The sequence below is a fragment of the Silurus meridionalis genome, chromosome 7, assembly GCF_014805685.1.
Source record: "Silurus meridionalis isolate SWU-2019-XX chromosome 7, ASM1480568v1, whole genome shotgun sequence".
Classification (NCBI taxonomy): Eukaryota; Metazoa; Chordata; class Actinopteri; order Siluriformes; family Siluridae; genus Silurus; species Silurus meridionalis.
In genome coordinates, this window is record NC_060890.1 from 27,034,646 (window position 1) to 27,159,499 (window position 124,854).

At 39.7% G+C, this 124,854-nt stretch overlaps 4 protein-coding genes and 2 long non-coding RNA genes across 7 annotated transcripts in view; 2 read left to right on the top strand and 4 right to left on the bottom strand.

Moving 5' to 3' along the window:
• Positions 1–21,166: 21,166 nt before the first annotated feature.
• LOC124388534 lies at positions 21,167–24,184 on the bottom strand. The gene is made up of 3 exons (XR_006926441.1): positions 24,082–24,184; positions 23,694–23,891; positions 21,167–21,477 (listed from the first exon to the last, which is right to left on the bottom strand). It is a non-coding gene; the product is annotated as an uncharacterized LOC124388534 (long non-coding RNA).
• Positions 24,185–36,546: 12,362 nt separating this feature from the next.
• Positions 36,547–37,535, bottom strand: LOC124388523. The gene is made up of 3 exons (XR_006926425.1): positions 37,398–37,535; positions 36,830–36,897; positions 36,547–36,745 (listed from the first exon to the last, which is right to left on the bottom strand). It is a non-coding gene; the product is annotated as an uncharacterized LOC124388523 (long non-coding RNA).
• Positions 37,536–41,901: 4,366 nt separating this feature from the next.
• On the bottom strand, positions 41,902–44,841 carry LOC124389380 (legumain-like). Its single transcript, XM_046854757.1, has 8 exons — positions 44,747–44,841; positions 44,471–44,568; positions 43,173–43,254; positions 43,000–43,085; positions 42,638–42,713; positions 42,455–42,517; positions 42,117–42,183; positions 41,902–42,035 (listed from the first exon to the last, which is right to left on the bottom strand). The coding sequence occupies exons 1-8, from the start codon at positions 44,816–44,818 to the stop codon at positions 41,902–41,904; spliced, it is 678 nt and encodes a 225-aa protein (XP_046710713.1). The 5' UTR covers positions 44,819–44,841.
• A 7,952-nt stretch (positions 44,842–52,793) lies between these two features.
• Positions 52,794–74,106, bottom strand: LOC124388471 (proton channel OTOP3-like). Of its 2 annotated transcripts, XM_046853128.1 has the most exons (8): positions 74,026–74,106; positions 72,705–73,532; positions 68,843–68,979; positions 67,656–67,714; positions 57,170–57,297; positions 55,315–56,084; positions 54,828–54,941; positions 52,794–53,379 (listed from the first exon to the last, which is right to left on the bottom strand). In XM_046853128.1, the coding sequence occupies exons 2-8, from the start codon at positions 73,069–73,071 to the stop codon at positions 53,209–53,211; spliced, it is 1,746 nt and encodes a 581-aa protein (XP_046709084.1). In that variant the 5' UTR covers positions 73,072–73,532; positions 74,026–74,106; the 3' UTR covers positions 52,794–53,208. The 2 variants fall into 2 exon arrangements, with proteins under 2 accessions (XP_046709084.1, XP_046709083.1); XM_046853127.1 differs by lacking the exon at positions 74,026–74,106 and having other exon boundaries at positions 72,705–74,004.
• Positions 74,107–74,186: 80 nt separating this feature from the next.
• On the top strand, positions 74,187–86,600 carry LOC124388475 (Usher syndrome type-1G protein homolog). Its single transcript, XM_046853135.1, has 4 exons — positions 74,187–74,358; positions 81,682–82,123; positions 84,475–85,014; positions 85,866–86,600. The coding sequence occupies exons 1-4, from the start codon at positions 74,195–74,197 to the stop codon at positions 86,160–86,162; spliced, it is 1,443 nt and encodes a 480-aa protein (XP_046709091.1). The 5' UTR covers positions 74,187–74,194; the 3' UTR covers positions 86,163–86,600.
• Positions 86,601–121,182: 34,582 nt separating this feature from the next.
• The window catches only part of LOC124388522 (catechol O-methyltransferase domain-containing protein 1-like), a 4,972-nt gene continuing 1,300 nt past the window's right edge, over positions 121,183–124,854 (top strand). The window contains 4 exon segments of the mRNA XM_046853227.1: positions 121,183–121,338; positions 122,126–122,256; positions 122,413–122,518; positions 124,732–124,854. The exon segment at positions 124,732–124,854 is cut by the window's right edge and continues 18 nt beyond it. Coding sequence (XP_046709183.1) covers positions 121,260–121,338; positions 122,126–122,256; positions 122,413–122,518; positions 124,732–124,854 — 439 coding nt within the window. The 5' untranslated portion in view covers positions 121,183–121,259.

Consider the following 124,854-nt stretch of genomic DNA (forward strand, 5'->3'; position numbering starts at 1 on the left):
GTATAAAGTGACCGTGTGCGGTGTGGTATAAAGTGAACGTGTGCGGTGCTGGGTATAAAGTAAACGGGTGTGGTATAAAGTGAGCGTGTGCGGTGTGGTATAAAGTGACAGTGTGCGGTGTGGTATAAAGTGACAGTGTGCAGTGCGGTGTGGTATAAAGTGACAGTGTGCAGTGTGGTATAAAGTGAACGTGTGCGGTGTGGTGTGGTATAAAGTGAACGTGTGCGGTGTGGTGTTGTATAAAGTGGCGGTGTGGTGTGGTATAAAGTGACCGCATGCGGTGTGGTGTTGTATAAAGTGACCATGTGCGGTGTGGTGTGGTATAAAGTGACCATGTGTGGTGTGGTATAAAGCGACCGTGTGCAGTGTGGTGTGGTATAAAGTGACCATGTGTGGTGTGGTGTGATATAAAGTGACCGTGTGCGGTGTGGTATAAAGCGACAGGGTGCGGTGTGGTATAAAGTGACTGTGTGTGGTGTGGTTTGGTATAAAGTGGCCGTGTGCGGTGTGGTATAAAGTGACCGTTTGCGGTGTGGTGTGGTGTGGTATAAAGCGACCGTGTGCAGTGTGGTGTGGTATAAAGTGACCGTGTGCAGTGTGGTTTGGTATAAAGTGACCGTGGTGCGGTGTGGTATGGACGTGTGCGGTGTGGTGTGGTATAAAGTGAACGTGTGCGGTGTGGTGTTGTATAAAGTAAACGGGTGTGGTGTGGTATAAAGTGGCCGTGTGCGGTGTGGTGTGGTATAAAGTGAACGTGTGCGGTGCTGGGTATAAAGTAAACGGGTGTGGTGTGGTATAAAGTGGCCGTGTGCGGTGTGGTGTGGTAAAAAGTGACGGTGTGGTGGTGTATAAAGTGACCGTGTGCGGTGTGGTATAAAGTGACCGTGTGCGGTGTGGTGGTGTATAAAGTGAACATGTGCGGTGTGGTATGGTATAAAGTGACAGTGTGTGTGGTGTGGTATAAAGTGACCGTGTGCGTGTGGTGTGGTGTGGTATAAAGTGACCGTGCGGTGTGGTGGTGTATAAAGTGACCGCAGCGTGTGGTATAAAGTGACAGTGTGCAGTGTGGTGCGGTATAAAGTGACTGTGTGCGGTGTGGTGTGGTATAAAGTGACCGTGTGCGGTGTGGTGTTGTATAAAGTGACCGTGTGCGGTGTGGTGTGGTATAAAGTGACCGTGTGCGGTGCGGTATAAAGTGACCGTGTGCGGTGCGGTGTTGTATAAAGTGACCGTGTGCGGTATGGTGTGGTATAAAGTGACTGTGTGCGGTGTGGTATAAAGTGACCTTGTGCGGTGTGGTGTTGTATAAAGTGACCGTGTGCGGTACGGTGTGGTATAAAGTGATGGTGTGCGGTGTGGTATAAAGTGACCATGTGCGGTGCGGTGTGGTATAAAGTGACCGTGTGCGGTGTGGTGTGGTATAAAGTGCACTGTGCTGTGCTTGTCCACAGTTAAAGTGACAGTCCAGACTTTAAAGTGTTGTAGTGAGAAAATAAAAATATTTGCAGAAGTGTGATGATGGAGAGAGTGACCAGTTTTAGATCCTGTTTTTAGATCCTGGGTGTTTTCTAGTTTAAACTCTGAATGGCCTGTGGGAAGAAGCTCCTCCTCATTCTGTCTGTGTTCACTTTCAGGGAGCGGAAGCGGGTGGAACCCTAACCCTAACCCTAGATCCATTGACACAGCGGCAGGCTGAGTCCCAGGACCTCCAACTTAAAGGTGAGTGTGGAGGGAATTATGGTTCCCTTTTCTGTAGTCCAGGTAGCTCTTTGTAGTGTGGAGGAGATGAGCAATGGCATCCTCAGTAGAACGGTTCTGGCGGTACGCAAACTGTAATGGGTCCAGTTTAATGGGTTTGTTCGGGACAGGAACAATGGTTATATTATAGGTATATATATATATATATGTGACTGATGTTAATTTTCATGTATGTATTTTTACGATGTAAATGTATGCATTTCACTAATAATTCTTCCTAATTGTTTTATTTGCTTTAATTTGTTCAATATGTTTTATGTCCTGTAATTAGTTACTTAGTTAATTAATTAATTAATTCTATTTTAGGCGGAAGTGTTTTCTCTTGCGATTAAGATGTGCTATGTCATGACGTCATTCGGGAAGCGCGCGCTGCTTCTCAATTGACTTTGTGCACACTGAGGGGAGGTGAGCTGTTAGCGGTGCTCTCCAGGGATCACTTACAAAAACGTTTTACACAATTGAATTTCACTCATAACGTGTTCAAATATTATTGTTAAAAGTGTATTACGGTAATATGTGATATGTAAAGTGATTTGTGGATGGATGGGGAGGATTAAACGTCTTATTTGATAAGTACAGCGAGCCGAATAAGCATGTGCTTTGGCCAGGCTTAGTGATGCTAGTGAGCTAATGGCTGCAATTTGATTTGTGCAGGTGGTAGAGCTGACCAAGCAGCTATGTTTATTGTGTTCCTTTCTGTATTCCAGCCAGGTACAGTAACTTCTAATGTTTTATAATTTGTTTAATGAAATTTGTATTTCTGTTTTATCAGTTCACTTTGTGCATACTGAGGAGAGGTGGTAAAGCTGACCAAGCAGCCACGTTTATTTTGTTTCTTTCTGTATTCCACCCAGTATTGTTGAGTGTTGGTGACAATAAACTCCAGAACTGCTGTAACAAAGTTGTAAAGACTCGTCATTCCACAACACAACGCAGAGAACACGAGCACCGGTCAGAACCGAACGTGACCGGTTACATATATATATAATTAGCTAGGCTAGTTATTCAATTAACTATTGGTCATTATCTTAGCTGTTTTAATCATATGGTAATAAATGCAATTTGTCAGACAGGTTTAACTTAAGATCCACTGCGGTTTGTGGGTCTTAGGACTGTGATTTATAGGTTTAATGTATATCGATACACAGTAAACATTTAGTCAAAAGGAACACAAGACAAACCTGTGAGGAGTGGAGGACCTGGCAGCACGTATAGGACTCCAGGCCCTGTACATTGCTAACCAGCTCCGACATTGCTGGAGGTCCACACTAACAGCAGAGGAGCGTGTGCAGCTGATTTTTATGCTTTTACACTGATCCAGGTTACAGTCACTGTTTGTGCTTTTAAAAGGTGTTTACTCTTAAGTGTTTTATTCTGGATTTTAAATATGTCTGGAGAAAAAGGTATATGTGCCAACTACTGTCTCTAGGTTACGTATGAAACCCTTGTTCAACGCTTTGGGAATGCTTCCATGTTGTCCACGCTCTGAATCACGTGTGTAATCTGTCCAATAGAAGGCGCGGCATCACCGGCGGGGTAATGACCAGGAAGCTATAAAAAGCACATGAAGAGAGGCATAAACACTCAGCGTCTAAAGGAGAACCAGAGGGGAGCCGAATTTCTCCCAAATTTGCTCCACCACATGAAATTGGAGCCGCCATTCCACGAGTCTCACCCCGTGGAAAAACCCGTGGAGTTAAAAATCCGTGTTGGCCAGCAACAGCCCCAAAACATCACTGCTCTAGAGGAGATCTGCATGGAGGAATGGGCCAAACTACCAGCAACAGTGTGTAAAAACCTTGTGGAGACTCACAGAAAACGTTTGATCTCTGTCATTGCCAACTTTTGTTATTGACCAAATACTTATTTTCCACCATAATTTGCAAATAAAAATCAGACAAGGTGATTTTCTGTTTTTTTTTTTTAATTTTGTCTCTCGTAGTTGAAGTGTACCTATGATGGAAATTACAGGCCTCTCTCATCTTTTTAAGTGGGAGAAATTGCACAATTGGTGGCTGACTAAATACTTTTTTGCCCCACTCTATCTATCTATCTATCTATCTATCTATCTATCTATCTATCTATCTATCTATCTATCTAGTTTCAAGTTGCAAGATTTATTTGTCATATGTACAGATGTCAGTGACAGTTTGTACAATGAAATTCTTAAGTGAGGCTCCAGGCAACGACAGCAAAGTTAAATATTAAACAGAGGAGATAAAAACCCAAAGAAGAAAAAGGAGAGAAACGTAATAATTTGGCATAAGAAAGTTATGTCTGTGCAGAAGTGCCTGTGTGTATATACAGATACAGGTGCATCTCAATAAAGTAGAATATCATTAAAAAGTTGATTTATTTCAGTAATTCAATACAGAAAGTAAAACTGGTATATTATATAGATTCATCACACACACTGATATATTAAGTGTTTATTTCTTTTCATTTTGATAATTTTGACTCACAGCAGATAAAAACTCAGTAAAATTCAGTAGCAGAAAATGAGAATATTGTGAGAAAGTTGAATATTGGAGACTCGTTATGTCTCACTCTAATCAGCTCATTAACTCCAAACACCTGCTCAGGGTTCCTGAGTCTTTAAATGGTGTCTCAGTCTGGTTCAGGCTCCACAATCATGGTGAAAAACTGATGACTCGACAGTTGTCCAGAAGATGATCATTGACCCCCTGCACATGAAGGGTGAGACAAAAGATCATTGCTGAAGAAGCTGCTGTTCACAGACTGCTGGATCCAAGAACATTAATGGAAAGTTGAATGGAAGAAAAATGTGGTAGAAAATGGAGAAACGAAGCAGATTCAAGAATTTGTGGAGATTCACAAAGAATGGACTGCAGCTGGAGTCAGTGCTTCAGGAGCCTCCACACACAGACATCTCCATGAGCTACAATTGACTCATTCCTCGTGTCGAGCAGCTCCTGAACCAGAGACAACGTCAGAGGTGTCTTACCTGGACAAAGGACAAAAAGGACTGGACTGTAGCTCAGTGGGACAAAGTCGACTTTTCAGATGAAATGAAAAAGATTTGCATTTTATTTAGAAATCAGGGTCCCAGAGTCTGGAAGGAGAAGAATAGTAGAGGCGCAGAATCCAAGCTGCTTGAGGTCCAGTGTAAAGTTTGCACAGTCAGTGGCAGTTTAAGGGGTCATGTGATCTGCTGGTGTTGGTCCACTGTGTTTTATCAGGTGTCTACCAGGAAATTCTAGAGCACTTCATGCTTCACTCTGCTGACCAGCTTTATGGAGATGCTGATTTCATTTTCCAGCAGGATTTGGCACCTGCCCACACTACCAGAAGCACCAAAAGTTGGGTAATTGATGGTGTTGGTGTGCTTGACTGGAGCAAACTCACCAGACCTGAACCCCATAGAAAATCTCTGAGGTATTATCAAGTGGAAAATGAGAAACGAGAGCCAAAAAATGCAAATGAGCTGAAAACCAGTGTCACTGAAATCTGGGCTTCCATTATCACCGCAGCAGTCTCTCAGTCTGATCACCTTCATGCCACAGAATGATCATCTCCATGCCACACCCAATTGAGGCAGTAAATAAAGCAAAAGGAGCCCCGACCAAGTATTGAGTACAGATACAGTAAATAAACAGACTTTCCAGAAGACCAACAATTCACTCAAATTGTTTTTTTGATTGGTCTTTTGAAGTTTTCTAATTTTTTGATGTGAATTGGTTCATTTTCGTTAAATGTGAGCCCAAATCATCAAAATGAAATGAAATAAACACTTAAAATATATCAGTGTGTGTGTGATGAATCTATATAACAGTTTCACTTTTTTAATTGAATTACTAAAATATCAACTTTTCAATGACATTCTAAGTTATTGAGATGCTCCTGTATATGATATGAGTATTTACATATATGATAAACAGGAAAATGTATATTTTTGATCTGCAAAAATACTTGAAGATACATAGTGTGCATGAAGGTGCAATAGAACTGAGTGCAATGGTATTTAGAGTCCTGAGAATGAAGAATTCTGCAGTCCCAGTGTGTTAAACAGTGCAAATATGTATGAAATGTATAACAGAGTCAGTTGGCAGTTGTGGTTTGCAGTGAGACTGTATTACAGTTTGTTGATGATTCTGATAGTCTGAGGGTAAAAACTTTGCTTGTGCTTTTCTTGGGTTGACTTCCCTGAATGATCTAAGCACATCATGCAAGGAGATGGATAGAGCACCGTTGTTACTGTCTGTTGGGAGTTTCACTGCAGGGAAGGTGTTGTTCTCAAACCAAGCAAAGAAGTTGTTCAGCTCATTAGGTAGAGACGCAGAAATCCTTTGTAAGATATCCTTGGTCACTAACCCTAGATTAGGTTGACCCAGAACACTCAGTTCTTGTCTTTATCCTCTCTTCATACGCTTACGCTGTGAGAAAACCCAAACTGTCACCTTTTGGTATGGCTAACCTGCATTTTGTTGCTTCTGCTAAACGAATAACATGACCAGATGTGGAGTTATTATCGTCAACCGTTCTTATGTTCTCACAATATGTTAATATGTATCTTGTTGCCATTAGTAGTTATAGGAATTCTGTTGTATGCTTCTAGAATAACCTTGTATTCGTAAGCAAACTTGTTGTCGACGTTGTACTGTCATGTAGCGGGCGCTGAACCATCTCTGCAGTCACAGTAACTTGAAACGTCAAAATTTTTATCCATGTCGATCTCTGGCCTCCAACCTTTGTATCTAACATTATCAGACAGTTGTCCCTATATTGGATCAAGGGCAATTCTGGAACAAAATATCCTATACCAGAACCTGAGGAAGCCCCTCGGGACTGGATGAATCTCACCTTTTATACTACCCCCTGGTTAGACAATCTAGCAGGGTGGACTGTATCACAACCTCAATTTCTGACTTATCTTCGTGGTGGTACCTTTAAGTCTGAATACCTGAAATCTGCACATTCCCAAATTTATGAAGGTTTGGGCGATCCTAACTGGGGTTATTCTTACATGGGTGATAGTTATCAAAAATGGTGTAGAAATGAAACCATTCTGGGATGAATATCACTCTACACCGAACTAAAAAAAAAACTTAAGTCTCTGCCCAAAATCGAACCCAAGCCAAAACCAGCTTTATCGCCAAATGCTCCACCCCACACCCTATCTAGATGGCGTGTCAGTGTCTCCTTCGGTCCCAGAGATCGATCTTCCTTCCTGGCCCAAAACCCACACTAATGCGGTATGCGTATCTGCATTTCGTTGACATGCTAATGAGCTCTACCCACCATAATCAGTTGACAGGCGCAGACTATGGGTTTATCTTTCATGTAGTACTAGGAGACAGTTACGACGAGGAAACGCATATTGCCACGCTTATTAATCTGTTCTTCCGACACAAATATTTTATTTTGCAACATCGTTTTGTTTTTATGCCTGATTGTCCTTTTAATCTCTTGGGCCGAGATTTCATGAGTAGGTTGCACATTTCTCTCACCTTTTCCAGCTCTAAACTCACGGTTTCAGTTATTGATTCTGCTCCTCTGTCATATCTTTCTAATATGAACATTAACGACTGTTTTCTCTCTACCACACAGAAATTACCACACCCTTCTTTAATGGAAGAATTGCCATCTCTCCTTCAAGGTATCCAAAACCAAACTCCAGTTTTGTAGAACCACTGTGAAATACCTAGGGTTCGAACTCTCTCAGGGCAGCAAACGGCTCTCTAAAGATCGTGTACAGATCGTTCTTAACACAAGGCATCCCTCCAAAAAGCATGCTCGCATGGCTTTCCTGGGACTGATTAACTACTGTCCGTTGATACCTGACTGCTCATTCCATGACAACAACCTCCGCTCTGCGTTCTCACGCAACGATCCTTTGCAGCACCCGCTAACGTGGACACCCGAGATGAATGAGGTGTATGAGGCTTTGTGGTCACCTTTATGCGTGTGAACAGGACGGGACTGCCTCTTCTGTCTTGGCCCAGGAGCGTGGTGGGGGCATGAGACCATGTGCGTTCCTGTCCAAAACACTTGACACCATGGCTCAGGGTTTACCTGCATGTCTTCGTGCGGTGGCTGCCTGTGCTGTGATGGTTCAAGACACTGTAAAAATTTGTGTTGTCTCATCCTATGATCTTGCATTCTCCACATCAGGTGAAACAGGTATTTCAGAACTTACACACACAACACATGACAGCTCAGAGAAGATCCGGCTATGAAACTATCCTTTGCTCGACCAGTAATCTGGAAATCAAGGCCACCTCCTCTTTCGACACTTTAGGTCATGCGTTTGATTAGTCAAGTCAAGTCAAGTCAAGAGGCTTTTATTGTCATTTCTACTATACACAGTGGTACACAGTACACAGTAAAAAACGAGACAACGTTCCTCCGGAACCCTGGTGCTATACTAAACAACAACATAGAGCTACAACACAACACAAGCTACATAAAGTGCATTGAGTGCAACCTAGTGCAAACAGTGCAGACAAAAACAGTACAGACAGACAACACAAGACAAGACACAAAACCAAGATAGCGCCGAACAGTAAACCTACTGTATACTTGGTTATACAATACTGTAAAGTGTAAAAACTATACCCGGGAGTGAATATATGTACACAGTGAACACAATGTAGTGCAAAAATACAGCAGCAGTCATGATGTGTAGAAGACAGCATGTAAACAGTGTAGTATAATATAATAAGTTGAAGGTGCAAAAAAAGCATGTAAACAATGTAAACAATATAGTAGTCAGGTGCAAAAGACGGCATGTAAACAGTAATACAGTGAAAGGTGCAGTTAAACAGATATCAGTTATGAAATATAAATAATAATAAATAGATGATGGTGGAATAGATTGAGATGAGTGTGTGTTGTGTTAAGTCCAGGTTGTACAGTTTGATACACACACATCCCTTCAGTTCTGTGTGTTGAGTAGCATGATGGCTTGCGGGAAAAAACTGTTGCATAGTCTTGTTGTGGCGGCCCGAATGCTTCGGAACCGTTTTCCTGATGGCAGGAGTGTGAAAAGTGTGTGTGACGGGTTTACTGGGATTACTGCACAAGACGACACACTGCACAACACCACACATGATTGCTGCTCCGAGGTCATTCACTCCACTAGTATATGCCCAGATTTCTCTTCCACTCCTTTAGACAGGGGTGAGTCACTTTTTGTGGACGGCTTGTGTTTGAAGCTGTATGAAGGTACATTTCTGTGTGGTTACTCTGTCTGTTCCTTACCTGATGTCACTGTTGAAGCTTACTCTTTGCCTTTTTCTTCTGCACAGGCCGCTGAATTCTTCTCAAATTCTCAAGGTGGGTTGTAGCTTTCCCTTGTCAACGAGAAAATGCTAAGGTCATCACACATATCCTAGCCAAAGAGATTATACCAAGATATGGTGTTCCTCACGTGATTGATTCAGACAAAGGAACACCATTCACTACGAAGGTAACGCAGGACTTATGTAAATACCTATCCCTGTCATGGCGTTTCCATATTCCCTATCACCCTCAGTCCTCCGGTATCGTAGAGAGAACTAACCAGATGCTTAAGGACAAACTGACTAAGGCCATGCAAGCTACAGGTTAAAAAAATTGGGTAGACTTACTACCCGCAGTCCTTGCAGAAATGAAAATTACTCCGCGAAAAGACGTCCACCTATCACCACACGAAATTATTTTTGGGCGACCATTTCCAATGCCCTGGAGAAAAGGTAAACCAGCAATAGGTACAGCTGATCTGGATGTGCACATCGCCGAGTATTCTGCTGCCCTGATTGACACACTGTCAAAAATTAATAATAATAATAATAATAATAATAATAATGCATTTTATTTCATGGCGCCTTTCAAAACACCCAAGGTCACTTTACAGACAAAATACAGGTCATTGCATAAAACAAAACACACAACAGAGAAAACAGCATATGTATGTAAAATTCATTTAAATCTCAATAAAACATTTCATAAAAAGGCCTGTATAAAAAGATATGTCTTAAGACGCTTTTTAAAAGTCAACAAGCACTCACTATTGCGAACATCAAGGGGAAGAGAGTTCCATAGGCGGGGGCAGCATAACTAAAAGATCTGGCACCCATGGTAGTCAGTCGAATCCAAGGTGCCACAAGAGAAATTGATGATGAAGATTTAAGTGCACGTGAAGGAGTGTAAACATGAAGAAGTTGAGTAAGATATTGTGGTGCAAGATTATGAAGTGCCTTATAAGTGAGTAGCAAGATTTTAAATTCTACTCTATACTTTACTGGAAGAAAGTGTAATTGCTGAAGAACCGGAGAGATGTGAGCCGTATAAGGTGTTCTAGAGAGAACACGGGCTGCGGAATTCTGAACCATCTGAAGTTTATGCAGCAATTTGAAAGGAATACCTGTGAGAAGTGCATTGCAGTAGTCTATACGTGAAGTGACTAGTGCGTGAATAAGAACTGCAGTATTATTATTTGAAAGAAAGGGACGAAGACGGTTAATATTACGCAGATGGAAGTATGCAGTCCGCGTGATATTATTAATTTGTGCTTCAAAAGATAGTGTACTATCCATGATGACACCCAAGCTTTTAACCTGAGAGGAAGGACAGATTGTGGTATTATCAATGGTGAGAGAGAAGCAGTTAGGTTTGGACATAACAGATTTAGTGCCAACCAGCAAAGCCTCAGTTTTGTTGCATTTACCTTCAAGAAGTTTGCTGTAAGCCAATCTTTAATTTCAGATAGACAGCTTGATAAGGATGGTGGAGGAAAAGAACGGTGGGTTTGGCAGACAGGTAAAGTTGGGTGTCATCTGCATAGCAGTGAAAATTAACACCATATTTCCTTAAAATGTAACCAAGAGGGAGCATATATATAATGAAAAGAAGCGGGCCCAATACAGAGCCCTGGGGTACACCAGTGGTGACTGTTGATAATCTTGAACTAAAACCTTTTAATTGAATACGCTGACTGCGTCCAGATAAATATGACGTAAACCAAGACAGAGCAGTGCCAGTAATACCAATGGAAGCTAACCTGTCAAGAAGTAATCTAAAAAAACAAATCCAGAAATCACAATGTATGATTTTGTAACTATTTATTTGTATGATACAGCTGCAAATAAGTATTTGAACACCTGAGAAAGTCAATGTTAATATTTGGTACAGTAGCCTTTGTTTGCAAATACAGAGGTCAAACGTTTCCTGTAGTTTTTCACCAGGTTTGCACACACTGCAGGAGGGATTTTGGCCCACTCCTCCACACAGATCTTCTCTAGATCAGTCAGGTTTCTGGCCTGTCGCTGAGAAACACGGAGTTTAAGCTCCCTCCAAAGATTCTCTATTGGGTTTAGGTCTGGAGACTGGCTAGGCCATGCCAGAACCTTGATATGCTTCTTACAGAGCCACTCCTTGGTTATCTTGGCTGTGTGCTTCGGGTCATTGTCATGTTGGAAGACCCAGCCTCGACCCATCTTCAATGCTCTAACTGAGGAAAGGAGGTTGTTCCCCAAAATCTCGCAATACATGGCCCCGGTCATTGTCTCCTTAATACAGTGCAGTCGCCCTGTCCCATGTGCAGAAAAACACCCCAAAGCATGATGCTACCACCCCCATGCTTCACAGTAGGGATGGTGTTCTTGGGATGGTACTCATCATTCTTCTTCCTCCAAACACGTTTAGTGGAATTATGACCCAAAAGTTCTATTTTGGTCTCATCTGACCACATGACTTTCTCCCATGACTCCTCTGGATCATCCAAATGGTCATTGACAAACTTAAGACGTGCCTGGACATGTGCTGGTTTAAGCAGGGGAACCTTCTGTGCCATGCATGATTTCAAACCATGACGTCTTAGTGTATTACCAACAGTAACCTTGGAAACGGTGGTCCCAGCTCTTTTCAGGTCATTGACCAGCTCCTCCCGTGTAGTTCTGGGCTGATTTCTCACCTTCCTTAGGATCATTGAGACCCCACGAGGTGAGATCTTGCATGGAGCCCCAGTCCGAGGGAGATTGACAGTCATGTTTAGCTTCTTCCATTTTCTAATGATTGCTCCAACAGTGGACCTTTTTCACCAAGCTGCTTGGCAATTTCCCGTAGCCCTTTCCAGCCTTGTGGAGGTGTACAATTTTGTCTCTAGTGTCTTTGGACAGCTCTTGGTCTTGGCCATGTTAGTAGTTGGATTCTTACTGATTGTATGGGGTGGACAGGTGTCTTTATGCAGCTAACGACCTCAAACAGGTGCATCTAATTTAGGATAATGAATGTAGTGGAGGTGGACATTTTAAAGGCAGACTAACAGGTCTTTGAGGGTCAGAATTCTAGCTGATAGACAGGTGTTCAAATACTTATTTGCAGCTGTATCATACAAAGAAATAGTTCAAAAATCATATATTGTGATTTCTGGATTTTTTTTTAGATTATGTCTCTCACAGTGGACATGCACCTACGATGACAATTTCAGACCCTCCATGATTTCTAAGTCAAGTCAAGTTTATTTGTATAGCGCTTTTCACAACAGACATTGTCTCAAAGCAGCTTTACACAAATCAACAGTGATGGTGAATGGTGTGCATTTGTCCTTGATGAGCAAGCCTGTGGCAAGGAAAAACTCCCTTAGATGTTATGAGGAAGAAACCTTGAGAGGAACCAGACTCAAAAGGGGAACCCATCCTCATTTGGGTGACATCAAGAGTTTGATCATAAATCTTTCAACAATATAGAACACTGGAGAGTGAGAACTAACATGATTACTGGAGTATAAGATTATAAGTGATGTTCTTTCTGCAGTCTTATACAGTCTATTTGGTTAGTAGCTCCGAGTTTTATGAGCTCAACATTTGTGATCATCACAGATCCAGCATCAGCTTCTCCATGCCAGAGCCTTTAAACACTCCAGGAGGTCCAATGTCAAACTCCACACATGTAGCGGGATCCAAATGGCACTGGTACGTCTCTAGATGGTTCGGGATGTTTGCGAGTTCGGCATCTACTTCTTCAAAGGTCCGTAATCATCAAGATGGTGGGAGGTGACTGGAGCTGGCCAAACCTCAGGGTGTCTCGGGATGGGGAGAGAAAGAGAGTGGGAGAACTTGCAAAATAGCAGGGTGTTCAAATACTTATTTTCCTCACTGTAGGTCAGTGGAATACATATCAGACGGCAAATAATCAGGTGGTTTCAGAATATTATTTACCACCAAAAGAGAGACCTAGAGTTCCCATTGCTAACTGCAATTCTGTTGGAGTAGAAATCAGATTTAGCTTCAGTCCGTGCAGTTTTATAATTTTGAATATGTTCAACATACATTTCCTTATGAACAGTAAGGCCAGTCCTGGCACACAGCCGCTCTAACCTACGGCCTTTAGTTTTAAGTTCACGCAGTTCAGGTGTGAACCAGGGAGCTGAATGTACAAATGAACAGTTCGAGTTTTCACAGGTGCGAATTCATCCAAGATCGTGTTCAGTCTGTCATCAGAATATTTTACTAGTTCATCAGCAGTAGAGAAATCAGATTTACTGGAGAAGATGGCAAGTTCATCAGCAAGAGTAGGCAAATCAATGTTCTTAATATTCCGAAATGAAATCGGACGGCACAGGTTTGCCTTAAAAATGGCCAATTTGGCACAAAAAGACACCAAAAAGTGAGCTGATATAGAAAGATCAGAAACAGTACAAATAAAAAGTATTATACCGGAGCAACAAACGAGATCAAGAGTATGCCCCTTGATGTGAGTGGGCAGTGTGTTAAATTGTTGTATACCAGACTTCCGGTTTTGGTGATGTGCGAGAGGGCAGCGGGGACGAGGACCTCCCGACCACACTCCTTTCAAAGCTGTTAAAGCGTCTTCTTTTTTTTTTTATCTAATTGCTTAACGACATCAAATATAAGATCTACACTCAATTCGGGAAGAGAAATGAGCAACTTGAAGCAGAAGCAAGGTACTGCACCAGCAACACGTTCAGGTGCTACTATGGCGGGCAAGTTAGCAATCATGGCGTCTAACGAAACCGCTAACAGCAAGGGTTCACCTGTTAAAGACAACACAGACAATTTGTCAATGAGTCAGCTAATCTCCGAACTGGCAAAACAACGGGCCAGTTTAAAAGAGGACATGGCAAGCTTGATTCATGATTCAATCCAGCCGTTGCAAGCCTCACTTGACACGTTAAGGGAGACAGTAAGCTCGTTTCAGCATCGACTCACATCCACTGAAGTATTAGCTGTTGAAAACTTTGAAAGGCTGGTCGCAGCGGAGGCGACGATTACAGCCTTGAAAACGCAAAATTCATCTCTTCTTGACCAAATTGATGATCTTGAGAACAGATCCAGAAGGGCTAACCTGCATATTATTAACATCCCGGAAGGCAGTGAAGATGGAAAAGACCCCGTTAAATTCGTATCTGCGTTGCTTAAAGAAATCATGGAGAGCATGTTTGACAGTCCTCCTGAACTTGAGCGTGCACATCGCGCGCTTCGCCCAGACCGGGTGCAGGACAATCTCCAAGACCATTCATTGTCTACTTCCACAGATTTCAGGAAAAGGAGGAGGGCACTGCACTGGGCCAGGCAACATGACATTAAATACAACGGAGTGTCACTGAGGCTGTACCCGGATCTGAGCGCAGCCTTAGCAAAGAAACATGTCGGATTCAAAGAAGTTAAAGAGTCCCTCTATCAGAAAGGCATAAAGTTTCAACTTTTGTATCCTGCCCGTCTCCGAGTGAAGTTCGGGGAGGAAACACACACCTTTGATTCACCTATGGCTGCTGAGACTTTTTGCAGACAACGCATTCATGCACAAGATTAAAAACTGGCTTTGGCTAACAGGCTGCACTTTCTGCGAAGGTGAATAATAACAGCAAAACACTCAGGGATGTGGTCATTTAAATAAAATAAAAGAAGAGATGGAATTTTTGCTTTTGTTTCTGTTTAATGCCTTGTAGTTTAAGCTGCACGACTCATTGTAGTGACGCTATGCTGTAATTCATGTATATATTAGTGGTTTGGGCTCCTCAAGTAGTTTAAGTGGTAGAGTACGGATAACCGGGAGCCATGCGAGTTAAACGGGTTGCTGCTGCTTGTTTCAGTTGGGGAAACAAGCTTAGGGAGTATTATGGGAGGTTTGGTTTTGCATTTTGTTTATTACAAGAAGTTTTGTTTTATGTTATGTCTTCAGAAGTTCTTAACGGTGAGGAAACTTGTATTGCTGATTGCATCTCTGTGCTGTTTTTGCCTGTTTAAATTTATATTTGCACATGGCTAATAAGGCCGATTTAGCTTAATTTCCTGGGGGGGTCGAAAGTTAGATTTGTTAGCTGTAATGTAAAAGGCCTAAATGGCCCAACCAAAAGGAGCAGGATTTTGGCATATTTAAGAAAATTAAAATCTGAAATAATATTCCTACAGGAGACGCACCTACGTATTAGCGATCAGTTTAGACTCAGGAAATCATGGGTGGGGCAGATTTCTCACTCTAATTTTGACTCTAAGGCACGGGGCACTGCCATTTTGATGCACAAAAACATTCAATTTACGGTCTCTGCTTTTATTATGGATCCTCAGGGTAGATATGTTATAGTCTCTGGGAGTTTGTATCATGTTCCTGTCTTATTAGTTAACGTATATGCCCCCAACTGGGACGATGTAAGTTTTATTAATAAACTTGTTTCTATTCTGCCAGATCTTAACTCCCATCGCATGATATTTGGTGGTGACTTGAATACTGTTATGGATCCACCCCTCGATCGTTCCAACCCCAGGTCATTATCCTGCTCTAAGATGGCCCAAGCCTTATCCACATTCGTTGATCCGTGGCGATTTCTGTTTCCACGCAGCAAAGCATACTCCTATTTCTCGCAAGTACACCACACCCATTCAAGAATCGATTACTTATTTATAGATAAATCTCTCCTTCCTTCTGTTGAACAAATAGATTATTTACCTATTGTGGAATCAGATCATGCTCCTGTGCAATTAGATCTCCTTTGAAATCTGAGGTTCAACGAACGGCCTCTGTGGAGACTAAATACATCCTTGTTATCAGACCCTGAATTTTGTACATTCGTAACTACGGCCATAGATAACTTCTTACTGCATAACAGATCAGGATCTATATCGGCATCTACATTGTGGGAAACACTGAAAGTAGTCATAAGGGGGGAAATAATCTCATATACTTCAACTCTAAATAAAAAGTGTAAACAAAAATTAGACAATTTAATTGACTCTATTAGGAGACTGGACTGCCTCTATTCTGTGTCTCCCTCACCAGAAATTTATAAGGAACGGTTGAGCCTTCAAGTTCAATATAACCTGCTCTCAACTAATAAAACTGAATGGTGTTTATTACGTGCTAGAGGGTATATATATATATGAACATGGGGAAAAGGCAGGTCGACTTTTAGCCCACCAATTAAAATCTAAAGCTGCCTCTCAAATTATACCTCGAATTCAAAACAATGATGATTTAATCGTTAATCCCATTGAAATTAATACAACCTTTAGGAACTACTTTTTAGATTTATATGCTTCTGAAAGCCCTACATTAAACGCTGGAATGCTGGAATTTTTGGGCAGTATAGATATACCCACTCTTGATTCAGCGCAGAAAACATATTTGGAGGGAAACATACAAATGGAGGAAATTATAAATGCTATTTCATTAATGCAGAACAAAAAAACCCTGGCCCAGATGGCTACCCTATAGATTTTTACAAAACATTTGCAACTAAATTAGCCCCTATTCTTCTTGATATGTTTGAGGACTCTTTAGTAAGGGGACGCTTGCCGCAAACTTTGAATGAAGCGAACATAATTCTATTGTTAAAACCTGGCAAAGATCCCATAAAATGTAATTCTTACAGGCCAATATCACTCCTTAACGCCGATACTAAAATCTTGTCAAAAATCCTTGCATTACGTTTAGATACAGTAATAGGGAATTTAATTTCTGCCGACCAAACAGGTTTTGTCAGAGGTCATCATTCTTTTAGTAATATTCTGAGATTGCTGGGGGTAATCCATTCATCTAAACTTGCTCAGGGCCCTATACCTCAGGTTGTTATATCACTAGACGCCGAAAAAGCGTTTGATAGGGTTGAGTGGAAGTATTTATTCTTGGTGCTGGAAAGATTTGGCTTTGGAACATGTTTTCTCTCACTGGTTAAGTTACTATACTTCTCTCCTGTGGCATCGATAATTACAAATGGGGTACGTTCAAAGTCTTTTCCTCTATCAAGGGGTACGAGACAAGGGTGCCCTCTTAGCCCTTTACTTTTTACTTTAGCCATCAAACCCCTATCCATAGCGTTAAGATGCTCAATGCATTTTACTGGCAATAGCAGTAGAAACATAGAACATAGGGTATCTTTGTATGCTGATGATATGTTATATCTTTCGGAACCGATTGTAGGTATTACACAAGTAGTTAAGATTTTGAATCAATTTGGAGAATTCTCAGGTTATAAATTAAATTTCTCAAAAAGTGTTTGTTTCCCCGTGAACAGTAGGGGCCTCCAAATCTCAGGGAACGATATACCGTTTCAATTGTCTGTATCAGGTTTTAAATACTTAGGGATAAATATCTCACAGGGTTTTCCTAATCTTTACAAAGAAAACTTTGCTTCTTTAATTGACAAGTTAAAACTTGATCTAAAAAATCTGCTGTTTCTTTCTCTTGCAGGAAGAATTAATTGTGTAAAAATGAACATTCTACCAAGGCTCTTGTACTTGTTTCAATGTGTCCCAGTCTTTTTACCTAAATCCTTTTTTCAGAACTTAGACAGCCTAATCTCATCATTTATATGGGGTGGGAAAACACCTAGGATTCGGAAGGAATTTCTCCAAAGACAAAAAATTCAAGGGGTATTAGCACTACCTAATTTCAGATACTATTATTGGGCTGCAAATATTTCAAAAGTACTCTATTGTTTCAGGACCCCAATGATATATGGTGCATTTCAGAAGCGTGTTCTTGTACCTCTTCATCCCTCCCAGCTTTAGCTTTATCCACAATGCCCCTTCGTATTTCATCATATACGCAATGCCCAGTTGTAGCAAATACCCTCAGGATCTGGTTTCAATTCAGACAGTGTTTTGGTTTTAGAGACTTCTCCGTAGCCGGCCCTATATGCAAGAACCACCTATTCCTCCCGGGTCAACTGGTCTCAGTTTTTAGTCAGTGGCAACGTTCGGGTCTTGTCATATTTAGTGATCTTTTTATAGATAATGTTTTTGCCTCATTCCAGCTCTTTCTTCAAAATATGGTCTGCCAGGATCACACTTGTTTAGATATTTTCAAGTTCGTCATCTAATCCAAAGCCACTGTCCCACATATCCCTCCGTTCCTCCTAGTGCGGGAATGGATGCAGTTCTAAAAATTTCAATACACTTGAGGGGAGTAATTTCCAATGTGTATTACACTTTAATGTCAGTAAAAAATATAGATCTGAACAAAATCCATGCGGAATGGACAAGGGATTTGAGAGTGGACATATCAGAAGAAATCTGGAAAAATGCATTATTCAGAGTGAATGGGACGACCTCCTGCACTTGTTTAGGCTTGATTCAGTTCAGGGTCCTTCACAGACTCCATTACAGCAAGGTTAAGCTGTCCAAAATATACACCAATGTAACTGACGCGTGTGAGCGTTGTCGCTCTGCTGGGGCAGATTTGGCTCATATGTTTTGGACTTGCCCCAGACTGGTTGATTACTGGACAACTATATTTAAAATCTTGTCTGAGGCGTATATTAGGGATATTAAGCCTAGTTTTGAAATGACAATTTTTGGAGTACCTGAGCAAGGTACAGTCATGCCCAGGAAGTGTCAGGATGCTTGTGCTTTTGCGTGTCTTCTGGCTCTGAGAAGAATATTACTTGATTGGAAATCAAGTAAACCACCTTTAGTCTCACTCTGGCTTAAAGAGTTGATGCTATTTTTGAAATTGGAAAAAAATATAGGATCCACCAAACTTTTCTATTTAGTTTGGACTCCAATGATCTCATATTTTGGAAAGGGTGCAGCTCTTCCCCCAAACTGAGTTGGAAGGCTTGTGCGCATTGTAACAGGTAATGCCGTCAGGTGCAATGGGCTAACAATGTTGTTCAGAATTTCCTCATTGTTTGTAATGTCATAACTGTGTTTTGTTTTTGTTTTTCTGGGGGGGGGTATAAAAATTGATAAAAATTCGCTTGTAAATGCATTACTGGTATTATCTATATGAATGTTAAAATCACCCAGAAGGAAAACATTTGGAGATATGGAACATAGATGAGTCAAGAGTTCAGATAGTTCAGTTAAAAAGGCATTATTGCTCTTGGGAGGGCGGTAGATAGTTGTAAGGATTGTAGGAATCGCACCATTGATTTTTATGGCAATTGATTCAAAAGAGGAATATGTGGAAAATGTTAACTGAGATACTTTCAATTTCTCTTTATAGAGTATTGCTAGTCCCCCTCCCCTTCCCGTATCGCGAGATTTAGAGACATAACTATACCCTGGGAGAACAGACTGATTTAAATGAAAAAAAAGTCATCTGGTTTCTGCCATGTCTCGGTTAGACAGAGAACTATGAGAATTATGAACTGATCTCTATACCTGTCATTCCTGTGACATCAACCAATCCCTTCTGGGTGGGAGATGCTGTTCTGATTAAATCTCTAAAACCCAGGCGATTGGGTGAATGCAAATATGAGGAGCCAGCAGAAATAGTCGCGATCACACGCACAGGTGTATTAACTGACCTTTTTCCACAGTGGATTCATGCTACCAGAACCAATAAATGTCCCACTGGAAGTGATCCCTCTTAATTGTGTGTACATGTACCCTGTGTATCACTTTTTTTCTTTATGTTACAGAAGCATAGCCTTTTGACATCCCCATGAGTTCTCTAGGAGACGTGTATCGGTTCCTGCTCCCCTTTGTCATCATCTATCGAGGTCCGGTGACAACTCCTCAGACTAATCGGACATCCTCACAACTGCAGGACGTGTCAAGGAAAGCTGCGATGAACGGAACAACAACCTCTCATCAATCAAGGGAAGTAACACAACCAGTGACCAGTATGGTTGTCTTTCTCGTCAGCCTTGGGGCTGGGATACACACCCAGGCTCATCCATATGACAACACCTTTTGGCAGTATGGCAACTAGACGGCTCATCAGCACACAGCAGGTCCATGCAAACTGTCCCTTGTGTTTCTGTATTTTATCCTATTTCTATGCGACATGTCTGATTGTTTAAGTTGTGATTTATCCATTCTTGTTTATCATGGATAAAACGGGGGAATTGTAAGATATCCTTGATCACTAGTCCTAGATTAAATTGACCCAGAACGAAAAACATGACCAGATGTAGAGTTCCTGTATTTCTGTTTTAGGCTTCAAAAAAGGGTTCAACATGACCTTGTGGAGTTGTCTCTCCTAACTTTCTCTTCTGTTCATACACATACACACACCTGGCAGCCCTCCCTTTTTCTCTCTATCTCTTTGAAAGCATGTGTAAGACAATAAACTTTGGAACTTCTGTCTGAAAGCCGACTCGTGTGTTTCATTGAGACTTCTCCGTGCACGTAGTAGAGCAAAGATCGAGAGGAAAGGCTGAATTTGGGGGTATCCTGTCCCGGGGACAGAAGGCAATCCTGCCCAAGCGGCAGAGGATAAAACACTTCCTTACATCCTTACATCACAGATTTCTCCAACCTTTCTTCTCCTGAAGGCCTGATTTTAATGCCAACCCTTCATCCATCTGTACAGATAGAATACAGAGAATTCTCATCAGCAACATTAAAATGTGGTATGGAAACACTGACACTACACTTCCTCACTTTGCAAGCTCATGTATTGAATAGTTGTGTGTTTATCGCCCTCCTCTGCCTGTTTTACTTTTAGGATTTTTACTTTTAGGACTCTCTCTCTCTCTCTCTCTCTCTCTCTCTCTCTCTCTCTCTCTCTTTCTACAGTTTGTTATTACTTGGTGTCACCTGCAGGTGTGAGGTATTGAGTTTCACTTGCTCTGTATTTCATCTCCAGTCGTTTTCCACTTTATTTCTGATTTCATCTATTATTTGTTTGTTTCTATCAACATATCAGAGATCTCATGCTATAATACATGTGCTTTTTTTTTTTGGTCTGTGTTTCATGCGTTTTTTTGTTTGTTTTGTTTTTTCCATTCAAATAAAACACTCTACAATCACTTTCTTTAATTTGTTTTTTCCTAATGGTGAACCAAAAATCATTGTGATGTATTTAACAGAACAAATAAATCAAAATTTTATTTTTTTTACTGAAACTAAAATCACAATCACAAATCCTGTCATAACCCACAATACAAAAATGTGCAAATAAACACTAGTGTATCTCAATATATTCTGAAAGAAATGTGATCAAGAGCTTCATCCAAAGAAACTGAATCCAGTTTACTTAATTTTTCATTTAAGCTCACTAACAAAAGTGACCCATTGTGCTGCCCAGTGTAACTCCAGAACCCAGAAACTTTAGTTGTAATTTAGTTTAAGCCATGGCTCCTTTTTCCAGACTTTCAACCACAGCCTCAGCAGAAGCATTTGGACTGTTAGCTTCAGCTGAGAAGATGCTCCATGCTGCTCCAGCTCGTCCTACACCAGCCTCAGCTTTGGCTCAGGTTTTTATGGATGCGTTTTCCAGGTTCAAATTTTCAAAACCATTTCCATGTCAGTATACAGTTCTTCAGCGTACACATCTGCTGGTCTGTGAAGATGCGCTGTGCTTCAACAACTGCAACATGATTAGAAAGCCTCAGTAAAAATGAGAATAAAATAAACCCCTTTACATCAGAATGCTGCTGAGTTCTGGATTGTGATTCAGAAGGTCTTGATTAGTTCTCTATAACAGCAGCTCTGAATTTAATGCAGCTTTATTTATTTACATTTGGTTTTTTTTATTGTTTTTGCTTGATATATTTTGGGTCACTTTATTATAATAGAAACAGAAAGTTAAAACTTCAGGTAAAACTCAGTAATTATTGTGATCCATCTCCCTCTTTAAACTAAACACATCTTGAACTTTTTTGGGGAAACTGGGTTTTCTGAAGTACTCCTCTATTATATGATAACAGGTTTCCAGAGTTCTTTTTAGATTTAGGTTATCGTTTATGTCTTTCTCATACCAGGTGACCCCAAACTTCCTCTAGGATATTTAGGTCTGGATTCTCTGTGGGTCAGTTCATGACTATCAGTGTTTGTTCAGCTGTTTTTCTCTGCAAATATAATGCTACAGCAATAGCAGTGTGTTTGGGATCAAAATTCTACCTTCTCCTGACTCCACAAAGGAATTAAATAAGTTTCCACTTCCTTCTGACATATAAAAAGGGATTTCCTAGACTCCACTATTGCTCTTTGAGACACTGCATTGACACTGGAAATGGCAACTTAAGGCCTCAAGAGTATGTAGATATTGTGCAAAAAGGTTCAGGATCTTTCTGAATGTTCTCTTTTTGGATCCTGACTAAATTGTTTAATTCCACTATCCTTTATCTTTGGGTGTGATCTCATTTGTGTACACGTCTACCTTTCTCAATTCATGATCAGTTTTCAGAAGCTCTGTTTCTTCTGTATGGATTTTTCTTGCAGGTCCTAAATCAGAATCTAGCTTAACCTGTTAGCCTTCATCACCACTTTTGAGACTAACAGTTGGAAATGACCTACCCAACTTTAAATGTTTACAGTGTTTATGTGCTACATACACAATTCAAATATCTTTAGAAAGAAGACACTTTGAGCTTTACTGTCCATTATTAAAAGTGATATTGTTCAATAATATAATGTTATCGATGATGAAGTGTCTTGAATATACATTTCCTGCACTGAACATTATATTATTTCATATATAAATACATGAAATCAGTCCTGGAGCAATCCAGAAAAGTACTGGGATGAAAGCCACATGTCTCATGAGTTTATATTTACAAATGTAATGAAGATTTTCATGAAAAATGAGATTCCTACAAACATTTATCTGAGACTGTGTCTGATCCTTTTCTCCTCCCCCTGTTTGAGAGACACCTGCTAAACTCAGGTGATCATTTATACTCTATTCATACAGTCTGCATAGAAATCAACTGCTGATCAGTAAAGGCTTTTGTTCTACATGTTTGGATATTGATTTTCAAGCATTTCTCTTACAAAAATAAACAGGCAATAAAACGTATATCATCGTATAAAACTGTAAAGGGAGATTTATTGTAACTTACAGATGCAGATCACCAAGTCTCTGTTGTTACTCCCCCATAAAAATATTTTGCACATCGCTGCTTTGTGAAAATCTCAGATAAAACAACTTAATTGACTTTCTTTCCAGTTAGCACGAGCTGGAAACAGCTGTTTGTGCAGAACCGAGAGCTGTGATGCTCAGACCCCAGATTCTGCCTTTCTGTTACTGTTGTTTTTTTGTTTTTTTGGGTGGTCTCATTTGTTTTGTACCACTATATTCTACCAGCCATATTTGGGTTTTTTTTTAAGCAAGATGTCGTTTTTTTATGCAAAAGTTATTCAGAAAAATATACAAATACACCAACCAAAGTTCTGTGACGTAAACAAAGGAATAAACATCTAAATGACAACACTATTGTTTGTTTGGAGCAGAAATGCTTTACAGCATGTTGTTCAGTGGAGCCTCATCTTCTCTAATAAACCGGGATTAGCAGCAGTGGATGTGTTTGTGACTTGTTATTACAATCATAGTCTAACTACTGCATTTCTTTATGCATGTTGTTATTGTGTACTGTTTACACACAAAAAAAAACAGAGATCTGAAATCGCTGCTTGAGGCTCAGAGCTTTAGAATGATGTAGAGTGAGTCATGGTTACTCTTCTCCCTTTTTAATCTATTGTTAAACATTAACACCTGAGAACACTGGGACATCGACCGTGCCGGCACGACAATGAAGGCTAAGAGGTTAAAGAAAGCAGTACAGTAAGAAGAGGATTACTCACTCGTTCATAATATTTTCTTTCCAGGGTCTGTCTTTTTTCTGGGTCCTGTTCATTTTTATTCCTCTTTTCTTGGACTCTTAGGGGAGCATTTGTAGTGCCTTCCACATCAAAATATTTGAGTAAATGGAACGAATAGGTCTCTAGGATAGAAGGAGGAGATCGTCCAAGAAACTCACTCAGCTTTAACCAGAGCATTCGCTGGATGTGGAGTCAATAAGAAAAAAGACATCTTAATATTTGACTTCAAAAAATTTATTAAATACACGATTATTTTTGTTAGTTTTCCATTGTTTGCAAATTAACTGATTGTTTTTATTTTTCATATTTAATTAATTGTCAGTCATGAAGCAGACTTTAAAGAACTACATTAATTTCTAATTGCACCTACCATGTCTCCATAGTTACAGGGTGTCTGGTCCTTCTCACTCTTACTGACATTTTTCTTCAGGTAAGAAAACTGATCTCCAAATGAAGTTGTGCGAAGATTCTCCTTTATACAGGGAGTGCAGAATTATTAGGCAAATGAGTATTTTGACCACATCATCCTCGTTATGCATGTTGTCTTACTCCAAGCTGTATAGGCTGGAAAGCCTACTACCAATTAAGCATATTAGGTGATGTGCATCTCTGTAATGAGAAGGGGTGTGGTCTAATGACATCAACACCCTATATCAGGTGTGCATAATTATTAGGCAACTTCCTTTCCTTTGGCAAAATGGGTCAAAAGAAGGACTTGACAGGCTCAGAAAAGTCAAAAATAGTGAGATATATTGCAGAGGGATGCAGCAGTCTTAAAATAGCCAAGCTTCTGAAGCGTGATCATCGAACAATCAAGCGTTTCATTCAAAATAGTCAACAGGGTCGCAAGAAGCGTGTGGAAAAACCAAGGCGCAAAATAACTGCCCGTGAACTGAGAAAAGTCAAGCGTGCAGCTGCCAAGATGCCACTTGCCACCAGTTTGGCCATATTTCAGAGCTGCAACATCACTGAGTGCCCAAAAGCACAAGGTGTGCAATACTCAGAGACATGGCCAAGGTAAGAAAGGCAGAAAGTCGACCACCACTGAACAAGACACACAAGCTGAAACGTCAAGACTGGGCCAAGAAATATCTCAAGACTGATTTTTCTAAGGTTTTATGGACTGATGAAATGAGAGTGAGTCTTGATGGGCCAGATGGATGGGCCCGTGGCTGGATTGGTAAAGGGCAGAGAGCTCCAGTCCGACTCAGACGCCAGCAAGGTGGAGGTGGAGTACTGGTTTGGGCTGGTATCATCAAAGATGAGCTTGTGGGGCCTTTTCGGGTTGAGGATGGAGTCAAGCTGAACTCCCAGTCCTACTGCCAGTTTCTGGAAGACACCTTCTTCAAGCAGTGGTACAGGAAGAAGTCTGCATCCTTCAAGAAAAACATGATTTTCATGCAGGACAATGCTCCATCACACACGCCCAAGTACTCCACAGCGTGGCTGGCAAGAAAGGGTATAAAAGAAGAAAATCTAATGATATGGCCTCCTTGTTCACCTGATCTGAACCCCATTGAGAACCTGTGGTCCATCATCAAATGTGCGATTTACAAGGAGGAAAACAGTACACCTCTGAACAGTGTCTGGGAGGCTGTGGTTGCTGCTGCACGCAATGTTGATGGTGAACAGATCAAAACACTGACAGAATCCATGGATGGCAGGCTTTTGAGTGTCCTTGCAAAGAAAGGTGGCTATATTGGTCACTGATTTGTTTTTGTTTGGTTTTTGAATGTCAGAAATGTATATTTGTGAATGTTGAGATGTTATATTGGTTTCACTGGTAAAAATAAATAATTGAAATGGGTATGAATTTGTTTTTTGTTAAGTTGCCTAATAATTATGCACAGTAATAGTCACCTGCACACACAGATATCCCCCTAAAATAGCTAAAACTAAAAACTACTTCCAAAAATATTCAGCTTTGATATTAATGAGTTTTTTGTGTTCATTGAGAACATGGTTGTTGTTCAAATTAAATCCTCAAATAAAATTAATCCTCAAAAATACAACTTGCCTAATAATTCTGCACTCCCTGTAAAGTAGAGAAGAAAAATGTTGGATTTCAAACATTTTTTAAATATGAAAACCAAAGTGTGGTGTAGCAGGTGTGGTTTAGTGGAGTGTTCAGGAATCAGTTAATGTAGCACACCTGAGACCTATCTGTGCTGTTTATATTAACTATCTCTCTCTCTCTCTCTCTCTCTCTCTCGTTTGTGTTCCATGCGCTGCAGTAAGATGAAGGTTGCATTTTCTTCATACTGAATTTTGTTACTGTGCCGTAGTATGAGGCCAAAAAACAAAATAAATCGTTTGCTCCTTTTGAATCAGTGAGTTTTTAGTGTGACCTTAAAACCATGTGTAGTTCATTAAAAATAACAATAAAGTAGACTAACACTCTCTAAATGGTTGAGCCACTGAGCAGAGAAGTGATCAGAAAGATAGATATTTCTATCTTTGTCGAAATAACAAACGTAGGAAGTTTCATCTGGCTTGCAGGAAGCAACTGCATACACTGTAACAAAAAGATAAAGATACATGAGAGAACAAACTAAGAGATTTCAGAACAATCAAAAAATCGTAATCACACTCACCGTTACGTTCCTCTGACAGTTTCTCCAACATTGATCCAGAATGACAAGCTTCCACATAAATGACCATCTGCAAACAGTGACCCAGTTCAAAAGATTCAATAACAATCTAAACAATACATGAACTGGGGAAATAGGGTGGGAATAGAATGAGGAGAAATCTGGGTTGTGATTGGTCAGAAGTTATTTACTATAACAGCAGGTCTGACAGTGGTGCTGCTGCAAATCACAAATCTACAGTATCTCACAAAAGAGCAACGATTCTTATTCTCAAATCCTCAGAGACTCTTCACCATGAGGTCCATGTATGAGTGGTCATTGTGAGAGAATCAACTTAAAGCACCACATTGTAACTGCTCTAATACAAGATACACATTTATATGGTTCTTTTAAGCAGACAAGAACATGAGCATGATGAATAGAACATGTGGCTTTGAATGTTTAAACCACTTAAAGCTGTTATCACTGAGGGTGTACTTACTTTACTTGGCAGTTATTTAGACAATAATATCTGTATGTTGAGTTATTCTTTAGAGCAGTGGTCCCCAACGTTTTCTGCGCCACAGACCGGTTTATGTCACAATATTTTCACAGGCCGGTCTTTAATGTGTGGAGGATAAATACAACAAAATAAAATGATACGACCATAAAAACTGGTATTTTCTAAATCTAATAATAATCGTGAATCCACTTGTTGTTGTTTGTAAATTTTTCTCTTTTGGGGGTTTGAGTTTAGCAGTAATGTATTATGTGTTAGCGGCCGGAGCTCCTTTAAGAAGGTAGTGGATGGAGGTAAGTCATGTGACCGGAGCTCCTTTAAGAAGGTAGTGGATGGAGGTAAGTCATGTGACCGGAGCTCCTTTAAGAAGGTAGCGGATGGAGGTAAGTCATGTGACCGGAGCTCCTTTAAGAAGGTAGTGGATGGAGGTAAGTCTTGTGACCGGAGCTCCTTTAAGAAGGTAGTGGATGGAGGTAAGACATGTGACCGGAGCTCCTTTAAGAAGGTAGTGGATGGAGGTAAGTCATGTGACCGGAGCTCCTTTAAGAAGGTAGTGGATGGAGGTAAGTCATGTGACCGGAGCTCCTTTAAGAAGGTAGTGGATGGAGGTAAGTCATGTGACCGGAGCTCCTTTAAGAAGGTAGTGGATGGAGGTAAGTCATGTGACCGGAGCTCCTTTAAGAAGGTAGTGGATGGAGGTAAGTCATGTGACCGGAGCTCCTTTAAGAAGGTAGTGGATGGAGGTAAGTCATGTGACCGGAGCTCCTTTAAGAAGGTAGTGGATGGAGGTAAGTCATGTGACCGAGCTCCTTTAAGAAGGTAGTGGATGGAGGTAAGTCATGTGACCGGAGCTCCTTTAAGAAGGTAGTGGATGGAGGTAAGTCATGTGACCGGAGCTCCTTTAAGAAGGTAGTGGATGGAGGTAAGTCATGTGACGGAGCTCCTTTAAGGAGGTAGCGGATGGAGGTAAGTCATGTGACCGGAGCTTCTTTAAGAAGGTAGCGGATGGAGGTAAGTCATGTGACCGGAGCTCCTTTAAGAAGGTAGCGGATGGAGGTAAGACATGTGACTGGAGCTCCTTTAAGAAGGTAGCGGATGGAGGTAAGTCATGTGACCGGAGCTCCTTTAAGAAGGTAGCGGATGGAGGTAAGTCATGTGACCGGAGCTCCTTTAAGAAGGTAGTGGATGGAGGTAAGTCATGTGACCGGAGCTCCTTTAAGAAGGTAGTGGATGGAGGTAAGTCATGTGACCGGAGCTCCTTTAAGAAGGTAGCGGATGGAGGTAAGACATGTGACTGGAGCTCCTTTAAGGAGGTAGCGGATGGAGGTAAGTCATGTGACCGGAGCTTCTTTAAGAAGGTAGCGGATGGAGGTAAGTCATGTGACCGGAGCTCCTTTAAGAAGGTAGTGGATGGAGGTAAGACATGTGACCGGAGCTCCTTTAAGAAGGTAGTGGATGGAGGTAAGTCATGTGACCGGAGCTCCTTTAAGAAGGTAGCGGATGGAGGTAAGTCATGTGACTGGAGCTCCTTTAAGAAGGTAGTGGATGGAGGTAAGTCATGTGAGCGAGGCATCATGACCTGCATCAAGAGGGAGTCATAGATACATGTGGAGTAGAAAATCCGCTAATTTTTCAAAATAAAACATTGTTTAGAATCAGATCATAAATAAAACAGAAATAATGTAAGTTATGTTTTCTTTCTGTGCGGGACGGTAATAATTGACCCACTGATTGGTGCTGATCCATGGCCCGGGGGTTGGGGACCACTGGTTGTACACTAGGTTGGTACTCTATACAACCTACACATTGACTCCTCTAAAATATAGACATGTTTCATTTCTATAGTATTGAACCTTGAGAAGTTTCTTCCAAAATGGTTGCTGAAATGTGCGGGGTGCACTAACTTTTGTAAGATACTGTATACTAATGCACTTTTCTAATGCATGATTGTCACTACAGTCCACTTAAAAATGATTAGAAAAGGAGATGCAGTAATGAACACTAATTCATTTGTTCTTACTGAAAACAAAAGCAATGTTTAGTGACATCACCTTCTATACACCCTATAACAGGGCAGGGGTCAGGGGTCACAATCTGCTGTATATTTAGACTATAGCACAAGCTAAAAATCTCATCAGAAATAAAAATAAAATGGCAGGTTGGATTTTATAATAAAATACAGATATGAGCCACAACAGTTCTAGAACCAATATTACTCTCTACCAAAGTGATGGAGAAGTTAAAGGCTGAAGAAAGCATTGATCTGGCCATGAAACTGCTCTTCTAATTAAAATTGGTTTTTTTGTAACTTTAATTTTTAATGGAACTCACGTGTAGTTGTTAAAAACAGTAAAGTTTTTTATAAAAAGTGTAAAGTGCACCTTTGAAAATCTGCGCTTCCTTGACATTTCCTTCACAGTTTTAATGAGGTCTTCTGCGTAAAGCTGCAACAGAGAAGAAATGATTGTTTCATCACCTCAGTATTATACAGTTGATGGGACTCAAGAATCTAGCAACCTTCTCACATTTTATTTATCTAGCAGGTGTAGAGCAAATGTAATTGTTTTGACAATTTTACCATTACTTCAGTATACTGCACTGTACACAGAGAGATAAATAACAAAAGGGGTAGGAGATGCATCATACACTTGAATAAGGAAAACAGAACTTCTCATGGTTTCCATGGCCTGTTATGTAGACGAAGATAGTGTCATTTTCATCACTGAAACAGAACACAAAATTGTCATATTAATTTATGGAAGAATTTGTTAATGTTCTCACTTTTGTTATAAACACTCATTTCCTCAGCAGCATTTGTTTTACTTTCTATTTTCTATCCTAAAATGTTCTTAGTATGGAGAGACCACCAAAAACTTTTCAAGAAAATAAGCTTTTAATAAAGAAATGATAACATATAAGAAGGAGTGCATTATTATAAATATTTGACATGCAGCCTCACTCATATCAGAGCTGTTATTATAGAAAATAAATGTTGGACCAATTAGGATTTTGAATTCAGTAGTCAGGTATGGGGGAATAAATAATTGAATAACTTCAAGAACACCTTAGAATAGAATCTGGACCGAAAGGCTCGATGTAGAATTGGTGAATGAATCCATAGTTTCTACCTTCGTATTACTTTTTTTCCAGCAGTTGAATCTCCACGCAGTGCAGCCAGAAAGTTTTTAGCTGATACCTCCTGATAACAGACAATTTCAAAACCATTAATTCCACTTCACAGAAACCCAGCATGTTTATCGTGTATTACAGGTAGAACACTTCACCTCTCCAGTGTAGTCCTTTGGAACTCCAGGGTAAACATTAGGACCATGTGGGACATTGATTATATTTCCAGGAAAAGGATTTCTGTACATAAATATAATTGTAATGAAAATTCAGATTTTTTTTCTCAGTGTATTTACTGAGTGAAAGTGAAAGCATGCACACACAAATGGGATGTTTGGCACTGGAGAATTAAAAGTATGTCATGTTAAACTTAATTCTCACATAATACTCACTTCTTATTATAAGCGATATCATCATACATCATCACCACAATCTGCTTCTCTGGAATCCCATTCCTGTGTACTATCTGGTAAGCGTGACACACATTGGCCTGTAAATAGAATTGATATATTTATAATTGAAAGCCTGCATCCACTATAAAATACTTTTCACTAATATAAAACAATTAGTATTAATAAAATGATATTAATATGATGTATCAGTCATTCATCAGAAGTGGAACAATTCAAATTTTAAACCAACAAATTTTAAAACAAAAAAATATTACATCAATTCTTCTTTGTCCAGAAACAATTTAAGAGTAAAAATCAAGCTGTTGGTTTTAATGTGGTCACCTGGTCTACGTAGTTTTTCCAGTCTTTAGAACCTGCTGCCAGGAGAACCCAGTGTTTACTGTTGCTACCAGGCATATTGACTAAAAAGCAGAGAAATGTTTCATGTGACTGATCAAATTTATTACATCACAAATGTGTTCATTCCTTTAATCTATTCATCTTCATCACATCATAAATATGTTCCTACCTCTCTTCTCTCCAGAGATTGTTTCAGCTCAGTGTTCAGTGGAGTGATGTTCCAGAACAGCGTATCAATATTTTTATAGCTACAAAACAGACTTTCACTTTCATTGTATTACTCATCAGGATGTTTGTGGAAATTTTTAAAACTCTGCTTCCTGCTTTTTAATTTTCTGGTTAAAGCATCAATTACACCAGACCTGAAACTAGAAGTCCTTCAACATACCGCTGGGTTTGTTGTTGCTGCTGTTAGTTAATTTTTATTTGTAAATTTTTTTTTCTGGCTCCTAGGGATGTTCTGTTCGCAATAATATCAGCTCTGGGGTTAAAGACTAAACCAGACTTTAAATCAGTGTATTTACTGAGTGAAAGTGAAAGCATGCACAAACAAATTCCCCTAACTTACCTTTCTGAGCCTCCTACTTCTGATTAAATTCCCCTTTTATTTCCGTGTTCTGTAATTAAATTCTCACATGGACAAAAACAAAGTAAACATGAGTGAGAACAGAGACATTCCTGATCATCTGATCATATTTTCTCTGCTTGTGTTCTATATGGTGGATCTTCAGCCTGGATACATTCATTAGGTAGCAACATCTAAAATTATTTTGTATTAATATGATGTGAGGTTCAGTTTCCAGCGTGACACTAAAACAGGTAGTAATAATCACTAGTTTTTACTGAAGAACATGTCGGAGCCCAAACTTCTTCACTTTAACTTGAGTAAAAAAGTGCAGTCAGAACTTCAACTTTTACCAGAACCTTTTAAAACATCAGTATCAGAACTTCTACTTTTGCCATCTCCAGCTGGGGTGGATGAGAGGTGTGAAGATATTGTTCTCAAACCTGCAGTAGAAGATGTTGAGGTCTTTACCCTTAACATGCTAGAATGTAAAACACTAGATGATTGGCATAATTTAGATATGGCAATAAAACATCTCCATAAACTAACAGATCACAGCAGTGAAAGTATTTGTAATTAATAAACCAAATTTGCAGGCAACCAGAGATAAAGCAGTGAATCTCATTCATGACGTTAGGATTTTATACTGTAAACCTTGTTAGTGAGCTCAACCCCATCAACCTCAATGATGATTTTGTAAATCTTGAAAGTGTAGTTACATTTTATAGACATGTTTTTTTCATATTTCCATTACTTAGTCCATACTTTAACAGAGGATTTAGGGATAAAAATGACAGAAATATACTCAACAGTACAAATTAACCGGTAACGTTGACTTCCATCTTATTTCCATAAACTTCCTTTAGAATATGTTTTTTCTTTATTATTTATATATTTCTAACTTTTACCTGTTTGATTTTTTCCATTCATATGGGTTCACAACCTCTTTTGTGTCTAAGTGAAACAGTCTTTTACTCTCATAAAGTCATTCGAGTTCAAATCCTGCCTCTGGATGTTTTGTGAGTTTGCCATCCATCAAATCAGAAATGTGCAGACTTTGTTGTCAGCTGTCTTTAGTCTAAAATGAATTTCTTTGTGAAAGATTGTAAAATGGGCAGGTTTATGAGGTGGAATCAAAAGTTTCAAGACTCACTCTGTTTACAAGACAGTACTTTATTTATCTACGTTTCCACAACATCAATTTCAAAATAGTTCTCTTGCACAGCAAATCAGTGCTCCCAGGGCTCTTCTGGGACGTGTTCTGGAAGTTCGGTGCTCCATGTGACTGTGTGTGCAGCCTTGTGCTGCCATCTGGTGGTGTGTTACAAAACTAGTTTAAAAACTTTTTGATACCACCTTGCAGGTGAAGCACAGAACAGTAGAATAGGAGTTAAACGCTGTTAAATAAATGATCATGAAAACTTTTGATGCCATTTTTCTTCAGCTTTTTCTCATAGTCTGTGAATCTCCACATAATACGTGACAGTAACAAATTCATCAATATTTGTATTTTCACTGCTTGTTTTTTTGGTTGATTTTTTATACACAACCTGTCCAGTGTATTATTTATTTTTATATAATAAAAAGATCATAAAAATCAGAACCTAATATATAAATATATATTTATGTATGTGGGTAGGTATAAGCAGACAAATACAACTGTCCTGTAACACAGAGTATTTAACGGCTCACAGTTCATCAGTTTATTATGAAGTGTACACTTTTACAATCGTAAAAGTATTTGAGTCTTCATCTTTAACCTGATATAAGCAATTAGAGGTCTGCATGAACTTCAAATTAAAGCCCAAACCCAACTCAGACCTAAAATGTTTCAGAGCCAAGGCCATGAAGCAGACAAGAGATCTAAACTGACTCCCCTCATAAAAAGATTACCACCATGATATAATGATTATACATCTTAAAGCAGGCCAGTTGGTAATTAGAAAGTAAACAGAGAGCCTACTGAGTTATATGAAAGCTATTAATGCTTTTAAAGTTTGTTTTAGTAACCTAATTAACAGTAAATTAAATAGTACTGAAAGCACAGGCAGCACCTCTGATCTGGAGTTTGTGTTAAGTATAAGATCTCTTATGTCAAAAGCACTGATTATTGTCATCTGTCTCTTGTCTCTCTACTTTGTTGTGTTGTACATGCCGGCAGCACTCATCTTTTCTTCTGTGTTTAAATCATGTCTCCACCATTGTCATGTTGTTGGTCCATGGTCTTCACAGCTGATTCTGTTTATAGCTGTTGTAATTTCCCTGTTTGATTATTATGTCTTTATATACCACATTGTTTCAGTTTGTATCCGTGAAGCAATGTGCTTCATATTTTTTTATTGATTACCAAACTGCTGTTTCATGTTTCATGGTTTTGATCTTATGTTTCATGTTTCATGGTTTTGATCTTATGTTTCATGTTTCATGGTTTTGATCTTGTTAATGTTTCATGTTTAATGTTCTTGTTTATGTTCTCATAGCATTGTTTGCTAATCACCTGACCATAGTCAGTTTCATGTTTTAAAGGTTTGCCCACCAATTCTTGATTTGTTTGCCTGTTTATATTAAATAAATAATCTGTAATCTCCCGGAGTTATCAACGGTAAATGGATCAACTTTTGACTCCACATTGCTCAGTTTGGCCACTGTATGTCTAGAATCAATATTCCACTACACTCCAGATAATGTAGCTCCTCTTAAAAAGAGATCAAATAATTTGCACCATATTGACTACATGCACACCTTAAAACAGGCTACTTGGATATTAAACATAAATTGATAGTATTTTAAACAGAAAGGAAGTAGAACCTCCTGAGTTACAGAAGAGCTCTTAGTGCTGCTGAATCAACAGTGTGAAGATTCAGTGAGTTCCTGTTTCTGTCCTTTGTTTTTTCTTTCCATGTGATTCCCTATTTTCTCAGCCAGATGTCGCCATTTTGTCCCTGTGTCCCTCATTAGTTCCTATTGTTCCACCTGGGTCTCATCATCCCTGTGTCTTTAAGTTTCCCTCTGTGTAAGTTCTATGCTTCGTTCATTGTTTTTGAGTTTGTTTTTTGCTTTGGTCTGCTTTTTTCTCGAGAAGACTTTTTTCTTTTCCAACTTGTCTCTATAGTTGGGTTCACACGCCTCCTTGTGGCAGACTGTTGGAGCTCCTGCCTCTCAGGCAGTCGGTCCTGATTTGCACCTCATCCATGACAAACATTTCTATCTACCCTCATAGTGGATAACAAGCATAATCCTATGTTTTTATTTATAAATAGGTAGTGATGCCTTACATTTTTCAATAATTTTATACAATTTCAAAAAACAATAATTTTTTGTAATAATCTATAAGATCCTAAAAAATGTAGTAGCACAGCAGTAATGCTCGTACCTACCTATAAATAGCATTAAAAGTGTTAATCAGTAGTTAATTTATAAAACCCCCGATTCTAAAAAAGTTGAGCTGCTGTTTAAGTTATAAATAAAAACAGTAATAATTTCAAATGTCATCGCCCAATTTTTTTATTCACAATAGAACAAAGAAAACTTATTTTGAATTTGTCTGCAACTCGTCTTAGAGTTGGGAAAGGGCCTTAACCCCTGTGTAACATCTTCTCTACTTTTAACAACAGTTTGAATATATTTGGTAACTGAGGAGACGAGTTTCTGGATGTTTCTGGTAGGAACGTTGTCAAAGTTGTGTCTGATAGTAGCTGCTCAAGAGTCCTGGGTCTTCTTTGTCATATTTTTTGTTTCATGATGCATGGCGTATATTCAAAAGGTCTGGACTGCAGGCAGGTCAATTCATCACCCAGATTTAGCTCAATTATACAAGACCTTCCCTAAAAAAAGACATGATCTGGATAGAAGCATGTGTTGCTCTAAAACCTCTACAAACTCCCACACCATCAGAGATACAGACTTTTAAACTAAAAGCTGATGGATCTTTGATCAGAGGACACGCCGCTCATGTTTTCCAAAAATGTTTTTAAATTTCAATTAGTCTGACCACAGCTTCGGCCCGGAGAGGATGGTGGAGTATCGGGATCATGTTCACACATGCCTTCTTCTTTGCATGATGGAGATTTAACCTGCATTTGTGGATGACATGCAAACTGTGATAAGGATTTCTGGAGGTGATGATGCGCCCATGCAGTGATTTCCTTTACAGAATCATGACTGTTTTAAATGCTGTGACACAGTGAGAGATTTCAACAGATACTCAGAATCTTCTGATCATATTTTGTTCTGCACCTGATGAGATCTTTAAAGTTTTTGCAATTTGATGTTAAGAACGTACTAAAATTGTTCCACAAAGTGTAGATGCAGTGTTCTGTGGATTGGTGAAGCTCTGACTATTTTTACTTTAAAAACATACACTATTTATACCCAAACATCTTACTGATCTGCTGATTATCTGCTGATTTTACTGATCACCTCATTATTTCAAAATGTTCCTCCCACTGTTTCTTCATAGTAACATTTACTTCTACAGGCGTTTGCTGCCCCGTCCCAACTGTTCTAAGATGTGATGCAGTGATGAAGTTATGCAAAATTTGAATTGAATTTAAAAGCAAAAGTAAGAGTGAACATCATGTTTCTCTCCTTGTTCAGGTCAGGTTAGAGGAGAGGTCATAACCCTGCTGAAGGAGATGAAGTGATGGATAGTGATAGATGGATCTGGGTTTTTGTCACCTGACTGTTGTAGTCATCTTAAGTTATTTTATTGTTTTTAGATAAATAAAAATATAAATGAGGGAGGGTGTAACTTGTTTTGTTTTGATGGCATTAGTTTATACACTGCTCGCTTAAGGTCCCTGAAAAACTGCATCCCCCGGAGTCAGTGCGAGGATCTGCTGAACAGGTTATAATACACAACTGAATTAGGAATGTTTGAGGATCCCCCTGGAGGAACAGGAAACTGTATCTGTAGATCTACACTGACCTTCTCAGAATGCTGAAACCACACAATGAAAAATGCAAAAATAATGAATGAATAAAACATCAAATAATTTTTCACTGAAACTACAGTTATAATATTTACCACATAAATATAAAAGGTTGACAGAAATAAAAACATTATTCCATGTAAACTTTCCAATGTCTTTATTCCAGAATGTGATTCTACAGTAGATAGTAAATAACAATCACACAAGTGTAGGAATAATTATTTTTTATTGATAAAATATAGGTATTTGTATAAAATATATAAAAAATATAAATACATAAATACATAAATAAATAAATAAATAAATAAATACAAATAAATAAATACAAATAAATAAATAAATAAATAATAATACATTTAACCCTAGATAATATTGACTCATTGTAACATGCTCCTAAACATCATTAGATCTGTGTTCTAAAAGATATAATTATGGGATGCATCTATGGATAGTTAAGAAAAATCTAAATGAAAGATTAAAGAAGAATAAAATCTGCTGTCACTCCACAGCGTCTGGTGTCTCCTTTAGAACCGAATCCGTTGACCAACATAATCAATGGCTGCAGTGATGCTGATGGAGACAAACAAAGAAATCATTAATGATGCTTTTCTTTCAAACCAAATAAATTACTGAGGAACTGAAACACAACCGTACCTCTGAACCTCCAACCCACACTCACACAGATTCACCAAAACCTGCAGGTGTGAACGAGTGACAACAAACTGCAGAGAGAGAGGGGAGGGGGGAGGGGAGAGTGAGAGAGAGAGAGAATGAGAGAGAGAGAGAGTGAGAGAATGAGAGAGAGAGAGAGTGAGAGAATGAGAGAGAGAGAGAGAGGTGAGAGAAAGTGTGAGAGAGAGAGAGAGTGAGAGAGAATGAGAGAGAGAGAGAGAGAGAGAGTGAGAGAAAGTGTGAGAGAGAGAGAGAGAGAGAGAGAGAGAGAGAGAGAGAGAGAGAGTGAGAGAGAGAGAGAGAGAGAGAGTGAAAGAAAGTGTGAGAGAGACAGAGAGAGAGAGAGAGAGAGAGAGAGATATATATATACTCATTGTAATCATGGCAACAGTTCAGGCAGTAAAACTGATGTACTTGATAAAACGTTTAATTTATCGTGTATCTGTTAAATCTTTCTATTTGATATGTGAAATATAAAATCAATAAGAAAAAAACAGCATCATCTTCAACAAACTACCACATAAAGAAAAAGGTGATTAAAAGGAAGTACCGCCTCTTCATCCCAGTTGAAGATTGTTGTTCTAAAACGCTCAGCTACGACTTTGAGCTCGTACAGTCGAGTCGCTTCACATCTCTCACTCAGAGCTCGTGAACCTCCATCAGCAGTGCAGCGCTGAGCGATCTTCTGTGTGTGTGTGTGTGTGTGTGTGTGTGTGTGTGTGTGTGTGTGTGTGGTAAAGGTGTGTAGTTTGATGTAAACTGAATTTGAAATGATTAAAACACATGTAAGAGGTGAGGATTTGTGTGTGAGGAGGATTTGTGTGTGAGGATTTGTGTGTGAGGATTTTTGTGTAAGGATTTGTGTGTGAGGAGGATTTGTGTGTGGAGGATTTGTGTGTGAGGAGGATTTGTGTGTGAGGATTTTGTGTGTGAGGATTTGTGTGTGAGGATTTGTGTGTGAGGATTTTGTGTGTGAGGATTTTGTGTATGAGGATTTTGTGCACTTACTCTCTTAAGCTCGTTCTGTTTCCTCTGGAGATCCGCTCTCCTCCTGATGTTCTGTTCATTTCTAATCCTGTTTTCTTGGATTAAAAGTGGAACATTTGCGCTTTCTACAGCATCGTTCACTTCAAAGTTGCGTGACTGGGATTTGTATTCCCTCCTAACGCGTTCAGAGGAACATCCCAGAAGTTCACTCAGGGGGAGGTGGAGAATCGCCTATAAAATATTTTGTAAATAAATAATAAAATCACAGTTTAATACTATTTACAGTGAATAACAAGACTTTTTTAATGTTTAATACACTTTTAAATACAACAACCACAAGAATTGCGGATGGACAAGATGATTCCATTTTGAGTCTGGTTCCTCTCACAGTTCCTTCCTACATTTACTTTTATATTTACTGGATATTGTTTATCTCATTCATACAACAGCAGTGGAGGGTTAAGGGCCTCGCTCAAGGGCCCAGTAGTAGCAGCTTAGTGGTGGTGGGTTCTGAACTCATGAACTCTGAACACGTATTTTAAGAAGAAGGAGGATCATAGGGTGACATATAAGAGTAAAGGAAGGTGCACACAGGTGGACTATGTTCTATGTAGGAGATGCAACCTGAAGGAGATTGGAGACTGTAAGGTGTTGGCAGGGGACAGTGTAGCTAGACAGCATCAGATGGTGGTCTGTAGGATGGTTGTGGAGGCGAAGAAGAAGAGGGGGAGAGTGAGGACTGAAAGAAGAATAAAATGGTGGAAACTGAAGGAGGAAGACTGTAGTGTGAGATTCAGGGAAGAGGTCAGACAGGAGCTCGGTGGTGGTAAAGAGGTGCTGGATGATTGGGGAACTACTGTAGAAGTGATGAGGGAGGCAGCTAGAAAAGTACTTGGTGTGACATCTGGAAATAGAAAGGAAGACAAAGAGACGTGGTGGTGGAATGAGGAAGTGCAGGAGAGCATAAGGAGAAAGAGGTTGGAGAAACAGAATTGGGATCGACAGAGTGATGAGAAAAGTAGGCAGGAGAACAAGGAGATGCAGCAGCAGGTAAAGAGGGATGTGGCGAAAGCTAAAGAAAAGGCATATGAGGAGCTGTAGGAGAAGTTGGAGACTAAAGAAGGAGAAAAGGATTTATACCAATTGGCCAGGCAGAGGAACCGAGCTGGGAAGGATGTACTGCAAGTTAGAGCAGTAAAGGATGGAGATGGAAATGTGTTGACTAGTGAGGAGAGTGTGTTGAGAAGGTGGAGGGAGTATTTTGAGCAGCTGATGAATGAGGAAAATCAGAGAGAGAGAAGGTTGGATGGTGTGGAGTTGGTAAAGCAGGGTGTAGATAGGATCAGTAAGGAGAAAGTGAGAGCAGCGATTAAGAGGATGAAGAGTGGAAAGTCGGTTGGTTGCTTTGAGAATGTTGATGGAGAAGTATAGAGAAGGTCAGAAGGATTTGCATTGTGTGTTTGTGGATTTAGAGAAAGTGTACGACAGGGTGGAGAGAGGAGTTGTGGTATTGTATGAGGAAGTCTGGTTTGTCAGAGAAGTATGTGAGGGTGGAGCAGGACATGTATGAGGACAGTGTGACAGCTGTGAAGTGTGCAGTAGGAACGACAGACTGGTTCAGGGTGAGGGTTGGACTACATCAAGGATCGGCCCTGAGCCCTTTCCTGTTTGCAGTGGTAATGGACAGGTTGACGTATGAGGTCAGACAGGACTCTCCCTGGACTATAATTTTTGCAGATGATTTTGTGATTTGTGGTGAGAGTAGGGAGCAGGTGGAGAAGAGCCTGGAGAGGTGGAGGTACACGCTGGAGAGAAGGGGAATAAAAGTCAGTATGAGTAAGACAGAGTACATGTGTGTGAATGAGAGGTAGGGCAGTGGAGTGGTGCGGTTGCAGGGAGAAGAGGTGGAGAAGGTGGAGAAGTTCAGGTACCTGGGGTCAACAGTGCAAAGTAATGGAGAGTGTGTTAGAGAAGAGAAGAAAAGAGTGCAGGCAGGGTGGAGTGGGTGGAGAAGAGTGATAGCAGGAGTGATTTGTGATAGAAGAGTATCTGTGAATGAATTATATTGGTAGAAGAATGCTGAGGATGGAGCCACCAGGAAGGAGGAAAAGAGAAAGACCAAGGAGGAGGTTTATGATGTGGTGAGGGAAGACATGCAGGTAGTAGAGGCAGATGTAGAGGACAGGGTGGTATGGAGACGGATGATCCGCTGTGGCGCCCCCTAATGGGAGCAGCCAAAAATAATAATAAGAAGACGATTCGATTCTCTTTTATACATATCGCGTTTCCATGACGACAGGGTGTCTGACTCACTCCCCATTCTGTCACGTTTTCTTGGACTTTCCTTTTCATGTAATTAAACTGGTCCTCAAAAGTGCTCATCATTAGATTTTTCTATCAAAGAAAAGAGTAAAAGATTAGAATAACGTCTAAAATGAAGCGTCTTTTGAGTGTATTTAGAATATCTCACAATAGTAAGTGCACCCCTTATATTTCAGTACAACCATTTTAGTGTCTTCTCAACTAACAATTCTATAGAAATGAAACGGATCTATTTTAAAGACGTAAATGTGCAGTTTGTAGCAGTACAGATTTACTGTCCTTTAAAAATAACAACATACAGACATTATTATTTAAATATCTGCCAACTAAAGTGAAACTACCCTCAGTAATAACATCTGTACATGATGTAAACATGCAAAGCCACATGTTCTATTCATCATGTTCATGTGTTCGTCTGCTACACAAGATACATTTGTGTATCTTGTATTAGAGCTCGTTCTTGTCGATTTCTTCTCTATAACATCCGAAGGATTCGACCATTTCTGTCCATACAGGCTGCCCAGTTGCTTGTTCAGTCTCTTGTCATTTCAAGACTGGACTACTGCAACTCTCTGCTGGCAGGTCTCCCCCTGAACGCTATTCGTCAACTGCAAATGATCCAAAACGCAGCTGCACGACTTGTGTTCAATCAGCCCAAGTTTTCCCACACCACCCCACTGCTGCGCTCCCTTCACTGGCTTCCAGTAGCTGCACGTATCAGATTCAAAACACTGATGCTTGCCTACAAGGCCAAAAATGGACAGCACCATCTTACCTCAGTGACCTCATCACATCTCGCACTGCACCACGCTGTCTGAGATCCTCCAGCACTGCTCGACTGGTACCACCTTCTCTCAGAATGAGAGGTAAGTACACTTCTAGGCTCTTCTCTGTTCTGGCACCGAGGTGGTGGAATGAACTTCCCCTAGATGTCCGTACAGCAGAGTCCCTGATTATCTTTAAGCGACGACTGAAGACCTACCTCTTCCTGAAATACCTAAATTATCACTTTCCAAGTTTGTAGAATTCGAGTTATATTTATATTGAGTTTGTATTCTTGCGTACCAGTGTAGATTTATTCACTACTAGAGATTTAAAGCACGTTTGTACGTCGCTCTGGATAAGGGCGTCTGCTAAATGCCGCAAATGTAAATGTAAATGTAGAGCAGTTTAAATTTGGTGTTTTAAGTCGATTCGCTCACACTGACCACTTGATGTTCTACATGGACCTCATGGTAAAGACTGAGGCTGGGGCTGCATGAGTGCTGCTGCTACTGTGGAGCTGCGGTTCATTGAGGGAAGCATGGATTCCAATATGTACTGTTTCTAAAGCAGAACATGATGCTCTTCCTCCAGAAACTGAGCCGGATGGCAGACTTCCAACATAATAACAACCCCAAACAGGAGGAAGGTGAAGGTGATTCAGTGCCCAAATATGTCTCCAGACCCGAACCCTACTGAGGACCTGTGGGCCTCAAGCAGAAGGTGGAGAAGCTCCATGTGTGTAACATCAAGCAGCTCTGTGATGTCATTATGGAGGGGTGGAAGAGGATCTCAGCAACAACTCTGGTGAATTCCACACCCAGGAGGATTAAAGCAGTGCTGGATGACGATGTGTTTACACACAATATTTACACTTTGGACACAGTTTTGACATGTTCACTGGGGGGGGGCACTCACTTTTGTTGTCAGTTATTTAGACTATAATGACTGTATGTTATGAAATGCACACATGGTGATTTCTTCTATAAAACACTAACACTCTTGGTGTGATGTAGCCAGTATGCAGTGAAAACATCAGCAAGAAACGCGTTCCTCCTTTTGTCATGGAAGCAGGCATACGAGCTCTCATCTGGTGTACATGCTGCAACGGCATACACTGAAACACACACAGACTCGCGCTTATAAAAACAACACCAGATTTTTTAATATTCTCTTATATTTTTAATTATGTTCTAACCGTTGTGTAATGTCGGCAGCTCGACCAGCATTGATCCTGCATGACACGCTTCCCTGTAAATCACCATCTGCACACGCAAAAAAAAGGAAAACAAATTAGTGAGATTTTATTTTCCGAAATTGCAAACAGAGACCCACAAAAACAAGCACCAGTAACACCAGCAGCTGGGACTCATCAATCATTTTAAAACTATTCAGGTGAAACCAGTAGAATATATTTTGATCAACATGAACACAAACTACTGATACTGTAGGAAAAAGCAGACACTTGTACACAATCCAATAAATGAATGTACAAAAACATTCGCAATCTGATCAAAGCTACGAGAGTATATGTACCTCTGAAAATTCAGCTTTCCTGGACATCTCTTTCACTGTGTCGATGAATTCATGAGCATAAAGCTGCAACAGACAATACAATCAACAGTAACGTTTTATTATTATTATTATTATTATTATTATTATTATTATTGTTGTTGTTATTGTTATTATTATTATTAACCAAAAATAATCTGCACTAACTGTAGAATCGGGAAAATGAAAGACTCCGTGGCCTCCATGGTCTGATAAGTAGATGAAGATAGAATCATTTGCACGACTGAAACAGAACGTAAACAGATAATAAATGTCAGTGTGCTGCAATATTTCAGAAACGTAATCATCCAGATTCATATTAGTGTGTGTTTTATTTACATTTCACCATCGTATTTGTACGTGTTTCTCATCCTTTAATTGTGGATTCAAATATGTGAATTCAGCTGTTGGGCCCCTAAACAAGGCCCTAAACTCTCAACTGGCTGGTTGTATAGATGTTAAGTGTAAGTCACTGTATAAGGGCCCGTGCCATATACTGTAATTGTAAATGAATAAAAGATGACTGATACCTTCTGAGGACTTTTTTCCCTCCACTTTTCTTTATAGCTTGTGATTCTCCACGTAGAACAGCCAAGAAGTTTGCAGCAGATACATGCTAGAAATACATTCAACAACAATTACATAATTTTTTTATATACATTTATAATTTACATATTTTTTATTTTACAACAAACTGCATTACCTCTCCAGTGTAGTCTTTTGGAACACCACTGTAAACATCTGGACCTTTTGGTACATTGATGATGTTGCCAGGGAACGGATTCCTGAAAAAAACATATAACACACTCTCCTCACTAGTCAACACATCTTCATCTCCATCCTTTATTGCTCTAACTTGCAGCACATTCTTCCCAGCTCGGTTCCTCTGCCTGGCCAATCTCTACAAATCCTTTTCTCCTTCCTTACTGTCCAACTTCTCCTACAGCTCCTCATTTGCCTTTTCCTTGGCTTTCACCACATCCCTCTTCACCTGCTGCTGCATCTCCTTGTTCTCCTGCCTACTTTTCTCATCACTCTGTCGATCCCACTTCTGTTTCTTTAACCTCTTTTTTCTTATGCTCTCACCATCTTGTTCTTCTTTCATTCTTCACTCTCTCTTCTTCTTCTTCACCTCCAAAACCATCCTATAGACCGACATCCGATGCTGTCTAGCTACACTGTCCCCTGCCAACACCTTACAGTCTCCAATGTCCTTCAGGTTGCATCTCCTGCATAGAACATAGTCCACCTGTGTGCACCTTCCTCCACTCTTATACGTCACCCTATGATCCTCCTTCTTCTTAAAATACGTGTTCACCACTGCCATTTCCATCCTTTTAGCAAAATCCACCACCATCTGCCCTTCCACATTACTCTCCTTAAAGCCATACCTACCATCACCTCCTCATCACCTCTGTTCCCTTCACCTACATGTCCATTAAAGTCTGCACCAATCAGCAATCTTCATTCCTAGGTACACCATCTACCACTTCATCTAATTCACTCCAGAATCTTTCCTTCTCCTCCATCTCACAGCTGATCTTGTGGAGCATAAACACTGATGACATTTATCATCATCCCTTCAACTTCCAGCTTCACGATCATCACCCTATCAGACACTCTCTTCACCTCCACCGCACTCTTACTGTACTCTTCCTTCAGAATCACCCCTACACCATTTCTCTTTCCATCCACACCATGATAGAACAGTTTAAACACCTCCAATGTTCCTGCTCTTACTCTCTTTCCACTTGGTCTCCTGAACACACAACATCCAGGAATGTGATGCTCAAAAAGGACATACAATACTTTTAACCAGGTGGCCCAATACTTTTGGCAATACAGTGCAGCAAACTCTTGAGTATTAAATGTTGAGACGTCTATATATGCAGTTTGTATCTGTAGTTCATTTATCGTATTTCCATAAACAAACACATGCTGAGTCGTCAATCTGAATTTTTGACTTTTTCCACAAAATTCATCTGTGTAACTTTAACTTACTCATGGTTATAAGCGATGTCATCATACATCATCACCACAATCTGTTCATCCGGAATGCCGTTCTGGTGTAGGACTTGGTAAGCGTGACACACATCAGCCTGTAAGAGAACCGATGGAATAAGTCTTCAGACTGCACAGACTGAATCACGTGTCTCTGAACTCATGAACTATTAATAACCTTCTAGTAAATATATGGATTTAAAACATTTCAATGCGTCTGTACGGAACCCCAACCCACCAACAGTAAAATCTAAATACTGGATTGAATATTCCCACCTGGTGTCTGTAGTTTACCCAGTCTTTAGAACCTGCTGCCAGGAGAAACCACTGTTTCCTGTTGCTGGCCATGTCATCTACAGTGTTCCTACAGTTAGAAAAATATTCTCTCAACATGTTCTGAACTATAAACCATACAGAAATCTGATATAAGGCAGGATATGCAAAACACATATAATGCATACATTTATGTTTGAATTTCACAGATATAGAAATATATGTCAGATACCTGTACATAAATGCCACATATATTTCAAAATATTACAAAAATATCCATTTTATATATGTAAGATACACACACACACACACACACACACACACACACACACACACACACACACACACACACTCTTTACACAGGATACATCTGTGGGTTTATATATATATATATATATATATATATATATATATATATATATATATATATATATATATATATATATATATATATACACACATATATCTTAATCTTAATTTTAAATATAATTAACACATAAATACACAAACAAATTCTACATTAACATCTGTAACAATATTTTCACATAGTAATTAATTCTGTAACTCAACATCAGGAAACTGACAAACTGCTGTAAAACTGTAAACAGCTTTTATTCTTTTTTTAACAATTCTACACAATCAGTTTTAAATATAAACATACAATTAAACTAAATAAAACCTTTTACTTCTAGTTTGTTTATTTATTCACATCTTTCTATTCTTATGACAGTATTTCATTTCTTTATCTTTTCGTATAAAGTAGTTCTTACCTCTTTCTCCGAGTAACTCTGTTATCCCAAAACAGACATCGAAGTGCTTTTTATTCTCTGTAAAATGTTCTTTAGTTTAGTAATATGACGTCAATTTCTCCAAAAGAATTTACATTTTCATTTCTACATTTTGGAATTTCCGCTGAAAGAGGAAAAACTTTGTTTTTGACAGCATGGGGGTTGGTTGATAATCCACCGGATTTGTCTCATTTCCGCTGGGTCTGAGGTGTGCTGTCCATTTTTCTTCTTTACTGAATACATTTGCTTTTCTTGTCTGCTTTTTTGCCCTATAATGACGAAGTATGATGTAGGCCCATCAATGTCTTTTAGTGACAGGTAGGAACTCCTTATAAGCGCTCCTTTGACTTTTTTCCTTTAGGAGTGTGTGATGTTTTTACTCAGAATTCCTTTATACCTTTTTGATCTTCCACCACTGATTCATAGATTCAAATCTGTTCTTCACTTTTATCCATCCTTTCCAAAAGTTTTTAAAGTATTCACATAAAGATTTTTCCTGTAAATGTTTGTTATTTAAATGGCAGTAGTAACTTTTGTGTGTTCCTGGTGTTAGTGTGCATTGTGATAAGTTTATAGTCTGAAAGTGGTGTAGGGAAAATGTAGGCATGTGTGATCCTGTTCCTTATAGTACTTGTGGTATGTACATTAAAACCTGTCTAAACATGCTGCAGAAACCCTGAATGTGTGGAATTTCCTCAAAGTGCACTGATGTGTTCATGGGTTGTTTTTCATTCAGGTCTAATGTAAAATCTGTTGTGCAGTTTAAATCTCCCCCCCAAGAAAAGTGTTCTGATGGAGGGACCACCTCAAAGTGGGTGAATTCAGCTCTCACTATGGGCAGTCTACCTGGTTCTACCTCATCCTGTGAGATTTTTTTTAATCATTAGGTGAGAATTGAATAATGACTCCAGCACTTATGTTAGATCCATGACTCAAGACTCACTCACTTTTCATCCTTTCCACCACAAGCCCACATTCACCTCATTGCCCTCGCCACTATGTGTCTCCTATATGTCCACTATGTGTCTCCTGCAGGAAGATTATATTCAGTTTCTTTAAGCCTTTACTTTCTGAGTGTATTTCTCTATTTTCCTCTCCCTTATCTCGTTTACGTTCAGGGATCCCACCCGCAGAAGCTCCATAAGAAAGAGTGAGAGATCATAGAGTGGAGTGGTAGCTCCAGCGGTTAAGGCACTGGGTTACTGATCGGAAGGTTGGGGGTTCAAGCCCCGGTATTGCCAAGCTGCCTCTCTTGGGTCCTTGAGCAAGGCCCTTAACCCTCTGTGCTCCAGGATTTCCGTATCATGGCCGACCCTGCGCTCTGACCCCAGCTTCTAAGCAAGCTGGGATATGAGAAGAACAAATTTCACTGTGCTGTAATGTATATGTGACAAATAAAGTCTATTCTTCTATTCCAGAGAGCCGATAGAGAGGAAACATTAGTTTACACATTTACAAGTACAAGGCAACGAAATGCAGTTTGGGTCTGTGCAATAACAATACGTGCAGGATATACAGTGTTACATGATTTACATAAGTTAAATAGAATTGTAGTATAGGACTATAAACAGTAATTTACAGATGTACAGTATATGTACTATATATGAATATAATATACAGATGAATATAAATGTACTATGAATATAATATACAGATGGATATATATATATATATATATATATATATATATATATATATATATATATATATATATATATATATACTATGAACATGATTTACAGATGCCTATTACTATAAACAGAAGTTTACAGAAGGATGTGAACGGTGAACATAATATATTGCTATTACTATAAACAGAAAACGGGTATATCTACAGTGGTAATAAGTTACTGGTGTGCAGCAATACAAAGAAGTTTAAGTGTGCAAATGAGCATAGTTTTGTGTAAACAGTCCATTAGTGCAATAACAAAGTGTGAGGTAAGAAATGAGCAAGTGTCCAAGTGAGCATGAGTTTTTGTGAAGACAGTCCATTAGCGAAATAACAAAGTGTGAGGTGTGGGGAAATGTAGTAGTGTATGAGGGCAGTAGGATCAGTGAGGGGCAGAGTTCAGTAAAGAGACAGCTCTAGGAAAAAAGCTGTTCTTTAGTTGGCTGGTCCGGAAACGCCTACCAGAGGGCAGAAGAGTAAACAATCTATGGGCGGGGTCCTTAAGAATGCTGCGAGCTGACAGCGTTTCTTTTGGTTGTCCACCATGGCTGGGAGTGAAGTGAAACATGATGACTATTTAGATAAATGCTAAACGTTTTTGTATGTTCTGCTGTGGTACGGTTGTAAGCGAATGTTTCCCTCACCCACACCACAGAAGACACAAAAATAAATGCCTTACTTTAACACCTACTTTTCCTTTTGTTTCATCTAAAAATATGTTTTTGTTCAATGGAGTTTCGATCGTTTTCAGCTGGTTTTATCATGTCAGATGTGTCTGACCGCTGTTCCTTATCTCTGATGCTCTCAAGAGAACGCTGAGAGAAATCACTCAGCTGCACAGTCAGGGCTTCCTACACTTTACAAGCCTGATCTCCCTTAGCTCCCACAGACACCACCTGATCTCATTCTTCACTTCCCTTACTGGTCTCTTCACTCTCTTCTCTTCACTCTCTTCTCTGGTCTTTACATTTACATTTACATTTACATGTGCGGCATTTAGCAGACGCCCTTATCCAGAGCGACGTACAAAAGTGCTTTGAGTCTCTAGTAATTAATAAATCTACACTGTACACAAGATTTGTCTGTCAAGCATGCCGAGATCCAAGCGGAAGCTGTGGTATCTGATGGAGGGAAAGAAAAGACTGAGTGTCATCTGCATAGCAGTGGTAAGAAAACCCATGTGAGAATATGACTTCACCAATGGAATGGGTATCGAGGGAGAAAAGGAGGGGACCAAGTACCGAGCCTTGTGGGACACCAGTGGTAAGTCTACACAGGGAAGATGTGGATCCCCTCCATGTTACGTGGTATGAGCGACCTTCCAGGTAGGAAGCAAACCATTCCCATGCTGTTCCGCAGATACCGAGGCTCTTGAGGGTTGAAAAAAGAGTCTTGTGGTTGACTGTGTCAAATGCTGCTGAAAGGTCCAGGAAGATAAGTACAGATGACAGCTTGGCTGACCGAGCAGCATGCAGTTTCTCAGAAACAGTCAAAAGGGATGTCTTTGTGGAATGTGCTGCTTTGAACCCAGACTGGTTCAGATCATGGAGGTTGTTCTGTGAGAGATAGACAGACAGTTGGGTAAAAACAGTGCGTTCCAGAGATTTAGAAAGAAAGGAGAGAAGTGATACCGGTCTGTAGTTGTTGATATCTGATGGATCCAGAGAAGGTTTCTTCAAGATGGGAATGACCCTTGCGTGCTTGAAGGTAGTTGGTACATAGCCAGATGTTAATGACCCGTTGATGATTTTGGAGATAAAGGGCAGGAGATCTTGTGTGATGGTCTGAAGCATAGTTGAAGGGATTGGATCCAGAGGACAGGTGGTGGGATTGCAAGATTGGATGACTTGCAGTATCTCATCTTCTGTTAAGGTCTGGAAGCCATTGTTGTAGTCATTGTTGGGGAGGAAGTGAAGGTCTGGCAGATTTTATTAATCTTCTCATCATAGATAGAGGCAAAGTCATTAGCAGTCAGGGAGAATGGAGCAGGTGTAGCAGGGGAGTTGAGTAGTGAAAAGAAGATGTTGTGAAGCTTACGAGGATCTTGTGCAGAGGCCTCAAGCTTTTGGCAGAAGTCACCTCCAAAGAAAATTTTGTCAGGAGTGCGCAGTAAGATGTGAGATCTACGTCGAGTTGTGATTTTTTTCCACTTCCTCTCTGCAGATCTGAGTTCTTGTCGATTGCTGCACAAAACTTCTGACAGCCACGGTGTGGGACAAGAAGTCTTCTTGGTCTTTACCATTCACATCACTGACTATCACATTCACATCACTTGCCATCACACTCACATCACTGACCATCACACTCATCACTGACCATCACACTCACATCAGTGACCATCACACTCACATCACTGAAATCACACTTACATCACTGACCATTACACTCATCACTGACCATCACACTCACATCACTGACCATTACACTCATCACTGACCATCACACACTCATCACTGACCATCACACTCACATCACTGACCATCACACACTCATCACTGGCCATTACACTCATCACTGACCTTCACACTCACATCACTGACCATTACACTCATCACTGACCATTACACTCATCACTGACCATCACACTCACATCACTGACCATCACACATCACTGACCATCACACTCATCACTGACCATCACACTCATCACTGACCATTACACTCATCACTGACCATCACCCTCACATCACTGACCATCACACTCACATCACTGACCATCACACTCACATCACTGACCATCACACTCACATCACTGACCATTACACTCATCACTGATTATCACACTCACATCACTGTTCATTACTGTCACTGGCCTCCAAATGGTGGAGTTCTACTTTTTTTACATTCACTATTTCATTTAAGTTAGTTGATGCTTAAAACCATAAAATGGATCTAATCTCACCAGGGAGAGCGTGTTGTCTATGCAGTGGGTCCACGTGTACCGTCTCTGTTTCTTATTAAAATCTCTCCATATGTCACAGGGATCGTGGTCCTCCACCAACTCCCACAGTCGCTTACAGGAAGCTACATGAGGCTCTGCATGATTTCTGTCTATATTTTCTAATGTACATTTGAAATCTCCTACAAAACTAAAAACTCTGCAGTGCTGCAGTTTAAAATAACATGATAAACACTAAAACACCGATAAACACTAAAACCTCATTCTCATAAAAAAACATTCACTTTTAAAAGCCTCCCATTTAAAATGTCTTCTACAGTGTAAGAAACAGAAATAAAATTGTGAGTAAAAAGCAGGGCAACACCACCACTGGCTTAAAATCACCAACCCATCCCACTCCTTCACCCAGTCAGCAGTGTTACTAACATCACTGTGGGTCTCCTGCAGCATAACAACGTCTATGTGTTTTTGCTTAATGAGCTCATAAAGCTTTTAATTTTTTTTCTGTGTTCCCTTTTTCTCCACTTATATTAAAACTTGCAACTCGTTCATTAAAAAGAAGTTTAAATAGAACAAACAAATCATAAAAAACAAAGTAAAACACACCTCACACTTTATCGTCTTCTTTGTTAAAATACTTCACATCATGAATAAACTGTTTGCGGTTTGGGAAAAACTCTTTAATTAAAACATTTTTCTGCCACTTGGTGGTTCTTAAAAACTCTTTAATGTCTTCAGCACTATAAACAACATTTAACGGTTCCTCCTGAGACTCTTGGTTGGACACTGAATCAGACCAGCCATCTTCACTGTCTGATTTAAATTCATCTACTTACGACGTAGGCACATGACACACAACCATATTGGAAATTCCATTTTTTTCTGTAAAGGGGAATAATGCATAGTGTGCATAGTGCGTTCCCACCCACACTGATGCAGGACGCAGCACTATCATACTCTGGGCAATGGATAGAATCAAGGTGACAAATGTCAGTTTGGGTAGAAACATCAGAAACCTAAGGGATGTGAACAAGACAGTATGAAGGCCACATTCTTGGGTCAGGAGCAGAAGTAGACAATTCCACAGTATCCAGAAGCAGCAAAAACTTAGTAGCCAAATGAGAAAGTTGAAACTGATGAAACAGTGATGATTGATGAACTGTAACTCAGGACTGGCAGCACAACAGTGTCACTGTCACCTCATACCAGCACATGGACACTTCACACCGGCTCACTTTAATCTGCACCTCATCAATATCTGTCATACACATCCATCCCTTTCTGTGAAGTGTGTGTGTGTGTGTGTGTGTGTGTGTGTGTGTGTGTGTGTGTATATATATATATATATATATATATATATATATATATATATCTCATATAATATATATTTCTTTTTTAATGTATATATATATATATATATATATATATATATATATATATATATATATATATATATATATATATATATCATTACCTTATTTTCATACTTTTAAGTTATACTTATTCTTTTAATATAATTATAATTTATACTTAATTTTATATTTGTTTATTTTTTTACTCCTTTTTATGTTTACATGTTGGACAGTCGTAAAAAGCATTTCACTACATGTCGTATTTTGTATGAATGTGTTCAGCATGTGACAAATAAAGTTTGAGTTTGAATTTAAACACTGGCCACAAAGTCACAAAGCCAAAATGAAGCAAAACTTGGAAGTAGAATGAAGTGCCCTCGTTTTTTTTTGGTCCAACTCTCAATCGACTAGCGTTAATGTTATCAGAACGACTCGACGAACCCCTAAGTGATGTGTTACAGTGATGTGTTACTCCACACTAATAGGGTTTTCTTTCTGTTTTGTCCTTCCATTCACACTGAGATAAAAGTGTGTAGACTGATGAGAAAGTCTGAGCAATAATAAATAGTTTTCCTTTATCTTTCCAGTTTCTTTAATTTCCTAAAGACCTGATCATATTCATGCGTCACACAGCTCCTCAGTCTTCAGTCTCAAAACAGTATGAGGTGGTATCAAAAAGATTATAGACTTGTTTTGTAACCCCCCAACAGACAGCAGCACAAGACTGCACACACAGTCACAAGGAGCACCAAAATGCATAAGTCATTGTGCCAAAAGACATTGTCATGTGCACATCTGGAGCTGTGCAACTGCTTCTATTCTGACCACTTGCGCACCCTGTCACCGAGCTCCTGAAACAGCATGATCTCAGTTCCGCACCCACTCTACTCGCCAGATTTGGCTCCTGCAGACTTCACCTTCTTCCCGAAGATGAAAATCCAGCTCAAAGGCCACCGCACCATTGTGGAGATCCGGTGCGAATCACAGAAGGTGCTTGACACGCCTCGAAAAGAAGACTTCCAGGACACATTCCAGAAGAACACTGCGGCACTGTATTACTGCACAAGGGAAATTAGAAGGTGATGTTGTGGAAAATAGATAAATTAGATAAATAAAGTACTTTCTTGTAAACAATCAAAAAGAACAGACTTCTCTTATCTTCTCGATTACTCATCCAAACACCAGCTGATTTCCATACAGCTATTCATCAGATTTGTTTTAACGCAAATGGAGATTTATTTCATTCCATTTGCCCATATTTACACACATTACATACTGAAATCTAGTCCTGTGGTGACGTTTAAATTAAAATGAATTTTAATTAATTTCAGAGACTCATGCAAACAGTATTAGAACAATCTTTTATTTATATTGATAAATTAAAATTATATGTACATTTCCAGTATTAAACCCAAACATGTGGATTAACATCTGAAAAGATTCCTCTGTAATATGTGAATGAGGTGTGTGTGTGTGTGTGTGTGTGTGTGTGTGTGTGTGTGTGTGTGTGTGTGTGAATGAGGTGTGTGTAGTGAAATTGCTGTGTGCATCACATGATTGATTTATTGATTGAGTTCAGGAGATGAAAGTGCATTTAGATGAAATTTGCCCAAAAATCTGAAAATCATTCAGTAAAATTTGTCAAACTGTGATGCTATGTATTGCATATGTGTGTGTGTGTGTGTGTGTGTGTGTGTGTGTGTGTGTGTGTGTGTGTGTGTGTGTGTGTGTGTGTGTGTGTGTGTGTGTGCGTTTGTTCATGCAGAAATGAGTAGCTCCATCAGCGTTCCTACAGAGTGCATCCTGTAGAAGACGGTGAGCGGCTGGCCGAGATTCACCAACACGAACCACACCGAGAAGCCGAAGAACTGCTTCCCCATTCCACTCTCAAACTCCGGGTGGGCCCCGAACGCTGGGATCACCCACAGCTACACACACACACACACACACACACACACACGGCTGTGTTTCACATGGTTGAATTTTCTCTCATTTAATAAATAAAAAATTAATTTATATTATTATTTTAATTTCAATTTAGTTAAAAAAAATCTTAAAATTTATGCAGAAATGAATGAATATAACTAACTTTTAATATTTTAAATATTTTTTATATGTATGAGAAGTTGGACACTGAGGAAGGAGAAAAGGATTTGTAGCAAAAAGGGGAATAAAGTTGATCAGTCACACCATGAAGTTATGGGAAAGAGTAGTGGAAGCCAGGCTGAGAGAAGAGGTGACCATCTGTGAGCAACAGTATGGTTTCATGCCGAGGAAGAGCACCACAGACACATTATTTGCTTTGAGAATGTTGATGGAGAAGTATAGAGAAGGTCAGAAGGAGTTGCATTGTGTATTTGTGGATTTAGAGAAAGCGTACGACAGGGTGGAGAGAGAAGTTGTGGTACTGTATGAGGAAGTCTGGTGTGTCAGAGAAGTATGTGAGGGTGGTGCAGGACATGTATGAGGACAGTGTGACGGCAGTGAAGTGTGCAGTAGGAACGACAGACTGGTTCAAGGTGGAGGTTGGACTGCATCAAGGATCGGCTCTGAGCCCTTTCCTGTTTGCAGTGGTGATGGACAGGTTGAAGGACGAGGTCAGACAGGAGTCTCTGTGGACTATGATGTTTGCGGATGATATTGTGATTTGTGGTGAGAGTAGGGAGCAGGTTGAGAAGATCCTGGAGAGGTGGAGGTACACGCTGGAGAGAAGGGGAATGAAAGTCAGTAGAAGAAAGACAGAGTACATGTGTGTGAATGAGAGGGAGGGCAGGGGAGGGGTGCGGTTGCAGGGAGAAGAGGTGGAGAAGGTGGAGGAGTTCAGGTACCTGGGGTCAACAGTGCAGAGTAATGGAGAGTGTGTTAGAGAAGTGAAGAAATGAGTGCAGGCAGGGTGGAGTGGGTGGAGAAGAGTGATAGCAGGAGAGATGTGTGATAGAAGAGTATCTGTGAGAGTGAAAGGGAAGGTTTATAGGACTGTGGTGAGACCTGAGATGTTGTATGGATTAGAGACAGTGGCATTGAGTAAAAGACAGAAGGTGGAGCTGGAGGTAGCAGAGCTGAAGATGTTGAGATGTTCATTGGGAGTGATGACGATGGACAGGATTAGAAGTTAGTTTATTGGAGGGACAGCGCATGTAGGACGTTTTGGAGACAAGGTGAGGGAGGTGTGATTGAGATGGTTTGGACATGAGCAAAGGGGGAACATGGGGTATATCAGTAGGAGAATGCTGAGGATGGAGACACCAGGAAGGAGGAAAAGAGGAAGACCAAGGAGGAGGTAGTTGGTGTGAAAGAGACAGATTTAGAGGACAGGGGGGTGTGGAAAAAAAAATACATGTAATAAAAGCAGCAGCTTGTTCTCTTTCTCTCTCACCATGATATTAGTGAGAATGAGGAAAGCACAGATCTCCTGGATCATCTTTTTACTCCAGCTGTGAGCATCAGGTTTCTGGTATATGTTTAAATCTTCTCCGTCTCTCCTCACCATCTGCTTCACACAGACATGTTCACACTCACTCTATTAACACCACCATATCACTGCCATTGGTATCATTTATTTCTTTTGTTTTCTCGTTGTCTGGACATCTGTCTATCTATCTATCTATCTATCTATCTATCTATCTATCTATCTGTCTGTCTGTCTGTCTGTCTGTCTGTCTGTCTGTCTGTCTGTCTGTATATGTTTCTTCCTTTTTTTCTGATAAAGTATTCTTGTAAATGTTCCTGAATTTCAGGTGAACATCAGAGATTGTAGTGAAGATGTTCCTCTCTGTAGTGAAACAGTAAAGTAAGTGAAATGAAGAAAGTGTGAACTCATGTCTTCCTGCGCCAATGTAAATGTGAGTGAAGGTGAAACTGACCTTACAGACGACCTCGGGTTCAGCGCTCTCTCCGTCCAGCTCCTTCTTGACTGAGTACGTGTGTGAGTGTGTATGAGTGTGTGTGTGAGAGTGCAGGCCCTGGATGATGAAGATGTTTTGCAGAATGAGCTCCAGCAGGCTGAGCAGTGAGTAGAACAGGTGTAAATTTCCAAGAATGCCCCCGGTACCGCGAGCCAACACAGCCACCAGGGAGAAGTATGAGAGCGAGAGCTGGCCGAGACCTGCACCCAGGAGCAGCAATATGTCCAGGCTGCGAGTCGGGTTTTTATCAATGCCTTCTTTACCTTTATCTTTGCCATGACCTTTATGTCGGATATGACCTCTTCTCTCTTTCCAGCGGTACATGAGTGTTCCTGCTAGCGAGCACAGAATCATGGTGGGCATCACACACATGTGGAACATGTAAAACATCCGGAAGGCATCCAGGCGCAGCTCCTTTTGTCCTTCCCATACCTGGTACAGCAGGAAGACCACAACACCTGAGATTAGCACCAGCAAGCCAAAGATCAGCCCGAGCAGGATTCCACCACTTCGTACGATCCGCAATGTGATCTTCTGGGCGTGGCCGGAGTCATCGAACACATGACGCCCTACGTTCTTCCACATGACGTAAAGCATGCAGCTAGCCAGCAGGCTGAACTCCATGTTGAAGGGGTACAGGACCTGGTAACCTTTACGCAGAGCCACACACACCGGCTGACTTCTGCACACACACTCAGTCGCGTTCTCACTGTCATCTTCTGAAACACCTTTAAATAACAACCGTATAAAACTTCAATAAACAAAGTTCCATAAAAAATGTTAAATGACATCTCTCTATAATATTTACACCAGACAGGTTCCTGGTTCTCATGAAATTAGTTCTCACTCTCCAGTGTTCTCTAGTGTTTGAAGACTATAATCACATTCTTGATGTCACCCAAATGAGGATGAGGTTCTGAGAATGAGGTTTTGAGTCTGGTTCCTTTCAAGGTTTCTTCCTCATAACATCTAAGGGAGTTGTTCCTTGCCACAGGCTGCTCATCAGGGATAAATGCAGATCATTCACTTTAACTCTTAAATTCTGTAAAGCTGCTTTGAGACAATGTCTGTTGTGAAAAGCGCAATAGAAATAAACTTGACTGAATTTACTATCACCCTTGTAGCTGAATGAATCTCCACAAAATCTAGTGGAACATCTTTCCAGAAGAGTGGCGTTTATTATCACAGCAAATTGGGACTTAATGGGAATGGGATGTTGTCCATTTGTCCACAAACCACCTTTTACCTAGAGTGTATACATATGTGTGTGTGTGTGTGTGTGTGTGTGTGTGTGTGTGTGTGTGTGTGTGTGTGTGTGTGTAGCCTGAGTTTGTGTATATATCTATACATCTATATATAATCTATAAAGCTGTGGACAAAAAAAAATGGCGAGACAATATCAAGAGATGACAGTAGAGGGCACTACAAGCTCATGAAAGACAAACTCTAAATGACACGTGTCACTTGATTCATAGCTCTGCCCCCAAAATAATTCTAACATTGTCTTGTGTTGTAAAATGCAGAAATGTGTGCAGTGAGCTCTAAGTGCATTGTCATGTTAACACGCGTAAAACCAATCTGTCCTGAAGATACTTGAAAACAGTTGCAGTTTTACCTCTGGCACTGGAGAGTCCTTTGATAAATAAATGTCACCTTTATAACATTATAGAAACGTGTCGCTGAAAGAGCTGCTGCTATGGAAATGATAGCATAAAAGAAAGTGTGTTAATATAAACCTGCACTACCATCAGAGCTGCTGTTCTACAGAATTCATCAACACCTTCTAACCTACTGACACCTTCTGATAACTTACCAGTGTTCACTCCGCTGATGGTCTCATTGTATTGTCTCTCCAGCTCTATCTCCATGTGGATGGTGTCTTCTGTTACTGCATTTAGCCATAACAGGATGTCCGTGCACAGGATTAATATGAGCCCAGTCCTGTAACACACACACACAAAACCAAGAGGTATTACCCAGGAGAGGTTAATGACAGAATGTAAATGCAGGATCTTCTCTTGACTGAAATAAAAAAAAAAACCATTTCAACAACTATTTTATTGCATCTTCTCAGGGGGACAATACTAGAAATGAAATTTATTTTTTGAGTATTAATGTGCAGTTTTTATAAAAGTACAGATTTACTGTCCTCTGAAAATAACGCCATTACTGTCTAAATAACTGCCAACAAAAGTGAGTACACCCTCAGTGAACATGTCAAAACTGTGTCCAAAGTGTGAATATTGTGTGAGCACCATTGCAATGTAGCACTTTTTTAATCCTCCTGGGCATGGAATGGATGTTAGACACACGGGGCTTCTCCACCTTCTGCTTGAGGATCCCCACAGGTGCTCAGTAGGGTTCAAGTCTGGAGACATACTTGGCTACTATTTCACCTTCACCTTCACCTTCCTCCTATTTGGGGTGGGTATTATGTTGGAAAACTGCCATACAGACCAGTTTCTGAAGGGAGGGCATGATGTTCTGCTTCAGGATCTTACAGTACATGTTGGAATCTATGTTTCCCTCAATGAAACGTATCTCCCTAGTACCAGCAGCACTCATGCAGACAAGTCAAGTCAAGTCAAGTGGCTTTTATTGTCATTTTTACTATACACAGTGGTACACAGTACACAGTAAAAACGAAACAACGTTCCTCCGGAACCCTGGTGCTACACAAAACAACAAAACAACATAAAGTGCATCGAGTGCAGCCTGGTGCAAACAGTGCAAACAAAAGAACAGTACAGACAGACAGAGTGCAGACAGACAACACAAGACAAGACAAAAGACAAAAACCAAGTATAGCGCCGACTAGTAAACCTACTGTATACTTACATATACAGTACTGTGTGAGGTGAATGTAAAAACTATACCCAGGAGAAAATACAAACAGAACAGAGCAATGTAGTGCAAAAACAGCAGCAAGGAGGTGCAAAGACAGCATGTAAACATTATACTGTAGTATAAAAGGTGCAAAAACAGCATGTAAACATTGTACTGAATATAAACATTGTACTGAATATAGTATAAATAATAATAAATATATAAATGGTGATGGAGTGGATCGAGATGAGTGATGAATGTGTTTAGTCCAGGTTGTACAGTTCAGTTCAGTAACAGTAACACACAGTGAGTGTGTGTGTGTGTGCGTGTGTAAGTGAGTGTGTGTGAGTGTGTGTGAGTTCTGTTCAGTTCTGTGTTGAGAAGCCTGATGGCTTGTGGAAGAAACTGTTACACAGTCTTGTTGTGACGGCCCGAATGCTTCGGAACCGTTTTCCTGATGGTAGGAGGGTGAAGTATGCGTGTGACGGGTGTGTGTGATCGTCCACAATGCTGTGTGCTTTGCGGATGCAGCGTGTGGTGTAAATGTCCATGATAGAGGGGAGAGAGACTCCGATGATCTTCTCAGCTGTCCTCACTATCCTCTGTAGGGTCTTGCGATCCGAGACGGTGCAATTCCCAAACCAGGCAGTGATGCAGCTGCTCAGGATGCTCTCAATGGTCCCTCTGTAGAACATGGACAGGATGGGGGAGGAGGTGGGCTTTCCTCAGCCTTCTCAGAAAGTATAGACGCTGCTGGGCTTTCTTGGTGATGGAGCTGGTGTTAAGTGACCAGGTGAGGTTGTCCGCCAGATGAACACCAAGGAATTTGGTGCTCTTGACGATCTCCACAGAGGATCCATCGATAATCAGTGGAGATTGGTCGCTCTGAGCTCTCCTGAAGTCCACAACCATCTCTTTCGTTTTGTCCACGTTCAGAGACAGGTTGTTTGCTCCACACCAGGCAGTTAACCGTTTCACCTCTTCTCTATATGCTGACTCATCGTTCCTGCTGATTAGACCCACCACGGTCGTGTCATCAGCGAACTTGATGATATGATTTGAGCTGTGCGTTGGTGCACAGTCGTGAGTCAGCAGAGTGAACAGCAGTGGACTGAGCACACAGCCTGAGGGGCTCCAGTGCTCAGTGTGGTGGTGCTGGAGATGCTGTTCCCGATCCGGACTGCCTGAGGTCTCCCAGTCAGGAAATCCAGGATCCAGTTGCAGAGAGAGGTGTTCAGGCCCAGAAGGTTCAGCTTCTCGATCAGGTGCTGAGGAATGATTGTGTTGAATGCTGAGCTGAAATCAATGAACAGCATTCGTACATATGAGTCCTTGTTATCCAGGTGGGTGAGGGCCAGATGAAGGGTTGTGGAGATGGCATCGTCCGTGGAACGGTTTGGACGATACGCAAACTGCATTGGGTCCAGGGAGGGTGGAAGCTGTGTCTTGATGTGCCTCATGACAAGCCTCTCAAGCACTTCATCACGATGGGAGTGAGCGCGACGGGACGATAGTCATTGAGGCAGGAGACAGTCGATTTCTTTGGCACAGGAACGATAGTCGTTGTCTTGAGGCACGTGGGAACAACGTTACTGCTCAGGGAGATGTTGAAGATGTCAGTGAAGACATCTGCTAGTTGTTCTGCACATTCTCTGAGCACCCTGCCAGGAATGTTGTCAGGTCCAGCAGCCTTCCGTGGGTTAACTCTGCATAGAGTTTTCCTCACTTCAGCTGTGGTTAGACAGAGCACCTGGTCAGTGGGAGGAGGGATGGTCTTCCTCGCCACCACGTTGTTCTGTACCTCAAACCGGGCGTAGAAGTCGTTCAGCGCATCTGGGAGGGAGGCGTCACGGTCACAAGCAGGTGATGTGGTCTTGTAATTCGTGATCACCTGGATGCCCTGCCACATGCGCCGAGTGTCTCCACTGTCCTGGAAGTGGTCGTGGATTTTCTTCGCGCGCTTTGCCTCTCTGATAGCACGAGACAGTTTGGCCCTTGCTGTTTTAAGGCCGCCTTGTCCCCTGTTCTGAAGGCAGAGTCTCTTTGTTTCAACAGCGCACGCACATTTGCAGTCATCCACGGCTTCTGATTGGAGCGTGTAGTGATGGACTTGGAGATGGTCACATCGTCAACGCACTTGCTGATGTAGCAGGTCACTGATGATGTGTACTCTTCCAAGTTGATGGAATCGCCGAGGTTGCAGCCTCTCTAAACATGTCCCAGTCAGTGCACTCAAAACAGTCCTGAAGAGCAGAAGTAGCTCCTTCTGGCCAGGTTTTCACCTGTTTCAGAACCGGTTTAGAGCGTCTGATGAGCGGTCTGTATGCTGGAATCAACATAACAGAGCAGTGGTCTGAGTATCCGAGATGGGGGCGGGGCTCCGCACGATACGCGCCGGGATGTTTGTGTAAACAAGATCCAGCGTGTTCGCTCCTCTCGTTGCAAAGTCCACATGCTGATGGAGTTTAGGAAGCACAGTCTTGAGATTCGCATGGTTGAAATCTCCGGCGATAATAAACAATCCGTCGGGTGAGCATTCTGCAGGTCGCTAATAGCGCCGTAGAGTTCACTCAGTGCCTCTTAGCATTAGCACTGGGAGGAATGTACACCGACGATGTAAACTGTGGTGAATTCCGTGGTAAATAAAAGGTCTGCATCTAACAGTCACAAACTCCACTAGCGATGAGCAGTAACATGAAACAAGCACAGAGTTCTTACACCATTCCGTGTTGATATAAACACACACGCCACCACCGCGAGTCTTACCGCACAGAGCTGTGTTTCTGTCGGCTCGAAACACGGTTAGCGCGTCTAGCTGGATGGCGGCGTCCGGAACTCTGTCGCTGAGCCACGTCTCCGTGAAAACAAAGACGCAACAGTCTCTAAACTCTCGCCGTGTGGTTTGCTGGAGTCGGATGTAGTCCAGTTTATTATCCAGGAGCAGACGTTGAAAGAAAATGGACGGGAGAGCCGGCCGGCTAGGGTTAGCATTTAGCCTAGCACGGACACCCGCCCGTTTGCCGCCCGCTTCCTCGAACAGCGCTGAGGTCTCCTCTCCGCCACCGCATCAGGTAACACCGAGGGCTGGGGCCTGGTCTATGTGGCCGAGGTCGCAGCGTCCGTGGAACGGTTTGGACGATACGCAAACTGCATTGGGTCCAGGGAGGGTGGAAGCTGTGTCTTGATGTGCCTCATGACAAGCCTCTCAAGCACTTCATCACGATGGGAGTGAGCGCGACGGGACGATAGTCATTGAGGCAGGAGACAGTCGATTTCTTTGGCACAGGAACGATGGTCGTTGTCTTGAGGCACGTGGGAACAACGTTACTGCTCAGGGAGATGTTGAAGATGTCAGTGAAGACATCTGCTAGTTGTTCTGCACATTCTCTGAGCACCCTGCCAGGAATGTTGTCAGGTCCAGCAGACTTCCGTGGGTTAACTCTGCATAGAGTTTTCCTCACTTCAGCTGTGGTTAGACAGAGCACCTGGTCAGTGGGAGGAGGGATGGTCTTCCTCGCCACCACGTTGTTCTGTACCTCAAACCGGGCGTAGAAGTCGTTCAGCGCATCTGGGAGGGAGGCGTCACGGTCACAAGCAGGTGATGTGGTCTTGTAATTCGTGATCACCTGGATGCCCTGCCACATGCGCCGAGTGTCTCCACTGTCCTGGAAGTGGTCGTGGATTTTCTTCGCGCGCTTTGCCTCTCTGATAGCACGAGACAGTTTGGCCCTTGCTGTTTTAAGGCCGCCTTGTCCCCTGTTCTGAAGGCAGAGTCTCTTTGTTTCAACAGCGCACGCACATTTGCAGTCATCCACGGCTTCTGATTGGAGCGTGTAGTGATGGACTTGGAGATGGTCACATCGTCAACGCACTTGCTGATGTAGCAGGTCACTGATGATGTGTACTCTTCCAAGTTGATGGAATCGCCGTGGTTGCAGCCTCTCTAAACATGTCCCAGTCAGTGCACTCAAAACAGTCCTGAAGAGCAGAAGTAGCTCCTTCTGGCCAGGTTTTCACCTGTTTCAGAACCGGTTTAGGCGTCTGATGAGCGGTCTGTATGCTGGAATCAACATAACAGAGCAGTGGTCTGAGTATCCGAGATGGGGCGGGGCTCCGCACGATACGCGCCGGGATGTTTGTGTAAACAAGATCCAGCGTGTTCGCTCCTCTCGTTGCAAAGTCCACATGCTGATGGAGTTTAGGAAGCACAGTCTTGAGATTCGCATGGTTGAAATCTCCGGCGATAATAAACAATCCGTCGGGTGAGCATTCTGCAGGTCGCTAATAGCGCCGTAGAGTTCACTCAGTGCCTCTTAGCATTAGCACTGGGAGGAATGTACACCGACGATGTAAACTGTGGTGAATTCCGTGGTAAATAAAAGGTCTGCATCTAACAGTCACAAACTCCACTAGCGATGAGCAGTAACATGAAACAAGCACAGAGTTCTTACACCATTCCGTGTTGATATAAACACACACGCCACCACCGCGAGTCTTACCGCACAGAGCTGTGTTTCTGTCGGCTCGAAACACGGTTAGCGTCTAGCTGGATGGCGGCGTCCGGAACTCTGTCGCTGAGCCACGTCTCCGTGAAAACAAAGACGCAACAGTCTCTAAACTCTCGCCGTGTGGTTTGCTGGAGTCGGATGTAGTCCAGTTTATTATCCAGGAGCAGACGTTGAAAGAAAATGGACGGGAGAGCCGGCCGGCTAGGGTTAGCATTTAGCCTAGCACGGACACCCGCCCGTTTGCCGCGCTCGCTTCCTCGAACAGCGCTGAGGTCTCCTCTCCGCCACCGCATCAGGTAACACCGAGGGCTGGGGCCTGGTCTATGTGGCCGAGGTCGCAGCAAGCCGAGGTCGCGAAGGTTGTTGATAAGATCATCATGCAGATTGTTGGTTGCATGATGCCTGTACCGTAGCAGTGTCTGGTGGTCGTACACATGAACACAGCTGACTCTGGTGTCCATGTATTGTGGAAGGTCGGGCTAAATATGGTGAAAGCACCATTTTGGATCCGGAGAGGCCGCTGCGAGCTACTGCCGCTACTGCCGCGCCGCCATCTTGGATCATCCCATGATGCTACCACCACCAAGCTTGTAGATAAGACACAATTTTCTTGTTTCTCCTCACCAGGGTGTCACCACACATGCTGGACACCATCTGAGCTAAACAAGTTTATTTTAGCCTCATCAAACCACAGGACACAGGCTCTTGGATGGGTCATCTACAGCAAACCGTTTGAGGGTTTTCTTGTAAGCAGCTTCAGGAGAGGCTCCTTCTGGGACGACAACCTGCAAACCGACTTGTTGCAGTGTGCGGCATACGGTCTGAGCACTGATTAGTGGACCTACTGCTCCTGCAACCTCTAAAGCAATGCTGCAGCTCTCATGTGTCTGTTTTATGAAGCAGCTTCTGCACCTGTCTCACAGCACGAGGACTCGACATCTTTAATGGACCCTTGCGAGGTCTGTTCCGAGTGTAGCCCATTATGGAAAACCTCTCTATGACCCTGACCACTGCAATGTAACTCAGTTTAATGGTCTTACTGATCTTCTAACAGCCTCTGCATCTTTGTGGAGAGCAACAATTCTAATTTGCATGTTTACATGATGTACAGCTGTTATCACTTAGGGTGCATTTACTTTTGTTGCCAGTTTTTTTGACAATAATAGCTGTATGATTAGTTTTTTCAGAGGACAGTAAATCTATATTGATATACAAACTGCACATTGACTCCTCTAAAATATGTTTTATTTCTATAGTATTGTTACTTAAGAAGATACTAAAATAGTTTCTGAAATGTTTTAATTTACTTTTGTGAGATACTGTGTGTAAATATATATCAAGTCAAGTTGCTTTTATTGTCATTTCTACCCTACACCACAGTGGTACACAGTGAAAATGAGACAACGTTCCTCCAGAACCCTGGTGCTTCACTAAACAACATGGAGCTACAACACACAACTTAAAGTTACATAAAGTGCATTGAGTGCAACCGAGTGCAAACAGTGCAGACAAAAAAAAGTGCAGACAGACAACACAAGACAGTGTGGGACAAATACACATAACACAAAATAGCATCAGTGAACCTACTGTATACAATACAGAGGACAATAAAAACTATGAACAATAAGTATATATACACAAACTCAATCCTGATGACAAAACTTGATGATGTGATTCGAGCTGTGCATTGCTACACAGTCATGAGTCAGCAGAGTGAACAGCAGTGGGCTGAGCACATAGCCCTGAGGGGCCCCAGTTCTTAGTGTGGTGGTGCTGGAGATGCTGTTTCCGATCCAGCCTGACTGAGGTCTCCCAGTCAGAAAGTCCAGAATCCAGCTACAGAGGGAGGTGTTCAGGCTCAGCAGGCTCTATATGCAAACTGCATGTGGTCCAGTGAGGGTGGAAGCTGGGTTTTGATGTGCCTCATGACAAGCCTCCCGAAGTACTTTATCACAATGGGTGTAAGTGCGACGGGACCATAGTCATTGAGGCAGGAGACTGTAGATTACTTTTCGGCACATAAACGATGGTCGTTGTTTTGAGGCACGCTGCCAGGAATGTTGTCTGGTCCAGCAGAATTCTGTCGGTTAACTCTGCATAGAGTTTTCCTCACTTCAGCCGTGGTTAGACAGAGCACCTAGTCATTGGGAGGGGGGGTGGTCTTCCTCGCCTCCACGTTATTCTGTACCTCAATCCATGCATAGCAATTCGTTTAGCGAATCTGTTAGGGAGGTGTCATGGTCACAAGCAGGTGAAGTTGTCTTGTAGTTCGTGATCGCCTGGATGCCCTGCTACATGCGACAGGTGTTTCCGCTGTCCTCGAAGTGGCCGTGGATTCTCTTGGTGTGTGCTCTTCGCCTCTTTGATGGCACGGGACAATTTGGCTGGTGCTGTACTAAAAGCCATCTTGTCCCCTGCTCTGAAGGCGGAGTCTCTTTGTTTCATTAACACACGCAATTTTGCGGTCATCCATGGCATCTGGTTGGAGCGTGTAGTGATGGTCTTGTCAATGCACTTGCTGATGTAGCTGGTCACTGATGATGTGAACTACTCCAAGTTAATGGAATCGCTGTTGATTGCAGCATCATTAAACATTTCCCAGTCAGTGCACTCAAAACAGTCCTGAAGAGCAGAGGTGGCTCCTGCTGGCCAGGTTTTCACCTGTTTCAGAACTGGTTTAGAGCGTCTGACGAGCTGTCTGTATGCTTGAATTAGCATAACAGAGATGTGGTCTGAGTAGCCAAAATGGGGGCGGGGCTCTGCACAATGCATGCTGGGTATGGGCTTGCTCATCAGGGACAAACTTACTTGGGGAGTGGTAGCTCCAGCGGTTAAGGCGCTGGGTTACCGATCGGAAGGTCGGGGGTTCAAGCCCCGGTATCGCCAAGCTTCCACTCTTGGGCCCTTGAGCAAAGCCCAACCCTGCGCTCTGACCCCAGCTTCTAAGCAAGCTGGGATATGCGAAGAACAAATTTCACTGTGCTGTAATGTATATGTGACAAATAAAGGCTATTCTATTCTATAAAGAACATATTCACTTTTATTTACCACATTATCTGTGTAAAGCTGCTCTGAGACAATGTTTATTGGTCAAAGCGCTATACAAATAAAAATTAATTGAATCAAGTTGAATCTCTAGGCAATTGATGTGCCAAAGTAGATGGGGCCCCTCCCATAGACCATGGGCAGGGCGACCACTCATGACCGCTCCCCACCCCGTGAGGGACGCATCCGTCATTAGCATTACACAATGACCGGGAACTCCCAACACAGGGCCCTAAAACAGGAACCCGGGATCTCTCCAAACATCTAAGGCACAAAGGCATCACCACGTGACTCGGATCGTATGGAGGGCATTGCCCTTCCGTGAGAACCCATGAGTCCTGAGCCAGCACTAACCACTGGGATAACTGGAACTGCTTGGCCACAATGCGTGCAGGGGAAAGCTGCATGCGCAAAGTAATCTAATCTCATATGAAGCCAAGATAGGTGGTTTTCTGTAATGGAGAAAGCACACTTTTCAATTAAAACCCCAAAACCTTCATGTGAGTGAGAACAACATCTTGATGGCGGGCCGCTAACTGCTCTGATCTAGCTAATATCAACAAATGGCCAATAATTATGGATGCATCAACAAATTTTGTGAAGGAGCAGGGTAAGAGGGCAAGGCCAAACGGAGGAACCCCATACTGGTAAGCTTCAGCTCCGAAATCGAACCCCAGGAACTTCCTGTGAGAAGGTAGGATGGATACATGAAAGTACACATGCTTTAGATCTACCGTGACAGACCATTTCTCAGATCTGATTTAAGACACGACCTGCTTGAGGGTCAGCATCCTGAACCTAAGTCTCACGAGTGTGTGGTTCAGCTGACGTAGCTCAAAAATAGGACGCAACCCGCTGTCCTTTTTGGGAACTATGAAGTACCAGCTGTAAAACCCAGACTCTCGTTCTGATGGAGGGAGCACCTCAATGGCCCCAATCCTCAGGGCAGTGTTTACTTCTCGTGAGCCTGCTCGGTTCCCACCAAAGTGGAAAGAACCCAGTCGAAACAGTATACAGGTCCCTGACAGGGGGAGTGCAAGTCTTGACGCTCCCCCGATGGGAGGTTGTAGGTTAGGGTTGGGGATGCGGCCACTGAGCAACCCCATGAGAGTGGCGTGGAAGGTACTGCTGGAACTCCGCCACCTGTTTCTTACTGAGTGAGTTTATACAGAGTGAGTGGGGCATCCAGCAGCACGGCCCTATCCTTATTGGACATTGCCGTGAGATTGAGCCAGAGGTGCCTCTTTGTCGAGACAAGGGTGGCCATGGACCGGTCAATGGCCATAGAAGTCTCTTTAGTGGCTCTGAGAGCCAGGTCCGCCATTCAGCGAAGCTCGTGAACTGGCCATCTGGGGCACCTCCCACATCCAGTTAATGCAGCAGTTCAGCCTGATACACCTGCAGGACCAACATGGTGTGCAGGGACGCAGAGCTCGGCTTGACCTGCCAAGTCGTAAGCGCTGACATATTACCCAAGGTTTTCGCGGGTAATGTCGGGGTCTTGAGGGAGGAGACGATCCTGGGAGAGAGATCACTTTAACCCGCAGCATCGCATACATGTGCACTTTCCTCCCCATGATGTGTAAAAACAGCATAAAATAGGGGCTGAATGGGCTTTGCCTATGACCATGACACCTTAGTGAGCAGGTCTGGAAAAAACGGGTGACCCCGACATGGAACCGCTCCGCTCCCAGGATATTGTTTTTTTTCCTGACAAACAATTGACAGACAAATCAACACACAGAGCGCTTCATGAACAAACAGAAGCTGGTGCTCGCCTCACTCCATTATTTCAGATCGTAAACACTTGGGCACTTACCCAAAGCATTGCATTCCCTTTAAGGGAACAGAAACTCATGTCCCTGGTTGAAAAGTAAGAAGTTTGCATGGAGGTGGAGAAGGAAGTGAAAGAGCAGGTACCTGTTGATGACTTTGTGTTTGTGGATGCAATCTTTAGAATGAGACCAGAGCAGGTAAGTCTACAGGAACAAGAGGACAAGGAGAACACTTGAAAATACAATTAAAGTTAATGTTAAAAGTCTACATAGTAAAAATGTGCTTACTATGATATATAGTTCAAGTTGATATAATATACACTGTCTGGACCAGGATTAAAGTAATGAACCAGGAGCTATATAAGAGCTATATATATATATATATATATATATATATATATATATATATATATATATATATATACAGTGGAACCTCGGGTTACAATTTAATTCGTTCCGGTACTTTATTCGTAACCTGAAAAGTTCGTATCCCGATACAAATTTCCCCATAATAATGAACAGAAATTTCGGTAATTCGTTCTGGACAACCAAAATATTACTTAAATAAAAATAAAGCCAATATTCACTAATATTATTTACTTTTAACATGTTATATTAAAATCATACCACATAAAACATACAAAGAGGAAAAGATCTTTACCGGTACTTTCCTTTGAGAAGACTCGCTGCAGGAGACGGCGTTCGTAGAAGGGGAGGAGGAGAGTTATTGTTTGGAAGGAGAATCTTATTATATTATATTATTTATATATTATTATATATTATATTATAGAATATTAAAGACAGTGTTATTAACACTAACGCTGAGACAATTGTTGCATTAGAGGAAAATGAGAGCTGTTTCTTTAAGGCTACTATCAGTTGGTATTGAAGTCCAGAGTGAAATTCATTATGGGTATTGTACTGGAAAAGACTGTAACCCTGCTAATCTATCTTCATAAAAACAAGTAAAGTGGTTATGCATCGGCTAATGTTGTCCATCTCATCATTCCACGAGCATCAACTAACAAGTTGTTACGCTGCTGCCGGGAAAAGTTCAAGCGGATAAGTAACACGATGCTCTCGCTAGGGACACAGGACGCTAACTGATGTGACGAGCTGCGTGGATAGAGCAAAAACAACCAACTTGCCTGCGATTTTTTGGTGAGCGACGTTCGTATCCCGATATATTGTTCGTAACCAGGGGCAAAAATTTTGATGAACTGCGATTCGTAACCTGAATTATACGTATGCCGGGGCATTCGTAACCCGAGGTTCCACTGTATATATATGTGTGTGTGTATGTGTATGTATGTGTGTGTGTGTGTTGCTCACCTGCAGGATGAGGAAAGGAGTCTGGATGAAGGGCAGAAGTACTTTAGCTAACGGCCGGCATTTTGCCATCATACCATTATACGCCATCATGAACAGACACAGCAACAGACTTAATCCTGCAAACAGCATGAGCACCACTGACACACACACACACACACACACACACACACACACACACAGTTAAGATAATACTGTACTCTAGTGCACTGTAAATTCACACACAATTTCTCACTGGGAAAAAGAGCACTTATCTGCACCTCTGTGGAAATTTGAAAGGTTTTTAAATTCCTGGATTTTAGATTTATAGTACATTTTATAATTTTTAGAGAAAGCAAACTTTCCCTTTATTCAAAAAAGTTGTAATTAAAACACTATGATTTTTATCATGTAATTTAATACAGTATTTCATAACAGTTATACACTGTACTTTGCAATAAAGGAGCAGTTTGTGATGTTTACTGCCACCTGCTGCCTGTCAGGTGAATTGCACTATTCCAGCCAAACCTCCTAACAGCAACAAAGAAACTTTTTCCAAAACAAATAATAATTTTTTTAAGAAAAGGTAGCAGGTTTCAGGTTTCAGAGTTGCATTCAGGTTTGGAGGTGGAGCTTATTTTAGGGCCCAAAAAACAAAAACCGAAAGCATCACATGACCTTCAGCTCACACAAACTCCACCCTCTTCTACAAAATAAACATTTTTTCTCAATTGTGAAAGTGGATATTATGCAGGAAAACACAGTCAAATACACACATGTACAGGAAACAAAAAAGTTTGGCCATGAGGAATTTAGTGATGAAATTGATCACCATGAAAACCATTTTGTTTGTATTCGTTTGGGAAAAAATGCTCTATTGTCCATATAAACTGATTATTCTTGACTCTGCTGAACTCCACCGCTATGTAAACACTGGCAACTGGAAAACCTGGTTCAACCGCAAGTCACGTTCAGATTTCACTCACTTTGCTTAATTCTTCATCAATCCACTAAAGTGCATGAGAAACTGTTTCCTTCATGAATATTTCCGATTGTTTAATATTTCTAATTATCTAATTATATTTTACCTCCATTTCTCTCACCCAGAACATCTGCACATTCCACTCAATTATATTCTATTATTTGTGAAACCCTTTTAGAAATCCAGTAATCTCTCATGAACAAATCAGAGGCGAGAGCGATGAGGAAAATCTGTGATCTGAGACACATGACAGCATTTCCTGCCTGCTGTACAAACAGTTCTAGTGTTTCCAATGTTATTTAAGAGCTACATCATCATCAGCACGGCATCATTTTACATTTACATTTATAATATTAGACAGACACCTTCATCCAGAGCAAATTATAATCACAACTCACAACCTTCTGATCATATCCTAATATTTAATCATCAATGATCGTTTGGAGAAAGACACTAGAGACAAAATTGTACACCTCCACAAGGCTGGAAAGGGCTACGGGGAAATTGCCAAGCAGCTTGGTGAAAAAAGGTCCACTGTTGGAGCAATCATTAGAAAATGGAAGAAGCTAAACATGACTAACAATCTCCCTCGGACTGGGGCTCCATGCAAGATCTCACCTCGTGGGGTCTCAATGATCCTAAGGAAGGTGAGAAATCAGCCCAGAACTACACGGGAGGAGCTGGTCAATGACCTGAAAAGAGCTGGGACCACCGTTTCCAAGGTTACTGTTGGTAATACACTAAGACGTCATGGTTTGAAATCATGCATGGCACGGAAGGTTCCCCTGCTTAAACCAGCACATGTCCAGGCATGTCTTAAGTTTGCCAATGACCATTTGGATGATCCAGAGTAGTCATGGGAGAAAGTCATGTGGTCAGATGAGACCAAAATAGAACTTTTGGGTCATAATTCCACTAAACGTGTTTGGAGGAAGAAGAATGATGAGTACCATCCAAGAACACCATCCCTACTGTGAAGCATGGGGTGGTAGCATCATGCTTTGGGGTGTTTTTCTGCACATGGGACAGGCGACTGCACTGTATTAAGGAGAGGATGACCGGGGCCATGTATTGCGAGATTTTGGGAACAACCTCCTTCCCTCAGTTAGAGCATTGAAGATGGGTCGAGGCTGGGTCTTCCAACATGACAATGACCGAAGCACACAGCCAGGATAACCAAGGAGTGGCTCTGTAAGAAGCATATCAAGGTTCTGGTGTGGCCTAGCCAGTCTCCAGACCTAAACCCAATAGAGAATCTTTGGAGGGAGCTCAAACTCCGTGTTTCTCAGCGACAGGCCAGAAACCTGACTGATCTAGAGAAGATCTGTGTGGAGGAGTGGGCCAAAATCCCTCCTGCAGTGTGTGCAAACCTGGTGAAAAACTACAGGAAACGTTTGACCTCTGTAATTGCACACAAAGGCTACTGTACCAAATATTAACATTGACTTTCTCAGGTGTTCAAATACTTATTTGCAGCTGTATCATACAAATAAATAGTTACAAAATCATATATTGTGATTTCTGGATTTTTTTTTTTAGATTATATCTCTCACAGTGGACATGCACCTACGATGACAATTTCAGACCCCTCCATGATTTCTAAGTGGGAGAACTTGCAAAATAGCAGAGTGTTCAAATACTTATTTTCCTCACTATATATCTTTTTGTCCCACTAATGTTTAAAATAAAGAACTAATTTTCAGTAGATTTATAGACTGCTAACTTTACTTGTACTTGTCATATTAAGTCAAATTTCATTGAAGTAACAGTTTTTTGACTTGAGTAAAATGTTTTATGAATCTTTCCATCTCTGGTGAATACAAACAAAACGTTTAACCTGAAATGCAGTCTGTAACTTATTTCTAAATCTGTTTTATAATGCATGTAACTGTCTAAATATTTGAACAAACAAATCTACAAATATCCAGATGTTCCACTGTACTTTCAGTAAAAATACTCCTTTAGCATGAAGAATGGTTTTACACAATTTCTCCAAACGTTCAGCTGAAATATTTAGCTGTGTCTCTTTTAAACTCTCCAGAGATGTTCTTCACCAGTTGGAGATGTTCTTCTTCATCTCAGAGCAGTTCAGTAGGATTGAGGTGTGGTGACTGGGCAGGTGGTTCCATGATAAATATCACTCCAGGCGTCTGTTTGTTGTCCAAATAACACGTACAGAACTCAGACGTGCGCTTCGGCTCATCATCTTGTTGTACGGTAAAGTCGCTTCCAATAAGCCGCAGTCCAGACGGAACTGCACTGTGTTTAAGTGTGGAATGGAGACATGTAGCTTCAGGATTCCTTTCACACACATTTAATTTTCAGGTATATTATTTGTAAGCAGGTTCCTCAAATATAAACAAAAACATGACAGAGTGACTTGTACAGTATTTCATCCAAAACCTGCTCAAAACTGTTACAATACGGAGTGTTACATAGAAAAAAAAGGAAAAACCAGTCATCAATAAACTTAATACATTTTGGGTATTTACAGTTGTTTGCTGATAAAATCCAAAATTCGTACACATACAGTAAAATTCACCACTGCAATGATGTTTGATTATTACTTCATTATCATTTCTCAGTATATCAGGTGTATGAGTGCGGGTCTGGTCTTGTTCTGGACTCGTTCTCGCTCTGCCTTGGTCTTGGTCATGTCTTTGTATAAACACATACTTGTGCACAAGACTTGTTCTTGACACACTCTGGTCTCTGTTTTGACTTGGTCTTGAATTTAATTAGCTTCAGAAAATAGTGTTTTTTTATCCAAACTCTTCCTCCTCCATTTCTCCTCCTCCCTTGTGTTTGTGATGGTAGAATGATTCAAACAATAACACACAAAATGGCTGTATCTGTGTGTGTGTGTGTGTGTGTGTGTGTGCGCGTGTGTGTGTGTTTTCTTACCCGTGACCGTAGCACCCCCCGCGTGGTGATCGGTGTGTGGTGGAGCTCCAGGTTGCCGTCGTGACCACAGCAGGTACCACAGCATCCACCCCACACTGAACCCCATCATCAGCAGCAGGAAAACCTCTGGCTCGTGATGCTGAAGTCCTTCAGGGGTCAGAGTGTCTCCGGCGACCAGGGCCGCTCCCAGGAGCAGCACGTTTATCCCTAAGAGTCCAGAAATGAGTCTGCGTCCGGAGGGAACCCACAGCAGCACGGCTCCTTCGTCTCTGTCAGGTCCATCGTCCGAGTCCTTTGTGTTGTTTTCCAAACTCTTTACATAGGAATCCATCTGCAGTTCCTCGGTTTCTCTTGTTTCAACCTGCATTTGTTTGTTTATGTCTTTATCTACTTATTTATATTTATATTTATCCATCCGTATCAGTTCATGTGTCTTTACCTTACTCTATACAGAGGAGGAAAAAGTGCCATTGTGTGTGTGTGTGTGTGTGTGTGTGTGTGTGTGTGTGTTGACTCACGCTAGTATTAGACTGGGTGTGTCTGCACGCTGAAAGTAAGGCAGGGAAATGTTCTGCTCTGATATGCACTCTCTCCTGTGAGCTGATATGTAACTCGCAGATTGTAATTTATTAAAGAATGAAGCCGATTTCCAGACCTGCACTTTTCACCTGAGTTTTTGGCCTGAGAAGTCGCTCATACGCTCTCCGTGTCGCTGAGACATGCTCAGACATGTCAACTGGGGTTCTAGATGTTTCCTAAGAATCTGGAGTTCCTCAGTGAACACGTGGTATCTTATCAGAAAGTCAATGTTTGATGCCTGTTATTCACCTTGGGGCAAAACAAACAGCGTAGAGGAAAAGGATTAATGAAGTGTAAACACCTGGGACGAGTGTGAAGGACACACAGGTTGAGTGAATATAATGACAGAAGTATTTTATCTATTTAATTATCTGAAGCGTGGTCCTGAACCCTGAAGAAAGTCAATAAACTCGTCTGTCCTGAAGATTTAGCTGTTACAAAGCGCTGACACTGGAGAATCATGATAATAAGTGTCTCCTTACAGAAAACTTCATTAAAATACCGGTGTTGTGACTGAACAAAATTGTTGCTATAGAAACAATAACATATTACATGAACGAGTTCTTTAATAATTATCATAATAATAAAAACTGCAATATTATAGTATTATTAATTATATAATTATATATTATAGTTGCTATTATAGATTGATTTCTAGACCAACATCTTCTGACAAACCACACTCTAGAATTCTGCATTAGTACATAGAACCAGGAATTTGCTCCACGGTGATTTATCGTACCTCGTTGTCCAATAGGAAGCCGTTTGGAATTCAGCCAATAACGTGTCCTGATTAACAGCTCTTGCCTCCACGGCGATGCTCATCCTTCTCCAGTAGCCTCATTTCATCTTACACTGTTCACCAGACGACACTGAGCACTTTAGAAAAATCACATGCAGCTGGTGCTGAAATGAACAACAGATATCACCGAGCAGCACGAGACGGTCATGTGACCCTACTGAAGGAGGCCAGCAGGAAAGAGCTGAACACTGAGGATGAAGATGGGATGAGTCCGGTGCTGTGGGCGGCTCACCACGGCAACCTGGAGGCTCTGAGAGTGATGCTGGGGCGAGGGTGAGTGTGTAATAACCTCAGTATACACTGTCTGTCTGTCTGTCTGTCTGCCTGTCTGTCTGTCTGCCTGTCTCTGTCTGCCTGTCTGTCTGCCAGTTAAATATTCGTTGTATTTTAATTAGTTTTTTTTTTTTATTATTTAATATACTCTATATAGACTGTTATAAAACAAAAGTAAATAATGTTATGTAAATATCCCCCGTCTAATATACAGTATATTTCCTTTTTGAGGTCATAGAGAGATTTATGACTTTATAAAACACACAACATGGTTTTTATTGTCTCTGTGTTGATGGTCAGAGTTCCAGTTATTTGCATTTAAATAGCATGAATAGAAGAAAAGGTCACTGAGGCAATTCACTTCCTGTCACACACACACACACACACACACACACACACACACACACACACACACACACACACAGGTCATCTAAAAAGGTTTAAAAAATACCAGGTACATAATATTTTCATATATATCTTTCAACTCACTTTTATCTGGATAACATTTTAACAACCTACATCGTCACAAAGCAGCTTTACAGAAATAAACATAAACATTTTGGAGAAAAACTAAATAAAAATTCATTCATAATGGTGTCAGTGTATAAACTGGATTCTGATTGGTTGCGTTTTTTAGCATTTTATTCTCATATGATTTTGGACTGCTGAGACTCAACCAGGTGATTTTGTTATACTCTCATGTCAAATATCACAGAAAGAATTAATAAGTGTGTTGAGACGTCTATAACACCATGATGACCTTTGAGCTTCGCATCGATGGCAGAAAACCTAATAAATAGTCAGCAAATTGCACCATACATCCTGATTCATAAACCTGTCAGTGGGCAGATTCAATTATGGTGACTTTTATATACACACACACACACACACACACACACACACACCACAATATCAGCCCCTGGTAATTCTCAGTAGTGTTGCTAACTTCCAGGAATTTTCAAGACTGGAAATATCATGAGAATAATTGGAAGGAATGGAAATAAACTGGAAATTTACTAAATTGCAGGTTTGCCTTTAACAGGGATCTTAAATGTAGATTAAGAAAAAATCTTGCAGGATCATTTTGGTTACAAATTTTGGTTAAAAACTAAAATGCGATTTTAGCTGAATTTTTACCTGCACATTTATTAATCACATGCACACAGCAACACCTACTGCAGGGTTACTGAGGCTTCAGAACCAAAATTATTATTTAAACGCTTACATTTTATATAAGCGTTATGAAAAAAAATCCACTTTCTCTCTCTCTTTCTCTCTCTCTCTCTCTCTCTCTCTCTCTCTCTCTCTCTCTCACACTCTTTAGACGGAATCTAAAGCCTTTCTAGAGGATTTTGGAGAATCTGTGGAAGTATCAGACTACTTTCCAGATCCAGGCAAATTCCTTGTATCCATAGCAAAAATACAAAAAACCCCACTATTGTGCAACTAAGCAAAAAAAAAAGAGGCTTCGTCTGCAGAAAAAAGAAACAAAAACTAATGTAAAAAAAGAGGGTCATGTCACAAGGGTGTTTTCTCTCTTGCTTTAGCGTCCTCATCTGCTCTTCTTTACTCTTTCATCTCTTCTACATGGATAAGTGAAGAGTAGGAACTTTAAACAATACATGGGGATAGAAAGAAACAGGCTGTAAATGCATCAAACAAAAAATATCGACGTTGCTTTTTTACAAGAAACAGTGATAAAGTAAATATGACAGAATGGGGGATGAGGTGGGAAGACCAACAGGGTTAAATTTCAGTGCTGGAGAAGCAAATTTAATTTTAAAAAGACTAAAAGCAAACATCAGCAACAGCATTGAGGCAGAGCAGAGCCACGCTCTATTGATACAAGCTGAAATCGGAGGAATTAATTTTTATTTTTTAATTTTATGCCTCAAACACAGGAAGTGAGCGAGTAAAAACCTTTTGGTGGAGACTGGACCTGCACTGGAACTGCACTATAGATTCTACAGAGGAAGCAATGCAAAAGAACCACACATCCAATCTTCTGTAGTTTCAGATAAAATAATGAAAATGTGGATTTATAGATCCATGGAGAGAAGAGAACCAGAGAGTAAAACAATACACTCAAGAATAAGTGCTGCAACATCAGATTTTATGTTACAGAAACCGACAGAAACACTTTAAAGAGTCTTATTTATCTACAGAAATAATTTATCCCAGCGGTTTTTCAGATCACCACGTAGTCACAATAGATTTTATTGATCTGTCAATGCAAAGCCCAGATCTTACTGGAGCTTAAATTCAAAACTGCTACGGGATCAAAATTTCTGTTTTTTGGGAACATTTTTTGGGAAGAATGGAGACAAAGCAACAGGGATTTTATATCATAGGCACATGGTGGGAGGTTGAAAATGCACAGATCAAAATGTTTTGCCACCAACACACAAAACACACAAATGCATTAATAAAAGGCAGTGTTGAAGAAATAGAAAGGGAGATAAACCTAGAAAATGAACGACTCGTTAAAAACAAAAGGGGAAAAAACCTCATTAGTTTAAAGAACAAGGCACTAAGCTCTTATTTCCATGAGCAGGCCAAGAAAACTCTCATGAAGAATAAATGCCCCAACTTCCTACTTCTTTAGCCTGGAACGGAAAATCCGACGACACAATCAAGACACACATCAGCATAACCACATCACCTGATAAAATGAGAAAAATCACAGTGGATCTACAAAGACTTAAATCACGAGGCTGCCACTGACCCGCAACTCAGAGAGGTACTAATAAAGAAACTTTCAAAGTTACCAGAAGGACAAGTGGAAGAGTTGGACATGGACATTGAATCTCAAGAACTAGCTACTGCAGTGCAGCAGCTATCTACGAGATGAGCATTGACAGTCTTTCAGCTGAATTCTACAATCAATTCGGGAAAATATTGCGAGCAGTCTTGCAGGAGGATTTTAACTGGTCCATAAACAATGGAAAACTACCATCCAGTTGCACATGGGCTGCTTAATCTCTGTTTCCAAACAAGGGGGATTTTGGTGAAAAACTGGAGACCAGTGGCTCTTCTATGTGCAGATTAGCATATATGTGCAAAATACTTTTAAAATGCCTATCAAACAGACTGAAGGAACACAAAGCCACACTAGAACACACAAGTCAGACCTACTCAAGAACCCTTGTTCAGCAACCCACTGATTCTGGAAAGGATTCTGATGTTGGGGAGTTTTGGTCAGCGCCTTCAAAGAGCCAGACTTACAAAGCTTGGAGACTTGAGGACTGAAGAAGCATGGAAATCTACCACCACACTGGGGGAGCAGACAAAAATCCAATCCCATTGACTGCTGAAGGGAATGCTGAAAGAGGTGATCCTAGCACTCTTTTTCGAGTTTAAGGAGGCACTAGAACAGGGTTCACGTCCCCCCTCTCTCTATCTTGGCAGCCTCTGAAAAACCAGAAGTGAATGGAGAAATACTATCTTTCAGGACACTTCACCTGACAGACTTTGAAAATGCCACAAAGAAAGCTCTGTATGCAGTCAGTGTGAAGGTCACCCATCAGAACTCTCTGGCCGGTGTGAAGGAGTCGAGGTGGTCGGACCTGCTGGCACCAGGCTCTTCCCCATGAGGCAGCTGGAGGACCCTGTATAAACCCCCTTGTGAAGAAGCATACATCTGATCTGCAGTGGAGGATCGTACACGTGGCCATGACCACAAACAGACATGTAGCACATCGACTCCACGATCGCTACAACTATTCTTATTTAGTTAAAAATGAATTTTTTGAAATAAAGGGTACTTAAAGTCTTCCTTTCTCTCTCTCTCTCTCTCTCTCTCTCTCTCTCTCTCTCTCTCTCTCTCTTTTATTCCCTCTCTATCCTGCTCTCTATTTCACTCTCTTTCTCTCTCATGCTCCCTCTCGCTTTTTTTATCTTTATTAACAACTGTAACCACAGATAAGAATTTTATTACATAATGACCTTCAGCTGTTCAAATTTCCTTAAACCTATAAAGTGGAAATATACAATAAAATATGTAACATCTTGAAAGTTTTATGTTTATGTTTAAGTGTCATGAATAAAACACAAATTTTCTTGTCTTTACTATTACATTTTGCCTTCACTTGAACTAAGAGACCCAAACCTGTTCCAGCATGACACAGTGCACAAAGTCAACTCCATGAAGCTCTGCTGTCCATGGGCTTGGATTTGGTGGAAGATCTTCTGCTGTAGAGCTCCAACACTATTGAACATGAACAAATGTGAACTCTGACAGCACCACAGACCTCCTCACCTTCTCACCTACATCAGTATCTTTACCAACACCCTTGTAGCTGAATAAATCTCCACAAAATCTAGTGAAAACATCTTTCCAGAAGAGTGGAGCTCATTATCATCAACAGCAAATGGACACTAAATATGGAATGAAATGTTCAAAATGAAGCACATAGCAATCTTCAGTTCACGTGTCCAAAACATTTCTCTCACTCTCCAGTGTTCTGTAGTGTTTAAAGATTTATGATCAAACTCTTGATGTCACCCAGATGAGGATGGGTTCCCCTTTTGAGTCTGGTTCCTCTCACAGTTTCTTCCTCATAACATCTAAGGGAGTTTTTCCTTGCCACAGTCGCCACAGTCTGCTCATCAGGGATAAACACACACCATTCACCTTCACTGTTGATTTCTGTAAAACTGCTTTGAGACAATGTCTGTTGTGAAAAGCGCTATACAAATAAACTTGACTTGACTTGACATTTTGTCACAGATAGACCAGGCGTTAGAAACTGGGAGTAAAATAGAACGTCTTTATTTGTCTTCAACATACAAACACACAAGAGCTCAAGAAGAGACTGTAGCAAATTGGCAAACTTAATTAAATGCTTCCTTAGAAGCGTAACAAGGAACATGGAAAAAACAGGGAACACGAGAGGTAGGAAGTCTGGGTGATCTATGGTTGTAACTGGTAGATCAGACCGTGAGTGAGGGAGAATGGGGACATTATAAAGGGGACAGGTAAATGGGGAACATGTGTAAGTGATTAGTAGGAGAAGGACAGGTGTAGGTGATGAGTAGGAGTAGGACAGGTTTAGGTGATTAGTAGGAGGAGGACAGGTGTAGGTGATTAGTAGGAGAAGGGCAGGTGTAGGTGATAGTAAGACTAGGACAGGTGTAGGTGATAGTAAGAGTAGGACAGGTGTAGATGATGAGTAGGGGAGGACAGGTGTGGGTGATAGTAAGAGTAGGACAGGTGTGGTGATGAGTAGGAGAAGGACAGGTGTAGGTGATGAGTAGGAGAAGGACAGGTTTAGGTGATAGTAAGAGTAGGACAGGTGTAGGTGATGAGTAGGAGAAGGACAGGTTTAGGTGATTAGTAGGAGGAGGACAGGTGTAGGTGATAGTAAGAGTAGGACAGGTGTGGGTGATGAGTGGGAGAAGGACAGGTTTAGGTGATTAGTAGGAGGAGGACAGGTGTGGTGATAGTAAGACTAGGACAGGTGTAGGTGATAGTAAGAGTAGGACAGGTGTAGGTGATAGTAAGACTAGGACAGGTGTGGGTGATAGTAAGAGTAGGACAGGTGTGGGTGATAGTAAGACTAGGACAGGTGTAGGTGATAGTAAGAGTAGGACAGGTGTAGATGATGAGTAGGAGAAGGACAGGTGTAGGTGATAGTAAGACTAGGACAGGTGTAGGTGATAGTAAGACTAGGACAGGTGTAGGTGATAGTAAGACTAGGACAGGTGTAGGTGATAGTAAGAGTGGGACAGGTGTAGATGATGAGTAGGAGAAGGACAGGTGTGGTGATAGTAAGAGTAGGACAGGTGTAGGTGATAGTAAGACTAGGACAGGTGTGGGTGATAGTAAGAGTAGGACAGGTGTAGGTGATAGTAAGAGTAGGACAGGTGTAGGTGATGAGTAGGAGAAGGACAGGTTTAGGTGATAGTAAGAGTAGGACAGGTGTAGGTGATGAGTAGGAGAAGGACAGGTTTAGGTGATTAGTAGGAGGACAGGTGTAGGTGATGAGTAGCAGGGAGAGGCTGAGCTACCAGACTGAAAAGCTTTATGAATTTGAAAGTATAATCTTTCACTCTGAAGGTGCCAGGATGTAGATTTGTGTAGAAACAGTTTAGTGATGATGATGTTCCTGAAACCCAAACTGAAATGGAAATGATCCAGGATTGTAATGGAGACCTGCGGTCATGTTGTAGTTTGATGAATGACGGCGTGTGAAGAACACGCAGGAACAGGCAGAGATGTAATCGTGTAAAATGTAAACAGATACGTGTTTGGTCCTGCACGGGGTTTGATATGTAAAACTCAAGAGTGGCAGCGTGAAAAAAATGAACCTCACTGTCGCTCAGTCACGGAAACGCTTTACAGCTGTGTGCACAGCTGCCTGTAGCTGCTGGTTTCCAGAATAATGAGGAGTAGAAGAGAAAGAAAAAAAAGAAGGTGAAATGACTTTATGACTCATCTTTATGATGAACAGACTGATGTGAGGCGTTTTGAATAAAAATAAGCTTTTACCCAAGTTTGGAGTAGATCAGGAAGAAAAATGTTGTTTATTTAGCCACACCCTTTTCCCAGGTCCTGAGGGTAACAAAGAGTGGGGTCACGATATCATTTTTCATTTATCTGTATTTTAAACCTCTCTTGTTACTCACAAGCACCAGTCTGATCATTAACATCTGACACCGGGTGTGAACGATGATGACTTAACATGACTTAGAAGAATGAGTTGTCTCAAAGAGTGATTCCTTCATCTTCTACTTTACGTGCATGAGCAAAGAATCTCAAAATCTCCATAGGTTATGTGCAGGAAACAGAATTGCTGAGTTCTTCTCATGGGTCCTCTGGTCCGAGTCGTTTTCTTTTATCACATGACTCCCATAGACACTACGCAGTGCAATAGATCAGATTTTTTTGGGTCCGAATCTTGACATTGAGGATACAATAATTATGGGAGTCACATGACAAAAGAACTAACGATTTTGACCAGAAGATCCGAGAGGTGAAGATCCTCATTCTATCAAATTTGTCCTTCATATTTTCATGATTGAAAAGTAGTTAAAGTTGGTGAATGTAGACGTGTTGGAGATCTGATTATTGAAATGTTTAAATTTTTTTCTTATCAAATGACAGAAATGAACAAAATGATTAAAAACGTTTTTGTTTTGATGACGGAGTTTCAAAGAATCAATAAAGTGATCCAATCTTCCCATCACTACTGGAAACCCCTTACCCCATAAAGTCTTGCTGAATCGTTCTCTCCAGGGAAAGTTAAATATTTTCTTCCTTGGAATATTACACCTCAGAGTAAGTGATTTGTCCTTGTGCCGTTTTTTTTTTTCTGTTGTCAGAGGCGACCCGGATAAGTGTGATATCTGGGGAAACTCTCCTCTTCACCTGGCCGCAGCCAACGGCCACCTTGACTGCCTTTCATTCCTCGTCTCATTCGGTGCAAACGTGTGGTGTCTTGATAACGACTTCCACACCCCCCTGGACCTGGCCGCCGTGCGAGGACACATGGATGCCGTACGGTATCTGGACTCGGTCGCTGCCAAGCAGAGCGCTCTTAACCCCAAACTGGTGAGGAAGCTGAAGCAGCGAGCGTTCTGTAATGCAGAGCAGCGCATTAAACACTGTGCTGAACTGCAGCACCAGAACCAGCGACGCATGGAGAAAAAATTCCTGAAGGAGACCGTGGGTTCGGCCGCAGCCGGGTCTGTGAGGTTCTCCATCAGCGACGGACACAAAATCCCACAATTCAACACTGTTACCTCCGGCATCACCTACACACAGGTATACACACTAAATAACACACACATCATAGCACACAACACACAACACACACTTCATAACACAGACCTCATAAAACACAACACATAACACACACTTCATAACACACACACTTCATAACACACAACACAACACACACTTCATAACACACACCTCATAACACAACACATAACACACACTTAATAACACACACCTCATAAGACACAACACTTAACACACTTCATAACACACCTCATAAGACACAACACTTAACACACACTTCATAACACACACCTCATAACACACAACACACACTAAATAACACACCTCATAAAACACAACACATAACACACTTCATAACACACACCTCATAAACACAACACACACTAAATAACACACACCTCATAAAACACAACACATAACACACACTTCATAACACACACCTCATAAAACACAACACATAACACACACTTCATAACACACACCTCATAACACACAACACACAACACATAACACACCTCATAAAACACAACACACACTTATAACACACACCTCATAACACAACACATAACACACACACTTCATAACACATACCTCATAACACACAAAACACACTTCATAACACACACTTCATAACACACCTCATTACACACAACACACACTTCACAACACACACCTCATAACACACAACACACACTTATAACACACAACACACACTTCATAGCACACACCTCATAAAACACAACACATAACACACACTTCATAACACACAACACACACTTCATAACACACACCTCATAACACACAACACACACTTCATAACACACTTCATAACACACACACACACACACACACTTCATAACACACAAAACACACTTCATAACACACACCTCATAACACACAACACAGCACATAACACACACCTCATTACACACAACACACACACACTTCATAACACACACCTCAGAACACAACACATAACACACACCTCATAAAACACAACACATAACACACACTTCATAACACACAACACACACTTCATAACACACACCTCATAACACACACTTCATAACACACACCTCATAACACACAACACATAACACACAACACAACATAACACACAACACATAACACACACCTCATAACACACAGTGCACAATATTCCAAAGCACCTTTATAAAAATAAATAAATTACACACAGACACACACACACACACACACACACACACATTACAGCATTAGAAACGAGTCCCTCTAAGATTCCCCATAATAAGCAGGCCACAGGCAACAGTGGAAAGGAAAAGCTTTCTGAGATGGCATGAGGAAGAAACCTTGAGAGAAACCAGACTCAAAATGGAATTCATCATCAACTCCCAGTGTCTGATCATTACAGTTCCATCATTGTTGAGGTTTTCACCTGTTGAGTGATGGAGACGTGAGTGTAAAACTGTTCATAGAGATTGTGGACCTGAACAATTAAAGCAATTATTTATTACAGTCCACGTCCATCTTCATGGTTCTTGAGTTTAACCTTAACAGGAACCTCATAGAAGATCTTTAGATTGTTTCATGTGGAACTATCCTCAGCTGCAGAGAGTGGGAAAGAACTCCATCTAGAGGTAGGGTGTCTGAATGAATTAGATGGGTCCAGAAAGAATTAAAAGAATGAAGAAAGAGAATAAAAAGAGAAAATGATGAGAAGGATGAGATGTTCCATAACTAAATTAAATGCAACTTTTTGGGGAATAAAACACTTTGTGGCTGTTATGGAAAATTATCCAGCTTCAGGTTGGGAGCAGTGTCTCCACTTCAACACTTTTATTATGTATGTACATTCTTATCTTCCCACTTCGTCCTGGTCTTCCTCTGGATGATGTTCTCTTCTATTGGAGGCGACTCTGTGCAGCTGATGATGTTCCAAATCAACGTCCTGGGGTTCCATGAAATTCCAGAGTAAGAACAGGAACTTTGAGGATTTGGACTGTAGTTAATATCAACAGTCTGCTACACTGATTTAGGACTACAGTCTGCTCCGATCTCCATCACTGCACCTCAACATCGTTTATTTGTAATAAATGGACATTTGGTGGAACCCAGATGAGGATGAGGTTCCATCTTCAGTCTGGTTCCTCTCAAGGTTTCTTCCTTCTGCATCTCGGGAAGTTTTTCCTTCATCACAGTCTCCACCGACTTGTTCACCAGGAACAAACCTACACTTATAAAGAACATCTTCATTTTTATCTCCACATTATCTGTGTGAAGCTGCTCTGAGACGATGTTCATTATTAAAAGCTCAAAACAAATAAACATGAAATAAATTAAATTGAATGTACCTCTAACTGCACCTGCTCTCATTTGTGATTTATCCCCTGCAGGCCACATTAAACTCCATGCCAAAATCTAAGACAAAGATCCCAAAGTGTCTGGAGAAAAAGAAGAAGAAGAAGAAGCAGGCTGATGGCACCTTTAAGATCTCTGAAGATGGAAGGAAAAGTGTGCGCTCTCTATCTGGGCTTCAGCTGGGGAACGATGTGTTGTTCCTAAAGCAGGAGACATACATAAATCCTCGTCACAGACTTCATGTTCGGAACATGTTCCCTCAAAACCCAAATGATGGCAATGATGATGATGATGATGTAGTTGTGGTTTCACATGCAGTAAGTGATCCAGGTTTATACAATGAGCCAGGAGAGGACTCTCTGTTCTCCCGCCCTGGGCTCGGGACACTCGTTTTCCGGAGGAATTACAGCAGTGATGGAGTTCAGGAAGTTGATGCTTTTGGTGTAGAAGGTGAGGAGTTGTGGAGAAAAGAGAATTCTTACTTCAGTGAGTGTGAGCGTGTACGTCTCAGACATTCCAGTCTGTGTCAGGACACCTGCAGCAGCTCTGCAAGACTTCAAGACAGATACTCAAAGGTACAAAAATACTCAGAACATACAACCCCGATTCCAAATTTTTCATTTCATGAACGGAGCATGTTTTTAATTTACATTTTACACAGTGTCCCAGCTTGTTGGAATCTGGATTGTACCTCTACCTGCAAAAACGTCTTGTCTTTGCACCAACAAGCCATAACATTTTACCCACTGAGAGGTGAAGGAAATAATGTTGGCACCTGCATGGGAGTGGGAAACATTAGGCAAAGTTAGGAAAGTTGATGTGTTGGAAGCAAATAAAATGGGCAAGTGTAAAGATCTGAGCAATTTTAATAACCAGTGACAAGTCATGATGTCTAGATGACTGAATCATTGATTTTCCAAAATAGCAGGTCGTGTGGGGTATATTTGGTATACAAGGGTTAGAACCTACCAAAATTGCTTCAAGGAAGAAGAACCAGAGAACCAGCAACAAGCACATGGGCACTTGAGCCTCATAATATTTCATATCCATTGAGAATAAAGACTAGTTCATTTGAAGACCTTTTGTACCATTGAATGCTAAAGAAAAAGTTGGTCCTGGCTATAGCTGTATAGCTGCAGAATGGACTTTGAGCCCATGTAGACCCCTGTACACCACCAGAAGCTCATACAATAGACATGTTAGCATCAGAACTGGACCATCTAGCAATGGGAAAAGATGCTCTGGTCCACTTAATTATATTTTTTTCATCAATCATATGGATGGTCAGATGCATGGCTGTGGCTACTTTGTGGTGAAATAGAAACAGGGTTCACTATGGGAGGATTCACTATGGCTTTAAAGCAAAAACAAATGTGCAAAATTCAATGTTAAACTGCTTTCTATTGTATATAAACATCTTTTGCAGGCGTTTCTGTGGGACTGCGATGATGATGAAGATGATGGTGATTATGAAGTAGAGTATGATGACCTGCATCCTTGCTCCTCCCCTCTGGAGGTGTTCTTGTTGTCTCAGGGTCTAGAGGAGTTCCTGTCCCTGTTCATGAAAGAGCAAATGGATTTGGAAGCTCTGATGCTGTGCTCGGAGCCTAACTTGGTCATCATCAATGTTCCACTAGGACCCAGGAAAAAGCTTCTGGAAGCCTGCAGTCGTCGCACACACACTCTGCAGCGAGCCAGGGCCATGTGTGATACTCAGCTCTAAGAATGTGTGAACTTAAGTGGTGCCTACAACAGTTTAAGAGTTCCTTTATGTGAATTATTCATATTTATGTTTGTTTTATATGGATATATATTAGACACAGTCGGGTTTGTAGAAAATGATCATTTGAAACATGTTAAAAAACTTGTGCGTGACAATGTGTATTGAAGAACAGGTAGATGTTGAGACAGTATTCGTCCATTAAGTGTGTTATAAATGTTGTGATGTCTATTAATTGTATTTTGCTAGAGCTTGTTCTAACGCTGTAATATACTGTAGTGATTTAACATCAGCTGATTTTGGTCCATCTACCTCTCAAGCATGATCCTTCCATCCTCTACCACTCTATCCTCTACCACTGCTCCACTGATCCCTCCATCTTGCATTCTTTTTTTTTAAGTTAAAGTAAAGTACTGAAGTTTTGGCTCTGGCATGTACTTAAGTAAAAAGTAGTCTTTATTTCTACCTGTTTTAGTGTCACGCTGGTAACTGGACACCACGTCATATTAATATGAGGGCTGTTAATCGATTAAAATATTTAATCGCGCTGTTCTAAATGTACCTTGAATTAGTTCTTTCAAATGTTTTAATACTGTAATCAACATGAGCATGAACATATAATAATGCTTGATGCAAATGTATGTTTATTATTCGTGAAATCAAACTCAACATAGAGCATGAAGACATGATATTCTTGTAAACGTTTCAAAGTATTTATAAAGTATTATAGTATTTTAAATTACATCAATTATCATGACACCAAATGGAACCTTTGCTATGTTCCACACAGATGGTTAATGAGGCGATACCGGAGAAACTGCACCTCTTATAACTTTCATAAGGATTACAGAATCAGAGAATATTAATATTCCATGTGAATTTATTTAAAAGTAGATATTTAGAGCTTTCTATACATATATTATATGTCTGTGAGGCAAATATTCCCTGAGATTCAGGGTGTTTTATTTGTGTGTCTGTGAAGAGAGGAGACAGAGACGGCAGGAAGCGCCCCCAGATTCAAATGATTAATTGCTCTTATCTGTGCGATCAATTATGACAGTAATTTAGGTTCGTTTCGGCGTTATAAGGAAAAAATGCCACCAGAGGGTTAATTGTGCACATCATGGCACCTCTTTTATATTTATTTATATATTTATATTTTCATAAAAAATTGTCAAAAAGAAATGCTGCATTAAATGCGCGTTAATTAAGCCAGTGTCATTAAAATGAATTTGCATTTTATGATGAAATGATTTTGACAGCCTTAAATGATATATTAAAACAAAACTAATTAAACATTTTGTTACCTAGATAGTATCCAAGATGGCGGCGCGGCAGTAGCTCGCAGCGGCCTCGCCGGATCCAAAAATGGTGCTTTTGCCTTATTTAGCACGACCCTTCACAATACATGGACACCAGAGTCAGCTGTGTTTATGTGTACGACCACCAGACACTGCTACGGTACAGGCATCATGCAACCAACAATCTGCATGATGATCTTATTAACAACCTTTGCGACCTCGGCTTGCTGCGACCTCGGCCACAAAGACCAGGCCCCCAGACCTCGGTGTTACCTGACGCCGGTGGCCGGGAGAAGAGACGTCGAAAGCGCTGTTCGAGGAAGCGGAAGCGCGGCAAGCGGAAGCGCGGCAAGCGGGCGGGTGTCCGTGCTAGGCTAAATGCTAACCCTAGCTGGCCGGCTATCCCGTCCATTTTTCTTTCTAACGTCTGCTCTCTGGATAATAAACTGGACTACATCCGACTCCAGCAAACCACACGGCGAGAGTTTAGAGACTGTTGCATCTTTGTTTTCACGGAGACTTGGCTCAGCGACAGAGTTCCGGAAGCCACCATCCAGCTAGACGGGCTAACCGTGTTTCGAGCCGACAGAAATGCAGCTCTGTGCGGTAAGACTCGCGGTGGTGGCGTGTGTGTTTATATCAACACGGAATGGTGTAAGAACTCTGTACTCGTTTCATGCTTCTGCTCATCGCTAGTGGAGTTTGTGACTGTTAGATGCAAACCTTTTTATTTACCACGGGAATTTACCACAGTTTACATCGTCGGAGTGTACATTCCTCCCAGTGCTAATGCTAAGGAGGCACTGTGTGAACTCTACGGCGCTATTAGCGACCTGCAGAATGCTCACCCCGACGGATTGTTTATTATCGCCGGAGATTTCAACCATGCGAATCTCAAGACTGTGCTTCCTAAACTCCATCAGCATGTGGACTTCGCAACAAGAGGAGCGAACACGCTGGATCTTGTTTACACAAACATCCCCGGCGCGTATCGTGCGGAGCCCCGGCCCCATCTCGGATACTCAGACCACAGCTCTGTTATGTTGATCCCAGCATACAGACCGCTCATCAGACGCTCTAAACCGGTTCTGAAACAGGTGAAAACCTGGCCAGAAGGAGCTACTTCTGCTCTTCAGGACTGTTTTGAGTGCACTGACTGGGACATGTTTAGAGAGGCTGCAACCTACAGCGATTCCATCAACTTGGAGGAGTACACATCATCAGTGACCAGCTACATCAGCAAGTGCGTTGATGACGTGACCATCTCCAAGACCATCACTACACGCTCCAACCAGAAACCGTGGATGACTGCAAATGTGCGTGCGCTGCTGAAACAAAGAGACTCTGCCTTCAGAACAGGGGACAAGGCGGCCTTAAAACAGCAAGGGCCAAACTGTCTCGTGCCATCAGAGAGGCGGCGCGCACACGCCAAGAAAATCCACGACCACTTCCAGGACAGTGGAGACACCGGCGCATGTGGCAGGGCATCCAGGCGATCACGAATTACAAGACCACATCACCTGCTTGTGACCGTGACCCTCCCTCCCAGATGTGCTGAGCGACTTCTCGCCCGGTTCGAGGTGCAGAACAACGTGGTGGCGAGGAAGACCATCCCTCCTCCCACTGACCAGGTGCTCTGTCTAACCACAGCTGAAGTGAGGAAAACTCTATGCAGAGTTAACCCACGGAAGTCTGCTGGACCTGACAACATTCCTGGCAGAGTGCTCAGGGAATGTGCAGAACAGCTAGCAGATGTCGTGCCGAAGAAGTCTTCTGTCTCCTGCCTCAATGACTATCGTCCCGTCGGCGCTCACACCCATCGTGATGAAGTGCTTGAGAGGCTCGTCATGAGGCACATTAAGACACAGCTTCCACCCTCCCTGGACCCCATGCAGTTTGCGTGTCGTCCAAACCGTTCCACGGACGATGCTATCTCCACAACCCTTCATCTGGCCCTCACCCATCTGGATAACAAGGACTCTTATGTGCGAATGCTGTTCATTAACTTCAGCACAGCATTCAACACAATCATTCCTCAGCACCTGATCGAGAAGTTGAACCTTCTGGGCCTGAACACCTCCCTCTGTAACTGGATCCTGGACTTCCTGACTGAGACCTCAGTCAGTCAGGATCGGGAACAGCATCTCCAGCACCACCACACTGAGCACTGGGGCCCCCAGGCTGTGTGCTCAGCCCACTGCTGTTCACTCTGCTGACTCACGACTGTGTAGCAATGCACAGCTCGAACCACATCATCAAGTTCGCTGATGACACGACCGTGGTGGGTCTAATCAGCAAGAACGACGAGTCAGCATATAGAGAAGAGGTGCAACGGCTAACTGCCTGGTGTGGAACAAACAACCTGTCTCTGAACGTGGACAAAACGAAAGAGATGGTTGTGGACTTCAGGAAAGCACAGAGCGACCAATCTCCACTGATTATTGATGGATCCTCAGTGGAGATCGTCAAGAGCACCAAATTCCTTGGTGTTCATCTGGCAGACAACCTCACCTGGTCACTTAACACCAGCTCCATCACCAAGAAAGCCCAGCAGCGTCTCTACTTCCTGAGAAGGCTGAGGAAAACCCACCTCCTCCCCCATCCTGTCCATGTTCTACAGAGGGACCATTGAGAGCATCCTGAGCAGCTGCATCACTGCCTGGTTTGGGAACTGCACCGTCTCGGACCGCAAGTCCCTACAGAGGATAGTGAGGACAGCTGAGAAGATCATCGGAGTCTCTCTCCCCTCTATCATGCACATTTACACCACACGCTGCATCCGCAAAGCACACAGCATTGTGGACGACCACACACACCCCTCACACACACTTTTTACACTTCTACCATCAGGAAAACGGTTCTGAAGCATTCGGGCCGCCACAACAAGACTGTGCAACAGTTTCTTCCCACAAGCCATCAGGCTACTCAATAAACAGAAATGAAACGGAACTCTCACACACACACACACTCACTCAAATGTGTGTAACGAACTGAAAACATTTTTTCCTGGACTTAACACCTAACACACACTCATCACTCATCTCAATCCATTCCACCACCATTCATTTATTTATTATTTATTATTCTTAACAGTACCACTCTCAACTGCTGTTCTTGCACATTTATGATTTTCACTGTATTATACTGTTTACATGCTGTTTTTGCACCTTCGACCGCTGCTGTATTTTTTTGCACTACACTGTTTACACTCACTTCTGGGATATAGTTTATATTTTGTATAGTTTTTACAGTTTTCTTGTACAGTACTGTATAATCATGTATACAGTAGGTTTACTGGTCGGCGCTATATTGGGTTTTGTGTCTTGTCTTGTGTCGTCTGTCTGCACTGTCTGTCTGCACTGTTTGCATCAGGTTGCACTCGATGCACTTTATGTAACTTGTGTTTTAGCTTAATGTTGTTTTGTTGTTTGTTGTTTAGTGTAGCACCAGGGTTCTGGAGAAACGTTGTCTCATTTTTACTGTGTACTGTGTACCATTGTGTATAGTAGAAATGACAATAAAAGCCTCTTGACTTGACTTGACTTGACCTAATAAATGTATCCGGACTGAACAACCACCATATAGAACACAAGCAGAGAAAAGATGATGATGATCAGGAATGTCTTTGTTCTCAGTCATGTTTACATCACACGTCTCATCCACGTTAACCCCAGATTTCTTGTTGTTGAACCAGGAAATGATACACCAGCGGTAGATTGAAAAAGATGTTAATAATATTTAATATTTAATATATTTTTTTTATTTAATATTTAATATTTGATATTTAAATTTTACCAAGTAGATTAAAACTACAGAACAAGCCTGTTTTGAAAATGTAAGAAGTGAAAAATACAGACATTTGTGTAAAAATGTAATGAGTACTATTTATTTTTCGGACAACTTTTTACCTTTAAAGTATTGATATCAGAAAAATCTACTTGAGTAAAGTAACAAAGTATTTGTACTTCATTACTTCCCACCTCTGCCTGAAAGGAAAGAGGTCAGAATGCTGGAAGCATAACAAACGAGGGTACCTTGGGAACATACCCCGATTTGGGGTAGAAGAAGGCACTGGCTATGCCTAGAGTAAATTCTAGGAATGAGGGGGCTACAGAGAGGGCCTGAAGGTCCCCTACTCTCTTGAGAGAGGAGATGGCCAAAAGGAACACAGTCTTGACTGTGAGGAACTTCAAAGCCACCTCAGTCAATGGCTCGAAGAGAGGCTCAGGCAGGGTCAGGCAGTTAGTCATTGTCTTTTGCTGTCTTTGCACTGTTTGCACCAGGTTGCACATGATGCACTTTATGTGGCGAGGACACTTACAGTCCTTAGCCCTGTGTTTTCTTACGAGCAGGTTGAGAAGAGCCTGGAAAGGTGGAGGTTCACGCTGGAGAGAAGGGGAATGAAAGTCAGTAGGAGTAAGACAGAGTACATGTGTGTGAATGAGAGGGTGAGCAGTGGAGGGGTGCGGTTGCAGGGAGAAGAGGTGGAGAAGGTGGAGGAGTTCAGGTACCTGGGGTCAACAGTGCAAAGTAATGGAAAGTGTGTTAGAGAAGTGAAGAAAAGGGTGCAGGCAGGGTGGAGTGGGTGGAGAAGAGTGACAGCAGGAGTGATTTGTGATAGTAGGGTATCTGCAAAAATGAAAGGGAAAGTTTATAGGACTGTGGTGAGACTTGAGATGTTGTATGGATTAGAGACAGTGGCATTGGGTAGAAGACAGGAGGTGGAGCTGGAGGTAGCAGAGCTGAAGATGTTAAGGTTTTCGTTGGTAGTGACGAGGATGGATAAGATTAGAAATGAGTTTATTAGAGGGACAGTGCATGTAGGATGTTTTGGTGACAAGGTGAGGGAGGCGAGATTGAGATGGTTTGGACATGTGCAGAGAAGGGACATGAATTATATTGGTAGGAGAATGCTGAGGATGGAGCCACCAGGTAGGAGGAAAAGAGGAAGACCAAGGAGGAGGTTTATGGATGTGGTGAGGGAAGACATGCAGGTAGTTGGTGTAAAAGAGGCAGATGTAGAGGACAGGGTGGTATGGAGATGGATGATCGGTTGTGGCGACCCCTAATGGGAGCAGCCGAAAGAGGAAGAAGAAGAATGCAAACACTTATTATATTGATTAAATTAAGAAATCAGTTAAAATGACACAAATTCAGTTGATTCAATAAAATTAAATAAATGGAAAAATAAATGTAATAGTTCACATCTGTTAGACCCCATTTGGGTAATACAGATGTGCATGTAATGTGTGTTGTGTATGGAATTTTGTGATGAATGTATTACTATTGTAGCTATTTATATATAACTACTTGTGTACTTAACATATAATAAGTGAATTCAATAAAAGATGTATGTCCTTCTTTATAATATTTGCACCATATATTTTGCAAATAAATAATTAATAACTTTAAAAAAAAATTGTTTTAATGATTTTAGAAAAAAAAATCATTTACACATTTATATTCATCTATATTCATGTTTCTTAAAAAAAAATAAACCGTTTAAAGAACTGACTCAATGAACTGATTAATAGAGCCGACTCAAAGATTCGACTCATCCGTGAGGCAATTCGTTTTTTTTCCTCACTGAAAAAAAAAGAAAAGATTCTAAAGTTATTTTTCTGCAGTAACTTTAATGTCTGATTTAATGTTAGATACAGAATCTGATCTGATGTAGATAAAATATCAGACACAGATAATAGATTAGACACATAACACAGTAAAACTTTAATATAAACAATAATATGTGTGTTTTAATTGAAACCCTTGTTTCAGTGTCAAAACTTTATTTACAAGAATCTGATTTGTAAAGAGAAAAAACACGGAACAAAACAGTAGATTTCCTTTAATCCTGAACACTGGATTTTATTTCCTCTTCATAAGTCACAGTTGTCATGATAACCTGTAAAAACATCATACACTGATTATAGAGTTCTCGTCCAACAGGAAACAGAAAACACACAACTTCCTGTTTGTTCTCACCTTGTCCTCCAGTGCATAAGAACCTGACAGAGAGATAAAAATACAACAGTAGTGAGGAGAATAGATTTCTTTAGAAATGTATTTACATTCATGTTTGGATGGAAACTAAAATGTAAACAATTAAAATCTTTGAACATTTGAATCGATTTTTACATCACGACAGAGTCCATTAGTGAGTAAGTGAAGATCAGAGAGAAACGTTTCCTTGGCAATCAAATCAGATTAGAATTGTCACATACACATGCATACAGAGTACGACATGTACTGACCTGCTTTTTATGACTGTCCAATAAGTAATAGAAATAAAATAAATACAAATATAATCAAAGATTTGACTCACATCTCGACACTGCTGTGGTCATGGTATACACTTTTTCTGTGTAGTGTGTGTTTAATATAGAACATCTGATGAGTGAGTGTCAGTACCTTTGCTCATGATGAGCGCAACAGCAAGGACCACAACAAAGACAAACACACTGACGTAGATCAGATAGAACCACTTCTCACCATCACCACTCAGTTGTGTGTCTGTTTCTGATCAGATACAGAAGATGATCAGATAAAGACAAAGATTAGATATTGATCAGATACAGAAAAATAGTGAAACTTATCACAGGTAGTATAGAATTAGGACATGTATCTTTCAGTAAATATTAGAGATCAGATTAAAATCATACAATTGCACAGTGAAGTGCAAAAGTAAGTGCCCCCTTTCCTGCTGTAACGTTTACAGTGTCAACTATGGTCTGTGTGATCTTCTAAAATAAATATATCAGTGTACTGAAGTTTTTACAGCTTTAGATTGTAGTCTGTATTCTCTTCCACACACACACACACACACACACACACACACACACACACACACACACACACACACCTTATATAGAAGTCAATGTGTTTACCTGTCACAGTAACATTGATGGAATGGCTTACAGTAGTAATAGGTGATTTCATCTCACACCTGTAAAGTCCAGAATCCTGCACAGAGATTTTCCAGAAAATGAGGAGTAACAGACGTTTACTCTCAGTGATGCTCCTCCATTCTGTTCTGCTGTGTGTGGAGGGAATTAAAGGACTGCATTGGCCCATATCATCAAATTTGCACCATGACACTACAACATTATTCCAGCAGTGTGATTCAGCTTCTACAGTGCAGTTGATCATCAGGGTTTCTGATACACGAGCTCTCCACACTGTGTTCCTCAACACCATGAGAGATGGAATACAAACCGCATCAGAATCTAATACACACAATCAGACCAAAAAGTAAGAAACATGGTGATTAGTTTATACTATGAGGAGATTTTATCTAGAATATTGTGCAGAAGAAGAGAAAACAAAAGTGTACATGAAAAAGACTGGACATGCCATAAACTAATGCTGATTCAATAATAAAGATGAGCTACAGAACAAGATCAGGACTATCGTATCAGAACCCCTTATGATCAACTCCTCAATTATAGCTTTTTACTTTTCCTTCCTTCCTTTTTTATACACACATTTTTAGCACAGTTGCACAACTGATTGTCACTTAAACACTGGACAGGAACAGTTCACTTTAATATAAGCACATGGACACTTCAGTGACAGTCACACTGGGACATTTTAAAGACTGGACTTCTGTCAATACCTGTCATACATATCCACCTCTTCCTGCCTGATTCTTGTATATATAGTTATAGTGTGCATTTATATATATATAAATCTGATACAGAAAATGATCTGATCCAGATAAAAGATCAGATACAAAAAAAAGGAAACTCACAAATTTAAAACAAAAATCATGAAATTTAAGTTTTAGTTAAGTGGCAGTAATGTAATATAGTGTAATGTAATATATAGTGTAATGTAATATTGTGTAATGTAATGAGTTTCTCCACCTTCATATTTGTGTCCAGATTTGTCACGATCACTAACTCATTTTTGAGGAAGAAACTTTAAAGAGAAATATTGTCTGGTGTAGAAATGTAATATAGTGTAATATAGTGTCATGTAATATAGTGTAATGTAATATAGTGTAATATAGTGTAGTGTAATATAGTGTAATATAGTGTAATGTAATATAATGTAATATAGTGTAATATAGTGTAATATAGTGTAATATAGTGTAATGTAATATAATGTAATATAGTGTAATATAGTGTAATAGTGTAATATAGTGTAATGTAATATAATGTAATATAGTGTAATATAGTGTAATGTAATATAGTGTAATATAGTGTAATGTAATATAGTGTAATATAGTGTAATGTAATATAATGTAATATAGTGTAATATAGTGTAGTGTAATATAGTGTAATATAGTGTAATGTAATATAATGTAATATAGTGTAATATAGTGTAATATAGTGTAATGTAATATAATGTAATATAGTGTAATATAGTGTAATATAATATAGTGTAATATAGTGTAATGTATAGTGTAATATAATATAGTAATGTAATATATATAGTGTAATATAGTGTAATATAGTGTAATATAATATAGTGTAATGTAATATAGTGTAATATAGTGTAATATATAGTGTAATATAGTGTAATGTAATATAGTGTAATATAGTGTAATATAGTGTAATATAGTGTAATATAGTGTAATGTAATATAGTGTAATATAGTGTAATATAGTGTAATATAGTGTAATGTAATATAGTGTAATATAGTGTAATGTAATATAGTGTAATATAGTGTAATGTAATATAGTGTAATATAGTGTAAGGTAATATAGTGTAATATAGTGTAATATAGTGTAATGTAATATAGTGTAATGTAATATAGTGTAATATAGTGTAATATGTAATATAGTGTAATATAGTGTAATATATAGTGTAATATAGTGTAATGTAATATAGTGTAATATAGTGTAATATAGTGTAATGTAATATAGTGTAATATAGTGTAGTGTAATATAGTGTAATGTAATATAGTGTAATATAGTGTAATATAGTGTAATGTATAATATAATATAATATAGTGTAATATAGTGTAATGTAATATAGTGTAATATATAGTGTAATGTAATATAGTGTAATATAATATAGTAATGTAATATAGTGTAATATAATATAGTGTAATGTAATATATGTAATATAGTGTAATATATAATGTAATATAGTGTAATATAATATAGTGTAATATAGTGTAATATAGTGTAATATGTAATATAGTGTAATGTAATATAGTGTAATATATAATATAATATAGTGTAATAATAGTGTAATATAGTGTAATATAATATAATATAGTGTAATATAGTGTAAGTGTAATATAGTGTAATATAATATAATATAGTGTATAATATAGTGTAATGTAATATAGTATAATATAGTGTAATATGTAATATAATGTAATATAGTGTAATGTATAGTGTAATATAGTGTAATAGTGTAATATAATATAGTGTAATGTAATATATAGTGTAATATATAATATAGTGTAATGTAATATAGTGTATGTAATATAGTGTATAATATAGTGTAATATAGTGTAATGTAATATATAGTGTAATGTAATATAGTGTAATGTAGTGTAATATAGTGTAATGTATAATATAGTGTAATATAATATAGTGTAATAATATAATATAGTAATATAATATAATATAATGTAATATAGTGTAGTGTAATATAATATAGTAATAATGTAATATAGTAATATAGTGTAATATAATAATGTAATATAGTGTAATGTAATAATATAGTGTAATATAGTGTAATGTAATATAGTGTAATATAGTGTAATATAGTGTAATATGTAATATAATAATGTAATATAATATAGTGTAATATAGTGTAATATAATGTATAATATAGTGTAATGTAATATAATAATATAGTGTATAATATAGTGTAGTGTAATATAGTGTAATAATGTAATATAGTAATGTAATATAATATAGTGTAATATAGTGTAATATAGTAATATAATGTAATATAGTGTAATATAATAATATAGTGTAATATAGTGTAATATATATAGTGTAATATATAGTGTAATGTAATATAGTAATAATGTAATATATAGTGTAATATAATATAATGTATAATATAGTGTAATATAGTGTAATGTAATATAGTGTAATGTAATATAGTGTAATATAATGTGTAATATAGTGTAATGTAATATAGTGTAATATAATGTAATATAGTGTAATGTATATAATATAGTAATGTAATATAATATAATATAATATAGTGTAATATAGTGTAATATGTAATATAGTGTAATGTAATATAGTAATAATATAGTGTAATATAGTGTAATATAGTGTAATGTAATATAGTGTAATGTAATATAGTGTAATATAGTGTAATGTAATATAGTGTAATGTAATATAGTGTAATGTGTAATATAGTGTAATGTAATATAGTGTAATATAGTGTAATATAGTGTAATGTAATATAGTGTAATATAGTGTAGTGTAATATAGTGTAATATAGTGTAATGTAATATAGTGTAATATAGTGTAATGTAATATAGTGTAATATAGTGTAATATAGTGTAATGTAATATAGTGTAATATAGTGTAATATAGTGTAATGTAATATAGTGTAATATAGTGTAATGTAATATAGTGTAATATAGTGTAATTTAATATAGTGTAATATAGTGTAATATAGTGTAATGTAATATAGTGTAATGTAATATAGTGTAATGTAATATAGTGTAATATAGTGTAATATAGTGTAATGTAATATAGTGTAATATATAATATAGTGTAGTGTAATATAATATAGTAATAGTGTAATATAATATAGTGTAATGTAATAGTGTAATGTAATATAATGTATAATATAGTGTAGTGTAATATAGTGTAATGTAATATAGTGTAATAATATAGTGTAATGTAATATAGTATAATATAGTGTAATATAGTGTAATATAATATATAATGTAATATAGTGTAATATAGTGTAATATGTAATATAATATAGTGTAATATATAGTGTAATATATAATGTAATATAATATAGTATAATATAGTGTAATATAATATAGTGTAATATAGTGTAATGTAATATAATGTAATAATATAGTGTAATATAGTGTAATGTAATATAGTGTAATATAATATAGTAATATAATGTAATATAATTATAATGTAATATAATGTATAATATAGTGTATAGTGTAATATAGTATAATATAATATAATATAGTGTAATATAATAGTGTAATATAGTGTAATGTAGTGTAATATAATATAATATAGTGTAATATAGTATAATATAATATAATGTAATATAGTGTAATATAGTGTAATATATGTAATATAGTGTAATGTAATATAATATGTAATATAGTAGTGTAATATAGTGTAATGTAATATAGTGTAATGTATAGTGTAATATAGTGTAATAATAGTGTAATATAGTGTAATATAATATAGTGTAATATAATATAATATAGTGTAATGTATATAGTGTAATATAATATGTAATATAATATAGTAATATAATGTATAATATAGTGTAATGTAATATAGTGTAATGTAGTGTAATGTAATATAGTGTAATGTAATATAGTGTAATGTATATAATATAGTGTAATATAGTGTAATGTAATATAGTGTAATATAGTAATATAGTGTAATGTAATAGTGTAATATAGTGTAATATAGTGTAATGTAATATAGTGTAATGTAATATAATGTAATATAGTGTAATATAGTGTAATATAGTGTAATATAGTGTAATGTAATATAGTGTAATATAGTGTAATGTAATATGTAATATAGTGTAATATAGTGTAATGTAATATAGTGTAATGTAATATAGTGTAATATAGTGTAATATATGTAATATAGTGTAATATAGTGTAATGTAATATATGTAATATAGTGTAATGTAATATAGTGTAATATAGTGTAATATAGTGTAATGTAATATAGTGTAATGTAATATAGTGTAATATAGTGTAATGTAATATAGTGTAATATAGTGTAATGTAATATAGTGTAATATAGTGTAATATAATGTAATATAGTGTAATATAGTGTAATATAGTGTAATATAGTGTAATGTAATATAGTGTAATATAGTGTAATGTAATATAGTGTAATATAGTAATGTAGTGTAATATAGTGTAATGTAATATAGTGTAATATAATGTGTAATATAGTGTAATATAATAGTGTAATATAGTAATATAATATAGTGTAATGTAATATAGTGTAATGTAATATAGTGTAATAATGTAATATAGTGTAAGTGTAATGTAATATAGTGTAATATAGTGTAATATAAGTGTAATATAGTGTAATATATAATATAGTGTAATATAATGTAATATATAGTAATGTAATATAGTGTAATGTAATATAGTGTAATATAGTGTAGTGTAATATAATATAGTAATGTAATATAATATAGTAATGTAATATATATAGTGTAATGTAATGTAATATAGTGTACTATAGTGTAGTGTAATATAATATATAGTGTAATATAGTAATGTAATATATATAGTGTAATGTATAATATAGTGTAATGTGTAATATAGTGTATAGTGTAATGTAATGTAATATAGTGTAATATAATATAGTAATGTGTAATATAGTGTAGTGTAATATAATATAGTAATGTGTAATATAGTGTAGTGTAATATAATATAGTAATGTAATATAGTGTAATAGTGTAATGTAATATAATATAGTAATATAATGTAATGTAATATAGTGTAATGTAATATAGTGTAATATAGTAATATAGTAATGTAATATATATAGTGTAATATAGTGTAATGTAATATAGTATAATATAGTGTAATATAGTGTAATATAGTGTAATATAGTGTATGTAATATAGTGTAATATAATATAGTGTAATATAGTGTATAATATAGTGTAATATATAATGTAATATAGTGTAATATAGTGTAATATAATGTAATATAGTGTAATATAGTAATATAATGTAATATAGTGTAATGTAATATAATATAGTAATATAATATAATATAGTGTAATATAATGTAGTGTAATATAGTGTAATGTAATGTAATATATATAGTGTAATATAGTGTAATATAATAATGTAATATAATATAATATAGTGTAATATATAATATAGTGTATAATATAGTGTAATATAATGTAATATAGTGTAATGTAATATAGTGTAATATAATAGTGTAATATAATGTAATATAATGTAATATAGTGTATAATGTAATATAGTGTAATGTAATATAGTATAATATAGTGTAATGTAATATAGTGTAGTGTAATATAATATGTAATATAGTGTAATATAGTAATATAGTGTAATATAGTGTAATGTAATGTAGTGTAATATAGTGTAGTGTAATATATATAGTGTAATATAGTGTAATATAGTGTAATGTAATAGTGTAATATAGTGTAATGTAATATAGTGTAATATAGTGTAATGTAATATAGTGTAATATAATGTAATATAGTGTAATGTAGTGTAATGTAATAATATAATATAGTGTAATGTAATATAGTATAATATAGTGTAATGTAATATAATGTAGTGTAATATAGTGTAATATAATATAGTATAATATAATATAGTGTAATGTATAATATAGTGTAATAGTGTAATGTAATATGTAATATAGTGTAATGTAATATAGTGTAATATATAATGTAATATAGTGTAATATAGTGTAATGTAATATATAGTGTAATATGTAATATAGTGTAATATAATATAGTGTAATATAGTAATAATATAGTGTAATGTAATATAATATAATGTAATAGTGTAATATAGTGTAATATAGTGTAATGTAATATAGTGTAATATAGTGTAATATAGTGTAATGTAATATAGTGTAATATAGTGTAATATAGTGTAATGTAATATAGTGTAATATAGTGTAATATAGTGTAATGTAATATATAGTGTAATGTAATATAGTGTAATGTAATATATAGTGTAATATAGTGTAATATAGTGTAATGTAATATAGTGTAATATAGTGTAATATAGTGTAATGTATAATATAGTGTAATGTAATGTAATATAGTGTAATGTAATATAGTGTAATATAGTGTAATATAGTGTAATATAGTGTAATGTAATAGTGTAATATAGTGTAATGTAATATAGTGTAATATAGTGTAATATAGTGTAATGTAATATAGTGTAATATAGTGTAATGTAATATAGTGTAATATAGTGTAATATATAGTGTAATGTAATATAGTGTAATGTAATATAGTGTAATATAGTGTAATATAGTGTAATGTAATATAGTGTAATGTAATATAGTGTAATATAGTGTAATATAGTGTAATGTAATATATAGTGTAATGTAATATAGTGTAATGTAATATAGTGTAATATAGTGCAATATAGTGTAATGTAATGAGTTTCTCCACCTTCATATTTGTGTTCAGATTTATCACGATCACTAACAATTTTTAAGAAAGAAACTTTACTGAAAAATATTGTCTGGTGTAGAAAATCCAAAGATTTAAAAAAAATATGTTTCATTTATTTATTTTGAATATTTTTTTAATACATTTTTACACATTTCTCAGTGTTTTTTTTTATGTTTTTAAAAAAAACATGGAATTTCTTTTATAAAAAAAATGTATATATAAATAAATATTAATTGTCTAAATACAATAAAATAAAAATTCCGTATTTTTAATCACTTCATCGAAATCTGTTACTCTACTGTAATATTAAGTTTTGTGGTTTTAGTACAATTTTAGTGTTGTTTTATTCTTTTGTTTAAATGTTTAAGCGCAAAACAGATAAAACGCTGAATAAACATGAATAAAACTCTGTAACTCACCAAGTGTTTTAGCTCTGATACTGAACAGGACCAGGATTAACAGACCGCTGATGATCAGGAGGTCCTTCATCTTCATTTACAATGTTCAGAATAATCGTGTACTCTCTCTCTCTCTCTCTCTCTCTCTCTCTCTCTCTCACTCTGTCTCTCTCTCTCTCTCTCTCTCTCTCTGTGTAAGGTTCACTCTTTTGTTCTCTCTCATCTTCACCTTGTTCTCTGTGTGAGATGTGGTTAGCTAAGGGTTGTTACACACATCCGGTGAATGTCTTTTTTATGATCCTGGACACTGAGAGTAAAACTACCTTCTCTTTAGTGTTAGAGCTGTGAGAGTTTATTCTCCTGTGCAGGAAACACAAACTATACACATTGTAGATTTGTACAGGTCTCACAGTACAACCTCACTGCAGCCGTTTACACACTGCTGAAGGTTTAATATTCATGTTCTGTACAGAATAAAACACTGTGTCTATCTGCGTGTGTACATTCTATATACAGGTAGTCGTCGACTTACGACCATACGACCACAATCGCTAGCCGTGGCGTACGACAGTAAGAAACAAAATGGTGTAGAGATGATACAAATGCCATAAAATGAACAAAGATAATGATGATATATACAGTATAACAATAATGAAAGAAAATTATGATAAAATACTACTTAAAGATTTTTAATAACATCCTTTCACAGTACTGTACATATAGCCTACTCTACTTACGACCAAATCGTGTTACGACCGGTCTGTCGGAACCAATCGTGGTCGTAAGTCGACAACTATCTGTACACACTATATGGCCATAAGTATTGGGACACATGACTTTTCACCACATGTGGTTCTTTCCCAAAGTGTTCCCACAAACTTGGAGGCACACAATTGTTTAGGATGAATTTAGATGCTGTGGCATGAAATTTCTCCTTCCCTTGAAATAGGAGATCTGCTTTACATGGTTTGGAGTGGAAGATCTCCTGACCTCAGAGCTCTGACCTCGACTCTATGCAGTGTGTATATATCAGGTACAGAGTGTGTAGTCGCAGCATATGAACTTTGTTGCCTCTGAAAAAATAAAACCACATGTTCTCTCACAGTACAGATTATGTGTGTATGGAGGTTCTAATTGGAAAATGCTGCTGATGGTCGTTATGCTATAAACCTGGACAATTGTGTGTTTTAAACGTCAATAACAAAAAGATACAACTTTATCTTTACGTGTTCAGACACTGATTTTTTTTTTTGTAAATAGAAATTATACCAAATATGGATTTTGGGAATCTTAACAGAAATTAGTAAAAATTATCTATTAAATTAAATTATATAATTTAATCTAAATATTCATATTTGTGTATTTAACATTTCATAAATAAATTCAATATATACATCATATACTCCATTATAGACGCTTTATTTTAGTCACGTGATCATATTTTATTTAGTGAAAAAAATGTAATCCTTTACTAAAAATTAATTTATTATTCATACAAAAGAAACTCATTAAACATATTCATTATAAAACAAAAACTCTGCGCTCATTCTCGCTTTAAAGAGTCGACTCAATGAGCCGACCAAAAGATCCGACTCATCAGTGAGGTGATTCTTTTTTCCTCATCGGAGAAAATAAAGTACATTTCTGAGGTAAAAATAACTCAATAAAACTGACATTTCCGTTTATTTTTATGATTTATTTTAACCTCTGCCTACAGTTTATAACTTTACTTTCTTGGATGTTAGAATATGATTTTTGGATATGTTTTCACAGATATAAATTTTTTCATGCTAACGTGCTAACACTATAATAAAGTTATCAGCGCTGTGTGACTGAAATCCTAACATTATTCCTGATTTATTTAAATTATTTAGTTATTTATTTTTAATTACAGCATGGTAAAATATGAATAGAAACGTGTATTTGTCTGTAGAGTCTTGAGAATGTCAGAATTTTTGTAATTGTTTTTACTATTTTTACTGTACTTGTGTTTCCTGAGGTAAACTGATCAGTAATCCATGGTTTACAACCTGAGAAGGAGAAAAAGATCTACATTTTCCTGTGTGTGTGTGTGTGTGTGTGTGTGTGTGTGTGTGTGTGTGTGTGTCAGGACACGACGCAGTCTTTTCTGAAGCAGGATCACAGGTGAATGATCTCCAGAATCAGGTATGTGTGGATGAAGGTACCACAGACCTCTGGTATAACACTGAACATCAGGAGATAATAGTGTGACACAGGAGCAGGACACTGATTGATCATTATTAATATTTTTATGTGATTTACCTTAATAATCTAAAAACAATATTTGCATTAGAATCCATCATGTGAGAGACTGTAAAGTAAAGTATTGTATGTTACCTACAGAAAGCTGACTAAATACAGCATTTAATTACAGAAAACAAATACGGTATTTAATTACATAAAAAACATACGGTATTTAATTACAGAAGTAAGAATGCAGCATTTAATTAGAGAAAAAAAATAATACAGTGTTTAATTTATGAACAGTAAATGTGGTGTAAGGTTCTACACAGAACATTTCTCTATCAGGGTGCTAGATGAAGCCCTGGTCCATATACTCCATGTAGAGCGTTATATGAAGGTATTGAAGGTGCTGGAAAAGTGTTCTTGTAGTAAGGATGATACCTGACACTGAGCCCAAGTGGGTCCCTGAGACTCTGCCTATGAGAACTCAGTGAGGAACAAAGGTTGGGCTCGGAAGAACCACATGAAACCTTGTTGAAAACACACGTCTGGAGCTCATGGGGATGCAGGAACCCGTGTGGGAAAATCGTGAAGGCGGACATGGATGAAGAAGGAAGCGAGGGTGAAGAGCACAGAAGAGGCAGAGTGGATTTTAGAGATGCAGTGCAGCGATAGCCGAGGCAGTACGGGTCTCCACACCAGGAGGTTTCTGGTTTATTTTTTAATGCAGGTAAAACTGGTGGAGGGAAACTCAAGCAGCTTGTTGGAAATGGCTGAAGAGAGGAATATGATGGAAAACACAATCTGGGACTGGAAGAAAACGCCTCTGGCACCTCGGACGATCTTTTAGATGCGTCTCTTGTATTGTCTTTGTCTGAACTTCCATGTATGATCTTTTCTGGAGTTTCACATGGACTTTTATGAGCACTGTCATTCTTCTCGTCTTTAGTGTAAGTTTTGGGAGAACACACAGCAAACTGCCTGCAAGTGGCGCTCTGCGTCCTCGAAACACATGTAACAAAGGAAGTCTCTGAATCTTTCTTTTTAGCTGGTTTGGACTTGAAGCTGATATTGCTGATCTTCAGCTGTCCAGAGTCGGTGGAAGAGAAGGGGTCAGACTTTCCAATTTGCGAACACGTTTGTGCCAAGAGAGCCAACGGACTCTTTGTGGTATCCAACTATAGGGGAAAAAATCACACGACCTGAAAGCTGAGAAAACTGAGGATTTATTTAAGTAATTAATCATCCAAATCATGGTCCAGTTTTACTGTTCTGATCAACATCAGAACAAGTCATCAATATATTTATTTAACATCAGATTTACATGAAATGCTCATCTCCATAGCACCTGCATACCAGCATACTTTTTTTCTCCAAGGTAAAGTATTCTTATGTTAGAATTTTTTCATGGTGATCATAAAAAAGAGAAATAACAGTTCAGGTTATTTAGGCTGAAATAAAAATTATATTTTATGTATAATAAGATCATATAAAAAGTGTTTTATACCTAAACGTATGAGAAATAAATCCAGAACCAGTACATTTTTACAGATTAATTAAGGTTAAGATAAAGTTTACCTCAATGTGGCTGAGGGGGGCAGATGAACCAAGCGGTTGGAGAGAATCCGGGTGTAGGAAATGTCCACTGTGTGCCGTGATCATTTTCATTAGTTTAATTGTAGTTCAGGACTTCAGCAGTTCAGTTGCAGGTCCTGGAGACGAGCTCATGATCTGTTTCTAGTTTTATCCAAGTGAAACTGATTTATAACCCACAGGAAGAAAACACATCACCTCCCCAGAGCCGTGTGTGTGTCATTAAATTTACACGTGACTGCACTGGTGCCAAGATTTAAAAGCCCCTGCTTCACCATCAAAGGCCAAATGGAAAAAACGAAGTCATGCCAAAGCACAGTGGGGTGTGGCTTTAAAAAAAAAAAAATAAGGGAAATGTAAAATATTCTGGAATTCTTGATTAGGAATCTTATTCCAGGGAAGAAATTTTCCCCAAAACTTCACCTTTTTTATTTCTACACCCTCTTAATTATTTTAACATGACTAGCTTTGGTTTCTGAAAAAGATCACGTTCATCAAAATGAAGGTTTTTCATTGTAGGTTTAAGTGGATTACACAGGGGATATTGATTTGTATATTTACAGTGATGCGAACCTCTGAATAAGTGTCCCCAAAATCACAGCTAGAAATGCTAAGCACTGGTCACTTTAGAGGGTGTTTACCTGAACTATATATCAAGGCAGAATGAGGTTAAAGACCTTGCACTTTGCTCTCAAGTGGCCCCTTTCATGACTGGGCTAAGTGAGAGCCTTCATCAAGGTGGTGTCTCAGTAGTAATGAAGGTCATAGGTTTATATCCCAGAACTACCAAGCTGACATTGCTGTGCCCTTGAGGAACGCCTCGAAACCTCAACTGATCTGTTGTAGAAAAATATAAGATAATTGGTTATTAGATAAGGTTATTGTCTGCTGAACATCCCCACACTGTAGTATAATACTGTGGAGACACTTTTAAGACACTTGGTCAAGGGGATTGGTGTCTGACACCAAAAGTGGTTCCTTATGTTTGCAAAAGGTTTGGCATGATTCTGGTAGACCTGTTTGCCAATGTAAATGTGGCCCATTGGCAAGTGTAGTTTTGCTTCTTCTTAACATTGATGCTCGTTCCAACTTAGATCTTGGCTCCCACACTATGGAACTCCCTGAGTCCTCTAACAACCTGCCTTAGGGCTCTTTTGTGCTGGAATCTCTTTAGAGCATTACATATATAATAGTGACTTTAAGGATAGACTATTTTGCTAACAATTACATTAGCTGATAGAGTTGCTAACTTTAGTCATAAGCTGGCCTTGCATACATTTAGGTTAGGTGGTTTAAGGCAGGGGTTTTCAACGGGTTCTGTGCCAGGGACCACCATTCTGACTAACAAGTAATCTGCGGCCCACTATTGTAAAAAGCGATCCATGCTGGTGCTGACTAGCAAACTTCACCTTAGTTAGAAACGTTAGCTAACAGCTCCACTCCAAATTTCAATTCACCAAAACTATTAAGCGTCTATTCAATAAAACCTGAATAATGTGTTTTCTTAACTCCGAGATGCTGGTCTATTTCGCACGCAAGATGAATGTGTACTTATATGACGCAAAACACAACGTTAGCAAAGCATAGGCCTGATAGGTGCAAAGCTAGCCTATCCTGTGTCAGTTTGAATATTTTAGATATTTTCATTAAATTCAGTTTTCCCACTAATGTGCAAATATTCTGGAAATGTTTGGAAAAATAAATTATGGGAAAAAAGTTATTTTAATAGTGAAATTATGTAGGCTGTCACGGACCACATGCAATGCCGCCGCGGACCACCAGGGGGCCGCGGACCACCGGTTGAAAACCCCTGGTTTAAGGTGTATGTTGTGGTTGAATCTTAGAAGATGTGGCTTTTTAGGACGAGTTTATAGGAAATAGCACACCTTGGCCAATGGACATGTGGAAAATGAGCTCCTACCCTATGGGCTTTATTTGAGTGTGGCTGCATAACTCCAGAAAGTCTGATCTGCCACTACCGCTGCAGTCCTTGCAGTTTTTCCAGAATCCGCTAGGTCCACTTTGCACTTTTCAGCGGTGTGTGTGTTGGTTATCTCTGAGCAGCTTTTTGATGTTTTTTTTTTTTTTACATTTTTTAAAATGAGTTTTTTCCTGGTTCATCCAGATGTTTCCACACCATTCTCAGTGGTTCAGAAGGTGAGACGCATCATTGATTTCCCCAAACAGAAGATTAATAATTTATTTCAGGTCCAAGAAATTTCATCATACAGGAAAGATTAATGGAAAGGAAAAAACATGTCCAAGGAATGAGTTCTTGATGTTCTCGGGTGTGTCGAACATTCTATGAAATGGGGCCGACATGCTGGAGATGATTCTCTATGAAACACGCAGTGGAGTTTCCTGACAACCTGAAGTTGGGTTTGATGGTTTGTTAATATTCCCTTTGATGAGCACCTCTGTCTGGAAATGTGACCGTTTCCCCCAAAGCCGGGGGAGCAATTCTGCTTGAAGGACAGGAAATGTCTCTTGTGGAGAAATCCGAGACAGCGGTTCGGGTAAACAGTGTCAGGAAATATTAGCACTAATACTTAGCACTCAGCATCAAGTGCACTCTCAAATTTTTTTTTGCTAAACTTTGTGATGTTCCCTGTCTCATGATCCTAAATTCCTACAGGACATTTAGTCATCTTTATGTCTTCTTTATGTTTCCAAACAGACTTACTTTTCACACAGTATTAGCCTTAATAGAATCATGCTACATCCAGAGCGGTAAAGGAGTAATGTCTGAGAATGATCAGACAGACTCAGTATTTTAGGAAGCTTCACAATGTTACCCTGAGAGTCATTTATTTAGCAAAAAACATTACACAACATTAACACCTTATAAACCAAATATTTTCGTCTTGACGTCTTGACTTTCTTCTTGGATATATGTTTTGTTTGTGGTTTTTTTTTTTTTTTTTTTTATAGCATTGGCCTTGTCAGATCCATGCTAACATTCTTCTACAAACAATGTTGCAATGTTTGACAGTTTTGAAAAATTACACCATACTGTGAGCATGGTGCGTCTTTATTAGGCATGTTTTAGCTTTTTGCTGGCTACAAGTTTTTTTCCTGTAATGCTGTGCTTGTAATTTCTTTTGACACCGTTAGCATGCTGTTAACATCACTAGACTCTGGTAGCATAGAGGAGAATGGCCCAAAAGCTTATACACTGATTTATTTTTTTTCTTCTTGTTCATGCTGTCACAGTAATTAGCAAAATCTGTTCACCTCAGGATATTAATCAGGCTGCTCTCAAGGATTATGGGATAATTTAACCTTCAGATCTGCTCAGGATGATGTTCTGGTTTCCTGACAGCTGCCATACTTCCCGTCTTTAGAAGTTTCTGGAGGTTGATGATAAGATATCTGTCTCTTTTTTAACAGTCTTACAGAAGATGGTGTGGAACCTGTTCCAGGAAACTGCAGGTGGTTTTAAGGTGCTGAGGTGTAGTCTCAGTGAGACCTGCTGCAAATACAGCAGCAACTGGATATGATGTTCTAATATGTTAAAATATACCATCAGTTCCTGTATCAATGAATCTTGGATTCTGAATAGATTTGCAGGTCAGGGGTCACCAGATTTGAACTTTGAAACATAGCAAAATGCAAAGCCTTTTTGCATCAAAAGTACATCTCCAGCATTCACATACATAAGAATGGAAGACAATGGAATGAAAAGAAAGGCCTAACCACGCCCTCATGTCGAGTCTAAATCTAGCCTGCTATACTGAGTGTTAATTGCACAATGAGGCAGTTACTCGTGAACAAGACTACAAGTGTTAGCATTACAGTGTGTTCCAAGGTGCTGAAAGAGTGGCTGTCCATGGTGCTGCGAGCACGCTAGTATTACAGCCTGCTGTAGTAGAGTCTATTTTCATTCATCATATTTCATCCGGTTCACTAAAGAAGTGGTTCCCATGCTTTTTTTGCCCCACGGAAATTTTCCACAGAACTGGAGGGGTCATGCTCAAAACTAAACACAATAACGGGCATACTATAGTACTATTAATTATTTAATATATAATGAAAAATTCATAATTTCCTAAGAAACTGTCCAGCAATGTTTGTTTTATAGTTATCTTTGCTAGGACTAGTTAGAGGTTTTAATTTATCAATGTGTAGAAAAAAACTGTGGGTGAAACAAGTGTGGGAAAATGCACAGGAAGAAGTGATCTGTGACCACAAAAGTCAATAGAATGGAAATTAATTAAAAGTTTATTCAGTCGGTACCAAATGGTCCACGGCTTGCTACCGAGGTCCCTGCACTAGTGGTTAGTTTAGTGACTCTTTGTTTATGTCCATATTAAATGCACATAAACAACTCATTTGTTTTATTTGCAACCAATCACCTGCTCCTTTACAGCCTTGAAAGCAAATGAGACACATGAATCAGTACATGGAGATGAAACAGATTAATAAAAAAAAAAAAACACTGCTTTGTACACAAATCAAATGAATCAAACTATTAGTGAAGAATCCATTTTGTTTGTGGCGTAATGTGATGATTTACTTAAAGTATGTCAGATGTACAGGAGTAACAAACATCTCTGCCAATCGTAGAACATTTACATGCCCCATGTACACACTACCGATAGCCACGCCCATCCCTGGGCTCAAATGCACCTTCATTAGCATATTAATGAGGTAATTAAAATTATAGAATATTGTGTGTGATGTGAACGGCAAAACTGAAAGCTTTTCATTAAACATACATAACGTGTGTGTGTGTGTGTGTGTGTGTGTGTGTGTGTGTGTGTGTGTGTGTGTGTTAACTGATAGAGTATGAAACAGGATTAGTGTCAGATCAGTGACTATTCTCGTCTCAGTATGTCAGAGTGCATAGTATTGCAGGGAATTAGGGATTTACCTGCCGGGGCGTGTCCATCAGCATCAGGTCAGCTTTCAGCAGGCATGGAGGAAACTTCTCCTGCTTCACGGAACCTGTATACAGATTCTCATTTCATTACAAAAGTAGTGCTTGGTTCATCATAAGCAAAGCATGCACAATGGAGGTTAATAAGTGATATTGTGTTGGTAAATGTACAATGGATCACAAATCAGAATTTCATAGCGGATCGGTTGAGGCCCGGGTTACCAGCGACCGCCACAGGTATCGTTAACAACAGGGTATTGGTGGAAATTGGGCTACTGTTGGCTGAAGGAGAAGAAGGAGAGGAGGAAGACGTCTACAGAGACAGAAGGGAAAGGAGAAGTGGAGTAGAGTGGAGGTTCGGGTTGGTACTTTAAATGTTGGTACTATGACTGGTAAAGGGAGAGAGGGAGCTGAAAGTCAGTAGGAGTAAAACAGAGTACGTGTGTGAATGAGAGGGAGGACAGTGCTGGGGTGCGGTTGCAGGGAGAAGAGGTGGAGAAGGTGGAGGAATTCAGGTACCTGGGGTCAACAGTGCAAAGTAATGGAGAGTGTTTTAGAGAAGTGAAGAAAAAAGTGCAGGCCTGTGAGTGATTAAACTAATAGAGAAAATTTATTTTAGTCATTTTTACTCATCTTTGTGTGTCTCAGAAACCATAAAAAGCTGTTTAATCCTTTTTCTGCTTTCAATATTGATACAAAAAAAAGGAAACCAAGATACAAAAGATAACGCTAACCAGAACGCCACACTTATAGACAGGGCACAAAGTGTACTGGTGAAAACATTATTTAGGGCAACAACACAATGACAGTGTAACTGGGGCAGGTACAGGAGATAAGGTAGGTGTGATGTAGAACCATGAGAAAGTTGAAAATTTCCCCTTCAAGAACTGGAGCTGTTCCGCGTTGTCCAGAATTTGCTCTCATGTCTATGTGAACACTTCACTTCCGGAGAGCACTCTTTGAGGAGGGTGGTCTCACTCCTCGTGATTCTGGCCCCACTTCCGCTGAACTGAAGTGGCGTTCGAGGACCTGGGGATCGCCGTTGGACCTGGTAAAGGGTCTGGAGACGGGCTTGTCGATTTCTCCTTCCTCACCTGCCGGTCCAGCGCCCTCTCGCAAGGTTCTGAAGCACGCCATTCGGAGGTTTCTTCCCTTTGCAATGAGAGCACGCAGCACTCTTCCTCCTCCGAGGGGCAGGTAATGGATGTCTGCGATGCCTTTCTCTACCCCCACAGCATGGTATGTCTCCAAGGTACCCTCTGTCATCCCGCAACCTGTTATGCTCCAGGCATTCTTTCCTCCTTCTTTTTAGGCCCCAGACCAAGAGAAGCTTAACCAACTATGTCCATCGTATAAGAACTGTGTATTCAGAAAGAAACTGATACAATAACAAATAGTTACACACATAGCAAAAAGAGAGAAACAATGTTTTATATGTAACATACTTTCTGGACTATAAAGCGCACCCATATATAAGCCGCCCACACTGAATTTTACAAATTTTTACAAATTCAGTGTCTAAACTAATGTACTTTACACAGGCTTTAACGAAAGACATGTTACACACGGTGTATCGGGTGAAATATGTTGCGCTTTCTTTAGGAGCATAGTGGTATTTTGGGAATAGCATTTTTCCGGTATTACTGCATGTGTGTGCGTGTGGAGACCGAGGAATATGTCCTTATTATTTTATGCTGATTTCTAAGTTTCTTTGACTAACCCGTAACGCTGTTGCCGAGAAAAATAAAAAAGCCCGAGTTTTGGAAACCTGTCTGTAACCCTAACCCTAACCCTAACTGGAGTTAGTGAGCTCTCCCTTCACCCAGACTCAACACGCTACAACGGCTTGTATCTAAACAGTAGCCCACCAAGAAAGTCATTGTTCACTGTCTTCCTCCTTCCTTTCACAACTATTTCTCTCGGGAGTTAATCTTTTGGCATCGTCGTGCCTTTAAAAAAAAAACGTATTTTCTCCCGATGCCGTGCAGCTTAGAACACAGGTGAGGTGCGTTTTTTGTTTCCGTTCGGAAATTTCATTGGTCTAATGTTATGGGGTTCAGTTTTTGGTTTGTGAAACCGGGAAAAACCCAGGAAAAATCCATAAATTAGCCGATTCGTTGTTTAAGCCGCGGGGTTCAAAACGTGGGAAAAAAGTAGCGGCTTATAGTCCGAAAAATACGGTAGATTGATTTCTTCTCCCTAAACTGTTTTTTAAGTGTGTTCTGTAAACAGCAGGGTAATCTGAAACAGAAATAAGATTAAATATTGAAATGAATACCTATTTTACTCGAGTATTTAAAGCATCAACAACTTACCTTAATGTAAATAATGAACTTCCCACTAATTCCAAGCAAATGTCTCCAACATATCACTGTTAAGGTCTAAAATATTATACAAAACATTACACCATAAAAGCATAATGCAGGGCAATTTTATAATTTACTATTCAAGCAACTGTATGTATAAAGGAATGAAATCCATAACCAACTATTCAAAGATGAATGTGAAAATACATTATAATTATATAAATAATGTTTTTGTTATGTTATAAAAATAGACTTATCAAAATTTTTTCTGGTCATATTCGGTGACAAATAATAAAAAAAAAAGAGAAAGAGACTCGTACCAGAAGATTTGGGAGCAGAATTAATCATGCATGTTTCCTTTAATAATTAATGATTAAACCATCAATACTTAATTGGACATCACAGTGTATATTAAGAGAATTTAAACAAACCATTTCAACGCAGGGGAATTGATTCTCTCATACTGCCTCTACTTTCTCCTCTTCAATGCAGGATCATTTCAAACATATTTTAGAATGCAATTTTCCCGAAGGAAGCAAATCTGACGTTATCAAAGGTGAAACACTAAGTAAGAGATATTCTAATCGAGTTAAAATTAATCTGTACAAATTTAACAAGTTTAATTTAGAATATTTCTTTGCAAAAACATTTTAAATATCTATATGGGGCTGCAGTGGAATGCAGAGAGAGTTTGTGCTAACAGTGTGCATGTAAAATAAAGCTAAAACGGAGTGTCTGTTCCATGTATCATGACGTGGTGTCAGAAGTCAAAGTTCTCTGCACACTCCTGTGATCTGTGAAGGAGGATGGAGGAAAACGTCTAAGTTTCACTTGCCAGAAACTTTCAATTTTTCACAGTCATCAAGTTGGCCAGCATGAAGGCAACATTTTGCATGTTTCAGGATTGCAACGAAACTCAACAAAAAAAATAATGTACAGTTGAATTATCTATTGTATGCGATGGGCAAACAGGTTAAACCCATATGCGGCACAATTTTGTTTTCTGTGGAGGAGGAAAATCATTACTGCAACGCAGCAGTTAAAAAGTTTGACAGTTCGTGCCCCAATGCAGATTCACGACCGCGCTTGTTTTCACAAAAGCAGTCAACGAAACTGTGAAAGTGTCGAAGCATTCGTCAGGAGTTTATACCAGCTGGCAGAGTTTTGTGATTTCGGTGACACTTAAGATGAACAAATTCGCGATGACATCGTGATTGGAATAGCAGATGGCGATGTGTCTAAGAAGCTGCAGTTCGTGCCGGATTTGAAAGAGCGGATATTTGACTTTAACTGAGACAGAATGTCGCTACTTACAAATTGAGAAGGAGACACAAACACAGAGTGTGACGTTGCTGTTTGTACATTTGGTTGACACTATTTAGGCCATATTCTCAATTTACCACATGGGCCACATTAGGGTCACGTTTGGATTACACATTGCAGTACCCTATCTTTGCCTAATGTGGTCCACATATGATTTTATATATTTGGGTTATTTCTGCTATTTTACAGGTAGGCCACTTCAGGTGCAAATCCATTTTATCTGCGCTATAAGAAGGCAGCAGTGCCGTATCACTGCCTTAAGTGGCCCACATCCAGATGCTATCTGGGAGAGCGCTTCACTGAGGAAAGCAAACCTGTTCGACATGTGAAGCAGTAAAGAATCTCCCACTCACTCAGCAGCCAGGGCTCTAATGCCGGAGTCAGCAGAACCTGGACTGCACTCACTCACACCAACCATCAGAGAGCTAACTGACTGACACTTCTCAACAATACCTAACACACACACATAAAATAACAATACCTAACACACACACACATATACACACACACACACACATATAAAATAACAATACCTAACACACACACACACACACATAAAATAGCAACACCTAACACACACACACACACACACACACATAAAATAACAATACCTAACACACACACATATGCACACACACACACACATAAAATAGCAATACCTAACACACATACACATAAAATAACAATTCCTAACACACACACACACACACAAAATAGCAATACCTAAACCACACACATAAAATAACAATACCTAACACATACACATAAAATAACAATACCTAACACACACACATACACACACCTGCAATAACAATTCTTAACACACACATGCCTGCAATAACAATGCCTGATACACATACACACCTGCTGGAAAGCTTTTAATTGGCTCTAATCAGCTCTAATTATCTCGAGTGAGTAGTGGGGTGTGTAAGGATTTGTGCTCACATTTAAGAGATAAGTGTTTTAAACCTTAGCAGGATTTCTCTGTGTGTGTGTGTGTGTGTGTGTGTGTGTGTGTGTGTGTGTGTGATTATCCAGGAGGTCACAATATTAATCTGTTTTTTTCCTTTCCTCCTCCAGCTGCTGTTTTTCCAATTAAAGCCGTAGCGCTGTGACACACTGGAAACCACATTAAAGCACGCTGGATAAATGTACTGTAATTTCATGACTCATATGAACCGTTACTCATTGAAGCAAATTAAATTGTCTGTAGGACCGATACAAGGAAGCTGACAAAACAAGGTCACAATAAGGTCAGAATATCCAATGTAAATTTTGTTGTAAAAAAGTCTTCAAAGCACTTCATCACTACTGAGGTCTGGGCTACAGGGCGATAGTCGTTGAGGAAGGCGGCTGGGGTTTCTTTGGGACAGGAACAATGGTGGACTGTTTGAAGCATGAGGGGACAACAGACTGTTCCAGTGAGAGGTTGAATATCTCAGTGAACACCGGTGCTAGCTGGGCTTTCAGAACCCGATCTGTGATGCCATCTGGACCTGCTGCCTTCCTGGTGTTCACTCTTCTGAATGCCCTCCTCACATCATGCTCTGAGATGGTGAACGTGTTTACCTCTCCGGCTTTTTCAGTGTGCATGATGTATGTGCCGCTAGCGTGGTTAGCTGCAGCCTCGAAACGAGTGTAAAAGATGTTTAGCTTGTCTGCCAAAGAAGCGTCCGCATTCCCCGTTCTGGAAGATAATGTTTTATAGTGCGTGATGTTTCTTATTTCCTGCCACAGGCTCCGAGAGCCACCATGTTGAAACTGTGACTCTAGTTTCCTCCTGTAGCACCACCTTGTACTCGTTCATGTCACCGGTGGCGAGCCCTGTGTTGTAGGCAGCTGAGCAAGATCTCAGAGCATCCACCCACGGCTTCTGGTTGGGAAACATGTATTATACGTATACATACTTCGAGACTTGTATTATATTATATACATAATTGGCTGGAAGTTCTGGTGTGAATAGGTGATTTTGATTGGCTGGAAGTTCTGGTCTGAGCTCAGCGTGTTGAAGAAGGTAGTTTGTGTATGTCAGTTGAATCATCAATCTAAATGAATTCTCTGCTTTGGTAATACAGTTGATTCATGGTTTAGTGGGGTGGGGGGTTTGGGCTATCTTTAGGTAAGATTACAATTAGCTTGATCTGATCTGAAGTGTGAAAAATATGCAAAAAATAATGACATTTTCACAGAACTATGCATGGAGGAGTTTTGCGTGTGGTGGAACTTATATGGTGAATGTGCGGATTTTGATAAACGGCTTGAGACACAAGATGAATTTAAGAAACTGAAGAAAACATTAATTCAAATGAAAAACAGAACAAAAAACGGCACCAGGAGGAAACTTCATCTTAAACAGCTTCATTATTTGTGAAGACTCAACACACAGGTAATAAATGTAATCTTCTGGCACTACTTTATCTGTGTGTGATTTGGAGCAGCAGAATTGTGGATAATAAGGCGTATATATAAAATATGTAATGAAAATTAAGTTATTTTGATCCATTGTCAATAACAGCTTTAACTCCTCAATGCAGCTTTGCATTAACAACAATACAAATTTATTCATTACTGTAAATCCACATTGTGATTAAATCTCCTCCATCACCTCACATGTTCCAGTCCCATCACCTCACTTTATGCTGTAGTATCACACGGGTTTGTTAAGTAGTTGTTTAGAGGAACCAAGTGTGGTGTGAGAAAATAAACCCACACACATACACACTGTTCTGTTATTAACCTTCTGAGAATTCAAACACAAACACATAATAATCTTCTGAGAGTTCACACACATACACAATTACCTTCACACAATTACTTTAATGAGAACGTGATGTAATTGCACTGAACACACCACAACCAATCTACACATATACCATATGTGGCCTGAAGTATTGGGTCACCTGTTGTGCACAATTGTACATGTTGTCTTTGGAGGCTGGAGCATGGAATTTATTCTTCACTTAAACTTGGAGACCCAAACCTGTTCCAGCATGACAATGTTCCTGTGCACAAAGCCAGCTCCATGAAGATCTGCTTTTCATGGGTTGGAGTGGAAGATCCCCTGCTATAGAGCTCTGATCTCAACCCTATCGAACATGAAGAAATGTGAACACTGACACTTTTGTAGCTAAATAAATCTCCACAAATCTCGAAATCTAGTGGAACATCTTCACAAAAGAATGGAGCTTATAACAGGAAATTGGGACTAAATGTAGAATTGGATGTACAAAAATCACATACCAATCTTTTCCTATTACAAAACAAATCTATAAATGTGCAGATGTTTCACTTTATTTTCTTTGAAAATCCTCTCTTAACATAAAGAACGGCTTTACACACTCCCAGACATTTTGTTTCTCCAAACATTCAGCTGAAATACTTTGCCTTCACATTTCTTCACTAGTTCGAGATTACTTGTTCAACCCAGAGCAGTTCAATAGGGTTTAGGTGCAGTGACTGGGCAGGACATTCCATGATAGATATCACTCCAGGCAACTCTCTAAATAACACTTACAGAACTTATACACTTCGTTCCCTCGTCTTGTTGTACGGTGAAGTCGGTTTCATTGAGCCACAATCAGAATTGCATGTTGTTAAAGTATGGAATAGTAGCCATGGTTGTTCTTGATTTCTTTCACCTGGCATTGGGTGATATTAGGAATGTGGTGTCTATCAGGAGTTATTCATCATCAAATCAAAGACAAACATAAATCACCTGCATGTCATTAGCTGACCTTGCATGCTTTCTACAGGCACACATACAGGTACAGGTATGGGTACAGGTAGAGGTACACATACAGGTAGAGGTACAGGTAGAGGTACACGTACAGTTATGGTTACAGGTAGAGGTACACGTACAGGTATGGGTACAGGTAGAGGTACACATACAGGTATGGGCACAGGTAGAGGTACACATACAGGTAGAGGTACACGTACAGGTATGGGTACAGGTAGAGGTACACGTACAGTTAAGGGTACAGGTAGAGGTACACGTACAGTTATGGGTACAGGTAGAGGTACACGTACAGTTATGGGTACAGATGAGGTACACGTACAGGTATGGGTACAGGTAGAGGTACACGTACAGTTATGGGTACAGGTAGAGGTACACGTACAGGTATGGGGACAGGTAGAGGTAGTAAATTATGCTAGTAAATTATGGTGTGCCACAAGCATGGGCGTAAATTTCATTTAACAGTGAGGGGGGGGGGTCACGCTAATTTCTCATGAGCAATTTTTAAAGGGGGACACAAATAATACAGTCAAATTGTACTTATAAAGACACACAGTGTCCCCACAGTGAAACACTTTGCTTTTATCATTATTATTGTAGCATGAAAACTTTATGGCGTCATTATGGTTATTTTCAAAGATTTTCTCAGGTTCAATGACAACGCAAACCAAGGAATTAAAAAAAGGTTTAAAATTTTATTTAAAATGAATTAAGATCTAAGAAGAACAGAATAGAAATTTATTATTAAAAATACAGTGTGGTCAGTTCGATGTAGCACAGTGCTCATTTAGTAAATGCACAGATAAACAGCATGCTAATTGTGTGTTAATGTTAAATTAACATTATACCAAGTCGTCCCAAATAAAACACTGCATGTGAAAGGGCTTTGGTGTGTTAGTGTCAGTGCACTAGTACATTAGTTGCAGTGTTAGTGTCAGTGCACTATGCTATTGTAAACAAGCTAACATTCACTAAATAAGTCATATTTTAATCGCTAATAGAGCAGATTCATGGACAATTACATCATTAATCAGCATTTTTGCCGCAACTAATTTATGAATGAGTCTGCATCAACTACATTAAAGAGAATCGCTTTATTTAAAGTGAATAAAATACCCTAGTTAATAGAGTTGAACATTAATTGGGCCACAGACACACACCTGACTCGTGTGTGTAGAGAAGGTGAGATGAACCGCACACCTGACTCGTGTGTGTAGAGAAGGTGAGATGAACCGCACACCTGACTCGTGTGTGTAGAGAAGGTGAGATGAACCGCACACCTGACTCGTGTGTGTAGAAGGTGAGATGAACCGCACCTGACTCGTGTGTGTAGAGTAGGTGAGATGAACCGCACACCTGACTCGTGTGTGTAGAGAAGGTGAGATGAACCGCACACCTGACTCGTGTGTGTAGAGTAGGTGAGATGAACTGCACACCTGACTCGTGTGTGTAGAGAAGGTGAGATGAACCGCACACCTGACTCGTGTGTGTAGAGTAGGTGAGATGAACCGCACACCTGACTCGTGTGTGTAGAGAAGGTGAGATGAACCGCACACCTGACTCGTGTGTAGAGTAGGTGAGATGAACCGCACACCTGACTCGTGTGTGTAGAGTAGGTGAGATGAACTGGGAAAGCAGGCAGTGGGTCAAACCACTGTGAGGAAGGGGGGGGGGGGGGGGGGGGAACTCAACTGTTTCTAAATGCAGTTTTTGCGTTTGTTTTTTTTTCCTACCTACACAAGTATTTAGGTACACATACATACATTTTTCACAATGAAGAGTGCGATATTTTTTTAATAATTTTTTTTGGGGGGACAACACTCGGATGGGGGGGACATGTCCCCCCCGGGATTTATGCCCATGGCCACAAGGTTCAAGATCTAGGACCCCTTCTTTTCACAATATACATGCTTCCCTTAGGAAATATTATTAGAAGGCATGGAATTAGCTTCCATTGTTATGCTGATGATACCCAGCTATATATCTCATCTAAACCAGGCGATACGCTCTATTAGCTCGGATAACTGAGTGTGTTAAAGAATTAAAAGACTGGACGACTCATAACTTTCTACTATTAAATTCTGATAAGACTGAGATTTTGCTCATCGGCCCAAAAACCAGTAAACAGAAGCTCCAGCATCTCAACCTGCATTTAGACGGATGTTCTGTAACCACTAGTTCAACAGTAAAAGACCTGGGAGTTATTTTAGAGCAACTTATCTTTTAATAATCACATCAACCAAGTTACAAAAACAGCTTCTTTCACCTTAGAAATATTTCTAAGTTAAGAAACATGTTGTCTATATCTGATGCAGAGAAGCTCGTCCATGCGTTCATGACCTCCAGAATAGACTACTGTAATGCATTACTAGGTGGATGTCCTGCATCATTAATAAACAAGCTTCAGTTAGTTCAGAATGCAGCAGCCAGAGTTCTCACCACTGCTTCTCTTTTTCTACACGTCCAGAACCCTCTAGAGACGTACCAACACCATTTAAATCCCACTTTATGTGGATTTTGGACACTGGACCTCCTGGAGTGTTTAAAGGCTCTGGCATGGAGAAGCTGGTGTTGGATCTGTGATGATCTCAGATGTTGAGCTATTTTATGAGTTGCTCAGTAGCTCCTAGTTCCATAACGTCAAATGACTGTAAAAGACTGTAGAAAGAACATCACTCATAATCACACACTCCAGTGCTCATGTTAGTTCTCACTGTCCAGTGTTCTGTAGTGTTTAAAGACTATAATCACACTCTTGATGTCACCCAAATGAGGATGAGGTTCTGCTTTTGAGTCTGGTTCCTCTCAAGGTTTCTTCCTTATAACATCTAAGGGAGTTTTTCCTTAACCACAGTCTCCTCAGACTTAAACACATCATTCACCTTTATTCTTGAATTGCAGAGTGTGAACACGTGTGCGCGCACACACACACACACACACACACACACACACACACTTCCTGCGCACGCGCGCGCGCGCACAGATTTCAGTGAGCTAATGAACCAGCTGTAATTCTACTTCCGGTCCCCTATGCTCTCCTCCAGTGTATCCACTCTCCTCACTCCTGCTGCTGCTCTCGGACTCGCGCTTATAACCGCTTATTACCTCGGTAAGAAACAGAACCCGAACCAGAAGTGCGCTCATTATTACTGATGATGATGATGATGATGATGATGATGTTATGCACCAGTCCTCCGCGGTCAAAATACACTTCTTTTATTTTTCAAAACGTTGCTTTAAACATTTTTTATTTGATCCTCGGACTATATTATTAATAAACCGGAGTGTTTTTTTTTCGCGTCGTTTCTTTAGATGTTTTAGTTTGATTTTACTACACGGTTTAGAAAACTTAATTTCCCACAATCCACCGCACGGCATCCGGAAGCTGCTAGCCAGAAGCTAATGTCTGGAACCTACTATAAACCCATATAAACCTGTTATAGACTTAATAAACAGTAATGTCTCTCTGAGCTCTTTATTAAAGCTGATAACTGTTGTGGAGCAGAAGTGAAGAGGAGTTTGATAAAGAAGCAGCTAGAGGATAAGCTAGCTAACAACACACCGTGCAGCGTGAGCACCCGGATGTGAGGGTCACCTCTGATTGGTCCAGAACACTTCATGTGATCACGAGAATAGGATAATAACAATAAACCATTAGTCAGTGTTTACTTATTTTAATTAGACTTAAATCAATTATTTAATTAGAAATTGTTTGAATTACTTTACTATTTAAATAACTACCCTTTAAAATACATTTTAACAATAAAAAGATGTTGACATTTAACATTAATAATAAAAAGGTTTTCCCTCTGTATAATTCAGTTATTGATGAATAGTGAGGATCGTGTTGGTTTGTGAGCGTGCTGATGTTCTCCTTCATGTTCCTCTGTGTGAAGGTGCACGGCAGAGCAGACGCTTCAGGATGAGTAACTTTAAGAGCCATGTGGGAGGGAAGGAGGATCCGGTCATGCAGTACATCCTGAACCACTCGCTCAGAGAACATCCAGCTCTGAAGAAGCTGCGCCTGGTAATCCACACCTCTCACACACACACACACACACACACACACACACACACATTCATCTGGGGTAAATCAGTACTATACATACTGACGTGGAGATTGTGCAGCTTTCATATTTGCCTGGTGTGTGTGTGTGTGTGTGTGTGTTTGTGGTTTGCACAGAAAACCATGGAGCACAAGTGGAACCCTATGATGGTGGCATGTGAACAGTCTCAGTTCATGGCAAACCTGGCGAGACTCGTCAAGGCTAAGAAGGCCATCGAGATCGGTGTGACATCATCACTACACCACACACACACACACACACACACACGGCATGTAAACATTTTTGTGGTAATGATTAGTGTGAGTGGTACTGAATCATGGGTGTGTGAAGTGTATGATGTGTGTTGAGTCCGGTTTGTACTGATCAGTCACACAGGTGTGTGTGTGTGTGTGTGTGTGTGTGTGTGAGAAAGTTCAGATCAGTTCTTTGTTGAGGAGCCTGATGGCTTGAGGAAAGAAACTGTTACACAGTCTTGATGTGACGGCCCGAATGCTTCGGAACCACTTCCCTGATGGCAGAAGTGTGAAAAGTGTGTGTGTGTGAGTGGTGTGTGTGATCGTCCACAATGCTGTGTGCTTTGTGGATGCAGCGTGTGGGGTAAATGTCCATGATAGAGGGGGGAGAGACTCTGATGATCTTCTCAGCTGTCCTCACTATCCTCTGTAGGGTCTTGTGATCCAAGACGGTGCAGTTCCCAAACCAGGCAGTGATGCAGCTGCTCAAGATGCTCTCAATGGTCCCTCTGTAGAACATGGTCAGGATGGGGGGAGGGAGGTGGGTTTTCCTCATCCTTCTCAAGAAGTAGAGACGCTGCTGGGCTTTCTTCGTGATGGAGCTGGTGTTGAGTGACCAGGTGAGGTTGTCTGCCAAGTGAACATCAAGGAATTTGGTGTTCTTGACGATCTCCACTGAGGATCCATCAATAATCAGTGGAGATTGGTCGCTCTGTCCTCTCCTGAAGTTCACAACCATCTCTTTGGTTTTGTCGATGTTCAGAGACAGGTTGTTGGCTCCACACCAGGCTGTTAACCGTTGCACCTCCTCTCTGTATGCTGACTCGTCGTTCTTGCTGATGAGACCCACCACTAGGGCTGGGTGATATGGCCTAAAAAAAAAATCCCAGATTTTTTCACAAAAAATCAGATTTGCGATTTAAATTGATTTTTTTCCTGCCTGCTTAAAATCAATCTGCATATGACAAAAACATTTTTTTTTAAGTTATAACTTTATTAAATAAAGTTTATTTACCCTTCTGGGATTATAACCCACTTTGGGTTAAAGTGCAATCAGAAATAACGAGCCAAAAATACAAGATGGCGGCCCTGCCATTGTAAATTGTGAAAATAGAACATAACATAACATAAAATGAGCAAACCTACAAAGAGAAATGTTTTATGAGTGTTTGAATGTGGAACATGGTTAATAATGCAGTGATGTTTGGAGTGATTTTGATTTTACTTTTCTTAAAAACTCCACAGTAAAATGACTGTTTATGAGTGTTTGAATATGGTGATTTAAATGATCTGATTTTTCTGTTTATTAACGGAAACGCCGTTCTGAAGCGTCTTTACATGTATTTTGGTCGCTTCCACCACCCGTACCGGAAGTGTACGATTAGACGCACAACACTAAACAAAGTGCGGCTGCTTAACCGTGTATTTTCAACATGCGGCTGCTTAACTTTTTTTGGGAACGAGTTCTTCTCTGCTCGCTGCCATGTTGTTTGTGTGTCTCTATGGCAAACGCGCGGGGTTGGGGGATGGGGGGCGGGGCTGAGTTCGTTCTAAACTATGGAAGCCCAGAGGGGAGCGTCGGCGGACGTTAAAGAGAAAACCGATTTTTATTAAACCAGATCGATGTAAACTACACATTCGAGTTAATCGATAAAATTGATTTATCGCCCAGCCCTACCCACCACAGTCGTGTCATCGGCGAACTTGATGACCACTGAGCTTCTCCTCAAAACAACAGAAACGTCACTTTCACACCCAGAAGATGCTCGATACACTTGAAAGACGACTTCCAGGACACGTTCCAGAAGAACACTGGGAGCTGTATTACTGTGCAGGGGGATTTACTGAAAGTGATCATGTGGAAATGTAGATGAATAAAATAGTTGTTAAGAGTGTCTTCTTGATTCCACCTCGTATGCTGATCAGTATGGTGATAAAACCGAACCCAGATCATTTACATTTAGTCACACCCACAAAAAAACTCAGCTGGAAGGGAATCGAGTGATCCGGTTAAAACCTGCCAATCAGAAGTGAGACTTTATTTGATTCATTTCTGTAACTGTAATAATAATAATAATAATAAGTGAGTATTGAATCTTCCATCAGCAGAAGTGTTTATAATAAACAGGGCATCATGTATTACACATAATATACACTCATTACTGTGTGTGTGTGTGTGTGTGTGTGTGTGTGTGTGTGTAGGTGTGTATACAGGTTATAACACCCTGAGCATCGCACTGGCGTTACCTGACGATGGGAAGGTGGTGGCATGTGACGTGAGCGAAGAATACGCCGACATCGGCAAACCTTTCTGGAAGGAGGTGA

Excerpts from the sequence above, each read along its gene's own strand:
- LOC124389380 (XM_046854757.1), bottom strand. The coding sequence starts at position 44,818 with ATGGCCAGCAACAGGAAACAGTGGTTTCTCCTGGCAGCAGGTTCTAAA. Across the intron at positions 43,086-43,172 it reads CAAAAGACTACACTGGAGAG|CATGTATCTGCTGCAAACTT; the intron begins GTAATGCAGTTT and ends ATGTATTTCTAG. Across the intron at positions 42,036-42,116 it reads GCTGCCGACATTACACAACG|TGTATGCCGTTGCAGCATGT; the intron begins GTTAGAACATAA and ends TGTGTGTTTCAG.
- LOC124388471 (XM_046853128.1), bottom strand. The coding sequence starts at position 73,071 with ATGCAGGTTGAAACAAGAGAAACCGAGGAACTGCAGATGGATTCCTAT. Across the intron at positions 68,980-72,704 it reads GGGGGGTGCTACGGTCACGG|TGGTGCTCATGCTGTTTGCA; the intron begins GTAAGAAAACAC and ends TGTGTGTGTCAG. Across the intron at positions 57,298-67,655 it reads AAACACAAAGTCATCAACAG|GACTGGGCTCATATTAATCC; the intron begins GTACCTGCTCTT and ends TGTGTGTTACAG.
- LOC124388475 (XM_046853135.1), top strand. The coding sequence starts at position 74,195 with ATGAACAACAGATATCACCGAGCAGCACGAGACGGTCATGTGACCCTA. Across the intron at positions 82,124-84,474 it reads CCGGCATCACCTACACACAG|GCCACATTAAACTCCATGCC; the intron begins GTATACACACTA and ends TATCCCCTGCAG. Across the intron at positions 85,015-85,865 it reads TTCAAGACAGATACTCAAAG|GCGTTTCTGTGGGACTGCGA; the intron begins GTACAAAAATAC and ends CATCTTTTGCAG.